General features: G+C 36.2%; 7 protein-coding genes and 2 long non-coding RNA genes across 11 annotated transcripts in view; 6 read left to right on the plus strand and 3 right to left on the minus strand.

Annotated features, from left to right (window-relative positions):
* Window positions 1-20,011: 20,011 nt before the first annotated feature.
* LOC128203542 (uncharacterized) lies at window positions 20,012-39,353 on the minus strand. The gene is made up of 5 exons (XM_052904995.1): window positions 39,259-39,353; window positions 33,595-34,180; window positions 31,077-31,235; window positions 25,541-25,598; window positions 20,012-22,686 (listed from the first exon to the last, which is right to left on the minus strand). The coding sequence occupies exons 2-5, from the start codon at window positions 34,150-34,152 to the stop codon at window positions 20,354-20,356; spliced, it is 3,108 nt and encodes a 1,035-aa protein (XP_052760955.1). The 5' UTR covers window positions 34,153-34,180; window positions 39,259-39,353; the 3' UTR covers window positions 20,012-20,353.
* Window positions 39,354-43,054: 3,701 nt separating this feature from the next.
* On the minus strand, window positions 43,055-55,624 carry LOC128203124 (lipoxygenase homology domain-containing protein 1-like). 3 transcript variants are annotated; one of them, XR_008255867.1, is made up of 9 exons: window positions 55,477-55,624; window positions 50,764-50,982; window positions 49,956-50,212; window positions 49,582-49,714; window positions 48,146-48,385; window positions 45,953-46,032; window positions 45,480-45,533; window positions 44,131-44,258; window positions 43,055-43,377 (listed from the first exon to the last, which is right to left on the minus strand). XR_008255867.1 is itself a non-coding variant. In XM_052904406.1 (3 exons), exons 2-3 carry the CDS (start codon window positions 50,786-50,788, stop codon window positions 49,950-49,952), a joined length of 288 nt encoding a protein of 95 aa, XP_052760366.1. In that variant the 5' UTR covers window positions 50,789-50,982; window positions 55,477-55,624; the 3' UTR covers window positions 49,818-49,949. The 3 variants fall into 3 exon arrangements, 1 of the variants encoding a protein (XP_052760366.1); XR_008255868.1 differs by having other exon boundaries at window positions 45,943-46,032; XM_052904406.1 differs by lacking the exons at window positions 43,055-43,377; window positions 44,131-44,258; window positions 45,480-45,533; ... (1 more) ...; window positions 48,146-48,385; window positions 49,582-49,714 and having other exon boundaries at window positions 49,818-50,212.
* Window positions 55,625-61,744: 6,120 nt separating this feature from the next.
* LOC128246139 (uncharacterized) lies at window positions 61,745-85,938 on the plus strand. Its single transcript, XM_052964333.1, has 4 exons — window positions 61,745-61,830; window positions 84,613-84,737; window positions 85,078-85,183; window positions 85,682-85,938. Exons 2-4 carry the CDS (start codon window positions 84,624-84,626, stop codon window positions 85,936-85,938), a joined length of 477 nt encoding a protein of 158 aa, XP_052820293.1. The 5' UTR covers window positions 61,745-61,830; window positions 84,613-84,623.
* On the minus strand, window positions 74,248-78,083 carry LOC128203005 (uncharacterized). Its single transcript, XR_008255837.1, has 4 exons — window positions 77,971-78,083; window positions 76,567-76,645; window positions 76,210-76,244; window positions 74,248-75,841 (listed from the first exon to the last, which is right to left on the minus strand). It is a non-coding gene; the product is annotated as an uncharacterized LOC128203005 (long non-coding RNA).
* LOC128203004 (uncharacterized) lies at window positions 78,114-79,884 on the plus strand. Its single transcript, XM_052904239.1, has 2 exons — window positions 78,114-78,385; window positions 78,583-79,884. The coding sequence occupies exons 1-2, from the start codon at window positions 78,169-78,171 to the stop codon at window positions 78,810-78,812; spliced, it is 447 nt and encodes a 148-aa protein (XP_052760199.1). The 5' UTR covers window positions 78,114-78,168; the 3' UTR covers window positions 78,813-79,884.
* Window positions 85,939-86,279: 341 nt separating the features above from the next.
* Window positions 86,280-87,473, plus strand: LOC128246690 (uncharacterized). The gene is made up of 3 exons (XR_008263327.1): window positions 86,280-86,314; window positions 86,647-86,749; window positions 87,260-87,473. It is a non-coding gene; the product is annotated as an uncharacterized LOC128246690 (long non-coding RNA).
* Window positions 87,474-106,404: 18,931 nt separating this feature from the next.
* Window positions 106,405-106,794, plus strand: LOC128246140 (ctenidin-1-like). Its single transcript, XM_052964334.1, has one exon. It carries the CDS (start codon window positions 106,405-106,407, stop codon window positions 106,792-106,794), a length of 390 nt encoding a protein of 129 aa, XP_052820294.1.
* Window positions 106,795-107,866: 1,072 nt separating this feature from the next.
* Window positions 107,867-109,085, plus strand: LOC128246141 (uncharacterized). Its single transcript, XM_052964335.1, has 2 exons — window positions 107,867-108,112; window positions 108,975-109,085. The coding sequence occupies exons 1-2, from the start codon at window positions 107,867-107,869 to the stop codon at window positions 109,083-109,085; spliced, it is 357 nt and encodes a 118-aa protein (XP_052820295.1).
* Window positions 109,086-143,257: 34,172 nt separating this feature from the next.
* The window catches only part of LOC128203247 (uncharacterized), a 2,627-nt gene continuing 1,705 nt past the window's right edge, over window positions 143,258-144,179 (plus strand). Inside the window, exons 1-2 of the mRNA XM_052904565.1 lie at window positions 143,258-143,381; window positions 143,517-144,179. The exon at window positions 143,517-144,179 is cut by the window's right edge and continues 1,705 nt beyond it. Of these exons, the coding sequence (XP_052760525.1) occupies window positions 143,542-144,179 (638 nt within the window). The 5' untranslated portion in view covers window positions 143,258-143,381; window positions 143,517-143,541. The remainder of the gene's footprint in view (window positions 143,382-143,516) is intronic.

Genomic DNA, 144,179 nt, shown 5'->3' on the forward strand with positions numbered 1-144,179 from the left:
ATTCAAACGTGTCTATCCACATATTAAATTAAGTTTCAGTTAATCTCGTTTAATTCACTGACTGAATTTAATTTAAGTAATGGTTTAAGGTTGCAAATATGTTCTTATAAAACTATATGAATTGATGCGTTGCAGTTATTATGTTTTGTGTACAAACTTGAAACCTTTAACGTTTTAGTGGTCTACATACTATTGTGTAAACTACCCACTAAGTGGACTAGCCACTGTTTATATATACCGTTTACCTGATTTAAATAACTTAAAACTAACTGCTGATTTACTGAAACAATATCGATTGGCAAATTTGAAGTATGCTGCCTTCCCATTGGACAAAAATATATGTTATCCAATCAAACATGTTTATACTATTTTTTTTCAAAGATTTAGTAATTATTAACATTTAACTTGTCTCGTAAAACTTTAAACCGTTTACTATGCAAAATGCATTGCAACATAGATATACACAAAAAGCCGGAGAGGTATATATTAAACGCACACATACACAACTGGCATATAATGTTTAAGATCATATTGGAACCAATTGGATGACACTACTATTCAAATTATTTAACGCAAATTGCCTGTCCATATTGACTGACGGTTTATTTGCAGTACTTACGGGTTGAAACACCAACAAATTGGGCGTTCATATTTGAGGTGAAATGTTACAGGTTTTTTTTTCCTAATATTATTATGTTTTGTTGAGTGTAATTCAACCATGATGCTTAAACGGAGATTTGCGCTGGAAACATGATGGTGCTGAAGAAGATACAAGGGTCATATTTAATGAGGATGAATTCAATCATGTAAAAGATTAAGAATGGCGTGTAATGATCATAATTCTGATACGATATACAGATACAGTCAAAAATCGTTATGTCGAACTTGATATTATCTAGATATTTTGTTATATCGAACAGTTTTCGAAAGATTTTTTCTTGTTAGATATTTTTGTATTTCGGTTATATCGAATGTTTGTGATCTCAAAGTATAACCCTTGGTCCAAACGACTTCGACATATCGGGTTTTGACTATACCTACACTATTCATATAGCGATGACTATACCTACACTATTCATATAACGATGACTATACCTACACTATTCATATAGCGATGACTATACCTACACTATTCATATAGCGATGACTATACCTACACTTTTCATATAGCGATGACTATACCTACACTTTTCATATAGGGAAGACTATACCTACACTATTCATATAACGATGACTATACCTACACTATTCATATAGCGATGACTATACCTACACTATTCATATAACGATGACTATACCTACACTTCTCATATAGGGAAGACTATACCTACACTATTCATATAACGATGACTATACCTACACTTCTCATATAGGGAAGACTATACCTACACTATTCATATAACGAAGACTATACCTACACTATTCATATAGCGATGACTATACCTACACTTTTCATATAGCGATGACTATACCTACACTTTCATATAGGGAAGACTATACCTACACTATTCATATAACGATGACTATACCTACACTATTCATATAGCGATGACTATACCTACACTATTCATATAGATGACTATACCTACACTTCTCATATAGAAGACTATACCTACACTATTCATATAACGATGACTATACCTACACTATTCATATAGCGATGACTATACCTACACTTTTCATATAACGATGACTATACCTACACTTTTCATATAGGGAAGACTCTACCTACACTATTCATATAGCGATGACTATACCTACACTTTTCATATAACGATGACTATACCTACACTTCTCATATAGGGAAGACTATACCTACACTATTCATATAACGATGACTATACCTACACTTCTCATATAGGGAAGACTATACACTATTCATATAACGAACTATACCTACACTATTCATATAGCGATGACTATACCTACACTTTCATATAACGAGACTATACCTACACTTTTCATATAGGAAGACTATACCTACACTTTCATATAAAAGACTATACCTACACTATTCATATAGGAAGACTATACCTACACTTTTCATATAACGATGACTATACCTACACTTTCATATAGAAGACTATACCTACACTATTCATATAACGATGACTATACTACACTATTCATATAGGGATGACTATACCTACACTATTCATATAACGAAGACTCTACTACACTATTCATATAGATGACTATACCTACACTATTCATATAACGATGACTATACCTACACTATTCATATAACGATGACTATACCTACACTATTCATATAGGGAAGACTATACTACACTATTCATATAACGATGACTATACCTACACTATTCATATAACGATGACTATACCTAACTATTCATATAGCGATGACTATACCTACACTTTTCATATAACGATGACTATACCTACACTTTCATATAGGGAAGACTCTACCTACACTATTCATATAGCGATGACTATACCTACACTTCTCATATAGGAAGACTCTACCTACACTATTCATATAACGATGACTATACCTACACTATTCATATAGGGAAGACTCTACCTACACTATTCATATAACGATGACTATACCTACACTTCTCATATAACGATGACTATACCTAACTATTCATATAGGAAGACTCTACCTACACTTTTCATATAACGATGACTATACCTACACTTCTCATATAGGGAAGACTATACCTACACTATTCATATAGGGAAGACTCTACTTACACTATTCATATAACGATGACTATACCTACACTATTCATATAACGATGACTACCTACACTATTCATATAGGGAAGACTCTACTACACTATTCATATAACGATGACTATACCTACACTATTCATATAGGGAAGACTCTACTTACACTATTCATATAACGATGACTATACCTACACTATTCATATAACGATGACTATACCTACACTATTCATATAACGATGACTATACCTACACTTTCATATAGGGAAGACTCTACTACACTATTCATATAACGATGACTATACCTACACTATTCATATAGCGATGACTATACCTAACTATTCATATAGGGAAGACTCTACCTACACTATTCATATAACGATGACTATACCTACACTTCTCATATAGGGAAGACTATACCTACACTATTCATATAACGATGACTATACCTACACTATTCATATAACGATGACTATACCTACACTTCATATAGCGATGACTATACCTACACTTTCATATAACGATGACTATACCTACACTTTTCATATAGGGAAGACTCTACCTACACTATTCATATAACGATGACTATACCTACACTATTCATATAACGATGACTCTACCTACACTTTCATATAGGGAAGACTCTACCTACACTATTCATATAACGATGACTATACCTACACTATTCATATAGGGAAGACTCTACCTACACTATTCATATAACGATGACTATACCTACACTATTCATATAGGGAAGACTACCTACACTATTCATATAACGATGACTATACCTACACTTTTCATATAGGGAAGACTCTACCTACACTATTCATATAGGGAAGACTCTACCTACACTATTCATATAACGATGACTATACCTACACTATTCATATAGGGAAGACTCTACCTACACTATTCATATAACGATGACTATACCTACACTTTCATATAGGGAAGACTATACCTACACTATTCATATAGCGATGACTATACCTACACTATTCATATAACGATGACTATACCTACACTTTTCATATAGCGATGACTCTACCTACACTATTCATATAACGATGACTATACCTACACTATTCATATAACGATGACTATACCTACACTTTTCATATAGGGAAGACTCTACCTACACTATTCATATAACGATGACTATACCTACACTCTCATATAGGTAAGACTCTACCTACACTATTCATATAACGATGACTATACCTACACTTTTCATATAGGGAAGACTCTACCTACACTATTCATATAACGATGACTATACCTACACTATTCATATAGGGAAGACTATACCTACACTATTCATATAACGATGACTATACCTACACTATTCATATAACGATGACTATACCTACACTATTCATATAACGATGACTATACCTACACTTTTCATATAACGATGACTATACCTACACTTTTCATATAGGAAGACTATACCTACACTATTCATATAACGATGACTATACCTACACTATTCATATAGGAAGACTATACCTACACTATTCATATAACGATGACTATACCTACACTATTCATATAGGGAAGACTCTACTACACTATTCATATAACGATGACTATACCTACACTATTCATATAACGATGACTATACCTACACTATTCATATAGCGATGACTATACCTACACTTTTCATATAGCGATGACTATACCTACACTTTTCATATAGGGAAGACTCTACCTACACTTTCATATAGCGATGACTATACCTACACTTCTCATATAGGGAAGACTCTACCTACACTATTCATATAACGATGACTATACCTACACTATTCATATAGGGAAGACTCTACCTACACTATTCATATAGCGATGACTATACCTACACTATTCATATAGCGATGACTATACCTACACTATTCATATAGCGATGACTATACCTACACTATTCATATAACGATGACTATACCTACACTTTTCATATAGCGATGACTATACCTACACTATTCATATAGCGATGACTATACCTACACTTTTCATATAGCGATGACTATACCTACACTATTCATATAGCGACTATACCTACACTTTTCATATAGCGATGACTATACCTACACTTTCATATAGCGAAGACTATCCTACACTATTCATATAGCGATGACTATACCTACACTTTTCATATAGCGATGACTCTACCTACACTATTCATATAGCGATGACTATACCTACACTATTCATATAGCGATGACTATACCTACACTATTCATATAGGGAAGACTATACCTACACTTTTCATATAGCGATGACTATACCTACACTATTCATATAGGGATGACTATACCTACACTATTCATATAGCGATGACTATACCTACACTATTCATATAGGGAAGACTCTACCTACACTATTCATATAACGATGACTATACCTACACTATTCATATAGGGAAGACTCTACCTACACTATTCATATAACGATGACTATACCTACACTATTCATATAACGATGACTATACCTACACTATTCATATAGCGATGACTATACCTACACTATTCATATAGGGAAGACTATACCTACACTATTCATATAACGATGACTATACCTACACTATTCATATAGGGAAGACTATACCTACACTATTCATATAACGATGACTATACCTACACTATTCATATAGGGAAGACTCTACCTACACTATTCATATAACGATGACTATACCTACACTATTCATATAGCGATGACTATACCTACACTATTCAATAGCGATGACTATACCTACACTTTTCATATAGCGATGACTCTACCTACACTATTCATATAGCGATGACTATACCTACACTATTCATATAACGATGACTATACCTACACTTTTTCATATAGCGATGACTATACCTACACTTTTCATATAGCGATGACTTTACCTACACTTCTCATATAGGGACTCTACCTACACTATTCATATAACGATGACTATACCTACACTATTCATATAGGGAAGACTATACCTACACTATTCATATAACGATGACTATACCTACACTATTCATATAGCGATGACTATACCTACACTATTCATATAACGATGACTATACCTACACTATTCATATAGGGAAGACTCTACCTACACTATTCATATAACGATGACTATACCTACACTATTCATATAGGGAAGACTCTACCTACACTATTCATATAACGATGACTATACCTACACTATTCATATAGGGAAGACTCTACCTACACTATTCATATAACGATGACTATACCTACACTATTCATATAGGGATGACTATACCTACACTATTCATATAGCGATGACTATACCTACACTTTTCATATAACGATGACTATACCTACACTTTTCATATAGCGATGACTATACCTACACTTTTCATATAGGGAAGACTCTACCTACACTATTCATATAACGATGACTATACCTACACTATTCATATAGGGAAGACTATACCTACACTATTCATATAACGATGACTATACCTACACTATTCATATAGGGAAGACTATACCTACACTTTTCATATAGCGATGACTATACCTACACTATTCATATAGCGATGACTATACCTACACTTTTCATATAGCGATGACTATACCTACACTATTCATATAGCGATGACTATACCTACACTATTCATATAGCGATGACTATACCTACACTATCCATATAGCGATGACTATACCTACACTTTTCATATAGGGAAGACTCTACCTACACTATTCATATAACGATGACTATACCTACACTATTCATATAACGATGACTATACCTAAACTATTCATATAGGGAAGACTCTACCTACACTATTCATATAGCGATGACTATACCTACACTATTCATATAGGGAAGACTCTACCTACACTATTCATATAACGATGACTATACCTACACTATTCATATAGGGAAGACTCTACCTACACTATTCATATAGCGATGACTATACCTACACTATTCATATAGGGAAGACTCTACCTACACTATTCATATAGGGAAGACTCTACCTACACTATTCATATAGCGATGACTATACCTACACTATTCATATAGGGAAGACTCTACCTACACTATTCATATAGCGATGACTATACCTACACTATTCATATAACGATGACTATACCTACACTATTCATATAGGGAAGACTCTACCTACACTATTCATATAGGGATGACTATACCTACACTATTCATATAGCGATGACTATACCTACACTATTCATATAACGATGACTATACCTACACTATTCATATAGGGAAGACTCTACCTACACTATTCATATAGCGATGACTATACCTACACTATTCATATAGCGATGACTATACCTACACTATTCATATAGCGATGACTATATCTACACTATTCATATAGCGATGACTATACCTACACTATTCATATAGCGATGACTATACCTACACTATTCATATAACGATGACTATACCTACACTATTCATATAGGGATACGCAAACACATATTCAGTGTTGATAAATGAAAGTTAAAAACGACTAGAGGCTTTGTCAGTAGCAAAAATATTTCAACAATTATCTACGTTATCAATTTTCTGAAGGTATTTATACAAAAAGGTCGCCTAGCGGTTTATATGATGTTAATATGTTTGTGTTTTTTTAATTTTCATCCCGTGTTTATAATTATCTCTTTAAAGTTGATGCTCGCTCCGATTAGACCAATACATCCTTATTATTATGGATAATTATGATTTTAGACACTTTTTTATTAATCTTAGGACAAGTTGTTTATTAAAATCCTATTGGCCCCGATTTAAAGGCTTACATAGCGTATTTTAATAAGCACAATATTTTGCTTAAACTTATTTTTATTGAGTAAAAATCATTGTATCGTCATTATTAGACATAAAACTTCAATGAAATGTGTAAACACTGTTTAAAGAAGTAATATTACACAAGTTATAGGAATACAATCAAAGTACTTGAAGTACTCGAGGAACGGATTGCCAGTTGACACTGTTCTTAACCATGTTGCTTGAGGAGGCAGATTGAAATGTCGAGAGTAAACGAGTATGAAAATACCTCAAATATTGGTACGATTGGTGTCCAACTTATTCGGGCACGAATATTATGTGACGAAACGACCAAGTTTCGCGATCGAATTCATTTCACTCTTAAAAAATCATTTACGCTTAAGATTGAACTCAAAAACATTGCCACTTATTCATTTTACTTTCTTTTCTTTGCGGAGTATTATGGCGGTTGGCAAAAATAGAAACATCTGACCTTTACATTAACTGCACGGCCGTGGTAAACACTCACTAAGCTAACACTGGTATTATTAAAAATTAAAATAACAAAGCAAAACATCTATTTTTCCCAATTATACAGACGCCTTCGCAAAGATCGCGCTCACGTGCAACAAGTGATGACGTCAGTCAAGATTCCCTCCACCCACCCGGCAGGGACGTTACCCGGCGTGATTCATGGGTACCCGGCTACCAGCCACATGGGGCTTATCGTTTTGCAGGTACTTCCGGAATATTGAGGCAATAATGATCATTGCTTTTTTTGTTTTCGCATCAATAGCAGCAGAAAATGATTCAACACAATAACTGCACGGTAAATTTCCTTCGGACTATCAATATTTATTTCCACTCCTTGTGCTAAAACAAAAATTCGAAAGCATCTAAAACGAAGTCAAAACTATGTTGTTGAGGGTATGAAATCGGCAATATATAACAATTCACATGATGGCAATAGTTAAACAATTTTAATTCCAAAATCACGGAGGTGAACCTCATATTTGAATGTTTTGTCGTTTATAAGCAGTTCAAACAGCGCGTACAAAACAGGTGTGAAAATTTATATGATGAAGATCAGAAACTCCTTTCCTAAAAGAAACGTTGTATGCCATTAGCTTTTCATACTCCTGTTTTATTTATGTTTGTTTTTATTTCAACCGTATTCGAAAAATCGCTTTCATGTAAAAAATAATCCCAGATTCCTGAGACACGTATCCAGACTGTGAGCTGTCTGGGTTCAAATAAGTGTTTAAACAATACTGTTATTTTATAAACAAAGTTTTTGGAATTGTTCTTAATTTAAAGTGAATCTCGTTTTTAAAATCAATACATTCACATGTTTACAGAACAAACATAAATTTTCACTGATGATACTTTTACTTCTTACTAAATTATGCATTTATGGAAAGTATCAAGTAGTTATATGACATGAAGTAAATTCTTAATGAATAAGAATGGGCGGATTGGGCGTAGCGAACGAGCCCTTCCTATTCATTAAGAATTTTTTTCAGGTTATTTAACTGACTTAGAGTAAAACCCCATTCGCTGATACATTGATAACGCAAAATCCGACGCATGGAGTGTCAGTGTGTGTATACCACGTGATAAAATACGTCATGTATGCCACGTCGGAAGGCAACATTTTTGCTTGAAATAATGACTTAATTCAAAGATAACTTTTCTTTTACTACACCATTTTAAAAAAAAGGCAGTCTATGGCGCTGAAAGAGCCCCGCCTTCGTTTTATTACCGAAGTTTCATAAGGTGATTAGTTTAATCAAACACTTCGACACACCTGTTTTCTAAATAGTGTTTTGACAGTGCTCCGTCAGACGGCCGTATTGTGAAAATGTTTGTCGGCGTGTTTTAAGAAACTTAACTCTCAATCAAACTCTGGTAAAAGACCGAAAGCGGGGCTCTGTAAGCGGCGTAGATTGCACTGTGTTTCACTTTAAAGGGTGAAGAAATAGTGAAGTTATCTTTGTTTAAAGTCTTCATTCGAAGCAGAATATTGCCTTCCGACGTAGCATGACGCAATATATCACTGGATTGGTGTGTGTATCGGATAAATGGCATAAGGCGGACCTTTAAACACCCGCAAAAGGTGAAATTCTGAATTCAGCTGTCTAGTATTTAATGATTGCCTTTTTGCAATTTCATTGGCTTAAAATTTAGGTTGTATTCTTATTACTGATAACAAGATTGTTACCGAGTATATAATAGTTGATAACGCACAACTATTAAATGACTGGTGAGTCCTAAAATATATACAGTGATCAACTATCGTGTTATTTGGTAGAAATACCGTGTTTTCTGCACCTTTCTTTCAAATTAAACACGGAATCCTTCATAAGCACCATTGTTTTCGATATTTACTCATTCGTTGTCGTAAATTTAAACAATTGTTATAACTGTGGTACATCATATTTGGTATTTAGATTGCATCTTTAATACATACATGTATAACAATTTGATAGTTCCGAATTCAATAATAGCATATACTGCTTTTTCAGGAATGGTGGGGTATGAACGACCAAATAGTTAGGACATGTCGTGAGTTGGCGGAAATGGGCGGATTCGCTACTCTGGTTCCCGATCTATATCGAGGGAAGATTGCAAAGGACCATGAAGAGGCCGGTCACCTGATTAGCGTGCTGGATTGGCCTGGAGCCGTTGAGGACATCCGAGCTGCCACCTGCTTTCTTATAGGCAAAGGATGCAGAAAGGCGCATTTCAAATTTAATGAAACACTCACATAATTATAAAGCCCTGTCGTTAGCAGATAATCAAGCAATAGGATTTTAAAGTCAACTTCTAGTAATGTTTCAATTTACCAAGTTAGTGATTCAAATATGAGGTGTTATGGATAGTGCACCAGTCAATTAATTGTAACCACGCCCCCACAGATCCGGGGAATAGCGGGGACTTTGACTTTCGGTCAAGCCAATCTCTGGTAAAATCCCCGTCCTGCGAGAACGAACTTCTGGTAAAATTCTCGCCAAATGTCTCCCGCACCCCGGAGACACCCTGTTTAGGCCCATTCCCCGCTATTTTCGGCGCGAAAACAAATGCATCGCATACATTCGGCACTGCGGGGGCACCTGGAAGGTAACAACTGACTGGTGCATGAAGGTGTCTTATCTTACCAACGCATGTATCATACAGATATGTACTGTATTATAAATATATCGTTGTGACCTTCCATTGCATAGAATTATTTTGAATATTTGAACTGAAACACATATGTGTTTTGAACTCATATATTTATTCCAGGTGGTCGTGACAGGCTTCTGCATGGGGGTGATGATGATGATGAATAATGAATGATGTTGATGTTGCTGATGACGACGACGATGATGATGATGATGATGATGATGATGATGATGATGATGATGATGATGATGATGATGATGATGATGATGATGATGATGATGATGACGACGACCATGATGATGATGACGATGATGATGATGATGATGATGATGATGATGATGATGATGATGATGATGATGATGATGATGATGATGATGATGATGATGATGATGATGATGATAATGATGATGATGATGATGATGATGATGATGATATGATGATGATGATGTTGATGACGACGATGACGACGATGATGATGATGATGATGATGATGATGATGTTTACTTAAGATCCTTCCTCTAGTTTTGAGGGAATTTTGTATCCCCTAACGAATAACTACATATACATGTTAATATGTGGGGTTTTCTATCCTACAGGCTGCCATGGACAAAAAGCTAGGCTTTGAGTTCTACATGTATGCTGCTGGCTATGGATTTACTCACCCGGAACACCCGACCAATTACAACAAAGAGTGTGCTGACCTCGTCCTATCACGGACTGTTAAGTTCATGCAACGCCATCTACAGACGGCAAATGTGTAGGCTAGCCATGGTATCATAAAGACTCAATATATACTTATTCGTCGTATGAATGATTGGATTGTTAATGTCTGTCTAAACTAAGGAATGACGTCAGAGTTATGTCATAGCTACTTCCATTGTGGAAAAATATACCTAAATTAAAAAACAACAACAACCTGTTGTTGTCAAAATTTTCAATGAAATACATATCACGCAGGCAATCAAGCTGGTTGTTGAATCAATTTTGCTACATTTATAATCATTATAATGCGCATATATTCTTATAATCAGAAAGTGAAAACTCGACTTTTTAATAATTCAAGACTTTGTATGTGCAATTAAGAAAATATATACGAACGATTTTTTTATAGATACCCCATTTATGCCTATGCTACGTATTTGTCTCTTGTTTTTTGTGTAAGTTTTTTTCTGCATTTATGAACAACGTGTTTATTCAAATTATTAGGTGTAATTTTTCCGACACTTCATACATCAATAAACAGAAAAATAATGTTCAATTCTTAATAAAAAGAAAAGATATGTGCATATTTCATATATTAACAAATGAAATGTTTTACTTTTACTTTTTAATTACTTTTGTGTTGTTTTTATCCTCTAAAAATACATATAACGTTTGCAGAATATGAAGCATGGAGGGGGGGGGGGGCGCACTTCCTTAATCTAATGACTTCAGTATACATCTTAAATGGATGCAGTTTATCACTGGTTATCTAGTGCTAATGATAATTAACACACTGAGTGGACTATAAAGTAAATGCTAGATACATGTGAACTTATTTTTTTACTTCTTGCGCACTTTCATGACATAAATGGTTCAACTATTTGTAGTATTGCAGTGTTGCTGCGCTAAATAAGCGCAGTGTCATGGCCCTTGAAGTATTAAGAAGGCCTATAGAGCATGCCATCTTTTGACGAGCGACTCCCTAAGTGCAGAGTTATGGCCATTTGTGAGCCTTAGGCATATATAGCTCAATCGGTAGAGCGTTGGACTGTGAATCGGACAACCAGAGTTCGATTCCCGGACGGAACAGGTCGCTTCTGTTGTGATTGATTATGAAATCCTTTCTACGACCTTCGCACTGTACCACTGCACCTGGCAAGTACAGAAGGTGTCCTTCCTTGCAGAGGTGAAGGCACTTAGTACTGGTGAACCTCCCAGGAAAGGTGTGCGGTGGTTGAACTGTCACTCTGGGACCCTTCAACGTGCTTACGCCGGGACCCGGAGTATAAACTACTAACACCACCGCCGCGCATATCTCCGATGGTATGATAGTCAACGTCATTAGAGAAATGTTTGCCAGCATATTTAACAGTATGCCAGGGGTATTGCTTGTGACAGTCTCCAGTTTGTGTAGAGTTATGACCCTTTGATTGAGTTAAATATTGCATTATAAAGCACGGCATCTTGTGTCACTCATATATCAATACGGTTATCAGCAAGTGTCACGCGGTGTGAGAAGCTGTGTGTGGCTACGCCTTGCATAGATAGCTAGCTATGTGTCTTGAAATATTAAGAATTAGGCGTATAGAACATGGATTTTAGTTTTATACTTAACATAAAAAGTATTTGAGTTAGATTCATTCACCTTCAAAAAGTCTGTATTAAATGTTATAATTTATTTATAAATCGCTTAATTATAAAGTTTTAAAATGTAAGATAATGCGCAATCCATATGCTGTGCTCAATCTTGTTAGCTTATCTTATTTAAATCATTGTTTGTAGAGTTCCATATCGATTGATCATATTTAATTATTGTTCTTATGTTTTAAAATCATTACTATACGTCAGCAAATATTTCACATACCGTAAGTACTCGATATTTATTCTTAACTGTATCTGAGTAACATAACTTAAACTGATGTTACATCAGGACTGTTGACAAGGTTGGGAATTCAGTTTTGCATCGTTGTGTTTAAAAATAATATCTTCGCAAAATACGTGTTTGATTGATTTTAAAATAAGTTTATGTACTTGTAAAACAACGTTACAGTATGCAATTTAGTAGTTTGAATTTAGTATAGGTACTTTTTATGTTATTTCCTCCTTCGAAAACCTACATCGTATATTGTGTGTGATCTAATTATAGCTACCGTCCACTACAGCCCCGATGCTTTGCAGAAGGGTTGTCGATAACATTTTACTAGTCTCGGGAACCTTTCGGGATCATATATCAATAAATGGACGGAGCTTTGCCATCGAGCCCGTCGGGATTAAATCAACTCCAAAGAAGTATGTCGCGATAAACCGCGACAAACCTGTAGTGATGTTGAAAGTTTTTAAGTCGACAGACAAAGACTCGGTATTTTGCGATGATCCAAACTGCTCCTATGTTGGAAAGTTGTCAATATTGGTCCCGGAAACAGTAAAGGAACCCAAAGTATCCATACAGGTTAGTCTAACCTGTCAAGGAACAAAACTTGAGGCCGAAGCGTGCCTCCCTCAACAAAGAGCTATAAACTTTTCTATTTGCCTGGACTTTCTAGACACATTTCAAGCGGGCTTTGACATGTCAGATACTATTGTAGTAGAATGAAAAGGCATTGTGATTGCTAGTGTAAGCTAGACAATTGTCGGAATGCACTGAACGGACGATCAAGTAAACCTGGTGTTAATCATAATTACACCTGTTCAATATGCAAATTCACAAGACCGCATTCAACACAGAGTCCAACATTACAGCATGTATTTACATGACTTAATTTCCAAGAATATCATTGCGGAGGGGGCAAAACGGAGAAGTACAAATGCATCGATGAATGGTTATTCTCATATACACTTACTATATCTCATTCAGTCAATCTATAATTATGACTCTTCGTAACTATTAGTAACCGGATATTCGATATGTATATAGCGGTGCTAGAACTGTCTCTCAATGTAGCGACGTTATACAGTGTTCACCTGCCGAGCGGATAGGATTTAAGCGCCAAATGTAAAGAACTGATGTTGCACGATTCGAGTTGCATTCATTGAAAATTGACCTAAGAGTCAGAAATTCTATGACAGATTTGAAAATGGAGTGTAAAAATGTCACTGTGTGTTTGGAATATATATGCACTGTATAGCTTTTTGCTTGTATAGGGAGGGTTCGTGGAATCGAGTAACAATTTGTGCAGTTCACTACATGTCGAAATACACCTTTACATTTTGACAGGTACGGCGAACCCATGATAAACTTAAACGACTTTTTATTGGCGGTTACATATGAAATGTGAGTTTAGTTATGTTCTACATGACAAATATAATATGAGTCACATGTCATATATAAATATATATAGCGATCTCACTGGGTTTTTCAAAATGTTGCATGTCGGAGTTCTTCTGTTTAATATTCCCTATATGCACCCCCTCTCTCTCTCTCAAACCTACACCTCGGTACGTGCATTTTATCTAACCAGATTAGTTGATAATGAATTAGTTTGTAGAACCGCCTGTGTGTTGTTAAAAACAGTGGTTATTTTTAAACACTTCTTCCCTAGTAGAACGGGCCTACAAATCGTATTTGGTCTAGCTACGCCCCTGGCCACATCTGATCTTAAACCTGCCTACGTATCAATGGTCCACATTGCATTATGCAGCTTTAAAAATTAGTTCAATAAAAGATGCCTCAATGTATTTAACAAAAATATAATTGTAGGGTGTTTCGAATACATTACATATAACTCTAACTCTTAATTCAAGTATCACAACAAAACTAAGACGTGTTAAAATGCCATTGTATTCAAACAATGCCTTTTAGTCCATTGACACGTCAACTTATAGGATTGAGCGATATTTTCTCATTCTTCTTCTTCTTCTTCTTCTTCTTCTTCTTCTTCTTCTTCTTCTTCTTCTTCTTCTTCTTCTTCTTCCAATAAAGTGCATCACCAAGTATTAGACCACAGCTACCTCCAGCCGGCCAGTTCCATAGTCCTGCAAAGTGTTTGATAAATCTCACACACAACTGATTTTCTGTCGGATGTTTCAACTGGTAAATCTCGTGCAAATCGTGCATCTACTTATATTATGTTACAAGGACGTTCTTAATACTACAGAAATGTTTGTTTCCTGTGCTTTCCTGACATGTTTCTCATGCAAATGTATGGTATCGGCCTGAAAAACAAGCAATACACTTTCTGTTGTCTAAGTCGGCATGAAAAACAAGCAATACACTTTCTGTTGTCTAAGTCGGATAGATCACGAGTAGCCGTTTGGTATGGACTTATCAACTCGCTACCCTCGCTGATAAATTCCATATCAAACGACTACTCGTGACCTATCCTATACATATTACGGCTGATATTAAAATGAAATGTTTTGTGGGATTATGCCGAAACGTTTCTATTGATTTTGCGTTTTAATTGCAATGGCGGTGAGTAAATAAACCGTTCACATCGTCAGATCATTCTAAAAGGACATGCGGAGTAGTTAAGTACCAACTTGAGTCATTTACAATTATATATATATATATAAGATATCCAACAGTTGATTTTTCTTATTATTTGCAAAGCTTATTTCTTAAGTGCACTAATGTTAGGGGGGGGGGGGGGGTTGCCCTTGTCACCTGAAGTGACGCTCCACCCGTGAGCTGCCATGGTACGAAATAAACAAAAACAAGAGGAAAATAAACGGAAGGAAAATATCATTTATTGAAATAGCACTCCTGTTTTAATATAATTGAAAAAAAACACGAGAAATTTGAAAATTTAATATGATTAAAACTTAATGATTAAAATTATAATAATGATGATTAGAAATAGATGCTGAATATGGTTTTGGTGGTGATGATGCAGTTGTTTTTATTTTAAAGGATATTCCCAGGATCACAGCTTTCGTATGAGGCCATGGTATAGTCGCTGATATAGCTTCCCCGACTACCTGACGTACTCCCACGCACCTGTATTTCTTCGCACCAACTGCCGTCGACCAAACAACAACCAAACATTAGTTCCATTTCGCTTACTTCTGTGCAAAAAAAAGTATTTTAAGCAAAAATATATATTTTGTATCTTTAGTTTTAACGGATGTTGATGGTTAATCATCTAAACAATCCGAATATAAGAAAAACACGAATATCGGCATTTTCTGTTGGTTTTAGAAATTTTACAGTGAGAGTGTAAAAGGTGCTAGCATTTTTCCCAAGATTTTTTTAACCAAACCCGGGTAGCAGAAAATGTTTATCTCATTTTCGTGTGTACTAATTTAAAATTATATAATATTGCACATTTGTGCAGACATTTTATGATAACGGTAGGTTGCTTCGTCTGTATTGGGATTTATGATAATATCTAGAATGGAAATAGTAAATGTCTTGACAAGTGGATAGTCTGATGAAATATGTAAATACACGCATAGTTTACATGTTTCAGCGTCTATGGTACCGGAAGTGTCCCTCCATGCAACCGGAAGTGACTGAAGTGATGCTGCGCCAGTGAGCAGCTATGGTATAAATTTAACAACACATAGTTGGATTCAATAGCTGGAATATCATTGATGCAACAAAGATGTAAGATACAATTATATTCGAAGTTGATTAATATTATAATTACGATTGAATACGTGATAAAGATGACGATAACGGTGGTACCTTTGCTGCTGCTGCTGCTGCTACTTATATTGTTGTTATTAAATAGGATAATGATGGTGGTATATTAGGTTATCCAAATGTTAGCAGGGACATAATATTAAACATTAATAAAAGCCTTTTTTATTTAGCAGAAAACATCCCAACAGACCCGTCTTCCCAACAGAGCGATTATGGAGTTTGCCAGCAAGGGAGTGATATCTCTTTTATGGCACGATGGACGTATCGTGGCGACGCCTCACCGATGACGACACCTCACCGATGACGACACCTCACCGATAACGCAATGGGAGATACCTCACCGATGACGCAATGGGCGACTTCTCACCGATGACGACACTTCACCGATGACGCTATGGGCGACACCTCACCGATGACGCTATGGGTGATACCTCACCGATGACGCAATGGGTGATACCTAACCGATGACGCAATGGACGACACCTCACCGATTACGCAATGGGCGACTTCTCACCGAGGAAGACACTTCACCGATGACGCTATGGGTGATACATCGCCGTTGACGCTCTGGGTGACACCTCACCGTTGACGCTATGGGCGACAACTCACCGTTGACGCTATGGGCGACACCTCACCGAAGCCGCAATGGGCGACTTCTCACCGAGAGAGACACCTCACCGATGACGCTATGGGTGACACCTCACCGTTGACGCTATGGGCGACACCTCACCGAAGACGCAGTGCGCGACACCTCATCGATGACGATCCCTCGCCGATGACGCTATGGGCGACTTCTCACCGAGGAAGACACCTCACCGATGACGCTATGGGTGATACATCACCGTTGAAGCTATGGGTGACACCTCACCGTTGACGCTATGGGCGACACCTCACCGAAGACGCAATGCGCGACACCTCATCGATGACGATCCCTCACCGATGAGGCTATGGGAGACACCTCGCCGATGACGCTATGGGCGACACATCAGCGATGACGCTATGGGTGACACCTCAGCGATGACGCTATGTGTAAAACCTCACCGATGACACTATGGGTGATACCTCACTGATGACGCAATGGGCGACACCTCATTGATGACGCTATTGGGGACACCTCAGCAAAACGCTATGGGGTATTCATCACCGTTGACGCTATGGGCGACACCTCACCGATGACGTAATCGGCGACACTCCATGACGCTATAGCGAGGCCTCACTGATGACGACACCTCACCGATGACGCTATGGCGAGGCCTCACTGATGACGACACCTCGACGATGACGACACCTCGACTATGACGTTATGGGCGACGCCTCACTGATGACGACACCTCGACGATGACGACACCTCGACGATGACGCTATGGGCGACACCTCACTGATGACGACACCTCGACGATGACGACACCTCGACGATGACGCTATGGGCGACGCCTCACTGATGACGCCACCTCGACGATGACGCTATGGGCGACATCTCACTAATGACGATACCTCGACGATGACGCTATGGGCGACGCCTCACTGATGACGACGCCTCACTGATGACGACACCTCGACGATGACGCTATTGGAGACATCTCACTGATGACGATACCTCGACGATGACGCTATGGGCGACGCCTCACTGATGACGACACCTCGACGATGACGCTATGGGCGACGCCTCACTGATGACGACACCTCGACGATGACGCTATTGGGAACACCTCACTGATGACGACACCTCGACGATGACGCTATGGGCGACACCTCACTGATGACGACACCTCGACCGTGACGCTATGGGCGACGCCTCACCGATGACGACACCTCGACGATGACGCTATGGGCGACGCCTCACCGATGACGAAACCTCACCGATGACGCAATCTTGTTACCAGTAATTAATATTATCCATATATGCATTATCTAAGAAGTCGTTAAAGGTGTATCACACAAGAATTATGCTTTTTATACACGTGTATGTATTGATATTAAATACGAGTGTCACTTTAAATTTGTTGTCAATAAAACAAATCGGTGAATTGCTATAAGTATACATTTATAGTGAACATGTTGATGTTTCTTATTTATAAACGGTCAAATTTAAAGAATAAAATGATATGGCTAAATTGTTATATATTAAATAATAATAATTGACATGGAACAGTGTATAAGGTTCTTGAAGACCGTCCGCTGTGTCTGCAATTTGTGTGGTTTGACGCAGGTCAATCGTAACAACTCGGCCATCTCCGGCAAGCTACGAGATAGACCTCGTAAATAGTAGTAAGGCGATAGATGTGTCCGCCTTCTGGTAGTAAAATGGTCTGGTAGAAGATGTGTCCGACAGTCACCAAAATATATATTCATATAAATGCTATCAGATGCATTTCGGAGCCTGCTAAAATCTACAACCGTAATGTGTGTATTTGTAGACAAAAACATTTTTACTGACTTTTGCTTAAATAAGAAATACTTTGCCTTGCATGATTATTTTGATATAACGTACTTCTTATGCCAACATCATGAGTGTGTTGTATAATTTTTACGTATCTTACTTCAATACCAAGTAAACATTTATTATCCAGCCTTAAATTTGATATCTTAGTCATATACTATTAGCTTATCATCATTTTCATCATCATCATCCTCATCATCCCACCACCACCATCACCATCACCACCACCACCACCACCACCACCAACAATACCATCATCTTCATCATCATCATCATCATCATCATCATCATCATCATCATCATCATCCCACCACCACCATCACCATCACCATCACCAACAACAATACCATCATCATCATCATCGTCGTCGTTGTTTTCGCCGTCGTCACCACCATCAGTATCATCATCATAATCATCATTATCATCATCAACACAACCACCACCAGCACCACCATCGCCGTCGTCATCATCATCATCACTATCACATCATCATCATCATCAGCGTCACAACCACCACCACCATAATCACCATCATCACTGACGTCTACATCGTTGTCGTCGTCATTATCATCATCATCATCATCATCATCATCGTCGCCGTGGCGAAGTAAGTACTTTACATTTATCAAATGATGTCACATTAAACTAGGAAATTTGTTAATTTATTAAGGGATTCTTTTTTTAAAAAGTCGATCAAGTTAAACCGACTATTGCACGTGTTGATTACGGACTGTTGTGTTATAATCAAAAAAGAAAGTTTTCATCCAAGTTCGATATATTTAATAACACCAGCCACAACGACATTGCTGTGTACAGTTAAATCTATTTTAGGATGCATGCAAATACACAACATAAATCAAATTAACTGAATACACATAGAAAGTGGTTGATAATAATTAGTTCCGGGAAAAGTAACATATATTTCTATAAATAGAATGACACTTCCCCATTGATTGTTTCACTGTTTTTCATCAAATATGAATTCCATAATCGATGCTAACATTCAACTTATTGTTCACATTTTGGTGAAGCTGAAATTAAGCCACCTATCGTCAAACTCGAGAACCTTGAATGACGGCAAACTGTTCATATGTTCTCGGATGTCTTTCCTCTCACTGGCAGGTTTCACCGTGCAGACCCACATGTCGCATGTAATGGTGTGTGGTAAGTTCTTCATCGTCTCTATCAGACTCCGCACCGCCTCCGCTGTCATTGTCACACGCCTAAGTGTAATATCGGTGATGGAGGCTGGAGGGAGGAGGTGGAGCTCACCTAGATCTGTACTCCCTATGACAAGGCGTTGTAACGGAGGGAGACTTGGTAGTGTATCCACAAGTAACTGGACATTCTTAACGCTAGATAACTCAACACGTTGTAGTTTACTCCACCTTTGATCGTGTTTAAATAATCTGAATATGTACATTTCAACATTCGATGATACTCTACCTAAGTCACATGTTGTAATATGTGTTGGATCAACCTGCACACGTGTTGTAATGTCTCCCTCTATATCCAGATATTCCAGCCTGTGACACTGGGACAGGTCATACTGCCCATCACGGTCACACAGTCTCACTGCTATGAGGGAGTCGGAGGAGGATGTGATCACCTCCTGCAGCTCTTCCCCATTAATTTGATCATTGCATCCATTGATGTATAGTGACTGAATACGTTCCTTGTTTATCATCATCAGCTTTTTTAACACTACGACATCCTCGTTACTATAAATCCAGAAGTGTGCGAGATAGAGCGGTATGTCACCATAGTTGTTCGCCTTGGCTTCACGGTTCCCGGAGAGAATCAGGCGCTGAAGTAGTTCAACCTCTCTAGGGTAGATTGATGGTTGGCATGGTGGTATAAAACTATTGATCCATGAAGACATTTGTACACCGAGCTCGGGCTTCATTCCACATATGAAAATAAATGTCTGAGAAACATCTCCCAAGATATTTTCCTTATTATCTTGTTCGTACTTGCTTGATAGCTGACTGTAGTCGTTTTCATTCAAACATAAATGAAGAGCCGCTAAAAACTCTTGAAGTGTTTTATGAAAGAATGAAAAGTGAGATGATTTCTTGATTAATGAGTTGGATTTCTTCTCCGTGAGTAAGCCTGACTTCAATGCAAATTCAACCTGTTCCTTTTTTAACAAAGCGTGGACTGTTTTGTTGCTGAAAACAACAGACGAATCTCTGCACTCTGAAAACAACGTTTTGTATGCTAACTCTGCCAGCGCGAGGTAAACCGTGGGATTTTGCACGAAGCATTCGTGTTCCTTTAATACAGATGGCAGTTCAATTTTCGGAATTTTATTCCCGCTTTGCATATCACTAAGTCTACATGATAGCATGTTTATCACGCCAGCATAAATGTCACATTTTGAATCGGTTAACGATTTGCCCTCGAACCACAGGCACACGAGCTGGGTGATACTGATAGGTGCTGACAATAATCCTTCAAGATTCTTCGCTGACACCATTTTCATGAAATCCTCTGGTGTCCGTTCATCCTTATTTGGTGTCCGTTCATCCTTATTTGGTGTCCGTTCATCCTTATTTGGTGTCCGTTCATCCTTATTTCCCTCATTAAGAATGTTGATGATATTTTCCACGAGTTGCCTTGTGTCTGCTGCTCCTTCTATTTCAAGATATTTGTCGATCTTTGAATCCTGCACTCTAAACTGTGACATTCGCCAGGGACGCGTTGTCGTGAGGACTGTGGCCTTGTTGGCCGAATTTCGGAAAGGGGTGACTTTTTCCTCAGTTTTGCAGGTACAGTTTACGTTTTCCGGATGGGTCCATTCGTCGAGGCCATCAGCTATGATTAAACATTTCTCACTTTCCAGCACCGTCTGCAATAGCCGGTAACCATCTTTGGCATCCTTCTCGTGGTAGATTTTAAGTATAAGTTGATCCTTGATCATTTGTGCTAGATCACACGTTTTACATGAATCTCGTAGGGTGACATGGAACAAAAATGCAAACTCTTTGAAGAATTCTGGGTCGGCAAAGCTTGTTTTAATACCGACGTTTTCCTCCGCTGGTAAATATTGGTGAGTCCAATCCAGGGCACACATTACGGAGAATGTAGATTTGCCATTGCCCGGTTCTCCAACAAGGAAAACATTTCTGAGCAACTGATCTTCTTTTTTGAAAACATCTGAAAATTTTGCAATTTTTTGACCGCTTTCTTGGTTGTCAATTTTGCCGATTTTTCGATGATCTTTCTCCACAATTTTCGGTGCCACGTAGAATTTCCTGAGTTTGGCGTTCTTTTCTCCGAGAATGGGAGATATCGGCATGTCGGCCAAAGTGGTTCGGTAATGGTTTGCCAAACGTAGTCGTAATCCTGAAGTAAATGTAAAGATGTATCATTAAAAACATAGAAATAAGAACATATACGTTTGCATTATCACAAAACACTTGGTGAGAAAACAGGAATCAGTTTTGTGACAAGACGCTCGGTACAAAAGATAAAAATAAGCAATATCACAAGACCTTTGATGCAGACGATAAGTAATATTAACAGACGCTTGTTAAGAAGATTAGAAGCAGAATTATCAAAAGACGTCTGTTGCAAAAAATAAGTAGCAGCCTTTAACAAGAGGCCCGGGACCAAAGATAAGAAGCAGCATTATCACAAGATGCTTGTTACAGAAGATAAGTAGCAGCCTTTACCAAGACATTTGGTCCAGAAGATAAGTAACAGCATTATTACAAGACGCTTGTTACATAAGATAAGAGGCAGAATTATTACAAGACGCTTGTTACAGAAGATAAGAAGCAGCATTATCACAAGACGCTTGTTCCAGATGATAAGAAGTAGCATTATCACAAGACGCTTTTTACAGACAATACAAAGCAGCATTGTCACAAGACGCTCAGTACAGAAGATAAGAAGTAGCATTATCACAAGACGCTTAGTACAGAAGATAAGTAGCAGCAATATCACAAGACGCTTGTTGCAGAATATACGTAGCAGCATTATCATAAGACGATTAGAAGCAACATTATAAGTACATATCACAAGTTTCCGGTACGGATAGAAAAGTCCGACCCGGGGGCACGCGCGTAAACTGGTAACGAGGCTTGCCGAGTCACCGGCCACGCAACGTGCCCGAGGGTCGGATTTTCCTATTCGGACCGGAAAAACATGATTGATATTTTTTCTTGCACATCTAAAATTATCAAATTGTGGTAAAACTGATATAGAAAACGCACTTATGTACATTTTACGAACCAGCGCGTGCGACATCATTTACTGACGTCATAAACCGCAATTATTTTAGTTTAGTTTAAACCTATTTATTTTACAACGATTGTGAAACAAGTTATTACAACATTATATTAATCACTCTCGTTGGCACGATATTACGCGAGAGTGTGTTCTTGTGTTTTGGAGGAAACCGGAGGAAACCCACTTGTCCGGCTTGGTGACCACAAACCAAACTCACATGCGCCTAAGCCGGGAATCGAACCCGGTCGCTTAGGTGAAAAGCGAGTGCGCTAACCACTGCGTTAACCGGACAACCAATTATTTTAAATAACTATTGATGTCAAATAGTTACTCTGAAATTCGCGTTTATGATTATTTATTTCCAATTTTAATAAAAAGTCTTGCATACTTATATATTTGATTGCGCTTTACTGAAATGGTTAAATATACTTTTCATAAACCAAACAATAAAAGAAATAAAAAGTGACACGTGGATGCGCGTGACTTATCTAACATAGGAGGTGTAAGACGGGGTTTTCCAGCACTGGTGACATAACCGGAAACACACGTCCGGTATGCAAAAATATCATAAGACGCTTGGTACAGGTGATAAGAAGCAGAAATATCACAAGACGCTTGGTAAGAAGAAAGGCAGCAATAGTGTAATGGTTGTATTAGTTAAAAGTTGTATGCGTTCTTATAAGTATCTATCATGTGTTTCCGGTACGGATAGAAAAATCCGACCCGAGAGCACGCGCGTAAGCCGGTAACGAGGCATTCCGAGTTACCGGTCACGCAGCGTGCACGAGGGTCGGATTTTTCGATCCGGACCGGAAAAACATGATTGATGTTTTTTCTTGCATACCTAAAATTATGAATTAGTGGGAAAATTGACGTAGAAAACGTACTTTAGTACATTTCAGCAAAAAGCGCGTGCGACGTTGTGTACTGACTTCATAAAGCGCAGTCATTTTAAATCACTATCGACGTCAAATAGTTCCTTTAAAAATCGCGCTTTTACGATTATTTCTTTTCAATTTTAATTAAAAGTATTGTATACTTATATTTATGATTCCGCTTTATTGAAATTGCATACTATACTTTTCATAAACCATACAATAAAAGAAATAAAAAATGGCGCGTTGTTGCGCGTGACTCATCTTACATGGGGGGGGGTGTAAGATGAGTTTTTCCAGCACCGGTCACATGACCGGAAACACACGTCCGGATAGAAAAAAAAACCGTTTATAGTTACATTAAGTGTATAATAAAAGAAATAGAAAGTATTACGTCACAGCACGTGACTCATCTGGCATGGCAGGGGTGCCAGATGGAATTTTCTTGCATACCGGACGTGTGTTTCCGGTCATATGACCAGTGGTGGAAAAAACCCGTCTTACACACCCCATGTAAGAGGAGTCACGCGCAACAACGCGCCACTTCTTATTTCTTTTCTTGTATGGAATATGAAAAGTAAATTATGCCATTTCAATAAAGCGCAATTAAATATATAAGTATTCGCGCGCTTTGGTGAAATGCACAAAAGTGCGTTTTCTACGTCAATTTTTCCACAAATTGATAATTTAAGATATGCCAAAAAAAAAAAAAATAATCATGTCTTTCCGGTCCGGATCGAAAATTCCGACCCTCGGGCACGCTGCGTGTCCGATAACTCGGAAAGCCTCGTTACCGGCTTACGCGCGTGCCCTCGGGTCGGATTTTCTATCCGTACCGGAAACACATGATACTTATATTCCAGCACGGCTGACGTCACCGGAATTGCCTATCCGGTGTGCTAGAAATGCAGAGTTTCAACACTATCTTATCTTTCTTAACGAAAGTGGGCGGAAACCATTTTTCTTTCTTAGAAACAGTGACCTACACCCTACTACTCATCACAGCCCCAAGCTAGCTCATTACATAAGCCACCATACACACAGTTTCATCCATATCCATTTACGTCAATTTGATCAAAAGCGTCTCTTACCTTCCTTCAATATCTCCCCTTCGTTCTCAGCACTGATCTTGAAATCGTCTGTTTGCAGCTGTCAACAAAACAGATCAAGACATTAAGCATCCAATAATTCAAAGGCTATTTTACAAAATAATATAAACTATAAACTTATATTATCATGGGTGAAAGTTTGAATTTTTCAAAATACTGAAAATAGGGTATTTACAGAGGAAAATGCCATTTTTACAATACATTATATAGGATAAACATTTTCCAAAATACTGAATTCAGTATCAATACTGAAAACTTTCACCCATGTATTATAAAGACAAATTTGAACAGAAAACAGTTTTACTACATCAGAAAGTGTATGTACGTTGTCATAAAGGTGACATGTGTAAATAAAACTATTTTTTACCTCGGGATCTCAACTAAATTACTCGTTCCCACGACTTGCATGTTGTTGCCACGACTTAATAATTTCGAGGCCACCACTTCGTACGTTTAAGACGTGGGAGGGTTCAGACCAGTTGACGATTTGTGTCATGGGTCTGTCAAGGGTCGTGACCCATCGGTACGCAACCTTGGTTTGGCCTCGCTTCTGATCAGGTCAAATAGGGACTCCCACCTCCACTTAAGTCCGTTGGTCTGGTTAGATGCAAGGTCAAATAGGGTCCCCGACCATCACTTAATTCCGGTGATCTACTAGTAATTAGGTACATGGTCAATTAGGGATTCCCACCTATACTAAAGTCATGTGATCTAATTAGATACATGGTCAAATAGGGACCCCACCTAAACTTAAGTCCGGTGATCTAATTACGTGAAAGTTCAAATACGGACCCCACCTACACTAAAGTCCGGTGATCTAATCAGGTGCAAGGTCAAATACGGACCCCCACCTACACTAAAGTCCGGTGATCTAATCAGGTGCAAAGTTAATTACGGACCCCCACCTACACTAAAGTCCCGTGATCTAATCAGGTGCAAAGTCAATTACGGACCCCCACCTACACTAAAGTCCGGTGATCTAATCAGGTGCAAAATTAATTACGGACCCCACCTACACTAAAGTCCCGTGATCTAATCAGGTGCAAAGTCAAATACGGACCCCCACCTACACTAAAGTCCCGTGATCTAATCAGGTGCAAAGTCAATTACGGACCCCCACCTACACTAAAGTCCCGTGATCTAATCAGGTGCAAAGTCAATTACGGACCCTCACCTACACTAAAGTCCCGTGATCTAATCAGGTGCAAAGTCAATTACGGACCCCCACCTACACTAAAGTCCCGTGATCTAATCAGGTGCAAAGTCAATTACGGACCCCCACCTACACTAAAGTCCCGTGATCTAATCAGGTGCAAGGTCAAATACGGACCCGCACCTACACTAAAGTCCCGTGATCTAATCAGGTGCAAGGTCAAATACGGACCCGCACCTACACTAAAGTCCCGTGATCTAATCAGGTGCAAAGTCAAATACGGACCCCCACCTACACTAAAGTCCCGTGATCTAATCAGGTGCAAGGTCAATTACGGACCCCCATCTACACTAAAGTCCGGTGATCTAATCAGGTGCAAGGTCAATTACGGACCCCCATCTACACTAAAGTCCGGTGATCTAATCAGGTGCAAAGTCAATTACGGACCCAAAACCTACACTAAAGTCCCGTGATCTAATCAGGTGCAAAGTCAATTACGGACCCCCATCTACACTAAAGTCCGTTGATCTAATTAAGTGCAAGGTAAAATAAGGACCCGCACCTACTCACTAAAGTCTGTTGATCTAATTAAGTGCAAGGTCAAATAGGGACCCTCACCTTCACTAAAGTCCGGTGATCTAATTAGGTGCAATGTCAAATAGGTACGCCCACTTACACTAAAGTCCGTTGATCTAATTAAGTGCAAGGTAAAATAAGGACCCGCACCTACTTCCAGTGTTTACCTGTTGCAATGTCCTGTGAAGGAAAAATGTTTTCGCTTTGTCTGTAGGTGGATCAAATAGGGCCCTAACCTTCACTAAAGTCTGTTGATCTAATTAAGTGGAAGGTCAAATAGGGCCCCAACCTACACTAAAGTCTGTTGATCTAATTAAGTGGAAGGTCAAATAGGGACCCCACCTTCACTAAAGTCTGTTGAACTAATTAAGTGGAAGGTCAAATAGGGCCCCAACCTACACTAAAGTCTGTTGATCTAATTAAGTGGAAGGTCAAATAGGGCCCCAACCTACACTAAAGTCTGTTGATCTAATTAAGTGGAAGGTCAAATAGGGACCCCACCTTCACTAAAGTCCAGTGATCTAATTAAGTGGAAGGTCAAATAGGGACCCCCACCTACAGTAAAGTCCGTTAATATTATTAAGTGCAAGGTCGAATAGGGGCCCCACCTACACTTCAGTCCGTTGATCTGATTAGGTGCACAGTCAAATAGGGAACCCCACCTACACTAAAGTCAGGTGACCTAATTAAGTGGAAGGTCAAATAGGGTCCCCACCCATACTAAAGTCCGGTGATCTGATTAAGTGAAAGGTCAAATAGGACCCCCCCCCCCCGCCTACAGTAAAGTCCGTTGATATAATTAAGTGCAAGGTCGAATAGAGGCCCCCACCTACACTAAAGTCCGTTGATCTGATTAGGTGCAAGGTCAAGTAGGGTCTAAAGTCCGGTGACGAGGTCAAACCATACTATTCTAAATTGTATTCAATAAACGCATACCTGATCCGCACAAAAGGTAGTCCACTCGATATAATTCCCAATCGCTCCTCTTACACAAGAGTACAGAAATATCTTTGCACGAGTTTATCGAATCTGATATAAAACAAGAGCTGTCACAGAGACAGCGCGCTCGACTATTCAGCCGCTTTTCAGTGTAAGGATTGAAAAGTTTTGGCGAAACATGCATGGATCACTGTTAGATTAGATTTCAATGCAATACATGATGTGCGGAGATATTAACATAAATGTGGTTACATGCAAAATTTTAACCAGAATTTTTAAGTGTAATAATAAAGGGCCATTATTTGCAAAACACAGTTATCTAACTTGATTATTCAATTAGGTTGGGTGGTTGAATACCATTGTATAAAGTCTCAATGCAATACATTAACTAGTTGCTGAGATATTATCCTATGTCACATAGGATAATATCTCAGCAACTACTATGTGTGCTAAGGCCTAAAAAAAATTGTTTGGTTAGGGTTACATCCTCTTCAAAAATAGGTAGGGTAGGTAGGCTTTTTACTTTTTTTATTTTATTTTTTTATTAGACTTTATATAAGAATGTCATTTTCATCATTGGAGAATGGTGTTTAAGTTATCGTCTATATAAGCATCTAAGGTTTTAAACTACATATTCAAAAGCACCAAAAAAAAAGATTTTTTTTTTTTTTTTTTAAGTTTTTCATTTTTTTTTTCCAACCGACTAGATAAAAACGGTAGAGTCGGCGCCTATTCCGTAGGTAGGGTCGAGTAACCCGAACCAAATGTATTTTTTTAGGCCTAACAAGACCTTAACCAGAATTTCTAAGAAGCATAATAAAGGGGCACAAATTATATAATTATATATGCATTAAATGCAAACTAGAGTTATCTAATTTCGTAAATTAAGTAGGTTGGATGGTTGAGTACCATTGTATCAAGTCTCAATGCAATACCTCAAGCAGTTGCTGAGATATTAACCTATTTGTGCTTGCACGCAAAACCTTAACCAGAATTTCTCAGTCAAATAATAAAGGCCTATTTTTTGCATTAAATGCAAACTAGAGTTATCTAACTTGGTTAATTGAGTAGGTTGGATGGTTGAGTACCATTGTATAAAATCTCAATGCAATACCTGAAGTAGTTGCTGAGATATTAACCTATGCTTGCACGCAAAACCTTAACCAAGGGGTGACGCCGACGCTTGGGTGAGTAGTATAGCTCTCCTTATTCTTCGAATAGTCAAGCTAAAAAGGACACTTGCAATCATACCTTTTTTCAGCTGTTTCACGGCCTCGCACCCTCAAGTCGGTATGATAGTTTCGTTATGTCCTCTAGGATATGAGTTCATACCTGTTGAAGCACTTCTACCGTTTTTTGAGCTTAAGGTATGCTAGTTTAATTGTGTCCAATAACATAATAATTCCGGGTGCACACATGTGCAGAAGTTGGCAGTCAAGTCGTCTGCGAAGTTCCACCATGCATTATAAAATTATTTTTAATACTCATGCCTTAATTACACAAAAAATAGTACACACGTTATAATTTAAAAGTACTCTTCCAGCAAGTTACTATGTATTTCTACACGCGTTGACCGAATTTAATACAAACAAGTTGATACCTCTTATATTCTTCAAGATATGCCCCGGACAAAACTTTAAGCATGAAAATTAACAAAGGGCAATAACTTTAAAACTAAGAAAGCAAGAGTTACTGTTATTGTGCACTGCACTTGCCCTCAATGAGATATATCTAGCTATGAAGTTTCAAGTTGATACCTCTTATATTCTTCAAGATATGCCCCGGACAAAACTTTAAGCATGAAAATTAACAAAGGGCAATAACTTTAAAACTAAGAAAGCAAGAGTTACTGTTATTGTGCACTGCACTTGCCCTCAATGAGATCTATCTAGCTTTGAAGTTTCAAGTTGATACCTCTTATATTCTTCAAGATATGCCCGGACAAAACTTTAAGCATGAAAATTAACAAAGGGCAATAATTTTAAAACTAAGAAAGCAAGAGTTACTGTTATTGTGCACTGCACTTGCCCTCCATGAGATCTATCTACATATGAAGTTTCAAGTTGATAACTCTTATATTCTACAAGATATGCCCCGGACAAAACTTTAAGCATGAAAAATAACAAAGGGCAATAATTCTAAAAATATGGAAGCAAGAGTAACAGTTCTTGTGCACTGCACTTGCCCTCAATTAGATCTATCTACATATGCAGTTTCAAGTTGATACCACTAATAGTTTAGGAGATATACCCCGGACAAGCAAAAATGGGACACGGACGCCGCCGCCACCGCCGACAAAAGTAACCCCTATATGTCGTCTTTTCAGGCGACACAAAAAGTAAATGTTAACTCATACCCTTTCTCATACCTGTTCTGTGGCGTGTTGTGCCTTACATCGGTATCCTGGTTCAGCTGTGTCATCTATCGCATACAGTCAAACCTGTTTTATCTGTTCCACGGCATGTCATGCCTAGGGTATGCTAGTTAAGTTGTGTCATCTATCTTGTAAAGTCACCTGTTTAAACTATTCCACGGAGTGTGGTGCTATGGGCCGGTATGCTAGTTCAGTTGTGGTTTTTATCATGTATACCTATTTAATCTGTTTCATGGGATGTTGTGCCTTGAGTAGGAATACTAGTTCAGTTGTGTCATCTATCATGGAAAGCCATACCTTTTTGTTCTGTTCCACAGCGTTTCGTACCTAGGGCCTCTATCATGGAAAGCCATACCTGCTTAATCTGTTTCATGGCTTGTTGTGCCTTTGGCCAGTATGCTAGTTCAGTTTTGCCATCTCTCTTGTAAAGTCATACCTGTATAATCTGTTTAGTCCGCTATCATGTAAATTTGTACCTTCTTAAGCTGTTCCACAGCATGCTGTGCCTCGGGTCGGTTTGCTAGTTCAGTCTTATCCTCCAGCAGGATGCGTAGCTTGAACAGGAAGTCCACTAGTTCTGTGTCCTTGACCCTCTGGTCATGGGAATGGCGTACGCGTCGACCAATGTCCCGAACCTTAAATGTAATGTTTGAAATAAGTTTTGACTAACAGCTTGTAGTTGTGGTGAAGATGGCACAAAATGAAATGCATACTATCATGCAATATGTAGTAACTAAACTATATATGCACTTAAAGACTTCTTGGTTGTTTGGATTAGAGTAACGAATGTACAAAATAATCAGAGCAACTTCAAGTGAATACTGAAACATTCTACACTTATTATGAACATTCTTAAAAGCTGAACTCTCACAGATTGACCGTTTAGGCCACGTTTTTATGTTTTGTCTGGGAATGAGCCAATGTTTGCGTTAATGTCTGGAAACCAGTGATATAATGACAAGAGATGTTTGTCAAACATTATGCCCCCCCTGAGCGCCATGTTGTCAGGATTATATGGACAATTGAATGAATTATGCATGGTCCGAAATGACAGCTGATTTGTTGCTGTTTTAAGATTATGACCATTAAAGTGTGAAGATAAAGTGTGTTATGACCGTCATGACCTTTGACTCTATGAATTCAAAATCCAGAGTCATCAGCTGGTCACCAGAAACCTAAATGTCAAGTTTGAGGGCCATGGGTGCAGGCATTGTCAAGTTATCACAAGACAAGTTTTTTTCGTTCAAGGTCACTGTGACCTTGACCTTTAACTGGATGACCCCTTAAATCATAAGGGGTCATCTTCAAGTCAGATGCAACTCCAAGTCAAGTTTGAAGGCCATGGGTTCAGGCATTGTTGAGTTATTACTCGGACAACCTTTTACCATTCAAGATCACTGTGACCTTGACCTTTGGCTCTATGAATCCTAATTTAATAAGGGTGATCTACTGGTCAGGCTTAACATCCATGTCAAGTTTAATGATCATAGGTTCAGGAATGGTTGAGATATCAGTGGGGGAAGATTTGTTAACTTTTTTGCGTTAAAGGTTACTGTGACATTGACCTTGGCCTGATGACCCCCAAAGTCGATAGGGGTCATCTACTGTTCAGGCCCAACTTTCATGTCAAGTTTGATGACCATAGGTCCAAGAATTGTCGAGTTTGATTTCAAGGTCACTGTGACCTTGACCTTTGACCCTAAAATCATAAGGGGTCATCTTCAAGTCAGATGCAACTCCAAGTCAAGTTTGAAGGCCATGGGTGCAGGCATTGTTGAGTTATCACCTGGACAACCTTTTATCATTCAAGGTCACTGTGGCCTTGACCTTTGACCCAATGACTCCTAAAATTAAAAGGGACAATCTTCTGGCCAGGCTCAACCTCACAATCAAGTTTGAGGGCCATGGGTGCAGCCATTGTCAAGTTATCACTCGGATAACCTTTTACCATTCCAGGTCACTGTGACCTTGACCTTTGGCCCAATGACCCCTTAAATCAATAGGGACCATCTTCTGACCAGGCCCAACCTCCAAGTCAAGTTTGAGGGCCATGTGTGCAGGCATTGTCGAGTCATCACTCGGACAACCTTTTACCATTCCAGGTCACTGTGACCTTGACCTTTGGCCAGACGACCCCCAAAAACCATAGGGGTCATCTCCTGGTCAGGCCAATTCTCCAAGTCAAGTTTGAGGGCCATGGGTGCAGGCATTGTTGAGTTATCAATCGGACAACCTTTTACCATTCAAGGTCACTGTGACCTTGACCTTTGGCCCAATGACCCCCGAAAACAATAGGGGTCCTCTACTGGTCAGGCCCAACCTCCAAGTCAAGATTGAGGGCCATGGGTGCATGCATTGTTGAGTTATCACTCGAACAACCTTTTACCATTCAAGGTCACTGTGACCTTGACCTTTGACCCATTGCGCCCAAAAAATAATAGGGGTCGGCTACTGGTCAGGCCCAACCTCCAAGTCAAGTTTGAGGGCCATGGGTGCAGGCATTGTTGAGTTATCACTCGGACAAGCTTTAAAATTATTTTAACATTAAAGGTCACTGTGACCTTGACCTTTGTCCTGATGACCCCATAAATCAATAGGGGTCATCTACTGGTCAGGCCCAACCTTCATGTGAAGTTTGATGACCATACGTCCAGGAATTGTTGAGTTATCACTCGGACAAGCTTTGGTCTACCGACGGACCGACCAACCGACATACCGACATGCCTGTGCAAAGCAATATACCCCTCTTCTTCGAAGGGGGGCATAATAATACAGTGAGATGTTGTATGGAAAAAAGCGTTAGTAAAAAATTAGTTTCCCGGCAGTTCTTAAGTAAGTTGTCTTATATGACTAAATTAAATGTATTGATGTGCGAAATCAGCTGAATTTGAGATAAAAATATAATAAACGTCAAAACTGTCAATCTGTGAGTATGCAGCTTTAAAAAGTCAACGGAATCGTTTAATATGACCATAGTGTGATTAATTTGTTTACCTCTGTTAATAAATTTTGCTGTGTCGCAACGTTAAACGACAGTTTGGTTTTGAAATCCTCGCAATTTATCATGACGCTGATCATTCCGTTAAAGTCACTGTCTTTGATGGAGGACACGGTCTTGTAGCCATCAGGAGGCAGGAAACACTTGCCTATCTCCCAGGGAATGGTGCTCCATTTGTCGGCATTCGTATTCTTCCATGATGGTCCCGAAAACCTGTGATGTTTGATTATTTCATCACGGACGCCTTCACAAATCCCATTTGGACAAGGAGCATACAGTTTTTGAGGACAGTTATGAAATCTACAGAGTCTAGTACTGGTGCATATCCCACGAGTTGGGCACATCAACACGTTTTCTGTGAAACAATGTGCACATGCTGCCCCGGATGGAAGACCCTTGGATGTTCTAACGGCGCTATAGATGTCCTGGTGAACGCATGTCAGTACATCCTCCAGAAAATCTTGTAATCCGTCCTTGGTGATGTTGAGGGCGAAGGCAGCCTTTACCCAGTTCTGGGCTTCCTTCTTATTTAATAATTCTCTATATGAGGCCATTGTTTTGCCATTAGATCTTATTCAATACCTGGTAAAAGAAACAAGTCACTGAGTAATACTTACATTACAAAAGTCCCCTTCGGATTCTTAAACAAATTGAAATTACCAGCATTAAAATAAGAGCTGCACTATCACAAATTTACTGTTTGCCAACTTATTTATTATCGTCTAGGAATGAGCCATGTTTTTGCATAAATATCTGCAAACTAGTGGTATTAGACTGCTGACAAAAGATCAGATCGCAGATTTTCATATTTCCATCGAAAATTTATCTTTTATGGCTAAAAGAGTTACTAACGGTTTAAGAAAAACACATTTTTTTAACTAAACTAAATCTGCAATCTGATTTTTGTCAGCAGTCGTATATCATTGGTTTCCATTCATTTTGATATAAATTGGGTCGTTCCAAGACAAAATATTTTTTTTTAAAGTTGTTAAAACGTTCAATCTGTGAGAGTGCATCTTTAAGAAAATGTTGAAATAGCCACCACATTTTTTCACGACGTAAATTATTTATTTTTTATTGGCCTGCATAATATCCCTATTGCCCTCTATCCACATATTACATTACATGAACCAAGTTTTAATACTTCATTATACAGGGCAAAGATCCAGTTAAGAGATAGAGGATATTTGTTTATTTCAGTGTAAGATCGTATTTTATTTCACGAGTGTCATAGAAAAACATATTTTCACGAGTGGCGAAGCCACGAGTGAAAATGTAGTTTTTTTATGATCACGAGTGAAATTAAATACGATCTTACACTGAAATAAACAAATTTTCTGTTTCTTTTATGCTTATTTTCGGAGTTTTATTTGTTTTTTATTTATTTCTGAATTACCCCCTTTTTTGAAAAGGGTGGGCTTTACGCCATTACCCGTGGGGCGCCCCTCATGCATAATTATAGCTGTCAACATTTCTACTTTCGGTTTGCTGAGAAATAGTTCTCTGCTATTCATTTTTAATATTCGCTCGTTTTTTTATTGCAAAGCTTTATGAACAGTAAACAATGAAGTATTATTAGTGCACATATGTTCCAAAAAATAATGAAAACACTTTTTATTTTAAGATGGGCATGAATACATAACCAAATTACTACACCGCTATTTAAGGAATGACGTCACCATTACGTCTTATGTACTTTTGTTGTGTGGAAAATTCTCAATAAAAAAAAAAGTTGTTATGATTGATAGACATGTTTTCACATGCTCAATACACTAAATCAAAACTGTCATTATCCCTTAAGTATGATATATATTCTTGCTTGATTTATCATTTAGAGTAGGGATTAAAGCATAAACCGCTGCCCTATAGTTGATAGGTCATTTTGGAAGATCTGTCATGGCGGACAGTGCAATTTTTAGAGTTTGTTTTTCAAGTGGAGTGATTTTTCTTAGGAATAACTTGACCCCCCTTTTTATTGGCTTAAAAGGTAAGTTTGTACTTTAAGAATATATGTGGTTATCATAGCCTGCATTCGCTCGAAATGCCTTTAAATGTTGTCTAAAAATTATAATTCTACATAGAATTATATAGGGAATAACAATGGTGGTGTGCAACCTTTAAAGAATGAAAATTTGGAAGGTCAAATGTGTTAGCAAAACAAATGTGGATACTCATTGGATTTTAACCATTCTTCTTAGTTTATGACTGCATGTACGCGTGTTTTTATAGTAAGTTAATATTCAGTCATCTTACTGTCAGAGACCAGTCTGTTTCGCTTTAAATAAAAGGTTTGTTTTCCAGATAAAGAGTAAATGCCAAGCTAGTTTGTTGACACATTTTGAGGTGTGGGTGGGGTAAAAAAATCTCGGATCTATCTGTAAATTGTTGTGTGAATTCTCCAGGAAGCTCATTTTACGTACTTAAGAACGGTTAACAGTTCCAAATACATTTGAGCGATGATATAAAATTTTATTTATGTTCGAACAGTTGTTTTTGTCTGTAATTTGTTTGGTATGAAAGCAAATGTTCGAACATTCAGCTTCAAAGATCAGTAAAATGTTTGATAAATGGGATAACCGGTTTTAAATGGTAAGTTGTTAATTTTCAATTATATAATTATTTAAATTTATAAAACATTTCTTTAAATTTTTTTTTAACATTTTTGACATAATTTACTGAAGTCCAGTGTTCTGTTTTGATCAAGGCAAGTAATTTAAAAGTAGTTAGCTGATATTTTCACTCCTTATTTTGCAGTGAAAATATCAAATTGATATTTTTACTGTTGTTATTTCACTGTTAAAACCCCATATTTCATCGTAAAGCATGAAAGAAATTGGTGTATTCACTGCTATACCAGCCAAATGTATCATAGGTGCTATACACAGCAGCTTTTATAATTTTTGGATAACATTTTTGCTGTTATTATAGGACCCTTATAAATTGTAGTAAATTTATTCTTTATGTTGCCATGGCAACCAATAAAATAAAATGATGTGCATGATATTCAGACGGACATCCCCTACGGTGAAATCGGTAGGGGGTTAAAATTATTACATATTATACAGCATAAAAGTATTCAAGTAATAACCATTGTAATGGTTCATGGTTATTACTTTTTTTACCAAAATAATCAATTAAATGCGATGCAGTCGCATAACTCTTTATTTTGGTAAATACATACTGACATAACCCTTAAAGCTGCACTCTCACAGATTTACCAATTTTACAACATTTACCAATTTTACAACATTTTCTTTTGTCCTGGAAACAGCATTTTTTGCTGCAAACCAATGATATAAGAATGCTGACAAAAATTGGATCGTAGATTTTTATATTTCCGCTCGAAAACTAATGTTTTATGGTTAAAACCATTACTTATGGTTTAAGAAAAATGCATTAAAAATCATTTTTTGAACTTAAATATAAAATTCTATGATCTAATTTTTTGTCAGCAGTCTTATATACCTGGTTTTTATGCATTTTCGCAAATATTGGCTCATTTCAAGACAACGAATAAAAAAGTTGACAAAACGTTCAATCTGTGAGAGTGCAGCTTTAAAATAGCTTAGTATTCGAGAGAATATTTTGTCTACTGGTTCAGCTACTATAACAGCTGACTGCTAATTTTTTTAAGTGAATGTACTGCAGATTTTAAAAATACTGTATAATTTTGACCTCCAATCGCAGGTTCGATGAGTCAGAGTATATACAAATTTATTTTAGCTCGATTGTGACGAAAGTTAAGCTTATAGAATCACTCCCGGGTCCGTTTCCTGGGCAGAAACCAGTACTGTGTCCATTTTGAGAGGCCATGAGAAAGTACCCCTGGTGGGGATTGAACCCCTTGGATGAGAGGCGGGCACCTAAACCACTAGACCACTCTCACCCTGATGGGGATCAAACCCAAAACCTCATGGATGAGAGGCGGACACCTATACCACTAGACAACTCTCACCCCTCTCGTGATAAATCCAGTCTATGGAACCCATAGCATCATCACTCTGGTGAACGAGAATGATTAAATTGATGCTGATCTGTGGTCTAGTGGTACCGCACTTGACTATCAATCTATGGGTAGGAGGTTCGACTCCCATGCAGGCCTACAGCCTATAATATATAGTAGTATCAGGTATCAGCAGATAAGGTAAATGAAATTATAAAACTATGCTTCATTCACTTTTTTTTCAGTATATGTGTAGATGCATTGTTATAATACAGTATTATTCATTCAGAATAATTAATGTGATTGTGTTAAAAATAAGGTACAGTACAGCCTTTTAGCTCACAGAGTCACTGTTAATATCTAAATAATCCAGGGCTTTCTCTGGCCATTTTGGGAAAAAGACCCTGGACATTTTGGGAAATTTTGCATCGTGAAAATGCCGAAATTGGGAAATTGTACAGTTAAAAGAAAAAGCTGTGTAGTCTCCTGAGAATTAGGAAATGATTTAATATAAGTTTATTTTCCCTTTAAAGGACCCAAAATGGCTGAAATATCAATCCTTGGGTTGTAAATATCTATTGCAATAAATCATGACAGATAATATTTCATACTGATCTCTGAAAGTGATGAAAATCAATGATTTCCGAGATCTATTATCAAAAAACGTTACATGACATGACTTATTAGGATGTTGCAAATGAACCAATACAGATAAAAAGACTTTCTAAAAAAAAAAAAAAATTCTTTTATTGGTATTTTTTTCTGAAGATTGGGAAAAATACCTTATATTTTGCTTTGGGAATGGGTCTGATAGTCGGACCCTTGGGTACTATAGAAAAAGCCATGTAATCATACACCAAATTGATGATTATGTGTTACTATGATTCACAGCCTATAAATAAGTATGCGCTGGGATATCAGGATGATTTTTCACAAAGCTTATGCACCAGTCAATTGTAACCACGCCCCCCCCAACCCCCAGGTCTGGGGAATAGCGAGAACTTTGACTTTCTGTCCAGCCAACCCCGGTTAAATCCCCGCTCTGCGAGGACGAACAGATGGTAAATTCTCCGCCAAATGCCCTGCACCCCAGGGACCCTAGTTAAGGCCCATTCCCCGCTATATTTAAAGCGAAGACAAAACCACCGCATTCACCCGGCACTGCAGGGCCACCTGAAAGGTAAAAACAGGGCCCATTTCCCCGGTATACCCCCGGACCTGGGGGGCTGTGGTTACAATTGACTGGTGCATTAATAATAGAAAGGCTGGTTTATTACTATAAAAACAATAAAACATAAATTGAACCAAAATGCAATACTTTTGTCATTGAGAATGACAATTCATATATATGTATAACTACATGTATGATCAGAAAGTATTTTGTTAACCCAAGCCTTTTTCCCTTTAATAACTTATCTATTATTTTCCCCCTCTTACCCAGTATGTTTATACATATATATGTAATTGTTTATTTGGAGGTCATAATGGGATAATGACTTTCAAGGTTTGAGCAGTATACATACACGTAAAACGAAAGCAGTTAGAGCGTTATAAACAGGTCTAACAGGATCATGAAATTATACGTCAAATGAAACATGATTTTCAAATATTAAACTCAATTAATATGGTTTTTCATTTCTTGATGTCTCTGATTACACACATAATGTGATGCTGATCTGAAAAGTTGTTGAATTGTGTTAAAAAAATCAAAACTCACATTCACGGCCGCCATTAAGAAGTCGCTATTTGCACACCGTTTAGGTCTACACACCAAACAAGCGGTTACTACGGCCAGTGCTATCCGACATCCAGTATATGTAGTTTGGGCGGAGCTATGAATATTAAAATTTTATTGTGAAAAAGCGATGCCGTACTGTATTGTGGTTAGGTTATTCTCAACTATAAAACTACGTAGCAAATGTCTACTAAACTTTTGCCATAGTTACTGTTCTTGGCCTGATGTTAAAAAGTGTTATTAATCATGTTCTTTATTGATTGAAATTGTAAATAAACTGATCTCGATCGGAAAAACACTTTTATAATGGGTGTTCCATATTTAGGTACTGTACCAATTTAGATACCCAGAAATCTTAAAGACTTTGTATCAAACAACCTAGTGCAAAAACACGCAATAAACCACTCAAAGTGTTACAAACATATAAACTGTAAAACTGAACAATTTAGGCAATCGTTCCTACCTAAGACTATCACCGAGTGGAATAACCTGGACCCTTCCATTGTGTTTGCTGATACAGTGAACTGCTTCAGAAGAGCAGTCCAACAGTCTTACTAAGTGTTCTCTCTCCCGCTGCGTACATGCTGAAAGGCTCTGCAGCGTATACATCCAGATCCAGATCCAGATACGGCCCCTTGTGCGTACATATAGGCCTTACTAGAATATAACCATAAAGACGTATAGCTAAACGTAGAAAGTCCATTTACGTTGTATTTCGCAACCCGTAACATCTTTATTTAAAAAAAAATGCATTCTAGGTAAAATAACAAAATGTCACCGTGATTTTTTGTCAATACTGTAGAAAAACAATATTCGTCATCGTATCCCCTATAGTGTCGTATAGAAGGACAACCAGTATACACGTTACAACAACCGGTAGAAGAAGGTCAATATAGGCTCAGCTCAAACCTATAGTGTCTCCTAAGGTAACAATCAGCAGGTCGAGGTTTTGTTATATTCAGCTCAGGCCTAATATGTCCAAGTGTTTTCTCTTAAGTCGATAACCATTAGACTGAGGTCACTTTAATTATGTTCAGCGCAGGCCTTAAATGTCCCTCAAAAAATCTCTTAAAGCGACAATCAGTAGGCGGAGGTCACTATATGTTCAGCTCAGGCTTTGTTCCCCATGTTTGTGTCTCCTTAGGTGACAACCAGTAGGCGGAGGTCATTTAATATACAATTCAAGACTATAATGTCCCTAAAATGTAGGTCCGTAAAATGAAGACAACCAGTAGACTGAGGACATTATGTGTGTGTTCAGTTCAAGACTATAACGTCCGTATGATGTATTTTATAAGGCAACAACCAGTAGGCGGAGGTCACTATTTATATATCTAAGGCGATAACCAGTAAACGGAGGTCATTATGAGTTCCGTTCAAGACTAGAACGTCCGTATTAGGGTCTTTCAAGGCGACAACCAGTAAACGGAGGTAACATTATGTTCAGCTGAAGTCTAGTATGTCCCTGTGTCTTTTATGGCGACAACCAGTAGACGGAGGTTATTATGTGTTCAGCTCAAGACAAGAACGTTCGTATAAGGATCTTCCAATTTGACGACCAGTAGACGGAGGACAATAAATATACAGTTCAAGACTAGAAGGCCCCTTTAATGTATTGTAGAAGGCGACAGCCAGTAGACAGTAACTATATGTTCAGCCGATGTCTAGTATGTCCCTATTATGTGCCTATTTTGGCGACAACCGTTTGACGGAGGTCATTAAATATACAGTTGAAGTCTAGAATGTCCATATTATGTATTGTTTAAGGCGATAACTAGTAAACGGAGGCCGTTAGATATACAGTTTTAGACTATAATATCCTTTTAATATATTGTATAAGGCGACAACCAGAAGGCGAAGATCACTTTTTGTTCGGCCGAGGTATAGTATGTCATTATTATGTGTCTATTGGGGTGGCAACCAGTAGATGGAGGTCAATGTTCAGCTGAGGTCTCGTATGTCCTTATTATGAGCCTATTAGGACGACAACCAGTAGGCGGAGGTCACTGTTCAGCTGAGGTCTCGTATGTCATTATTATGAGCATATCAAGACGACAACCAGTAGGCGGATGACATTGTTCAGCTGAGGTCTCGTATGTCCATATCATGAGCATATTAGGAAGACAACCAGTAAGCGGAGGTCGTTGTTCAGCTGAGGTCTCGTATGTCCATATTATGAGCCTATTAGGAAGACAACCAGCAGGCGGTCATTGTTCAGCTGAGGTCTCGTATGTCCATATTATGAGCCTATTAGGAAGACAACCAGAAGGCGGAGGTCATTGTTCAGCTGAGGTCTCGTATGCCCATATAATGAGCCCGTTAGGAAGACAACCAGAAGGCGGAGGTCATTGTTTAGCTGAAGTCTCGTATGTCCATATTATGAGCCTATTAGGACGAAAACCAGTAGGCGGAGGTCATTGTGAAATTAGTTAAAGACTATAGCTTCCGTATTAGAGTCTTCCCATGCGACATTATATTTACAGTTTAAGCCTGGAATGTCTCTTTAATGTATTGTGCAAGGCGACAACCAATTGGCGGATGTCACAATATGTTCAGCTGAGGTCTGGTATGTCATTATAAAAGTATGTCTCCTATGGCTTCAACCTGCAGGTGGATGTCACTTTATGATCAGCTCACGTCTAGTATTTCCCTTAAATGTACCTATGCCTATTAGGGGGACACAGTAGACGGATGTTATTATTTGTTCAGTTCGAGACTAGATCGTCCGCATTAATTTCTTCTCAGGAGAGAGCCAGAAGACTGAGGTCATTACATATACAAAGACTAGAATGTCTCTATTATGCTTTCAATAAGGCGACAAGCAGTAGGCAGGTCTAGATAGGCTCATCTTTGACTCGATATTTAAGAGGTTTACCGAGGACATTTGTTCTTACAATGTGGTAATTGAGTGTGATGTCAATAAATGTATGGCATTATTCTATTAACATTTTGTCCGTCTGTCCATCAGCAACTGTAGTATTACCATCACTTCATACCCCTTAAAAGGGCCTTATCATTTTTGTTTAAATGATGCTGTTCATGGGTCCGTACTTATACGTTTTTAATGTGGTGAAATGGTGTACACCTTAACTCCAAGTAGGGAGGCTAAATGTTCCCTTATATTGCTCTTTTTAGTGACAACCAAGAAGCAATCATGAACCTTAAATCTTATGCAAATGGCCAAGTGATGAAATACAATTGCAAATGGTACAACGTTATATAATTTTATTGGTTTTATACATAATATTTATACAATCAGGTATCAAGTTATAACATATATGATAGACTGTGAATGGCAACACGAGACAGAGGAAGATAGAGGGAGAAAAAAAGATGAACGAATAGAAATAGATAGAACAGACACACTAAGAAGGAAAACAGGGGAGTAGAACATACACCTCCAGTTAGAGAGGTAGAAGAAGCATGCATAAGCACAGGCAAAGAAACACGAAGAGAAATATAGCGGTAGAACAAGCATGTACACACACTGATTTAGAGGGAGATCACGCACGCACATGTGCTTATATACACACCCACTCACACACAGATAAAAGGAGGCAGATAACATACAAAGGAATAAAAGGTAGACGAAGCACACAGACACACACACACACACACATTGTTATGGTAAACAGTAAAAGTACCTGTTTCCTTGTTTGCCTTCTTGTTTGCCTTTAACTTCAATTAATTTAATTCATATGTTTATTGTCATATAAACCATGCAAACATGCAACAACAAATGGACGAATTAAGAAAAAGATTAAATTTCATGCCGAAAAATAGGTAATATATGTCAATGAGCAAAGACAAAATAAATACATTTTTGAAATGTAAGAAACTGATTTCCTTAGCATCGATAAATGTAAAATGATTTCACTGCAAATAATGCACAAAAGATCATTCCTTTAATATTTTTGGTGCCCGGCAAGCGTGAGGTTTGGCGCTATTAACTGGTTTAAATCCTCCTTGAGTTTCACTCTCCGTTAAAAAGGGAAATTACGACATTAATCATGAAATGGATTCACTTTGGTAGCTCCTTTCGATAGCTCTGAAACTCCTTATGAATGATGACCTCAATCTCCTCCTTAGTGCACCTCACACCTGTTGGACATAAAATATGTAGATTATATAAGGATTTAGACTTTCAGAACATAACAGTTATAATTAATAATATTCAATAACAATCATATCTTTACTTTATAACTTTTGCATTTTCATTTCCTACAAAATCTTATAGAAAAAAAATAACTAAATAAAACTTTCTTAGTATCACACTATTTTTAAAGACCAAGGAATACACAGACCAAAACAGTTATTTCCACATACTAATTTCAGTGTATGGATTAAAAGTTTTGGCGAAACATGCATGGATCACTGTTAGATTAGATTTCAATGCAATACATGATGTGCCGAGATATTTACATAAATTGAATTGGAAAATATTTGAGGTGGTACGCAAACTTTAACATAAATTCTAAGTAGAAAAAGGGGCATAATTTTGTCAAAATGCTTGATGGGGTTACCTCCTCATGTGTACAGGTTGGGGGCATGATGGTGAACAAGTGTGCAAAGTTTCAAAGCCATATGTCAATGGACTTTGAAAATATTTGAGGTGGTACGCAAACTTTAACATAAGTGGTTACGCCGACGCTTGGGTGACTAGGATAGCTCTCCTTATTCTTCGAATAGTCGAGCTAAAATAGGATACTAATAAGACACATATATTGCATTAGAAGGATCAGATAGCATTTATCCTAATAATTTTAGAACTAAAAACTCTTACACAAAGGATAACAAAAGCCAAATCTACACATAAATGTTATCAAATTCAGTAAGCCAAGTCAACAAATGTACCTGTTCATCATCATCAATAGGACCAAATCCACTATGTTGTATGGCTCTCTTGGCTCTCTGTGACAGCCCAGTGAAGATAGTGTAAAGATTGCTTGCCTGTTTGCCTTGCATATAATCAGTAGGTTGGCCTGAAATGAATAATATGAGATTACTCTATTTTAAATATCTCTTTCATTGGATAGTGTAAACTAGACCTATGAATGAATAGGAGTAGTATCCCTGCCACACTGAATTAAAAGTCATAAGTGTCATATACTATTTTTGGAAGCATTGTGTGCCCTGCACTGTTGTCTGGCCTTTTTCCTATAAAATAAGTGCAAAGTTTCATTGCTGTTTCTCTAAGGCTATTATGATATTAAATATTTCGCAACCGGGAAAGACAATGTGATATGTACTTGATTCAAATAATTCACTATGTTAAGCAGGAGTATAATATAGATTCTGTACACATGTATCAGGTGTTACATTGGACTTATTATTATTCAATAAACACCCAAATGGGCAGACTGAGAGTGTATAATAAACATGTATGTATAAATATGGTATGTACAGTAAAATCAAACGATCTTGGTTCAACATTCATCTGCTTGAGTTGAAATGTAAAACTATAAAAAAACTAGAACTGTAAGCCATAGGCTAACGAATACCCCCCACCCATCCATGTCTAGGTTGTTTGCCCTGGAGTTAGGCCGGACAAAGCTAATTTTGCCTACAAGGGGAGATAACTCCAGTCAGGGTCATGTGACCTGTACCAAATTCACAGAGGCGAAAGTTTACAACATGGCCATTAATTTCTGAAAGTTTGATAAAGATTTGTTGAATAATAACAAAGATGAATCCCGGACAGGGCTTATTTTGCCTATTTTAACACATCAAGGGGAGATAACTCCAGTCAGGGTCATGTGACCTGTACCAATTTCACAGAGGCGCAAGTTTACATCATGGCCATTAATTTCTGAAAGTTTGAAAAAGATTTGTTGAATAATAACAAAGATGAATCCCGGACAGGGCTTATTTTGCCTACTTTAACACATCAAGGGGAGATAACTCCAGTCAGGGTCATGTGACCTGTACCAATTTCACAGAGGCGCAAGTTTACATCATGGCCATTAATTTCTGAAAGTTTGAAAAAGATTTGTTGAATAATAACAAAGATGAATCCCGGACAGGGCTTATTTTGCCTACTTTAACACATCAAGGGGAGATAACTCTGGTCAGGGTCATGTGACCCGTACCAATTTCACAGAGGCGCAAGTTTACATCATGGCCATTAATATCTGAAAGTTTGAAAAAGATTTGTTCAATAACGACAAAGATGAACTTTGTTTTGGGGGGTATAATTACATTACCTTGACATCAATAACTGCACTAGGGTTTCATTCTTTTCTTTCATGTTTTGCAACCTGCAAGGTAGATATTAAATTGCATTAACCAACCAAAAACAAATACAGTTTGAGGCAAACCATGTTATTCACTGTTTATCATCCAAATATTTTTATCATTTTTTATAAAAAATATTTTTTATTGCCATGGCACCTTACATTTTGTGCCTGAATCAAGACCATTTCCACAAACTTAAGATTAAAGAACCTTCCAGAAGTAATAATACACTTGTTTTAGGGTATACAAAACACAAATTGAACATTTTACAATTTGTGTTCACACAGCATCCAAAGAATTGGCCTCATAAAAAAATAATTTCATTATCTCTATAGAGCCATCTTCGTTAACTTCCAGAATATGTTTGGAGTTCTTGCACAATCCGGATTTTTTTTATGTGAAACTTAATATAATTTATCAATAAAGGCTTACCTTTTTTTACCTTTCTTTGAAAGCACATCCTTTGGTGTTTTTTGTCTTGAATTCCCTTTCTCTGGTGTTTCTCCATGATGCTCTCTTGATCTTAAAAGGATCAAAGGTCAAAAGCATATGGGTCTGAACTCTGACACAAGAAATTGATGGTATATCATGATAAAAGTATTTTTGTACTTGGCACATTTAGATGTGTTCTCACCCATAGGATTAATGTACACCAAACAATTTGCATTTGACCATAACTCTTGGGGCCCAAAACATAATCTCTTAAAAGGTCTCTGGAAAAATCTTCATATATATATATATACTAAGTTTGGTCGCAAAATGTCGACCCTTACTTAAGTTATTTAATACTAACCATTTTTCTATAAATAGTAACTTTGACCTTGACCTTGATCCTAGGGGCCTCAAACGCAATCCCATGAAAGGTCTCCATAAACTCTTCCTATATACCAAGTTTGGTGACTAGATGCCAAACCTAGCTAAAATTATTCGATATATAAGGTGACTTTGACGCTGCCCTCCCACTAGCCTGCCCGAACAATGACACAAGTCATTTTAATAAATAGTTTTCCCTTTGTCAAAACCTGGTTAAGAATATGAAAATGTGCAACAGAAATAAAAAAAAAATCAACCAAGGGCAATAATTTGTAATCAAGGTTAAAATGTAGTTAGGTAACCTTGTTGTAATATGGTCATCAATAATTCTGTGACGTAATTAGTCAAGTGAATGAAGGGTATAGAAGTTTTTTTTATTAAAATCCCAACTTGCCCTACTTGAACCAGCCCTAAAACTTTAACCTAAGTTCCCTAAGGGGCCATAACTTGTATTAAAGATAATATGGAGTTATGTAACCTTATTGTGTAATAGTCCCGAACAACTGTGAAGTATTTACAAGCATTTTCAGTGAAAAGATATCCCCCGCCAATGATGGCTTGTTTGTGCTTGATGGCTTGTTTGTGCTTGAAGGTTAAAAAAAATCTCAAAAAGAATAAGATAAGCACATTGGTTTTACTGAGAAACGGCTGCAAACAATGATTTTTTAATAAATCAAGGGCAATAACTCTAAGGAAAATTGACCAATCCAAAAGAAAAATAGACAGGCATCATCACAGTATGTTGGTTCTTATTTCTTCCAAGTGTCATGAAATTCTACCAGCTAGTTGCATAGAAAAGGCTGCAAACATGGATCTTTTAATAAATCAAGGGCAAATAACTCATATAGAAATTACACAATCCAAAATATAAATAAACAGGCATCATCGCAGTATGTTGGTTCATATTTATTTCAAGATTCAAGAATTTCTACCAACTAGTTACTGCGAAATGGCTGTAAATGAGTTTTTCAAAAAATCAAGGGCAATAACTCCAAGTACAATTGACCAATCCAAAAAAAAATATGAACAGGCATCATCCCAGTATAGTAATTCATATTTATTAAGTTTCATGAAATTCTGCCAGCTAGTGACTGAGAAATGGCTGTGAATGTGCATTTTTCAAAAAATCAAGGGCAATAACTCCAAGGACAATTGACCAATCAAATTTTTTTTGGACAGGCATCATTCCAGTATAGTTGTTCATATTTATTTTAAGTTTCATGAAATTATACCGGCTAGTTACTGAGAAAACGCAGGTGACGGACGGACCGACGGAAGGAAGGACGGACGGAAGGAAAGACGGACGGACGGACGGACAACGCCATTTCAATATCCCCCTCCCTATTTCATAGGCGGGGGATAATTAAGTCAATTGAATGAAGGATAAAGAAGTTATTAATAAATATATATATCCCAACCTGCCCTAAAACTTTAACCTAAGTTCCATAGTCAATCAGGGGCCATAATATGTATAAATGATAATATGGAGTTATCTAACCTCATTATGTGATGGCCTTGAACAATTTTGTAAAGTATTAAATGAATTGAATGATGGGTATTGAAGTTTTAAGTGAAAATCCCAACTTGCCCTTATACTTTAACCAGACGCCGACCTGAGTAGTAAAGTCCTCCTTATTCTTCGAATAGTCGAGCTAAACTTGGACAGGATAAACACTTCATGTTTGTCATCTTGAATACTGCTTAAATCTTATCAGACCAACCTAGCTCAAGGAATCCACCAATAAAGTGATGTACATAGCACTTTCTCACATTAATTACTTTATTTTCAAAAAGGAATATTAAACTATACATTTGTAGTTACCTGATCAAGACTGCCGAAGGTCACTTCATTTTCATTTTTTTCCCAACAGAAACGGCTTCAACAATGAATATGTCAGTTTGTCCAGGCTGCCAAGGGAATCAACTTTTAGAAATGGCTCCAGTGAGGTACCCTCCCTCAAGCCAATATCTCCATCTACACCAATCAGATTGAGTATAAAAATTTGCACTGTCCACTCCAGCATCCAACTTCCTGTTGTCACAGCAACCACATAGCGTAACACTGAAAATCATGGTTTAAATTTCAGAATCAAAATTATGATCCCATCACAGGCTGATAACAACTATACGCCAAATGGCGACATGTGAAAGAGACTTTGACACAGATATTTCTCTTCAATGCAATTGCATTACAGAATAACATGGAGTTGAAAAATACATGTGACCTGTGGCACTACGCCTCAGCATGTTTTTTTGAAAATCCAATAATGCATGGTAAAGTTACAGTCCTGATATGGATTAGTCTAAACCAGTCCCATCAACAGTACTCATTTTGACATTTAAGTACAAGTAAGTGTGATCTTTAATGAACAGACCTTGGTCTTTTGTGTAACACACCACCTCATCATGGTGTACTTTCATGGCAAGTTGTTTGAAAATCCTATAACGCATGGTCAAGATACAGCCCAGACAAGGATCATTTCAACCTTTGACCTCTAATCATGACCTTGACCTTTGACATACAGACCTGCTTCTTTTGCGCGAAACACACCACCTCACCATGGTGGACCTTCATGGCAAGTTTTTAGAAAATCCTATAATGCACAGTCAAGAAACAGCTGGGACAAATTCAGTCTGCATTTACCTACGGACACACATGCATGCACGCAAAAACACGGAACCCCCATTGTGATAACTATGTCTCACTCACTGCAAGCATGCTTGTCAACAAATGCCTGTTTACTAACACTTAAGATTTGTTTGAGCATTTATACTGTATAAACGCAGTAGAGGACACAAGCTAACTCCAAAAAAGCAAATGAATTCTTTCTTGATACAAAGCAATTAACATTAATACCAGTACTTAATACCCAACATTATGTGGGAAGTTTAAAGCTGCACTCTCACAGATTGAACATTTTGACAACTTTTTTATTTTTTGTCTTGGAACGAGCCACTTTTTTGCGAAAATGCATGGAAACCAGTTATACAAGACTCCTGACAAAAAAAACAGATCGCAGATTTTCATATTAAGTTCAAAAATTGATGATTTGTGCATTTTTCTTAATCCGTTAGTAACGCTTTAAGCCATGAAACAGAAATATTAAAGTCTGATTTGATCTTCAACATTCTTTTATCATTGGTATGCAGATATTTATGCAAAGATTTGCTCTTTCCAAGACAATTAAATAAAAAAAGTTGTAAAAACGGTATATCTGTGAGAGTGCAGCTTTAAGTACAAGGAATATTTATATAGACCTGGCAGGCTAGGGGTGCCTTTACGTACTGCTGGTAGTCCTCTACAGATTGAACCATCAACTTTGTCAAGGGCAAGCCAGTGGTCGACGAAGTACATAAGCTTATCACTGCTATCCTCATCATGCATTCACACCTAAGTACAAAGAAGTTTTGATATGACACGTTTGCAAGACAGAGAATTAGTAGAGAGGCTAAATAACAATCTCAGATGTCATGTATTGTTTACAGAACAGATATAGAACTATGGCCCATTATAGGATTTTAGGGCGATGTATGTTAGTACAAATCACGATTCTCATAATGATCATTATACTTAGCTTCTAGTGGCTTAAGTTAATCAAAAGGAATGCACAATAAAATCAGCAATATCATACATAATCAAGCCTCCAGTCAGGTTTAGAGCCAGAGTTGTCACATTCTAGTCGGATCTTGGTTACTCGGCAAACCTGCCCGGTGCTGATATGGAACTCAGACTTGGCCCCGGAAGTGAATGCCAGAGTCCCAGGGTCTAAAGATGAGAGGAGGAGGGCTGCAGTGTGGCCACTGGTGCCATACATGGTGATTTGAACCTTCCCTGTGGTGGCCGTCCTTTTACCCTCGCTAGTCTTCACAGTCACCGTACATGAGCAACCTAATTTAGGATTAATAAAACAACTGTTGAATGAATTCTTCTTTCACAATCATGCTGGGGGTGCCTGATTTACTTTTAATCAAAAGGTGGTGATCTACCTCAAACTTTCAGTTTTGTTTTGTTTTTGGTAACTTTCAGTTGAAATGGTTTTTGAAATAAAAGTTTATAAAGTGTGAACTGGATTTTTTCTTTTCCTTTGTTGATGGTTGTTTTTTGTGTTAATGACATCTGAACGTTATTACTTTTATTCACTAAAACATTATTTTTTAATTCCATCAAAGCATCATAAAATTTTCGAAGAACAGTACACTACAAAATTAAACAACGTTTCTTACACAAGAACAGCGCATAATCTTTATAAATAACATTTTGAGTCTAGTAAGTACTGATCATTCTAAACAATGTATGTACCAAATAGTTTAAGCCAAGTACATACCAATGATTCTCAACAAAGTGTGTACCAATCATTCTGAGGAGAGGTCTATAAATAATTCACAGCCAAGTACATTCTGAGCCAAGTATGTACCAATCATTCTCAGCCAAGTACTTACCAATCATTCTCAGCATCGTCTCCATGTGGCAGTTACCGTTGTGCGAGTCCAGCCAGGGGCCGCACTGGAACACGTGCCTTATGTGTGACTTGTCCTCGCTCCTTTCTGTGACAACAACCGTCTCCACAAAGAAGCCAGCCCTGTGTCCCCTACCATCATGACACAAACGAGAGTTGCTCCAGAGTCTAAAGATCCACAACTTCAAACAAATGTGTCCAACTGCAAAATGAGTAATAGCAAAAGCTTGTAAACATTTAACTTTAACTAGAGTGTGGTCTTGTGTTGTGGAGAAAATCAAAGTACAATGAAACCTACTTGTCCGGCTTAGTGAGCACTAACCAAACATAAAGTGACTGGTTGTCACCCTAGTCAACACATTAGGGACATACTATGCCAGAGAGGAAGAGTGACCTCCGGATACTGGTTGTCACCCTAGCCAACACATTAGGGACATACTAGGCCAGAGAGGAAGAGTGACCTCCGGATACTGGTTGTCACCCTAGCCAACACATTAGGGACATACTAGGCCAGAGAAGAATACATAGTGACCTCCGGATACTGGTTGTCACCCTAGTCAACACATTAGGGACATACTAGGCGAGAGAGGAAGAGTGACCTCCGGATACTGGTTGTCGCCAAAATGAAACACATAATAATTGTCGCCCTAGTAGACACATTATAGGGACAAACTAGGACAGAGCTGAATACATAGTGACCTCCGGATACTGGTTGTCGCCCTAGTAGACACATACTAAGTCAGAGATGAATACATAGTGACCTCCGGATACTGGTTGTCGCCCTAGTAGACATATTAAAGGGACATACTAGGTAAGAGATGGATAGATAGTGACCTCCGGATACTGGTTGTCGCCTTAGTAGACACATTATAGGGACATACTAGGTAAGGGATGAATACATAGTGACCTCTGGATACTGGTTGTCGCCCTAGTAGACACATTATAGGGACAACCTAGGTAAGAGATGAATACATAGTGACCTCCGGATACTGGTTGTCGCCCTAGTAGACACATTATAGGGAAATAATAGGACAGAGCCAGATACATAGTGACCTCCGGATACTGATTGTCGCCCTAGTAGACTCATTATAGGGACATACTAGGTCAGAGATGAATACATAGTGACCTCCGGATACTGGTTGTCGCCCTAGTAGACACATTATAGGGACATACTAGGTAAGAGATGAATACATAGTGACCTCCGGATACTGGTTGTCGCCCTAGTAGACATATTATAGGGACATACTAGGTCAGAGATGAATACATAGTGACCTCCAGATACTGGTTGTCGCCCTAGCAGACACATTAAAGGGACAAACTAGGTCAATTATAGTGATATACTAGGTCAGAGCCGGATATATAGTAACCTCCGGATACTGGTTGTCGCCCTAGTAGACTCATTATAGGGACATACTAGGTAAGAGATGAATACATAGTGACCTCCAGTTACTGGTTGTCGCCCTAGCAGACACATTAAAGGGACAAACTAGGTCAATTATAGTGATATACTAGGTCAGAGCCAGATACATAGTGACCTCCGGATACTGGTTGTCGCCCTAGTAGACACATACTAGGTCAGAGCTGGATACATAGTGACCTCAGGATACTGGTTGTCGCCCTAATAGACATATTAAAGGGACATACTAGGTAAGGATGAATACATAGTGACCTCCGGATACTGGTTGTCGCCCTAGTAGACACATTTTAGGGACATACTAGGTCAGAGCTAGATAAATAGTGACCTCCGGATACTGGTTGTCGCCCTAGTAGACACATACTAGGTAAGAGATGAATACATAGTGACCTCAAGATACTGGTTGTCGCCCTAGAAGACTCATTATAGGGACATACTAGGTCAGAGCTTGATAAATAGTGACCTCCGGATACTGGTTGTCGCTCTAGTAGACACATACTAGGTAAGAGATGGATACATAATGACCTCCGGATACTGGTTGTCGCCCTAGTAGACACATTATAGGGACATACTAGGTCAGAGCTGGATAAATAGTGACCTCAGGATACTGGTTGTCACCCTAGTAGACTCATTATAGGGACATACTAGGTAAGAGATGAATACATAGTGACCTCCAGATACTGGTTGTCGCCCTAGTAGACACAAACTAGGTAAGAGATGAATACATAGTGACCACAGGATACTGGTTGTCGCCCTAGTAAACATTTTATAGGGACATACTAGGTAAGAGATGAATACATAGTGACCTCCGGATACTGGTTGTCGCCCTAGTAGACATATTATAGGGAAATACTAGGACAGAGCCGGATACACAGTGACCTCCGGATACTGGTTGTCGCCCTAGTAGACATATACTAGGTCAGAGCTGAATACTTAGTGACCTCTGGATACCGGTTGTTGCCCTAGTAGACACATTATAGGGACAAACTAGGTCAGAGCCGGATAGATAGTGACCTCCGGATACTGGTTGTCGCCTAGTAGACTCATTATAGGGACATACTAGGTCAGAGCTGGATACATAGTGACCTCCGGATACTGGTTGTCGCCCTAGTAGACATATTATAGGGACATACTAGGTAAGAGATGATTACATAGTGACCTCCGGATACTGGTTGTCGCCCTAGTAGACTCATTATAGGTCAGAGCTGGATACATAGTGACCTCCGGATACTGGTTGTCGCCCTAGTAGACACATACTAGGTCAGAGATGAATACATAGTGACCTCCGGATACTGGTTGTCGTCCTAGTAGACATATTTTAGTGACATAATAGGTCAGAGCTGGATAAATAGTGACCTCCGGATACTGGTTGTCGTCCTAGTAAACACATTATAGGGACATACTAGGTCAGAGATGAATACATAGTGATCTCCGGATACTGGTTGTCGCCCTAGTAGACATATTATAGGGACATACTAGGTAAGAGATGAATACATAGTGACCTCCGGATACTGGTTGTCGCCCTAGTAGACATATTATAGGGACATACTAGGTAAGAGATGAATACATAGTGACCTCCGGATACTGGTTGTCGCCCTAATAGACACATTATAGGGACATACTAGGTAAGAGATGAATACATAGTGACCTCCAGATACTGGTTGTCGCCCTAGTAGACATATTATAGGGAAATACTAGGACAGAGCCGGATACATAGTGACCTCCGGATACTGGTTGTCGCCCTAGTAGACATATACTAGGTGAGAGCTGAATACTTAGTGACCTCTGGATACCGGTTGTCGCCCTAGTAGACACATTATAGGGACAAACTAGGTCAGAGCCGGATAGATAGTGACCTCCGGATACTGGTTGTCGCCCTAGTAGACTCATTATAGGGACATACTAGGTCAGAGCTGGATACATAGTGACCTCCGGATACTGGTTGTCGCCCTAATAGACACATTATAGGGACAAACTAGGTCAGAGCCGGATTTATAGTGACCTCCGGATACTGGTTGTCGCCCTAGTAGACACATTATAGGGGCATACTGGTAAGAGATGAATATATAGAGACCTCCGGATACTGGTTGTCACCCTAGCAGACATATTAGGGACAAACTAGGTCATTTATAGTGATATACTAGGTCAGAGCCGGATAGATAGTGACCTCCGGATACTGGTTGTCGCCCTAGTAGACTCATTATAGGGACATACTAGGTCAAAGCTGGATACATAGTGACCTCCGGATACTGGTTGTCGTCCTAGTAGACACATTATAGGGACATACTAGGACAGGGATGAATACATAGTGACCACCGGATACTGGTTGTTGTCCTAGTAGACATATTATAGGGACATACTAGGTAAGAGATGAATATATAGTGACCTCTGGATACTGGTTGTCGCCCTAGTAGACACATTATAGGGACAAACTAGGACAGAGCTGGATACATAGTGACCTCCGGATACTGATTGTCGCCCTATTAGACACATTTTAGGGACATACTAGGTCAGAGAGGAATACATTGTGACCTCCGGATACTGGTTGTCGCCCTAGTAGACACATTATAGGGATATACTAGGTCAGAGCTGGATAAATAGTGACCTCCGGATATTGGTTGTCGCCCAAGTAGACACAAAATAGGGACATACTAGCTCAGAGATGAATACATAGTGAACTCCAGATAATGGTTGTCGCCCCAGTCAACACATTATAGAGACAAACTAGGACAGAGCTGGATACATAGTGACCTCCGGATACTGGTTGTCGCCCAAGGAGACACATAATTATTAATAGGGAGATACTTTGTCAAAGTTGAATACAAAGTGACTTCTGGATACTGGTTGTCACCCTAGTTGACACATTATAGGGACATACTAGGTCAGGGTGAATACATAGTGACCTCCGGCTACCAGACACATAATAGGGACATGTATACGAGGCAATAGAGAATCAAGAATATGCGCAAGCCTGGATGATATTTTACAAGTGCAGGGCTTGATGGCTTTTGTTTATTTCAAACACTTGTTGTCCTAGCAAACGCATAATAGGAACACACTAGAACTGTGCGATCTAGACCTGAGGGATATATAGTGACCTTCTACAATTATTTCTATACACTATTACAGAGATAATAAGTTAATATTAGTTTGCCATGAATTGTCAAAACGATGAATTTAGATGATAATTAATATTAATAATAAGTATTAAATAAAGCGCTCGACGACATGCTTTACTGTTTACATAATACCTCGAATTTATATTACAATGTAATTTAATACCTGGTTATTCAAATCTACTATCTTTGGCATTGACAAAGGAAGACGTTTTCGATTATTTCTAATCGAAATTTAGTTCGTTGGCATATTTAATCGGTAGACCATAGTCTATACGCCATAAAACATTATTCTCATTAGTCTCATCAGTCGATTTGGTAGCCATTTTGATTTTGTGACGTGTGAAGCACGTCACACAAACAACTGCCCTTGACTCCACCTCCTCCAGATACTGGATGTCGTTTAGCATTAACCGGTTACTACGGTATGACTAAAATACGAAAATAACCTATTTTCGCGAAAATAGCTTTTTTGACTAAAATACAAAAATAAGGTTATTTTCGCGAAAATAAGATTTTGAAAGAAATATGAAAATAGGTTAGTTTTGGCGAAAATAACATTTTTTCACCAAAATATAGTAAGTTTTGGGCAAAAATAAGGTTATTTTCGTGAAAATAAGATTTTGAAAGAAATATGAAAATAGAGTTAGTTCTGGCGAAAATAACATTTTTGACCAAAATATGGTAAGTTTTTGGCAAAAATAAAGTTATTTTCGTGAAAATAAGATTTTGAAAGAAATATGAAAAAAGGTTTTGGCGAAAATAACATTTTTGACCAAAATATGGTAAGTTTTGGGCAAAAATAAGGTTATTTTCGCGAAAATAAGATTTTGAAAGAAATATGAAAATTGAGTTAGTTTTGGCGAAAATAACATTTTTGACCAAAATATGGTAAGTTTTGGTCAAAAATAGTTATTTTCGCGAAAATAAGATTTTGAAAGAAATATGAAAATATAGTTAGTTTTGCGAAAATAACATTTTTTTTACAATAATGTATTTAGCTTTTACTTAAATCAAGTTATTTTTGCGAAAATCAGATTTTAATAAAAATCTAAAAGTACGGTTAGTTTTGGTGAAAATAACATTTTTGACAATTATGTGGTAAGTTTTTGGCAAAAATAAAGTTCTTTTCGCGAAAATAAGATTTTAAAAAAAATGGGAAAAATACCTTCTTCTGTTGCCTTAAATGACAATTTTTAATCCAAAATATTAAAACACTTTTATTCGGTCTACATAACACATATGACCGGTGCATTAGTGTTTCGAAACAATGTGTGTTTTAAGAAAATTGAACAATGATTATTGATAGTATTTTGACATGTTTCTGTTGATCACACCTCCTTTCGAAATGTGCAACATAAAAGCGGTTATACACACTTGTTTGTCATTAAGCGGATTAAGTTAATGACAATGACCCATACTTATAGACCGTTATTGCTACTGCAGCAGGTACACGATAAAACTAAAGGGAACCATCAAAGATATGTCCTTGCCTTCTTGTTTTTGAAGATGAATACCTGATACAAAATATTGGGTTGAATAAAGCATCCTTAAATAACTAAGCTTTCAGTGCTTTGATTTTTATGAATATTTTGCTAATTCATGTTATCTTTAAAACCGTATTTGGCGAACACGTTTTGGCTGACTCCGAGTGTTTTGGCATGTGACTTCGTTTTCTTCAAATTTTTGTACATTTTCAAATCATTTAGAAGGAGAGATTAGCAAATACAAGTCGCTTTTATATTTAATAATGTTTTTCTTTAATTGTTCCCAGTTTTAGTACAATGATGCTTTTTATTCTTGATAAACATACCGAGTTTGTAGAGTTTTGTGCTGTTCTATGTTTCTTGTTTGTGATTTTGTGTTCTATGTCTTTAGCGTTTGCCCAGTGCCACTTAACCGGGTTTATGTTTAAACTTTTGCTACTGAGCTTGTTTCTGTTGTTTTTTGCATAAATATTAAAGGGGATGCCGACATGTCCAAAATGTTATTCTCGCCCAAACTAACCCTATTTTCAGATTTTTACCCAAACAATCACCCCCAAAAAATTATTTTATCCAAAAACTAACTACATTTTTGTCAAAAATGGTATTTTCGCCAAAAATGGTATTTTCGCCAAAACTTACAATATTTTTATCAAAATCTTATTTTCGCGAAAATAACTTTATTTCAGCCCAAACTAAGTACATATATATTTTCAAAAAAATGTTATTATCACCAAAACTATCCAGATTTTTACCAAAATCTTATTTTCGCGAAAATACCTTGTTAGCCATAAACTAACTACATGTTTGTCAAAGATGTTATTTTCGCCAAAACTAACCCTATTTTTAGATTTTTACCAAAACTTATTTCCGCGAAAATAAATTTATTTTATCCAAAAACTAACTACGGTACATTTTTGTCAAAAATGGTATTTTCGCCAAAACTTACAATATTTTTATCAAAATCTTATTTTCGCGAAAATAACTTTATTTCAGCCCAAACTAAGTACATATATATTTTCAAAAAAATGTTATTATCGCCAAAACTTTCCAGATTTTTACCAAAATCTTATTTTCGCGAAAATACCTTATGTTAGCCATAAACTAACTACATGTTTGTCAAAGATGTTATTTTCGCCAAAACTAACCCTATTTTCAGATTTTTACCAAAACTTATTTCCGCGAAAATAACTTTATTTTATCCAAAAACTAACTACATTTTTTTCCGAAATGTTATTTTCGCCAAAACTTACCCTATTTTCAGAGTTTTACCAAAACTTATCCCCCCCCAAAAAAAAAAACAACAACAACAAAAAATAATATATATTTCTTTCATGCTTTTCGATGAAATATGGGGTTTTACCAGTGAAATAACAACAGTGAAAATATCAATTTGATATTTTCACTGCAAAATAAGGAGTGAAAATATCAACTTTCAGAACTACTTTAAATTCCTCTGTTGTAACATGTACTTGCCTTGATCAAAACAGAACACTGGACCTCAATAAATTATGTCAAAAAATGTTTAAAAAAATATAAAAGAAATGTTTTATAAATTTAAACAAATAAATATATAATTGGAAATTAACAACTTACCGTTTATTACCGGTTATCCCGTTTATCAAACATTTTACTGATCTTTGAAGCTGAATGTTCGAACATTTGCTTTCATACCAAACAAATTACAGACAAAAACAACTGTTCGAACATAAATAAAATTTTATATCATCGTTCAAATGTATTTTGAACTGTTAACCATTGTAGTACGTAAAATGAGCTTCCTGGAGAATTCACACAACAATTTACAGATAGATCCGATATTTTTTACCCCACCCACACCTCAAAATGTGTCAACAAACTAGCGTGGCAGTTACTCTTTTAATATCTGGAAAACAAACATTTTAAAGCGAAACAGACTGGTCTCTGACAGTAAGATGACTTAATATTAACTTACTATAAAAACACGCGTACATGCAGCCTTAAACTAAGAAAAATGGTTAAAATCCAATGAGTATCCACATTTGTTTTGCTAACACATTTGACCTTCCAAATTTTCATTCTTTAAAAAGCGGCGTAGTAATTTGGTTATGATTCATGTCCATCTTAAAATAAAAAGTGTTTTCATTATTTTTGGAACATATGTGCACTAATAATACTTCATTGTTTACTGTTCATAAAGCTTTGCAATAAAAAACGAGCGAATATTAAGCTATAAGAATGAATAGCAGAGAACTATTTCTCAGCAAACCGAAAGTAGAAAAGTTGACAGCTATAATTATGCATGAGGGGCGCCCCACGGGTAGCGGCGTAAAGCCCACCCTTTTCAAAAAGGGGGTAATTCAGAAATAAATAAAAAAACAAATAAAACTCCGAAAATAAGCATAAAAGAAACAGAAAATTTGTTTATTTCAGTGTAAGATCGTATTTGATTTCACTCGTGATCATAAAAAAACTACATTTTCACTCGTGGCTTCGCCACTCGTGAAAATATGTTTTTCTATGACACTCGTGAAATAAAATATGATCTTACACTGAAATAAACAAATATCCTCTATATATTTTATCCCAAAACTAACTAAATTTTTGTCAAATGTTATTTTCGTGAAAATAACTTATTTTCATAAAAAAAAACTTATTTTCGTATTTTAGTCAAAAAAGCTATTTTCGCGAAAATAGCCTATTTTCGCGAAAATAGCCTATTTTCGTATTTTAGTCATACCCCCAAACAAATAGGCTCCTCCTATGCATTCGGAACTCCTCGGCCATTTTTTCAAAAACAACCTCGGATGTATGCCGGTACATCTGTTGAAGTAGTCCGTATTTTTTTTAATAAAAGCATTAATTAAATGCAGTGTTTAAGAGTTGTATTCATTGCTCTCAGTTTAAATTAATTGCCAGTGAAGTGTATTATTGCAAACATAATTACGATTCCCAAGAGTTTAGTCATAAATTTTAACTACTAAATAAGATTACTACGCGATCTATTTGCAGCGGACTTAAACGTACCACTTTTTAAGTATGTAAACCGTCCATATACATCCGAGGTTGTTTTTGAAAAAATGGCCGAGGAGTTCCGAATGCCTCCTATGACCTCTGAAACTTTCAAGATGGCGGCGCCCATGTTGTTCCACTCCGATGAAGTATCTGTATCTGTATCTGTATGGGTACGTCGTAGTAACCAATTCTGGCTTTAACACGACGGGGGGAGTGCGCGAATTAGTCACAAAATGAAATTCTATCCTTAAAAGAGTCTATTGATGTTGCATTCACTTGTTCTTCACTGAGATTATTCCAGTCTATCACTGTTCTAACAAAGAATGAGTTTTTAAAGTTTAAGGTATTTGCAAACACTGGTTTATAACACTTGCTATTGTTACACACTGATCTTTCTACAATATTATCACTGATATAGTCTTTATAATTTCGTGTTCTGATAGAACGTCTATTGCCCTGAGGAGAGAGATATTCCCGTATGTTAATGGCCGGTACTAGCCCTTCCACCACCTTATACATGAAGGTCAATCGTAGCTGTTTACGCCGATCTTGGAGGCTTGGTAGTTCTAGTTGTTCTAGCATAGATGTTACGCAGCCTGCGGATCTGGATCTGTAGTCGTTGGTGATGAATCTTGCAGCCTTTCTTTGTATCTTTTCAATTTTCTCGGTTTCAGATTTAGTATAAGGGTCCCAAATAGTACATCCATATTCTAGCTTTGATCGAACTAGTGCTAAGTATGCATTCTTTCGACATGATGTTGGACAATGGTGTAAATTTCTTCTTAGGAAGCCGATGGAAGAGTTAGCCTTTTTGCAGATGTTGTTGATGTGAGTGGACCATTTCATATCTTCTGAGAGTGTAATTCCTAGGTATGGGTTGACTTGAACTTGTTGTAGAATGGAGCCGTTGATGTTATAAAATGACTTGACTTGGATTTGGAGCTTAGAACGAAGCATTTCTTTGAGTTGAATCTCATTCCCCATGTAGAAGCCCATTGGTGTAAACTGTCTAGGTCTTTTTGGAGTAATATATGGTCTTTCTGCGACTTGATTTGACGGTAGAGTAAACAATCGTCGGCGAATAGCCTCACTTGCGACTTGACATGGTCTGGAAGATCGTTTATATGGCATAAAAACAGGAGCGGTCCCAACACGGTACCCTGGGGAACGCCGGATCCAACATGGACTGAGCTTGACTGTTCGCTCTCCACAACTACGCTCATCTGTCTATGCATGAGAAAGTTAGAAATCCATGTATGTAGGTTTCCTCTAATGCCGTAAGCTTGTAGTTTATGAAGGAGTTTCTTGTGGGGCACCGTATCGAAGGCCTTGCTGAAGTCTAATATAATGGTGTCTACTTGTTTGTTGGTGTCAAAACTGGAGAGGAAGTCGTGAGATGTTACTACTAGTTGCGACTCACAGGAATATCCACTTCTAAATCCATGGTTGAGGGAAGTAAGAGCTTTATGGTGTTCGAGATGTGTCATGATGTGCCGACAAATGATGTGTTCTAGTAGTTTACTAAGAATGCAGGTTAATGAAACTGGACGGTAGTTTTCTGGGAGGTGGCGATCCCCTTTCTTGAAAACGGGAGTAACAAATGCATTTCTCCAATCTAGAGGTAGTTCACCAGAGTCAATAGACGACTGGAAGATGGAAGTCACAGCTGGAGCTAGTTCAACTGCACACTGTTGAAGGACTTTCGTAGGGAGCTGGTCTGGACCACCTGCTTTTGTTGTATCCAAGTTCAGTAGAAGTTTTCTGACTCCTTCTTGAGATATTACAAGATGTTCAATATTTTCAGATATTCTATTTGGGAATTCTGGTAACTGTTCAACATGTTCACTGGTAAATACTGATTCAAATTGTTTTACTAAAAGTTCTGCCTTTGTTTTACTATCACTGGTTAGATGTCCTTTGTCTTTGAGAGGGGCGACTCCCACGTTGCCACGATGAAGAGGCGAATGCGGCAACAAACGCGTTAGAAGTTGAAGATGGAGTGTCGTTTGTCGTTCGTAAAAGCAAGTTAACAGGAATTTCACGTAAGTGTCCTGGTAATTTATAAAATTTATTGTTGTAGAGTTAGATATGCAACATATTAAAATTAGTAACATGTTTTCGCGATCAAAATCAACGTGATTTGTTAGTTTGTTAGCAACCCTGAATAATACTGGACTGGGTCATATATTGACATTCTTATCATACTGTAGAATTAAATGTGTCAGACTTATTGCATTCTAAGCACAATTAAAGTTAGCTAAAGAACTTCAGCGAATACGTTATATATTACCTTTTTGGATGTGTTCGCTGAAGAGAACGCCGTATCCAAACCCTACCAGAATTCGTGACATTTTTATGTCACGCTGTTATTTCACTTGTATGCATTGTACAGACAAAATAGCTCTATCCTTAGGTTAATGAAGTAAAATGTAGTTCACAAACTCATTTTCAAAACCAAAAAACGCTTTTAAGATAGATGATTTAGCATTTTAATCAGGGCTTCTAAAAACCGGCAATTTGCCGGTCTGGACCGATTTTGACGAAGCCAGACCGATTTCTGTTTCAAAAAGTGTAAAAAAAATCGGTCCGAAATTTTCATTTTCTTTTTTGTAGTTTCGATCCAAAACGACTAAGTCAGTAAAAGATGTAGAAATTGTAATACACAAACATTCATGGGTCATTCACACATTCAAAACTACATCCAGTAGGTCATAAAAGTGTCTTTGTTACCATGAGACCGATGCGACCAGCTGCTTTTTCCGCTACGCTGATCACTCTATAGCCTATCTGTTAAGTAGCAGACGCTTGCAATCGGTCCAATCACATGTTGTGGTATAAGCAGAAGACACAATTAAACAAACTAGCTCTATGTGCTAATTATCTGCTTGCAGCTTTTCTGATTAAGTGTTAAAATCGGTCCATATTTTCACATGGCAATATGCATATGTCGTTGTCGATCATTACATGATATCCGTTTGTTGATTACAAAACGGTTAAATTTAAATTGTTATATAGAACCATTGCTGGTTAAAAACGGCTTTAAAGATAAATGCATGTCATTGTTAATCTGTGAAATCATCAAAATACCGAATTAATTAACGTAATAATATATAGGATATCATCAGCGATACACTTGATTAACTACATAGTCTGACAGCTGAGTCCGCCGCTTACGTCATATTTATTCGCAGTAATGAAAAAATCATTGTCGATATCACACTTGAAGCTTGTTGCCCCGATTATAAATCTAGATATACTATTATTCAAGATTATCAGTTGAATGTTGACCCACTAAAGAAGCATTAAGCAAATAAATCATAATACTGTTTCACTTTTTGTCATCTGACCGCCTCCCGACAGCCACAATTAAATGCGATCACAGTCTTTCTGGTTAGAAACGCTGCAGAACTCGATGAGAATCTCATTTAAATTAAACTTGTATCAATGACTATCCGAATTGGCTATGCTATTACGAATTTCCAGATCGCAAAAAATATTGACAGAAAGGACGTCGCGAAAATGTATGACATTTCTATGAAATCGGACTATTGAACACGTCTTTCTTTTTTTGAGGGGGGGGGGGGGGTCGTCGCCGGGTTCGGACCGATTGAGGTTCCAAAGGTTCAGAAGCCCTGATTTTAATAAATCCTATTACAAGCATTCCTTATCTAGGTCATAGTTGTGTTCAAATTTAATCACGTGACACCAAGATTTTCAGAAAATACCCATGTGACCTAGTGTTTATTTTGCTGTTTTTTTTTCTATTTCGAATAATTAATAAATAACTTATAACAAATTTGGAATAAATAAATTGTTTTTACTTATCAAAGAGTATTTACAGCCTTACTGCAATTGGATTCAACAAAATGAACAATGTGAATCCGATTCTATAAATAGAATCCATCGACGTCATCATGGTCATGTGATTGCATTGCATCATCACACTCAATTGATTCTGGTTGACTTTAACTATGGGGGTTACGCCATAACTTTAATGTGTTGTAAACATCAAAAAAATAAATATCAACATTAAAGTTATGGAAGCCAGAACTAAATTACAGTGGTAATGAAATTACACTGTCAGTGGTGGTTTACTGTCGAAGAGACAGATGGCTGAACTCTCGTGTTTGACCATAGTCATACCTCTGTTTACAGTGTCATACCTCTGTTTGTTGTCTTAAAGCCTTTGTTGGAGCAATGTGAACAGACAAAGTTAACCCCTAAGCTACCCTGGTAAAAATGCGAACCAGTGTATAGCCATGTCACATGGGTTCGCATTTAGGTCCCTCCCAGGAGACAATTAGTATGTTTTAACTGGGTGGTGTGGAATCCAACCTGCCACCCCTTGATTGACAGTCAAATGAGTTACCACTAGACTATAGATCAGCCACTGTTTTTGAACATCATTTACTTTAGTAGGAGTTGAATATGCAATAATGCTGGGGAATGCAGGGAGGAAAATTATGAAAAGCCACTGATATGCCCACATTTGCATTGATAAAATTGCTGTTCACAACATATATAGAGAATACTAGGTTAGTGCCGTGGATGGAGAAAGTTAATCTCCATCCACGGCACTAACCTACTATTCTATTTATCCTGTTACTTTGTTTATTAAACACGATAAATCACCTTTAACCGGTACCTGTTTTTCCCCATTGACATAGCCAGACATAGCCAGAATATACATGCAGTGTTTAAATATGCCCAAACAAAATAGTTCTTAACACTGTTTATAAACTTAGAACAACATGGATGGATTGGATATAGTGAAATCATAGGCATTTTTTTTTTATCAATTTAAAAGAGAACACGTAAACATAAAACATGCAACAAACAATAAACAATTTTATTTTATCTCTTTACAATTATTCCGCAAGTCACTGGTCACGGCTGTAAAGAGTGTGTAAACAATCGCCTCGTGGAATAAAATGGAACTATAAATGTTGATATTAAAGTACTGGATGTTTAAAACTGCTCCGGCGAACAGAGAATTCATTTGTGTGTTAAGCGAGATGTTGTCATAAACGACAGAAATGGAATTAACGGTCGTTGAAGAAGGCGGCTGCACATTTTCCAGCATTTGTGGGAGGTGTGGGTGGTGTAAGTAAAGAATTCCTTGACGATTTTCTTTGTCAATGTCATTGCCAAGCTGACTGACAGAACTTTCTGGACCAGCGATTGTGGATGTGGGTTGTTGGCCGACTTTGGATAATCTTCTTGAGCATTGTTTGTGTTTTTCCTCAGACTTTTCAGATAAATTCATTACAGATTGAATGATTTTATGGCCACTGATTTATTGAAATAACGCCAAAAAACATATCTGTAGCTTAGTTTTTTAATTTCAGATGTTGATTCCATCTGGGAGAACAGTTCTTGTCAGCAGTACAACATTGGCAAAGTTGGCCCATATGTTCTGACTGTAGAATCTGTCAAATTCCTCCAGACAACCCTCTCCGATGAAGTAGGTTTACTGATTACTGTTTACTGATACTTTAATATGTTTCATAAAGCTTATATGGCATAGCATTCATTTGACCATGCAGTGAGTTTGCTTTCACACTTCAAAACAATCTTTCAAGCTTGTAAATCATGAAAAAAATGGAAACTGCATAAGATATTTTTATGCCCCCGAAGGTGGGTGTATTAAAATCACACTGTGCGTTTGTCTTTCCGTGTGTCCAGCTTAATAACTCCTGTCAGGACTGTAACTTCCCTTGTATGGACAGGGTGGCATGCAAGACCCGTGTCCCTACCTCTAAGGTCAAGGTCACACTAAGATCATGGAATGCTGCATAAATAAGGACATAGAGTATAGGTTGTCGTGTCTGGGCTGTTACCTTCTCTTGTATGGACAGATTTTAAAACAACCTGCCACATGTGTTCGACATACCACAAAACATGTCACGTGCAAGACCTACCTCTAAGGTGAAAGATACACTAAGTGTTTATTCACAACGGAATGCTGAATATAAGGACATAAGAATGTATGTTGTCAGGTAGTGGTGGTATGTTCAGAAGCAATTTAAAATAACTTGCCATATGTATTTGTTTGACCTTTAACTGTTCATGTACTGACCTTGTTCATATGTCCATGTCACATTTGGGGGCATTCTTCACATACTGTGACAGCTCTTGTTTATTAACCAGGTTTTCACATAGTGAAACCTGGTTATTAGAATTACAAACGTTGTTGTTTGGGCGGCCGGGTGGCGTCAAATTTACCTATGAAACTGAATAACTTTAGTAAAGGTTGACATATCTTGACCAAACTTGGTCTATAAAACGAGTTTATGGGTACCTTTCATGGGATTGCGTTTGGGGTCCCTAGGGTCAAGGTCAAGGTCACTGTTACTAAAAATAGAAAAACAGTTGAAACTGAATAACTTTAGTTAGGGTTGACATATCTTGACTAAACTTGGTCTATATGAAGAGTTTATGGAGACCTTTTTGTGGGATTGCGTTTGGGGTCCCTAGTTATTTATGCAAAGAGTATTTTATCTGTTAACTGTATTTTGTAAGTCAATTAGTATTAATGTTTAAGGGATAGTAGCTCAGACAATTATAACCAAGTTGAAACTAATTATGCAACTTCCTATCTTTGTGATTTTACTAATTATTTTCAGACTAATGTAAATCTACATGGCATTTATAAGTATCACATGATGTATAATTTTGTAAAGTAATTATTAATATGAAGTAGTATATACTTTCTGTACAATAAGATACCAACATGATGGTCCATAGTTCATTGTTGAACTTTTTGAATTAATAATTCACAACACCTTATCAAGAAATTCAATTATAATTTCTTTCAATTGGTATTTTTGGAAATAAGTCGAAAGGCCAGAAAATAATGACATTTCTCGTTTGACGTTATTTTTAAAGTACAACACTTGTCTCTGATGTGCTTCTTTAAAAGATTTCTAAAGAGAATTATAATAAGCATGAGCTTTTTTAGGTACATTTGGTCATCGTTTTTCTATCTATATGTTTTTTTTTATGAATTAGCCCTTTTGCAGTCAATATGGCATAACAGATATTTCAAGCAATTTGATAATGAACTTAGAAAAATAATTTATTGAATATTTTACAAAATTAATGCATAAACTGGCAGTGTGCAAAAAACAGTGTAACCATAAAATAGGTTCATCATATAAGGTCATGTCAATGATTTTTTTTAAAGCAAAATCAGCTGTTTTGTTTTGCATCATTGCCTTGTGTGTATTCCAGGTTCTTGACGCCTATCTGTACCTGCTGACTCAGTCTAGAAATGTGTTCCACATATCCAGTGTTGTCATGACAGCCATTTTTATGGACAATCGGGAAATACATTCTCTGCTACGAAAGGTTAGTTTTCAAAGTTGCATAGAAAGATTTAATTATTTAAAAGTGAATTAATAGATTATGGAAAGAAACAACTTGCTAAATACGAAAACTAATATTTAATTTACGATAAATTCGACAAAATGCATGAAATATTGACCTTTAATGAGGTGGGCCCAAACTGCTATCAAGTCAATAGGGTCATAGACTTGTCTTAAAATAAGAGTTATTTCCAAAGATGAATTGTATAAAAGTTGATTTTTCATTGCTTTGGAAAGCCAATGCCATCATATTTAATGGTTATAACTGGTCCCAATCCAAGAAGATATAATACATATCCATGGGTGAAAGTTTTCAGTATTGATACTGAATTCAGTATTTTGGAAAATATTTATCCTTTATAATGTATTGTAAAAATGGCATTTCCCTATGTAAACACCCTATTTTCAGTATTTTGAAAAATTCAAACTTTCACCCATGCATATCTTATTTGTATTGCCAAGGATATAATATTAATCTTATTTGTATTGGAAGCACTATTTTGAATACTTGTAATCCGGAATTCAAGGACCTGGGTTTAAAGATATAGATTTAATAGTATGATACAGTAAATTCTAAGAATTTTTAAGTTAAAAATATTTTCTAGAGATACTTTTGGCTTTATCAGTGACAATGTGATGCAATATGTACCTTTGAAGTCATATAATATTATAATTATTTGATGTGAAACTGTTGAATATATTTAGAAAATGTATCAAAATACATTCTTTGTATTAGGTCTGATTGATTGAAACCCAGTGAATTGAATTCCGGGTAGATTTATTAAGCTATTGTTACATGTGTTCTGTTTTTTGAAGGAGACTTTGTGTGGATACGAGTACTGTATTGGTCACGGTGGAGAACCCACGTGACTTATTTGGTAAAGTGCACGGCAACAAATGTCAACAAGTCTCGATTCAGGTAAGGTTTTTAAAGATAACTTTCTTAATATTTGGAAAAAAAATTGTGAAATAAAGACCATAAACCCCGCATTTAAGAGCTCTATCCACGGTAATAAAGAACATTCTCTAATATTCTAAAGTTTTCCTGAAAATCTTGACCAACTGATTTCTCAGAGTTGAAATCTAAGGCAAAGTACACGGCTTTTGACAAATCTATCGCTTTACTTCATGCTAGCCGTAAATAATTCATACACAAATCTTATTTTAAGCAAAATTTATGTATTTTAAAGTTTTCAGCGTGTATTGTTGAACTTTTTATAGTTATTTCAAAGGCGAAAATGACCTAAAACCAAATTGATAAAGTACACGGACATTTTAGGTTTGATAAAGTACACGGTCGTTTACAACCTTCAGTGTATATACTCATTATTTCGCTGACTGGTGCTAAAACGAGTTATTATCAATTTATTTATTATTTCTATTCTCCAAATTCATTATTGAACATTGCTCCATGTTTGAAAAGACGCATTATAATGGAGTGGCAATGGAAGAATGACTGTTTTAACAGTTAGACCGACGGAGGTGCCTAAATGATGGGCTCATTTTCATGAATCATGGAAACAAGTGTTATCACACTAAAATTCAGTCCCGTATTTTAACAATATATTCGCAATACACAAACAAAGGGCTTGAAGTTTTTGTAAAGGGTGTTCCACTTCTTTTTCGTATCGTATATGTAAAACGTGTTTGTATTCATTATACATGGTAAACAGTAACTCATAACTGGTTAATAACTCTTCATTTTGTCAATTTTGAGAAAGAAAAGTGTTCTAGTACTTTTAATGTCTTCGATTGCTAGCTGATTTGATAGACTTATGATTTTGTGACATTTGTTTCATTTCAGAATATGAAGACTCCGACTTATTCAAAGAATGCGGAATGGCATTTCAAAATAAAAAAAAAAAAACATCTAGTAGACCACGATAGAAGGCATTCTGGTCAATTGCCATCGTTTTTGCGGGAAAGTGTTAACACAGACACAGGCTAGTTTTTAGCTTTGTTTTTTTGCAGAGAAATAAGAATATACTTACAGTTATACTTTTATTATGACTCCCCTCATGTAGAGGTCAAGATTTGCCGTCGTCTGACTGTGTTTTCAACGTTTTTTAGGGTTTGCGTTTTTCACATAATAATGTGGTCCGTGTTTCAGTGGACAGGCTCGTTTAGTTTTATGATGCTGATTACACGATTAAACACTCATTACGTGGCAGTAATATAGTGTGTTTTTTTATAAATTATATTCAAGTACTGACATTGCCAGCATTTCTCGCTAACTTGTGACAGTACATGTCTTTTTTATAGGTGCAGCAATCACGACGAGACAAAGTTGCACGTTTGCAAATATTGTGGCAAAACTGCTCTTGCAAGACTTGAAGATACACGAAAGTCGCCAAAGCGGGCAATTGAAGCTAAGCTGTGATGTGTGTGGGTTCAAATTGGGAGACACGACCAATCTCAGTGACCAGATTTCTACTAGACACAGGGGAATGACACGTCACAAATGTCTACAGTTTCGCTCAGCATTCAAGTTCAAATCTGGACTCAGCAGGCGCGTTAAGGCAAAACACACCTTATCAGGACACATTGAAAGATCACAATGGTCTAGTTAGAAGTGCATTCCAGTATGTTGCAATTGCCGAGTTAAAATAACGTTTTGATGAGTTAAACATTTTATTAAGATAAATAGCAAAACGTACTGTTACCAAATGGTGCTCTTTCAAAATGTTCGTTTGTCTTACAGTGCTGAAAAAATTGCTGTGTAAAATTAGTATGAAAACGGATTGAGCAGAAAACATTTTCACAAGGTTTAGAGATGAATTGTTGTCATTTCCCATTGATGTCCTATAAACTCTTAACTGCATGTATCTTATATAATTCAGCAAGCTTTGAAACACAATTATTTTGTAATCACATTTCAGCCTTTAGTCTAGAACATTCTAATGTCCCATGCTCAGCTCTTATCTAGATGTTCAAGTCTTAGTCCTAGCCTGTAAGTTGGTAATATAGTGTGCTCTCATTCCTCCTTGCTGTTTCCCATCTAACTCCGAGCCTCCATTTTTACAATGAGTTCATGTCTGTATTGTTCGAACGACCGCAGTTTTACTGATTTAGATCAGATAATATTTGTTCAGACTGAACCAAATAAAAGATTCAGCGTCACCTGAAAGGTATGAACAATATGCTTTAAATCTGGAAATATATATAAACTAATTGTGATGTGCCTATTGTATTATTTTATATCACATCAAAATAGGAACACTCATGAAATTTATAATCACCACAAACGGGCCGCTAACTACAGAGATGTCTTATTCGCCGTCAGTCCAGATTATAATTTATAAGTAAAACTATCTGATTTTTTAACAAATGTATGTATGATTCTGTATTGATCTGCATATTTAAAAGTAATCGAACTTATAATGGCAGACTTTCTCTTAAATTATCCCATATACTATCTTTCAACTCCTCATACAATATGATTGCTAAATATTTTGTTCTTTAGGTGTGCGTTATAATGCAAAATTTATTGATACAACTTAAATAAAAACTAAACACTATACATTCTGACTTCACGAATAGAAAATGCTTATATACCTATTAGTTTGTAAACCGCACTCTACTTTCAAGCATAAACTAAAATGACCGTGTACTTTATCATCCTAAAATGTCCGTGTACTTTATCAATTTGGTTTTAGTTTATTTTTACCTTTGAAATAACTAGAAGTTAAACAATACACGCTGAAAACTATCAAATACATAAAATTTGCTTAAAATAAGATTTGTGTATGAATTATTTACGGCTAACACGAAGTAAAGCGATAGATTTGTCAAAAGCCGTGTACTTGGCCTAAGATTTCAACTCTGAGAAATCAGTTGGTCAAGATTTTCAGGAAAATTTTAGAATATGAGAGAAAGTTCTTTATAACCGTGGATAGAGCTCTTAAATGCGGGGTTTATGGTCTTTATTTCACAAAAATTCTCCAAATATTAAGAAAATTATCTTTAAAAACCTTACCTGAATCGAGACTTGTTGACATTTGTTGCCGTGCACTTTACCATATAAGTCACGTGGGTTCTCCACCGTGTTGGTGCAGTCAATCAAGGAGGAAACCACTGGACATTAATGGTAATATTATGGTGTTTGATTATCCATGTTTAAAATGTCTGTATTAACTTCTTTTTCCTGAATTCATGCGCATAGCTTTAATTTATTTCTACTCTACTATTTGAAGAAGAAAGGAGGGCTATACTACTTGCCACAGCGATGCCGTCGCCATCAATTAACTTAATACTTCACACAGTTGTTCAGGGCCATCACATGATGAAGTTATATAACTTCATATTATCCTCTATACAAATGGAGGATTTTCATGGGATTGTGCTTGAGGCCATAAGGATCAAGGTCAGTGTTACAAACAAATATAAAGAAAGCAATTGAAACTGAATCTCTTCTGCCAATCATTAAAATCCTGGTTTAGTCAAATTGCGATTCTTGTTCACTTCTTAATTTGATTGTTTTATTGCTTTTGACTGGCACATATTACATGGTTATCAGGTGTTTTTTTCGGCAATATTTATAGCTGGTATTTGGTCATGTTCCCAATGGCAAAAAGTATCTTAGTAGCGTATAATCATAGAGGCAAACAATGATGTAATATCCGGGTTATTGTATTCACTTCTAAGTCCAATTAAGTGCCAAAAAAATACCTATTAAATAATTTACAATATTTGTATAATATATTTGCTACAAATTAATATTGTAATTATTTAATGTGGTAAGCACCCATCTAATTGTGCTAGAATGTCAATGACCCTTATGACTTTGATTTTTGTAATTGTTGATGTGACAAAGGATTGAAGTGAGGGCTCTGTTTCTTATGTATGCATCTCTAGTTTCTTTAAAGAATAAAAGTCAAATTAATCTCATGAAAATTTAAAATTTGCAAGAAAATTCATAAAAGCTGTTGAAATTAATTCAGAATGTGCACTTCAGTTGTTATATGACAGTTTGCATTATTATGAGCCTTTGGCAAAATTTAAGCTGAATTTGTTTCATATTTATTATGTAAATATCAACAGATAATATGCCTAAGTGAAAGGAAGATAATCTACCTAAATCCACTTGGAGAAACTGAAATAACACAGCAACAAATATTGCTACGTTGGTAGTAAGTGACCATGTTGATCAGTTTGAAAGAGTTCAGTTTCTTTTGTTGTTTTCAAGTTTGTTACTTTCGATATTGATTGTTCTAAAATGATTGTTATAAGTATAGTTGTTTGAGCTTAAAAAGGGAGATGAGCAATGTGGCATAGATGGTGGTTTGTTATTAAATACACGTCGTTTAAGGTCCTCAGCTTAATCTTACATAAATAAATAAATTTGCCTTATGAAATAGTTCATGTATGTTAAAAGATAATGTAGATTCTAGTTAGAGGTAGATTAATAAGTAGATTTAACTATTGTTTAGATCTATAAATTGATTAATTACAAGTGAAGTTGCGAGTTGGAATCGTTATGTTCGAGTCTCAGCATCCATAGTATCAAACCAAAACTGTGCAGCATTGTTAAGGACTAATTAAATGACACCAGCCCACGTTCACGCACAGTAACTTGCACAGTAGTATTCAAATATGCTAGAAGATGATTTGTATTAATGACACTGAAAGATCATTAACTCCAATTTCAAACACATCCAGTTATAAATGATAACCTAAATGTAGCAATAACAACGTAAAAAATTAATTTCATGCGGTATAGTAAAGTGATATATCATTTTAAAGGTTACGTCGTTACAAACTCAAATATGCACATTTTAGCTCACCTGTCACTTTGTGACAAGGTGAGCTTTTGTGATCGCCTTTTGTCCGGCGTGCGTCGTCCGTCAACAATTTACTTAAAAGACATCTCCTCCTTAACCACTGGGCCAGTATTAATCAAACTTCATAGGGATGTTCCTTGGTTGGTCTTCTATCAAAGTTGTTCAAAGAATTCAATTCCATGCAGAACTCTGGTTGCCATGGCAACCAAAAGGAAAAACTTTAAAAATCTTCTTCTCCCAAACCACAAGGTTTAGGCCGTTGATATATGGTAGGTAGGATCACCAAATGGTCCTCTGCCAAGATTGTTCAAATTATGGCCCTTGGGTCAAAATTGGCCCCGCCCCGGGGGGTCATGGGTTTTCTCTATATGTTTATAGTGAAAACTGAAAAAATCTTCTCCTCTGAACTTACTTGGCCTAGAGCTTAGATATATGGCATGATTCATCGTCTTGTTAACCTCTACAAAGATTGTTCAAATTATGGCCCTGGGGTCAAAATTGGCCCCGCCCCTGTGAGGTCATGGGTTTTCTCTATATGTTTATAGTAAAAAAAAATCAAAAATCTCCTCTGAACTTACGTTGCTTAGAGCTTAGATATTTGGCATGATTCATCGTCTAGTGGACCTCTACAAAGATAGTTCAAATTATGGCCTTGGGGTCAAAATTGGCCCCGCCCCGGGGGGTTAGGGTATTCTCTATATGTTTATAGTTAAAACTTCAAAAATCTTCTCCTCTGAACTTACTTGGACTAGAGCTTAGATATTTGGCATGATTCATCGTCTAGTGGACCTCTACAAAGATTGTTCAAATTATGGCCTTGGGGTCAAAATTGGCCCCGCCCCCCTGGGGGGTCATGGGTTTTCTCTTAATGTTTATAGTTAAAACTTCAAAAATCTTCTCCTCTGAACTTACTTGGACTAGAGCTTAGATATTTGACATGATTCATTGTCTAGTGGACCTCTACAAAGTTTGTTCAAATTATGGCCCTGGGGTCAAAATTGGCCACACCCCGGGGCTGATGGGTTTTCTCTATATGTGTTTTAGTGAAAACTTAAAAAATCTTCTCCGAACTCACAAAGACAAGTAACGTCTTAATTTAAACTGGATAACATATTTAGTACACATACCAATTTTCAATATGGGCCACATACAACAATTAATAACAAATATACATATATAGATACACACGTAAAATCAAGTAGTGACAAGAGCTTTGATATTTGGCATGATATATCATCTAGTTGACTTGTACCAATATTGTTCAATCTTTGGCCATGGGGTCAAAAAATGGCCCCATAAAATCCATCAATTTTTGACAGAATTATGGCCCTTTTAATTTTACATTTTCACCAATTTTTCTGCCAAAATAGGTCAAATTCAAAACTTCTGAGTTTAAATGAAATAAATAATGTAAAACCACACATTTTTTTAATTTTCTATAAATTTAATACACATTCCTAAATATCAGAGCTTAAACAACGTTTTAAGCAAATTATTTCACGTTAAAAAAAATGATGAAAAAACGTCTATTTTTAAGAAATTTTAAAAATGCCGTATATTTTGAAGAATGAGCTAGCAATAAGGAAAAAGTCAAAGAACATTTACATTCTTCCATTCACTGCCTGACTGTTGCATTTTTACAATTAATAGTATTATAAATAGGAAGATTAAAGGCAAACAAAAAATTAGTTGCCATGGTAACCATTTAATAAAAATACAAAAAAAAATGCTAAGAAACATCGCTTTTTGTTAAAAAGAAGACTTATGTATATCTTGCATTGATTTGCCTGACAATTGTAAAAAAGGTGAACTTAAAACCATCTAACAGTTCTGAATATTTTAATATAAGTATGGGATTGTCAGCAATTTTTAAGGTTAAATTATAAATATAATTGTATACAAAGTATGACCAAATGAATAAATAAAAAACAGAAATTTTTCATTGACTGAAGCGGACATGCTAAAAAAGTATCACATTGAAAATACTAAGGTTTTTAGACAACAATTACAGTTTCCTTAGAAAACTAGACTCTAGTTACCATGGCAACTGTTTTAAGTAACACACTTATTCAATATCAATGCATACACATGTATAACAAACATATACTTTGACTGTTAACTACTTACTTAACAATTCATTTAAGGAAAATATTTAGTACTGATAACAATATTGTAACGGTGTATTTAATAGCTGACAATGCAAATATATTAAATGATTGGTGAATGCTTAAAGTTTTACTGTGATCTACTATGATCTCAAATGGTAGAAATACTGTGATTTATGCACATTTCCTTCAAGTTAAAATAGGTATCCTTCATTAGAACCATTGTTTTCGACATTTATTCATCCCTTTTGGAATAATAAAACAATAGTATTAATTGTGGTAAATCTTATGTGAGAGTAAGAGTACATCTTTAAAAGAACTGACTTTTTTTTTAACTATAAACATGAATAATACCACTTTAATACTGTTTAGAAACAAACAAAAGGACAATATTTCTTTTTCAAACCAAATTTAAAATACTTTTGTGGTAATTATTGGTATCAAAATGTGCATAGATTTGGAATCAAAATGGCCATACATGTATTTGTAACCATTCATAACATGTGAAGTTTTACACATAAAAAGACAACATTTTATATGGAAACATTTTCACTCTATAATCACTCAAAAATTCAGGAACTGTTCTCGCTGTACCAGGGTATATGGAAGTGCAGATACTTCTTATTGCAAGAAAATTAATCCTCTTTGCACTACACTTTAATCTTGGATATTGCAGGAATTGAGAGAGAATCTGTGAGACACTTCATGGTATGACTGTTGCATGATAGAACCACTGTCAAATACTGGAAAAATACTGTCAAATTACACCAAGCTGATTTTTTCTCAGAAACCATCATGAGCCTGAAAATATAACAAAGGAATGTGTTGATTTCAATACACATGTACACAAAAGAAACTACATGCATTCAGTTTATATGGCAACATACATATACAGATATATATATGCAGTGTAAAAAGGTTGTATCACAAATCAATTAATTAAGGGAATACATTATATTACCAGCTATTATCTTAATTAAATTGACATACATACATAGAGAAGTAAGGATTTTCTAATTTAAAACTTCATACTGTTCAACATTTTTGTCCACTTTTTGTACATAGAAAATTACTTTTTCTTTATAATAATTTATTTTTCCTTTCCAAATTATTCCTCAAAAAGGTCAACATTATATTTTTAATAGAGCAATTTGACAAAAAGTACATACAATTAGATTACTGAATCTGCATCAGTCAGGTGAAACTGAAAGTAAAAAGAAACATATTAAAGATAATTATGTATTATTCAGAGAGGGACAACTATGTATATATATGTAATGAGGTTTGATGTCTATACACAGTTTGGTATTTATTAGAATCAATTTAAGAATCAATTCAACTTTACAGCCCAGAAAAATGTCAAAAGCATTTATTTTACAAATAATAAAATGTGTCATCATACAAAATGTCACAGTTTATAAAGAGTTCTCAATAACTTACAATAAGGTATAATTTCAAAGAAAATTAAGCAAATGACATGTTTATGAGATATTCTCTGGTAAATATGCATCATAGTTCTAAGTTACCTCAGTTCTGCAATCCTTCCCATCATTCTGAGTGGCTGAATTTGAGTGGCATGAATGTATTCTATGGCTTTATATATCACTGAAAGAAAAAAAGATTAAATAAAAAAAGGGGGAAAAAATAATCTATGACAATACTGACCATCCATGAGTTGGCAGACTTACTTATGTGTAAAAATACTCATAATATTTAGTCAAAAAGTAAGAACAGCCATTTATGGAATGTGAAGTTTAAAATAATTTCAAATGAATAATCACATTGATGAACATTGAGTTGAAAATTGATGACAGCATGAATTGATGAAATCCTATCATAACAGGAATTCCAATAAATCTGAAGACAATAATGTTTGAAAAGTTGAATAATTTTTACAGAGAGTGATTTTATAATCCAAGTAACTATACAGAACATAAACATGTTTCCTGGAATTTACACCTTAAAACATTGATATGTTGAAATTTGAAACTTTCCCATCATTATTTGAGTATAAGTTACTTAGTGATAATGTATGATCTATAAACAATTAAAATTGGTAAGCATCCAATTAATTGTGAATTCCTATATATAAGCCAGCCTGCATTTTTCTTATTAACCAATAAGACACTTAATGGAAACTTGGCATTGTAATTTGATTAATTGATTTTTGGTTGTCGAGCTCCTGGCTTTAAGTTATCAAATATGAATTTGTCGGGCAATGCCATTGGCAGAAACATGCGCATAAACAATAACAAACTTCAGCTTGACAGATTTTTAATTAATAATTTAGAATGGCTTTAATAAAAAATAACCGCCAATTATCCATTAGTTTATTTACTTGTTTTAAAACCGAAAGTGACCAGATCCCTAAAGAACCCGGTCTGTTGATTTCATTAAAACCGATCACAATATCCAAAATTAAAACAATTGTAAAAGTCTTATAATTTATTTATTTAAATTATAAATCATTTGACCAATTGTCATGCAAAAGAATTGGCAACCCCTAATAAATAGCATTTTAAATATAATAAAACAATGATAAGCATAAACCTACCTCAATGTTTACTCAAAATAAATTACTATTTACAGAGATTGGCATTTCAAGTAAACAAAAATTACTTCCTGGTTAATTCGGATACTCTCGGCTTTTAAGGTTGCATGCCTTATGAGTCATCAAATTGTTCTTGTTTTTGGCCACTCTCAGAAACGATGTGTTTATAAATAGCCCTTGCGGAAAAATGCGACAGATTACTGAATGAAATGGATAGTATCACTGTGTAGATAAATGAATGAATTTTCAGAAAACTGATGATGCATTGTTGTTCTCTTTCGATTTGGACCTGTAAATCAACATGTTTTATCCCCTGTTTTAGTTTTTGTCAAAATAAAAGCAGAAAAACTACATAATAATTCATAAAAGTTATACTCACCGATGCAGGAGACGTCAATGTATCCTTGTAAAGTCATTGACAATCAAAACAATCCTTCAAATAGAGGAATTTCCGATTACGCAATAATCGGAAGTCGGCCATCTTGGAGGCACTTGCGCAATAACGCTTCCGCATAGATACAGTACAGTGCACAAATACAATACCACAGCTGTCAATTGGTAAACATCCTACGGCAAAATGGTGATTAAATGTGCTGTTTTGGGCTGTTCAAATAGGAAAGATCGTGAAAAGGACTTTCAATACTATAGATTGCCTGCAATTGCCAGCAATCAGGGTGAAGAGTGTGAGAAACTGTCTAGCAAGCGGAGACGTGAATGGTTAGCTAACATGAACCAGTGTTTTAAAAACAAAAACTTGGATAACGTGAGGATTTGTTCAGAGCATTTTGTCAGTGGTATGTACAGAAAATAATTATTGTAAGAATCTTATCAGATAAACGTTTTTAATGACTGTATTACTAGATTGTTTTCAAACTAAAATGAAGCTTCACTAGCCAACCAAAATTATTGTTTTACACAGAAGCATACCAGAAATCCATTAGATTTATCCGAAAGAAATTCTATTTATGTTATTTATTTTTTCTAATTGAAGGAAAGAAGGCAGATCTGTATGACAGAACCAACCCAGACTGGTGTCCCACTCTGCGGCTTGGAGGATCCAACCCTGAACCAGTTGTCTCAACACCACTGCACAGTGCCACACCACATGTAGATAGGTATAAGCGAGTCCAGGAGAGGTCTAAGCGTAAACGCCTTGAGCTAATACAGAACGATGAAGAAAGCACGTTTGAATCAAGTGATTCAGGATGGTATCTTCATTAATTCAATGGACAGTGAAATTCGAAGATTGCGCGAAGAGAACTTAAAGTTGAAAAAGGACAATGTTGTTCGTTTGTCAAAGGAAGACTTTGAAGGCAATTGCGAGAAAGTGAAGCATCTTACAGGACTATCCACATTTGCCTTACTGATGACACTGTTTAGTTACCTAGAACCACATTTACAGCCTTCAGGTGTGCTTGACCAGTTTAGAATGATGATTTTAACACTAATGAGACTAAGACTTAATTTGTCTGTGTTATTTTTATCATATGAGTTTGGCATTTCTCAGTCATCTGTTTCCAGGATATTCAGCAGTGTTATTGACACAATGTTTGCTAGAATGAAACCATTCATACACTGGCCTGAAAGAGAAACACTGCAAAAAACAATGCCAATGCAGTTTAGAAAACATTTTGGCAAGCGGTGTTGTGTCATAATAGACTGTTTCGAGGTTTTCATCGAAAGGCCGTCCAACCTAAAAGCCCGCGCCGAGACCTGGTCATCGTACAAACACCACAACACTATCAAATTTCTAATTGGGATTACTCCCCAAGGAACAGTGTCCTTTATATCTAGAGGTTGGGGTGGTAGAGTGAGTGACAAATATATCACAGAACATTCCGGCTTTTTAAATAATATAGTTACAGGTGATTTGATATTGGCAGACAGGGGATTTGACATTCGTGACAGTGTGGGCACTTTATGTGCACAGGTTAATATTCCTGCATTCACCAAAGGACGCAATCAGCTTTCACCAACAGATGTAGAGACCACAAGGAACATAGCAAACGTTCGCATTCATGTTGAACGTGTTATTGGAACTGTGCGGCAGAAATACTTATTTCTTAACGGAACTATTCCAATCCGCTTCCTAATGACTAAAGACAGCGATTTTACAGTGATTGACAAAATTGCTCATGTTTGCTGTTCACTTGTGAATTTGAATGATTCCGTTGTAGATTTTAATTAAGTGTTTCATCTTTGTTTAGTTTCTGTACATACATAATGTTATTAACGTTATTATATTGCCCACTGTTTGGGTAGTTATTCTACACATGCTTTCTGATATAAAAATTACTGATATGCGTATGTTCAGCTTTTGTTTTTTTCCCAATTCTGTACTCACCATGAGGTGACCATTAACCATGAGGTTACCATTGACCATGAGGTGATCATTGACATTTAGGTGACCTTTAACCATCGGGTAATCATTGACCATTTGGTAACCATAGACTTAACTATGAGGTGACTATTGACTGTGAGGTAACCATTGACCATGAGGAGACCATTAACCATGAGGTAACCATTGACCATGAGGTGATCAATGACCTTTAGGTGACCTTTAACCATGAGGTAATTATTGACCATTAAGTAACCATTGACTATGAGATGACCATTGACCGTGAGGAGACCATTATGAAGTTACCATTAACTATGAGGTGACCATTGACCATAAGGTTACCATCAACCATAATAGTGACCATTAACAAGTAATGAGTACGGTATGCGTGTTTGGTTAGACCCGCTATTAAAAGCATCTCATTTAAATCCATTGGATTTAGCAAGAACAACATAAACAACTGGCTTAGTTATCATTTATAGGCAGTCTAGAAACATAGAAATAAAGTAAACATATATTTACATGAATACAACAAGTTCTTATTATGTAAGTTAAAGTCACAATTAGAATTATAATAATATGTACATTTAGTGTTCAATACAAGTCAAAAGTACATAGTCCCTTCTAATTCTATGGTCTGTTTTAATTTAACCGCTTTCGTTTGAAACATGGTAACGTTCTGCAATCGGGACAATACCATTTACCCTTTGGGGCATTTTCAATGTTAACACATCTATAGTGAAACCACTCTATCTCACAGGCTTCATTGTCACACCCAATCATTTTTCCATGTTCCACTTGGCCACAATAGCAATAGACTTCTTCCGTGTTGTCTTGTTTGTCTGTGCATTTTTTCAAAGGCAGACTGTTCTGACTGGCAGTGATATTTTCTACAGACTGAAGTATTCCGACTGAATTTGTTGTTGGCAACCTAGTGTAAAATTTTCCAACAAGTTCTGGAAGAACTGCAGCATACATGATGTCTTTTGCACTGGCACAAATCTTGTCCCACAATTCGATGTTGAACATGATAGCTTCTACATGCAGGTCGTTTGCTGTCCACACAACAAAGTATCCTACTTCATGTTTTGTAACACCAAGTTGTGTTTGGACTTGATATTGATACTTGTGTTCCGGTTTGAGTTCAAGCTCGCCATCTCTTCTCTGTAAGCAGTCAACAGTGTCCTCATTAATATCTTCGTAGCGAGCATTGAATGGGCATTTAACCTCAACACATGCCGGTCCACAGCAGTCACAAATAAATATTCCATCAGGTGAAGCACCAATGAATGGAACATCCTGGCTGATTACAAATCCACTGTTCTGTAGCCGGCTGTTTTCATGCAATGGCCCTATCTCCTCCATGAACTTTTGTAGAGCATCCTTCTCATGGTCACATCCCCATTTCATTGCATTTGTCTGAATACATTTCTCGCCTGGGTAGCATATTTCCTTAATCAAACTCTGGGATGGTGAAGCTTTATTTGTTGAGCTGACTGCTTTCGCCTTTGACGCTGTAACCCTTCCTGCTCTATACCTTTGCCACAATTTTGACTGTGCCTGACCTCTCGTCTCTTCTTCGACATTATCGGCTTGCTGTTTGGAACAGTCCACACTGATACCGGCACATTTGTCCGTAAGTTCTTTATAGTTCATGTCATCACATTTGACATCTCTCAACTTGGTTAATACCATTGGGTATTCCTTTAGGTCTGGTTTGGGCACATACTTATCAGCATACGGCTCTACAATCGAGAGTAGTGCTGGTTTTGAAGTCAGTTTGTTCAGTTTTCCACAAAACATCCGGAAATCCTCACTTGTAGCTTCAGGGACTACTCGCTTCCTTGCAGACACGGCACCTGGTGTGACACAGACAGGAGTCGCAGAACAAGCAGCTTCTATCCTGCTGTCCAACTGCTTCTTTGCCGTTTTTGCAGACATGAAGCTGATCTCCCTGACTTCCTTGTATTCAATTGACTTACAAGCTGAAGGCAACAGCCAGTAGGCTTTCTCCTCTGTCACTGTTTTAGAGTCTCTGATTTTAACAGCAGCTTCTATGTAGAAAAGAAGAGCTGCTATATGGCTGCATGCTTCACCAAGGCCTGCCATACAGTTGCAATGGGCTGCAACTATCTTTCCATCCCTCTTGCCGATAATCCATGGCCGTAAAGGTTTCTCTCGCATCCTCTGTGAATGCAGAACCTGAAGCAATAAAAATATTTTACGTAAACACCAGTGTTGCATTGGCATTGAAAAGCATTGGTTGTATCTATTGTTCCATGTGTAAGTAGTCGAATGCGTCTGTCGTTGAGCATGTAAAACTCATTTTTAAACAATAAATTTGTATCTGTAATCAGTGTGCAGAAAAAATATTAAATGAATAAACAAAAATAGCTATCTAAACAGCTAATCAGAGATGGTTATGGACATAAGCAGAATGATTGAATTAAAACTAAAACAACGAAGTATGATATCATGGTTATCAATATTTTAAAACACAATCCTACCTAGCTGTCACTACCAGATGATCCCCCTGTACTGTTCCTGCTGTGTCTCTGACCCATCCGCAAACAAACTGGTTGTACGCCTCCAGAGACTTGTATGATTTTAAATCATCTGCACTGTACGCACTTGGAGTGAACAAAAGGTAATTAACGATATCTGGATAAGTCACCGACGGAAAAATATCAACATTCTTAGCCCATGCAAAGTTTGCCTCATACGGGTCACAGCCTCCAATGATCACCAGTTTTGCTTCGTAACGCTTTCTTTCTTCAATTGTAAGTCCATCTTTATAAGATGATGATTCACTTTGTTTAGCAAGACGTTTTGCCATAACTATTAGCGCAATAAACGTAGTTGAAATCTATTAATCTGAATTTTAAAAATCAATCTCTTATCTATTTCCGTTGTACTGAGCGAGTGCCTCCAAGATGGCCGACAAGACGGTGTTAGGGTAAAAATCACCCTCCGGTGAAATTACTCTATATCCGAAATCGGAAGTATAATATATCAGTCAAAACGTCCCAAGACCGGCAGAAAAACGACATATTACAAAAAAAGCTTGTGAAACTTTTTGCTTGTTTTATTTTGTTTCACATAATTAGATAAAACCCGTACTACAGTTGATAGATACTTTATTCATGATTATTTTGGTACCATTTTTGGCAGTAAGTATAAATGTTTGCAGGAGTAATATCCATTGGAGTGAGGAGTGGTATTAGCATTGTGCAGAATAGGGAAGTGTAAAATACAACGTCACGTTGTTATTGCTACTAAATGTAAATAAAAGTATTCTAAGTAAGAGGAAGGACTGTTAAATGAGCTAAAGAACAGTCAAATTGACTGCGTCTCTGTGAGTATTTATGTTACCCAAAAGTCGCTTTGCTGCACATGACAAATACAGAAAGAAATGCATTACAATCAAATGAACAACATGAAACATGATCTACACATATTCAAGAAGTTTAGTAGTAAGTTAAGTGTTTGCAGCTTTGTATACTTGCTCCCTATACATCCAAAGTAAGAAGTTCCTGAAGCAGGTGGCATAGATATTTGACACTGCCAAGTAAGTTGGAATCTCTAAAAACGTCTTCTTTCTGGCTAAAATGTTACAGTTACAATGTTAAATATGAAAACTCATTGATTATCTATATGGTCAATAGCTTGTGAATAATAAATGTAAACCGGTTTCTAAAAGAGAAGGAATTTGGATAGTCCAAAAGTTTGGACAATCACAAGTCTTACGGTCCTTACAGATGTACTGACATTTAAGCTCCTTTTATACATCAAATTGTTGTTATCTGTTACATTGTTACTTGTTGTTTTATTATGTTATTTTTTGGCCATAGAATTGTCAAAAGTGTTTCTTTATACAGAAGTCTTCTTAAAATGTGTGAATCGCTTTCTAGGGTTTTGATGATCAAAATGGTACAAATCAGCAATTCGTATTCGATAACCTTATACCTTGTCTGTTTTTGTTAATTCGTATAAGTCAATATAATTATAGACATCCAATGTTCTCCTGGTAAATTTACTTTGAACAACATAGTTTAATATTTTTAGGAAAAAAAAATGTTTTAACAATTTATCACAGAACCTGATTCACAACCTTTAAAGTAAAGAAATACATTGATACATATATTTTTATACCATGCTCATCAAATTCCAAATGGTTACTCAAATATTAAATTGATAAAAAAATGTTAAAAACCATTACAGGTTTATAAATCAAGATTGCTACATGGCAATTATTGTCAATAAAAGGCTTGGACACTTGCACATTTAAAAAATATGAAAATGCACTTCATTTATGACTTGTTTCAATGTAATTGAAGTAAATTTTCGAGACTCAAACTTAAAAGAGTAGCCAGTGCTGTCTTACTTATTAGCAACCACTTGTAGCCATCTTTTCAGTTACTTGTATGTCCCAGGTGAGATCAAACTCACAACCGCCTCCACTTGATTCAAAGTTTCTACCCACTGATGTATTGAAGGAGCTATTTCACATATTTCAAGTTACTGGGTATTGAACATTGTAACACGATATCTGTGTCAGAACTATGTTGATTATGTCTAAGGCATAATTAGGTTATAGCAATTATCGTCAAGGAACAGCAACCATTCGTTAAATAAGCAGTTAGGTATTCAGTATTTAAGTGATCTGTACGTTTCTACTTTCAGTGCATTTCTACATGCACGGAATGCAGTTGTGGTTGAAGAGGCATTGGCTGGCAATATGGATTATTGAGTCACCCCCTCATGCAAAACAAGCTGATGGGCTGTCATGTGGAGTGTATGTGTTGATGGTAAGTTCATCTCCAATATTTTTTCCAAGGTTTTTCTTACCAGTGTGTTTGCATTTATTTCTTAATTACTTTCTTCTTAATCCCTTTTATTGCAGAACTGTATGAATAATAAATCCCTTTTAAACTGTCCATTCGAACCAACACAGAAAATGAAATTGAAGTTGCAGTGATGGTATTGATTGTATCAGATAGATATGTGCACAGCATGTGTTTAAATGCAGTCATGGTTTTGCCAATTGGCAGAAGGAATATAGCGGCACAATACAAATCAACACAAACAACAAAACAAAAAGCTCATGACAATTTCCATTAGATAAGCAGTTGTTGATATATATTTTAGCTGGCAGAATGCTTCCTTAATGGACAGAGTTTGCAGTTCAGTATGAAGAAAGACGAACTGGTAGGTGTGCGAAAAACCATTGCTGCCCATCTGCTCCATAATGCAGGTAATGCAGGTATAAGTTGGTTATACTGGTGTAATTTGTATACTTCAATAGAATTATACTAGTCTTTATTTGATATGTTTGTTTCTGCAGTATTTATCCTTTGGTCAAAAATGTTCCTGTTACAATTAAAAATTGAGTAGTAAAAAAATCAATAGAATTGAAATCATGTAGACCAGGCAACTGCCGGATGAAGGGCTGGTGTTGTGCATGTTGTGTTTTGAGGTGGTTTGGCATAATGATGTATCTTGACTGATTGTTTCACATGCCCTGATCCTTTAGTGTTTCTTTGTTGATGATGGTTGACTTTTCTTCATATTTAGACATGAAATTTGTTGCAAGCAAATTTAAAATGTGTGAGGAAATTTTCTTCAACAAATGTCTGTATAATGAAAAGTCAAATAACTAAAAAGCTTAATCTAAGTTATTGTATGAATATGCAGTTTTATACTTTCGGTATTGATTAGTATTTACTCATGCGTCACATTTTCTCAAACATAGTGATGATAGGACCAACTGTTGAAGATGGCATACCAGCTGTTGAGGAAGCTGCTCAGTCCCAAAGCCAACCTATAGAAGAAGCTGCCATATCAGCTGTTGAAGAAGCTGTTGATTCAAAAAGCCAACCTCCTGTTGACAAAGCCACCATTCCTGCTGATCAGCTCGCAAGCCAACCTCCTGTAGAGAAAGCTCGCAAGACAAAAAGGAAGGACAAGGTAGGTTTGAATAAGGATAACATAAATAAGACGTTTGTTTAATGTATCTTTAAACACCAGGTCTGATTTTTCTTACTCAAGATGTCAAATCTGCTGAAAAAAGCTACTTATTTAAATGGATGACTTCAATACTTTATTGACACAATCAAATGAATTATTAGTGCTCTACTGGAGACTGGAGTTTCACCATAGCTCTAGTTTGACCATATCTGTCATAGTTCCTTAAACAAGAAATGCAGAGTGGCTCTTGACTTGTTAAAGATAAAGCCTTAAAAGTCTCAGTTTAGGGGACATATGTTTTGTTTGCAATACTCAAGTTACTTGTCACTGGTTTTCAGGGGAAATCTTTATTTTTCTACTCGAAGCAGAAGAAGCCAAGCAGAATTTATTGTGTCTGTAGAAAAAGGAACGATGGCAGGTAAGAGGTTTATCAGTTTTACATTTTTATGGTATTGTGAGTAAGAAGTGACTGCAAATGTATCAATTTTTTTTAAAACAATATATCTTAGTGCCTGATAAAGTCTAATCTGTAAAATAATCTGTGTAATTTGCATGAAATAGACGATTCACTTGTGTGTAATGTAAAAAAAACAAGTTGATGGGGCGGATATCTTATGCATGAACTGAAGTTTCATCTTGGAAATGCGACAAGGTATACACATACACAAATCCTTTTATTTCAATAGTATAGGCTTAGTATGTGTATATTAAGTACAAAAAGCAGGTTATGGAAATATATTTTGTTTTTAGGCTATATTGGCACTGTGATTCATGCAATGAGTGGTACCATCCTGTTTGCATGGGTTTTGATGAAAAGGAAGAACCACATGTATACATTTGCCCTTCATGTCAGGTAAAAGATATAAAGCCAGTTCACAGATGTTACACTGTAGGTTAAAGGTTTGCATACAGCAAATTGAAATCAAGTATCCTGAGTTTTACTTTTTCTTGACCTGTTAAGAAAGTGAATGTCAGTGATAGAACCAGTACAAATGTTGTAAATGTGGATAACACAAGTGATATAGTGCTTCATTTTGCTGTTTTCACATACAAATTGATTTGATAGTACTGAGGGCTTTGATATCTGTAAAACTTACCAATACAAAGAAGTAATGCACTTTCAGTGAAAAAATGTTGTAAAGATCTAAGAGGTTTTGTTTATTTATTTTTAAAAGGTAAAAGCAAAACTTAACTTGATTAAATGAAATCTTTATTGACATGGTTAAAGTATTCAGTAGTATTGATGACAGTTCTCACTTCAAGTATTATGTTTTAGAAGGTGCCTTCATTTCATTTATGTGAATCAGAAACCAAATCAACCTGACCACTGTTCATACTTGGTCTGTGTTTAAACATATTTCAGGTGAAAATTAAAAGAAAGGCATGCCCTACACTTGAGGAAGTTGAAGAAAAGCTGCGAAAAGACATTGAAGTAGAAAGCTCAGATCCTATGGACGAAACTTTGGCAGGAGGTTTGCAGGACCATTCTGAAACAACCCCAGTCTTTTTGAACCATCCACATGTGAGGTTTTTCATTGAGATTAAAAAAAGAAAAGGACAAGAAATTTTAATTCAGGCATCTGGTTGGGGTGAATTTGTATTGATATCAGAGAATGATTTTAAGAACTATGAGTCGTTCAAAAATAAAATTACAGAGGACCTACTAATATTAGATTGTTCCCTGGAGTACTTTTTAAGTGTTTGTGTCAAGGAAAAGGTAGAAGTATTGTATTATACAGACTGTATTGTTAGGCTTTTTCCTTCGAATGTCATTGACCAATACAAGAAATGGCTAGAAGAAGCAAAATGTAGTCCTCATCTTGACTAGTTTTTTTGTGAAGGTTAACCAAGTAAAATGTTTGTTATTAAGACTGCATTGTCAGGATGCTTGATAATTTTGGAATGTTTAATGTATTATTTTGTCTTTGTGTTATACATTTCTTCTAAGTAGACAATGGTCAAGCTTTAATTTATTATGGAAATGAATTAAGGCAGAAGTATTTACAGTTTACCGGTACTTTCATCAGTGTTTATTAAGTAATTTCTTTGCTATTGATCAAAAAATATATTTGTGGCAAAACAAATTTCAGCTGCTGACAGTCAACTTGGTACTATGTTAAAATTCTGGGATTGACTTGAATCAGTCGTTAACATTGTGAGGCTCTGCTTTACAGTTGAGATACCTGATATTGGAGTAACTAGTTTGCAGAAAATTTATTCAGCACTGTAGATTGTGCATTTCAGTTTGGGAATTAGGAATTAGGGGGTTATAGGGCGTTTCAAGTTGGTTGTTGCTTTATCCTTGGTAGGGCCCTTGTGCACTGTCTACCTTGGATTTATGTTAAATACAATAATATTGTTTAAACTATGATATCATAATGTAGGTGAGAAATATTATCGTATCTAGTCAACACACTTTAAGGGGACACCAGATGGTCCAAAAAAGACAAATGCACAATATCCACAAGACAAGCCTAGAATTGTCAATACCAGGTAGTATAAGACTGATTATACATCATTTTACATAATTAAAATAATATTTTGTCTCAGTCTTAGCTGACTAAACCCTTTAAAATTAGCGCATAATGGTTTCTCACTTTATAGTGTGTATATTTAGCATGTGAAAGTCATGTTATTAGTACAGATACATATACCAATGCTACTTCTGAATTTACTGGGATTCACATGGTAGACAGCCTCAGTAAATTATGAATTGAAAAAATGTGCAAAAAAAATGCTAAAGATAACTGTGTTGTAAGCGATTTGATACAGTAGGTAAGATTCAATACATGTACACAACGATATTAACTTTATGTAAGTTTTTGACATTTTTTTCCTTGCATTTGTATCATCTGGTGTCTATTCCCTTTAAGGCCCTTGATCTCTCATTACACTTGATATGTCTTGAAATCAAAATCAAAAGGGAATGTACATAGTTTTTGTAACCTGAAGAGTGACTTATTGTTGGAGTTGAATATGACATGGAATAAAACATGATCTTTAGAAATATTATTTCAAAGGAATTGAAAAATAAACATTAGATATAAGGAAATTGGGTATCCACATTATGGTTAGGTAATTGCAAGTTGCGCTATCATTTGAGGTGTTTGAGTTGTTATAAGTTTATTTATTGCATGCAGAAAATTATTACATTTTTATGATCAGTAGATTCATTTCATACGGGTCATTAAATAGCGAACGCAAAGCATGATTTAAAGACCCGTAAATGGCAAACCATCCCATGTTCTATCACTTCTTATTCAATTGAAATAGATAACATTAAAATCAATTAATTGTTATTTTTACCTCTTTTTTCAGTGATTTCAGACCAATCGATATGTAAAAAAAAAAGATTATTTAAGCCTATTTTGCCAATTAACATGAAAAATATGTTTGTGTATCTACACTCAACGAAACTTCTATCCTTTGTATTTTTGGATAACTTTAGTAAAATTCAAGGGAAATAAGAATTACTCTGCATGCTTTAAGATTATTGCATTTGACAATTTTTGATAGAAATTCGTTAGTAGTGATTTTTTTTGGTTTGCCTAAGGAAAGTGTTTCGTCCCCTTAAACAAATTTAGAAAATTGGAAGTATTGTGCATTTTTTATGATTACATTTTTATAACAACATAATATATACTTATTAGAAATTCTTCATACTTTATAAGTTTAAAGGATAAATTACATGTTCGCCATTGCATTTCATGCTGATTTAAAAAAAATCATTTAAAAAATGATAAACTTATGTTTGTATTAAGTAATATGAATAATATTACCATCACCTTTGTTTAATTATGTGCAAATATAGAAAAATAATGTAAACATGTCTCAATTTGTTATTGTTTAACATCTTTAATTGTTGGATTGATTTCTATGAACTTAAATTTTTTTACCATTCAATGATTTGATATTCAGTAATACATGTGAGAAAACTTGATTCTTTTTTCTATTTCATTTTTTTTATTCTTTTCTTGGAATAAAATAAAATAATAGAAATAAGAATTCAGTGTAATGTACATCGCATTAATGATAATAGCCACAAACTCAGAAAATATAAGCTCAGTTCTAAAGTATATGCTTTATCTTACAAAATTATTACATTAACATCGTCATCCTTGTGTAACAACTTTGTGCCTAATAACATGTAATATATATTGCTGTACATACTGTATATATGGGCGTTTGTTTGTTAAATATGTTTAAATCACTTTTGGGTGGAAATAAAGAGAATAATAAATGACTGTTATTTCCTGAAGATTTCTTATTAAATCGAGACTTTTTCTGCAATTTTTTGAAGCACCTTTTTTCATGCTTATAACTTGAAACTATTGCCCAAATAATTAAAAGCCAAATGTTTGAAAAGTGTTTGAAAGTTAATATAATGTAAGTCCTGACCCCAATATCTCGAAACTTGTTAAGCTTGTTGGGCTTGGTCAGAATTTTTTCATTATTTTTAGCTCACCTGAGCACGAATTGCTCAAGGTGAGCTATTGTGATCGCCCTGTGTCTGTTGTCCATCGTCGTCTGTCGTCAACAATTTGACTGTTAACACTAGAGGTCACAATTTGGGCACAATCTGAATGAAACTCGGTCAATATGTTACCATCAATGAAACACGAAACATTTTACGCACGCACAAACACACACAAAACACGATTTAACAAGTAAATAGACTATCTGAGCTCACGTCAACTAATTTTGAAATGTTTCAACGAACACAGGTCCGAGTCTCTTATAAGAAAATTATTACGTCCACAGGACAAGTCCGGTCGCTAGAACGTCGTTATATCATGGCATAGTATAATTGCTATACACACCAGACAAGTCATGTCGTTGGAAGGTCGCTCTACTGTCTTATAGTAATATTATTACGTGCACACCAGACAAGTCAGGTAGCTGGAAGGTCGCTCTACCCTCTTCAAGTAATCTTATTAAGTGCACACCAGACAAGTCAGGTCGCTGGAAGGTCGCTCTATCCTCTTATAGTAATATAATTACGTGCACACCAGACATGTCAGGTCGCTGGAAGGTCGCTCTACCCTCTTATAGTAATATAATTACGTGCACACCAGACAAGTCAGGTAGCTGGATGTTCGCTCTACCCTCATATAGTAATATAATTACGTGCACACCAGACAAGTCAGGTAGCTGGAAGGTCGCTCTACCCTCTTATAGCAATATAGTTGCGTGCACACCAGACAAGTAAGGTAGCTGGATGTTCGCTCTAGCCTCTTTTAGCAATAGTATTACGTGCACACCAGACAAGTCAGGTCGTTGGAAGGTCGCTCTACACCTTTATAGTGATATAATTACGTGCACACCAGACAAGTCAGGTAGCTGGAATGTCGCTCTACCCTCTTATAGTAATATAATTACGTGCACACCAGACAAGTCAGGTAGCTGGAAGGTCGCTCTACCCTCTTAAAGTTATGTAATTACGTGCACACCAGACAAGTCAGGTCGCTGGAATGTCACTCTACCCTCTTATAGTAATATAATTACGTGCACACCAGACAAGTCAGGTCGCTGGAAGGTCGCTCTACCCTCTTATAGTAATATAATTACGTGCACACCAGACAAGTCAGGTAGCTGGATGTTCGCTCTAGCCTCTTATAGCAATATTATTACGTGCACACCAGACAAGTCAGGTAGCTGGAAGGTCGCTCTACCCTCTTCAAGTAATCTTATTACTTGCACACCAGACAAGTCAGGTAGCTGGATGTTCGCTCTACCCTCATATAGTAATATAATTACGTGCACACCAGACAAGTCAGGTAGCTGGATGTTCGCTCTACCCTCTTATAGTAATATAATTACGTGCACACCAGACAAGTCAGGTAGCTGGAAGGTCGCTCTACCCTCTTAAAGTTATGTAATTACGTGCACACCAGACAAGTCAGGTAGCTGGATGGTCACTCTACCCTCTTATAGTAATATAATTACGTGCACACCAGACAAGTCAGGTCGCTGGAAGGTCGCTCTACCCTCTTATAGTAATATAATTACGTGCACACCAGACAAGTCAGGTAGCTGGATGTTCGCTCTAGCCTCTTATAGCAATATTATTACGTGCACACCAGACAAGTCAGGTAGCTGGAAGGTCGCTCTACCCTCTTCAAGTAATCTTATTACTTGCACACCAGACAAGTCAGGTAGCTGGATGTTCGCTCTACCCTCATATAGTAATATAATTACGTGCACACCAGACAAGTCAGGTAGCTGGATGTTCGCTCTACCCTCTTATAGTAATATAATTACGCGCACACCAGACAAGTCAGGTAGCTGGATGTTCGCTCTACCCTCTTATAGTAATATAATTACGTGCACACCAGACAAGTCAGGTAGCTGGATGTTCGCTCTACCCTCTTATAGTAATATAATTACGCGCACACCAGACAAGTCAGGTAGCTGGAAGGTCGCTCTACCCTCTTATTGCAATATAGTTACGCGCACACCAGACAAGTCAGGTAGCTGGATGTTCGCTATAGCCTCTTACAGCAATATTATTACGTGCACATTAGACAAGTCAGGTAGCTGGAAGGTCGCTCTACACTTTCATAGTGATAAAATTACGTGCGAACCAGACAAGTCAGGTAGCTGGAAGGTCGCTCTACCCTCTTATAGTGATATAATTACGTGCACACCAGACAAGTCAGGTAGCTTGAAGGTCGCTCTACACTTTTATAGTGATATAATTACGTGCACACCAGACAAGTCAGGTCGCTGGAATGTCACTCTACTCTCTTATAGTAATATAATTACGTGCACACCAGACAAGTCATGTCGCCGGAAGGTCGCTCTACCCTCTTATAGTAATATAATTACGTGCACACCAGATAAGTCAGGTAGCTGGAAGGTTGCTCTACCCTCTTATAGTAAAGTTGTTGGAAGGTCGCTCTTGCGTCTTATACAAATGAAGTATAATTGCTGCGTGCACACCGGACAAGCCATTTGTCCGTGCTTGGGTCGACCCGGGCTTGCTTGTGAAGCGAATGGTGAATCTGTGGTTCTTATCGACGCGGGTTGGGATGGGCTTTCATTACCAACCAAGGGTTTTAAAACGAACGTACATTGTACGATGTACGAGGCACGGCCTGTATAAGTCATAAGGAACCGGTACCAAGAGACCTACCAAAGCTGGTCCGTTATGTCTGTTTCGTAATGTCTATGGTCCGTAATGTCCGTGACCCACGATGGACCGTCGAGCTGCTAGCCTAAGAGATGGACTTTAATACTGGACGGCGGGTAAGACCTCCAAAACGGAATTGAGCGAGTCGGCTTATAGATAAGCAAAAAAAAACAACAACAACATTCTTTGAATAATGCTTAGTGGCGCAGGGAACTTTGAGTATTTACAATGCAATACGGACAGAGCCAGCGAGAGGTCATGCCTCGCCTGGAAAGCCTCCGAGGTCGAATCTGATCGCTGTGGCTCATTCGTCGACAAACAGAAAGGTCACAACTGAACACTTACTTATAAACAAGTAAAAGGGGGGTGGTTGATAATTAATTAATCCCTATTTCAAGCCCTGTCTATCGGTACTCTTATTTTTGTCTTCGGTTGAGCACGGGCAAACAGGTGAGGTCGGCCCCTGCTGCATCTCTGGAACGGTATTGCTTTTTGAGCTAGAGGCAGGTAGATGATGCAGAAGCAAGCGAAGTCACTCATCTGCATAAGACTCTGGTATTATTGTTGAATATCAATCTCAATTATTAACAAGCACCATTTTTGTTGAAACCCATGAGTAAATATTTGATTTAATCGCCATAGTGACCGTAACCGGCCAGCCCCGGGATTTGAATCCAGGACCTTAGGATTGACACACCACTGTGCAAACCAGGTATATAGGTATATATAGCGAGTATACCTGATGGTCTTGATGATGGTGGTGGTGGCGGTGGAGGATGGTCTGATGGTGGTGCTGATGATGAAGATGGTGGTGACGAGGCTTCAATGGCAGTATTTTTCGCACCGGATGCTGTGGACAACATTATCAACAAAGATAAGAATTATTTAGGTCATTGAAGTTTTTAAAAAAATGTTGAATGTGAAAAAAAATAATGATGCATTTTAAATTATGGAGAAAGTTAAATGGTTTGCGATATTTGAATCATCGTCGTATTTTATTTAAAAAAAATGTTTAGCTTTAAAAGAAATGTATGTCACTTTATATTTCATGAGCCTTTCATTTATTAAGTACATTTTATGGACAAAATGTTAATTGTTCATAATTAAATTTTGGACAACAAAATAAATTATTCTTTGTATTGTTAATTCAAATCTGTTTTAAAAGAAATACACGATAACTGAAAAGGCATTTTCTGTTGGTTTTTGAAATCTTACAGTGAAAATGCTAAAAGGCACCAGCATTCTTTCCCAAGATTTCCTTAACCAATCACGGGTAGCAGAAAAGGTTTATTTCATATTCGTGTATATTAATATATAATACTTTCTTTTATAAAAATATTGCACATTGGAGTGGCTTCATAATTATGTACAATTTTGCACGTGGCTTGTAATGGACTGGTAAGAAAGGCTCATGAATTGACAAGTGAAAAACAATTTACAAATAATTTAGGCAATGTAAATATATAACTGTCATATTTTAAGTTATTTTGAATGATATTAGTTAAATATAAGCACATTTATTAATATATTTGATATGGCCTCTTTAATTATGTTATTTGTTTCAATTATGTATAAGAGTTTGATTGCAATAAGTGACTGCATTGGTTCCATGTTTCAGTGTCTATTTGATAGGAAGTGGTCAACCCTTCAACAGGAAGAGATCATGGTGGTGGTGTTGCTGGTGGTAATGATGGTGGTGCTGGTGATGTTGATGAAAATGCTGATAGAGATGGTGGCGGTGGTGATGATGTTGGTGGCGGTTGATTTCGGATGAGGCCATGATGAAGATAGTGGTAGTGGTGATGATGGTGGTGCTGGTGCTGGTTGTGGTGTTGACGATGGTGGTGGTAAATGTGATAATGGTGGTAATGATGATGATTGTCATGACGGTAGTGGTGGTGGTGCTGGTTATAATGGTAGTGGTGCTGGAGGAGGTTCTGGTGCTGGTGAAGGTGGTGCTGGTGGATGTGCAGGTGGTTGTGATGGTGGTCATGGTGCTGGTGATGGTCATGATGATAGTGGTGGTGGCGCTGGAGGATGGTCTGATGATGGTGGTGCTGTAGATGATGATGGTGGTGACGGGGCTACAATGGCAGTATTTTTCGCACCAGATGGTGTGGACAACATTATCAGCAAAGATATGTATTATCTAGGTCATTTAAGTTTTTTAAAAAAAATGTTGAATGTGAAAAAAATCAATGATGCATTTTAAATTATGGAGAAAGTTAAATGGTTTGCGATATTTGGATCATCGTTGGGTTTTATTTAAAAAAAATGTTTAGCTTTAAAAGAAATGTTTTCTCGAAGTATGTCACTTTATATTTCATGAGCCTTTCATTTATTAAGTGAATTTTATGGACAAAATCTTAATTGTTCATAATTAAATTTCGGACAACAAAATAAATTATTCTTTGTATTGTTAATTCAAATCTGTTTTAAAAGAAATACACGATAACTGAAAAGGCATTTTCTGTTGGTTTTTGAAATCTTACAGTGAAAATGCTAAAAGGCACCAGCATTCTTTCCCAAGATTTCCTTAACCAATCACGGGTAGCAGAAAAGGTTTATTTCATATTCGTGTATATTAATGTATAATACTTTTATATAAAATATTGCACATTGGAGTGGCTTCATATGTCTAATTTTGCACATGACTTGTAGTAGACTGGTAGGAAAAGCTCATGAATTGAGAAGCGAAAAACAATTTACAAATAATTTAAAAAATGTAAATTTATAACTGTTATGAACATATTTAAAGTTAATTTTTAAACGATATCAGGTAATTATAAGCACATTTATTAATATTTTTGATATTTTTGTCTTTCATTATGTTTTTTCTTTCAATTATGTATAAGATTTTTATTGCAATAAGTGACTGCATTGGTTCCATGTTCCAGTGTCTATTTGATAGGAAGTGGTCAACCATTCAATAGGAAGAGATCAGGATGTTGGTGTTGCTGGTGGTAATGATGGTTGTGCTGTTGATGATGGTGATTATGATGGTAGAGATGGTGGCGGTGGTGATGATGATGATGGTGGTTGTTGATAGACTTGGCCATGATGATAGTGGTTGTGGTGCTGATGATGGTGGTGCTGATGCTGGTTGTGATGTTGTTGATGGTGGTGGTAATGGTGATATGATGCTAATGACGGTGGGTGTCATGATGGTCATGATGGTGGTTGTCATTGCGGTAGTGGTGCTGGTTATAATGGTAGGGGTGCTGGTGGTGGTCCTGGTGCTGGTGAAGGTGGTGCTGGTGGATGTGCGGATGGTTATGTTGGTGGTCGTGGTGCTGGTGATGGTCATGATGATAGTGATGGTGGCACTGGTGGGTGGACTGATGTAGCTGGTGCTGGTGATGATGATGGTAGTGATGGGGCTACAATGGCAGGATTTTTGCACCGGATGCTGTGGACAACATCATCAACAAAGATATGTATTATTTAGATCATTTTTGTTTTCAAAAAAATGTTGAATGTGAAAATAATCAATGATGCATTTTAAATTATAAAGAAAGTTAAATGGTTTGCATTTTCTGGATCATCGTTGTTTTTTTCTTTTTAATAATATATTTAGCTATAAAAGAAATGTTTTCACAAAGTATGTCACTTTATAGTTCATGAGCCTTTCATTTATTAAGTAATTTTTATGGACAAAATCTTCATTTTTCATTATTAAATTTTGGACAACAAAATAAATTATTCTTTGTATTGTTAATTCAATTTGTTTTTAAAGAAATACCCGATGCCTGAAAAGGCATTTTCTGTTGGTTTTTGAAATCTTACAGTGAAAATGCTAAAAGGCACCAGCATTCTTTCCCAAGATTTCCTTAACCAAACTTGGATAGCAGGAAAGGTTTATTTCATATTCGTGTATATTAATAAATGTTACTTTAAATAAAATATTGCACATTGGAGTGGCTTCATATAATGTATAATTTTGCACGTTGCTTGTAAAAGACTAGTTGGAAAAGCTCATGAATTGAGAAGTGAAAAACAGTTTACAAATAATTTAAGCAATATAAATTATAACTGTTATGAACATATTTAAAGGTAATATTGAACGATATTAGTTAAATATAAGACCATTTATTAATATCTTTGATATTTGCGTCTTTAATTGTGTTATTTGTTTAATAAAATTAATTAGAACCATCACGCCAGAAACCAAAATCAGAAATGGTCCTGAGAAACATTATTTGGCTGAGCCTCACAAAAAGCTTGAAACAAGACATTTATTGGTTAAAAACTCAGGAAAACATATACTCATTGGTTGCTAAAAATGGAATGAATATTAATGAGAAAAACATGAAAACCAGTTTGGGAACCAACAATTCTATCTTAATCACATGACTGGTCAGGTGACCGACATCATGAAATAACAGTTAACAGTAAACAATTATCAATGACCACATAAATACCGTAAAGTCCCTAATGATAACACATGCAGGATTATTCATCAGGTGAAATGATGAATTATGAAATATCATAATTTCTCTAAAAGTAAACCCTAACTTAATAATATTGAAGATTAATAAAATACATTCACATATGTAATATAGTATAATATGTGAATGTATTTTATTAATCTTCAATATTTTTTTAATAACCTACATGAATTAATGGAACTCGCTGTATTTGTGTATTTTGTCTTGTGTTCTATTGCTTGTATTTGTGTACATTGTTTTATTCACAATTTAATTATAGTTGTGTCCTATGTTTGTTTCAGGGCTTATTAAAAATAGCTCAGTTCAGTATTTGGAAACATATTATAAAATAAACATATTGGAGACAACTGAAGACAACTGAAAATAAAGAACTCAAAATATTAATCACGCTTTGTCTTTTTGAATCTAAATATTGGATTCAATATAAAGATACAACAATGGAGCCCCCAGTGATATTTTCAAGTTGTACTGTTTGGGCTGAGCTATATTTATAATAGAGACCAGTTAGACCAGCTGCCATTAGAATCCAGGGGTTCGAGTGACGTAGTACCACTGGGCAGGACCAGCCGTGTGACGCTTGACCAGTAGGGCCGTACCATATGTGATATTGAGACCCACCATCAGTTGATGTCCATATGGATAGGACCATTCCTCCTTTGTGACCTTGGACCTGCCAGAGGTTTTGACCATTCATTCAATCGTTGCTACGGTAACCAGAACTTTCCTTGTAACCTTTTTCGTGAGACCAGCGGACGTGTTTAGAACTCTTACATTCGACCTTGGGAAACATTGAAGTGTTAGACTTTCATAAACTGTAACAGTTAGTTCCACATTTGTAGATGTTTGATATAGTCATGAAATTTATTTGCACTAAGTTTACTTCATTTTAAATATTTCAGTGTATTTTTGTCATTATTTTAATAGTGCAGGTATAGTTCATGATAATTACTACAATACATTGTCATATTGTCATTGTGATGGAAGATAGGCTATTTTTGTAGAGTGAATGAATTTCAAAATCACATTTAATAACCTCACAGTGAGTGCATGCATTGAGCACATTAATAGATAAAACTGCATGTGGAAGAGTAAAACTTGATTTTAATTCTAGATCAGATTAATCATTGTGTTTTAAAGGCGAGAATAAGCTTGACTCTCTTATAGTTGATATTTTAAGGTAAATCATTTAGTTTTGTTGCCAGGAAATTTGAATATTGATTTAATTAGACTATTTCAATGACTGCTTAGACTAGCAGTGGGTGTCTATAATAATAACTACGGTAATTGATCAGCTGTTTTGGCATGAGGAATTTGTCCAGGTGTTACTTTTGTCATGATTTTATCAGCTGTTGACCTACATTGAGGAATTTTATAGTAAAATTGTTTACTAAAAGGGATTATAACATTCCTTTGGGTGTAGAAATAGTAGGTTATTATTCAGTGAATTGTGAAAAGGTAAACAAGTATTTGTGGTTTGAATTGATGAATTGATTAGTTCATCTGGTCATTTTTTTTCTGAACAAAATAAAACTTATTGGTTTATAAAAAATAAAAAATAAAAAAAACTTAAAGGGGGGTAGAAGAGACATTAGTAAATTCTTGATTGTGACAATTTAATAATTATATTTCAAGGAATATTTCATATTTTAAGGAATATTTTATAGCTATTGATTTCTTAGCAAAGCATTTTGTAACCATACAGTCATTGAACATGGCTGATCAGCCGGGTAGTGACATGAACTATGATGAGGAGCGTAAGTTGTTGGATGCATTTAAAAGTTTAAAATTAAAGCCTAAGTTTGAAAATCCTGGTGAACTTGTTATTTGGATGAAAAATTTTGTAAGTGTAGGTGAGACTGATAAAAACATTCACCAGGCTGGGGTGAAAGACGAATCTGATTCAGAAAATGAAAGTAATAAAGAGTCGAATGTTCACAAGATGCAAATTCCTAGATTGTCTATATTTTATGGAGATAATACACAGAAAGGGGAAGCAACTTTTTTACAATGGAGATATGAGGTTAAATGTCTACAATCTGAACATAAATATCCAGAATCAATTCTTTTGGAAGCTGTTCGTAGATCTTTAAAGGGAGAAGCAAAGAATGTTGTAATGAGACTTGGTATTCACACCACATTAGCGGAAGTTCTTTGTAAATTTGAATCTGTCTATGGCTCGGTTGATGGTCAAAATACAATTTTGTCAAAATTTTACTCAGCTCAGCAGGAAGAGCATGAAGATGTTTCAGCTTGGTCCCTAAGACTAGAAGGAATAATAGCAGAAGCAGTTGAAATGGAGTTAGTACATCATTCAGATGTTAATGAAATGCTCCGGAATCGTTTTTACACTGGTCTAAAACAGAAACTGAGAGATGTGAGTGGTTATAAATTTGATGCCATTGAGAACTTTGATGTACTTTGAGATAAGAAAAATAGAAAAAATGTAGAAAAAGAATTCTGTTTCTGTTACAAGCAAGGGTGTAAAAGTAGCTTCAGAGGATGTTAAACTTTCAAAAATTGAAGAAATGTTGACAAAACTTCAAACTGATGTTAATTCTTTAAAAACAGAACAATGTGAGGCTCATTCTTTTAAGCAACAATTAAGTTCAGGTCAAAATGTTGATGATAGGAATTCATTTGGTAGTCAAAGATCCTTTTCTAACTCGAAGAGCTATGGGCAAGGGTATGGTAATCCAAGGCCTAAATCAAATCAGAATTTTGATAATTTTAGTCAGGGTTATCAAGGTCAGGGTCAAAGGCCAAAACAAAATTATGAAAATATTGGTGCTATGGGACAAGGAAATGGTGGTTTTAGTCAAAGTGATTTTGGGGAAGGTTTTGTTGAGGAGCCTACATGTTGGCGTTGTGGGCAGGTAGGTCATGTTCAGTTGGGTTGTAGGGTTAGGCTTGATCATTCCAGGGGTTCTTACCGGGGAAGAGGGCGTGCTGCGGGTCATTTAAACGGGCAACCACCTATGGGGAGGGGTCGACCATAGGTGCTAGAGAGATTAATTCAAAAGTTGACCCTAACCTGGTTGGAAGTTCAAACATAGTTGATATTGTGATACATGGCGCTCTTACAAGGGCATTGTTGGATACTGGTAGTACTGTCTCTACAATCACAGAATCCTTTTACAATAAACACTTGGCGTCATTTCCATTACAGCCCCTCTCAGATATTTTAAACATTGAGTGTGCTAATGGTCAGTCTTTACCTTATTGAGGCTTCATTCAAGTTGATATTTCCACTCCAGGGGTGCCAATTGATAAGTCTGTGGATGGTTTGTTTTTAATTGTGCCTGACAGTGATTTTAGTGAAAATACACCTGTTTTACTTGGTACAAATTTGCTTGACCATTTTATGAAATTGTGTGAAGAAAAATTTGGGGAAAGATATTTGCAGAAAGCTCCACTTCATACTCCATGGTTCTTTTCATTTAGGTGTTTGTGTGTCCAAGAAAGGTTATTAAAAAGAAATAAAAACAAACTTGGTAGTTTACGAAGTACATGTAATGTGGTTATTCCTCCAAACCAAACAGTTGATGTCCCTTGTGTGTGTGAGAATTCCTTAGCTTATAGGGATACCTGTGCAATAGTCCAACCTTACACTCTGAATAAATTTGAAAACTTGGAAGTTTGTCCATTAGCTGTGGCCTATGGTCAGAGACATATGCCAATGGCATTGCCAGTTAAAAAAATTGTCCCAAAATACATTATTGTTACCTGCAAGGTGTATTGTTGCACAGTTAAGTCCTGTGACAATTGAACATTCTCAGATGGGAGGGAATCAGGTTAAGTCTGAAAAATCTCGTTCTTTTCTTGATGAAATTGATATTGACAAGGAAAATTTGACACCTGAGCAATTTCAAAATGTTGTTGAAATGATTACCTCTTTTGAAGACATTATGTCTAAAGATGATACTGATATTGGGTTTACAAATGTGGTAAAACACAGAATTGAGCTTTTAAACCCAACTCCATTTAAACAAAGGTATAGATCTATTCCACCTTCCATGTTTGACGAGGTCAGGGCCCATTAACAAAAACTGTTAGCTTGTGGTATTATCAAGAAATCTTATAGTCCCTGGGCCTCAAATGTATTCCTGGTACGTAAACGTACAGGGGAGCTTCGCCTTTGTGTGGATTTTAGGCAGTTGAATAAAGTTACAAAACAAGATAGTTATGCTTTGCCTAGGATTGAAGATGTATTGCATACACTTGCTGGGAGTAATTACTTTAGTGTTTTGGATATGCGTAGTGGGTATCACCAAGTGGGTTTGGAAGAAAGTCATAAAGAGCGTACTGCTTTTACGGTGGGGCCTCTTGGGTTATTTCAATATGAACGCCTTCCGTTTGGGCTTTCGGCGGCCCCATGTACGTATCAAAGGCTTATGCAAGAAATTCTTGCCGATTTGCATCTAAAAATATGTGTCATTTACTTAGATGATGTCATAGTTTTTGCCAAAACCTATGAAGAGCACTTAGAGCGCCTCAAACTTGTTTTGCAACGTCTTCGCGACTGCAATTTAAAATTGGCTCCGAAAAAATGTAAATTTTTCAAAAGCAAGGTAACCTATGTAGGTCATGTAGTCTCTTCTGAGGGTATTGAAACTGACCCATCAAAACTTGAAAAGATCAATTTATGGCCAACACCAAAAACGCCCGAACAAGTTAGATCTTTTTTAGGATTTGCCGGTTACTACAGGAAATACATACAGAACTATGCCAAAATAGTAGAGCCATTAAACAAACTATTGCCATATTGTGCCAATTCCAAGAAATCCAGAAAAAAGAAATCAATTTCTCCAATAAAACCTTTTCACTGGGGTACTGAAGAAGAAACTGCTTTTCTAAAAATTAAAGATTTATTGTCAAAACCACCCATACTAGGTTATGCCGACTTTGAACTTCCATTTGAGTTGCATATTGATGCTTCTTCTATAGCATTGGGTGCTGTTTTATATCAAACCCAAAATGGAGTAAAAAGGGTGATAAGTTATGCTAGTAGGGGATTAAGTAAGTCTGAAAGGAATTATTCTGCACACCGTCTAGAATTTTTGGCTTTAAAATGGAGTGTAACTGAGAAATTTTATGATTATTTATATGGTCAACATTTTACTGTTTACACGGATAATAATCCTTTAACATATGTTATGACCACTGCCAAGTTGGATGCCACTGGGCACAGATGGCTAGCTGCACTTTCTGCCTTTGATTTTGACTTGATATATAGGCCAGGAACTAGTAATGCTGATGCAGATGGTTTGTCTAGGTTACATTCAGAAGAAATACAGTCTTTTTGTAATCCCATTCAAGTCACCCCAGTAGAGACAGTGTCTTTTGATCCAGAAGTTTGTGAGAAATTTAGTACTTTTGAAGATATTGACCTTTCTGAGATGTCATTTACAGATTGGAGAAAGTGTCAGAGAGAGGATGAAATATTGTTACCCTGGATACAAGCAAGATTAAGGCAAGACACTCTAACTCATAAAAAGATATGTCAGAATAAACAAAACCTTGCTTTGCTTAAAGTGCAAGATCATATGAAAATGATTAGGGGAGTATTGCACAGATCTGTGATCATCAAGGGAGATAATATTGACCAGATAGTTGTACCACAATCTCTGGTAAAGTCTATTTTAAAGTCTTTTCATGATGATATTGGCCATCAAGGAATAGAAAGAACTTTATCATTATTGCAAGAAAGATTTTTTTTGGCCTGGTATGAGAAAGGATTTAGAGAATCATATAAAAAATTGTCAAAGGTGTATTCTTTTCAAAAACAATAGATTTGATAAAGCACCTCTTGAAAATATTACAAGTAGTGAACCTTTTGAACTGCTTTGTATAGATTTTTTGACTTTGGATAAATCTAAAGGAGGTTTTGAAAATGTTTAAGTGATGACTGACCACTTCACAAGATTTGCTCATGCCGTGCCGACGAAAAATCAGACAGCTCACACTACAGCTGAAGTTTTAATTTCATTTTTCAATGATTTTGGGTATCCAAAACGTTTACACTCTGACCAAGGTGCAAATTTTGAAAGTAAGTTGATCAAAGAGATTTGTAAGATCAGTGGCATTTCTAAATCTAGAACCAGTCCATATCATCCTGCCGGAAATGGTCAATGTGAGAGGTTCAATAGGACTTTGATCAATATGATAGGTACTCTTCAACCTGATGAAGAACAGGATTGGAAGAAGCATATAGGTCATCTTGTCTATTCATACAATTGCACAAAACATAAGTCAACTGGATATTCTCCCTTTGAAATTATGTTCGGTGGTAGAATAGGTGTACTGCCTGGAGATTTAAAATTTGGCATTGTAAAGTCAAAGCAAGAAAGAAAATTCATTGAAACATTACAAGACAGAATGAAATTTGCAAATGAGACTGCCCAGAAAATAATTTCTATTGCTCAAGATAAACAAAAGTTGAATTATGATTTGAAAGTGAGGGGTTCAGCATTAGAAGAAGGGGATAGAGTTCTTGTTCGTGTTTTAGCCTTTGATGGGAGACACAAAATTGCTGACAAATGGGAAAGTGAGGTGTATGTCGTATTAAAAAAGCCTTATTCAAACACTCCATGTTATGAAATAATAAGGGAGGATGGAAGTGGGAAAATTAGGAAATTGCACCGAAATTTGTTATTGCCAATAGGAAGCAAATTAACAGTAGAAAAAAAGAATATAATTAGACCAAACTCTGATAAGGAAGTTGTCAAGCAGAAGCGAAAAATGAAGTCTTTTGACCCAAAGAGTCATAGACCACTTCATAATGTTTTTTCTCATGATGAGAAAAATGAACACTTTGATGTAGCTAGTCTTAGCGATACAGGTAGTTCAGATGCTACTGAATATTTTTATTCAATGGTAGATCCCACGCAGGGTGACGACCTTGTTGTGCAGAGTAGAGTAGATGTAGATAGAGTAGAAGTAGAGAGTTGTATAGAACAAGATGATGTTGAGGATGATACAACAAAATCCTCTGAGACACAGAATTGTACAGATGCAGAGGGTATACAATGTACCACTGATATTAAGGTTACTTGTGATAAAGTGCCTCCAGAGAAAATTGCTTGTGATCAGCAGGAACTGGCCAGCCCGTCTGATAATAGTAATACTGGTGTAAATTCTGATTTTGAAAGTAATCATGATGAAACTGAATTAAGGAGGTCCAAACGAACACGAAAACCTCCAAAATGGATAGAATTTGGTCAATTTGTAATGAAGAGGGTTCAGGTAAAAAAAATAGCTTCCTGATTGAGCATTTTCATATCATGAGATTTGAGTTATCATTATTAGGGTGTAAAAAGTTTTAATACAATAATTTGTAATCATGTTTTCATTAAGTGTTATTCAGCTTTGGAATAATTTGTCACAAGCCATTTTTTTAAAAACAAATGTTATGTTAAAATGTTAGCAACAAACAAATTTGTTGTTAGATAGTGGAATAACTTTCATTTCAAGATGAAAAGTCTTGAATAGAGTCGTGTTTCTTATGAAGTATTTATCCTGATACTTTGGGGTTTATTTACTTATTTTTTTACTAAATGATTTTGAGACGAGGACGTCTTTAAGGTTGAGGGAGAAGTATGTAATATAGTATAATATGTGAATGTATTTTATTAATCTTCAATATTATTAAGTAAGGGTTTACTTTTAGAGGAATTATGATATTTCATAATTCATCATTTCACCTGATGAATAATCCTGCATGTGTTATCATTAGGGACTTTACGGTATTTATGTGGTCATTGATAATTGTTTACTGTTAACTGTTATTTCATGATGTCGGTCACCTGACCAGTCATGTGATTAAGATAGAATTGTTGGTTCCCAAACTGGTTTTCATGTTTTTCTCATTAATATTCATTCCATTTTTAGCAACCAATGAGTATATGTTTTCCTGAGTTTTTAACCAATAAATGTCTTGTTTCAAGCTTTTGGTGAGGCTCAGCCAAATAATGTTTCTCAGGAACATTTCTGATTTTGGTTTCTGGCGTGATGGTTCTAATTAATTTTAATAAAATTTCACTGGAAGGGAAAACATCAAATTAAAGGTATTTGCTTCTTTTATGTTTTTATTCTACTTGTATTGCAATTGAGATTCAAATAGTTATTTGAGATTTATTATTGCTGGAATTTAATTTAATTGGTGTTTTAACAAATAACTTAATATTTATTAACATGCATGTTTCAGCTTTACCATATAAAACCTGTAAGAGGATGAGCGTGAAATCGGTCTACCTCCATATCAGTAACTGAAGTATATACGATTATAGTCTACTAGAGATTATACTCTAGGTGTGTGTGTGTGTGTGTTTTATGTATATCAAGAATTGTAAATTTCTTTGTATTGTGTTCCATATAATTAATTATATTAACGGTTTTAATAACCTACATGAATTAATGGAACTCGCTGTATTTGTGTATTTTGTCTTGTGTTCTATTGCTTGTATTTGTGTACATTGTTTTATTCACAATTTAATTATAGTTATGTCCTATGTTTGTTTCAGGGCTTATTAAAAATAGCTCAGTTCAGTATTTGGAAACATATTATAAAATAAACATATTGGAGACAACTGAAAATAAAGAACTCAAAATATTAATCACGCTTTGTCTTTTTGAATCTAAATATTGGATTCAATATAAAGATACAACATTATGTAAAAGAGTTTTATTACAACCGGTGACTGCATTAGCTCAATATTTTAGTGTCTATTTGATAGGGAGTGGTCAACCATTCAACAGGAAGAGATGATTATGGTGGTGGTACTGGTGGTATTGATGGTGGTGCTGGTAATGATGATGATTATGTTGGTGGAGGTGATGGTGGTAATGTTGATAATGATGTTGGTGGTAAAGGAGATTATGATGGTTATGATGATGATTATGATGGTTGAGGTGGTGGCGGTGGTTTTGATGATGGTAGTGGTGGTTGATGGTGGATGTGGCCATGATGATGGTGGTTGTGGTGCTGATGGTGGTGTTGCTGATGCCGATTATGTTGGTGGAGGTGATGGTGGTAATGTTGATGATGATGGTGGTGGTAAAGGTGATTATGATGGTAATGATGATTATGATGGTAGTGGTGCTGGTGGTGGTCCTTGTGCTGGTGAAGGTGGTGCTGGTGGATGTGCAGATGGTTGTGTTGGTGGTCATGGTGCTGGTGATGGTCACGATAATGGTGGTAGTGGCGATGGTGGACGGTCTGATGGTGGTGGTGCTGGTGATGAAGATGGCGGTGACGGGGCTACATTGGCAGTATTTTTCGCACCGGATGCTGTGGACAACATTATCAACAAAGATATGTAGTATTTAGGTCATTTAAGTTTTTAAAAAAGTGTTGAATGTTAAACAAAATAATGATGTATTTTAAATTATGGAGAAAGTTAAATTGTTTGCACTATTTGGATCATCGTTGTTTTTTTATTTAAAAAACAAAGATTAGCTTTTTAAGAAATGATTTCATTAAGTAGGCCACTTTATATTTCATGAGCCTATCATTTATTAAGTAAAATTCATAGACAAAATCTTATTTTTCTTTATTAAATTTTGGACAACAAAATAAACTATTTTTTGTATTGTAAATACAAATTTGTTGTTAAAGAAATACACAAAAACTGAAAAGGCATTTTCTGTTGGTTTTTGAAAGAAATTATTTCACTAAGTAGGTCACTTTATATTTCTAGAGCCTATCATTTTTTAAGTATAATTCATGATCAAAATCTTCAATTGTTCATTATTGATTTTTTTTACAAAGAATAAAATTTTCTTTGTATCATTATTTCAAATTTGTTTTTAAAGAAATACACAAAAACTGAAAAGGCATTTTCTGTTGGTTTTTGAAATCTTACAGTGAAAATGCTAAAAGGCACCAGCATTGTTTCCCAAGATTTCCTTAACCAAACACGGGTAGCAGAAAAGGTTTATTTCATGTTCGTGTATATTAATACAAAAATACTTTTATATAAAAATTGCACATTGGAGTGGCTTCCTATGTATAATTTTGCATGTGGCTTTTAATAGACTGTTAGGAAAGGCTCACGAATTGAGAAGTGAAGAACAAATTTATAAAATTAAGTAATGTAAATATATAAGTGTAATGAACTTAAAATTAATTTTGAATGATATTAGTTAAATAAAAGCATATTTATTAATGTCTGATATTTGCTCCTTTAATTATGATATTTGTTTCAATTATGTATGAGTTTTATTACAATAAGTAACATCATTGGTTCCATGTTTCAGGGTCCATTTGATAGGAAGAGTCCAACCAGTCAACAGGAAGAGATGATAATGCTGGTGGTGCTGATGGTAATGATGGTGGTGCTGGTGATGATGATTTTGGTGGTGGCGGTGGTGTTGATGATTGTGTTTGTTGATGATGGGTGTGGTCCTGATGATGGTGTCAGATGTCCTGGTAGTGGTGCTGCTAGTACTGGTTGTGGTGGTGATGATGGTGGTTGTGTTGATTATGATTGTAATGATGGTGATTGTCATGATGGTGCTGGTGATGGTCCTCTTGGTACAAGTGGTGGTCGTGGTAGTGGTGCTGGTTGATTTCATGATGGTGCTGATGAATGTGGTGCTGATGCTGTTGGAGGTGGTGCTTGTGGTGGTGATTATGATGGTGCTGGTGGTGGTCATGATGGTGGTGGTGGTGGTGGTGATGATGATGGCTGTGCTGGGACTACAATAGCAGTATTGTTCGTACCGGATGCTGTGGACAACATTATTAACAAAGATATGTATTATTTTGGTCATTTTGTGTTTAAATCTGTTGAATGTAAAAAATCGATTGTGCATTTTAATTATTGAGAAAGTTAAATGGTTTGCATTATTTGGATTTTCGTTGTTTTTTCATTCTGAAAACTATGATTAGTTTTAAAAGAAATGATTTCACTAAGTAGGTCACTTCATATTTCAAGAGCCTATCATTTATTAAGTAAAATTTATGGACAAAATCTTCAATTGTTCATTATAAAATTTGGACAACAAAATAATGATTCTTTGTATTATTAATTTAAATTTGTTTTTAATGAAATACACGAAAAGTGAAAAGGCATTTTCTGTTGGTTTTTGAAATCTTACAGTGAAAATGCTAAAAGGCACTAGCATTCTTTCCCAAGATTTTCTTAACCAAACTTGGGTAGCAGAAAATGTTTATTTCATATTCGTGTCGATTAATATAGTATACTTTTATATCAAAAATTGCACATTGGAGTGGCTTCCTATGTATAATTTTGTATGTGGCTTGTAATAGACTGTAAGGAAAGGCTCATGAATTGAGGAGTGACGAACAAATTGAAAACAAATTAAGTTATGTAAACATATAAATGTAATAAACATATTTTAAATTACTTTTGTGTGATATTAGTTAAATAAAAGCATATTTATAATATCTATGATATATACTTCTTTAATTATGATATTTGTTTCAATTATGTATGAGTTTTATTACAATATGTAACATCATTGGTTCCATGTTTCAGTGTCTATTTGATAAGAAGTGTTCAACCATTCAAGGGGAAGAGATGATGATGCTGGTGATAAGGATGGTAATGCTGGTGATACTGATTATGGTGGCGAAGGTGTTGGCGTAGGTTTTTGATGATGGTTGTTGTTGATAGTGGGTGTGGTCATGATGATGGTGTCGATTGTCGTGGTTGTGGTGCTTCTGGTACTGATTGTGGTGGAGAAGATGGTGGTGGTGGTGATTATGATGGTTATGGTGGTGGTTGTCATGATGGTGCTGGTGGTTGTCCTCGTGGTGCAAGTGGTGGTGATCGTAGTAGTGTGCTGGTGGTGGTCATGATGGTGCTGGTGGATGTGGTACTGATGATGGTTGAGGTGGTGCTGATGCTGGTGGAGGTTGTGGTGGTGCTGATGATGATGATGGTTGTGCTGGGGCTACAATGGCAGTCTGGTTCGCACCGGATGCTTTGGACAACATTGCTAACAAAGATGTGTAATATTTTGGTCATTTTTTTGTTTAAAAAAACTGTTGAATGTAAAAAAATCAATTATGCATTTTGAATTATGGAGAAAGTTAAATGGTTTGCATTATTTGGATCATCGTTGTTTGTTTTCTTTTGATAAAAATGTTAAGCTTTAAAAGAAATGATTTCTCAAAGTAGGTCACTTTATATTTCAAGAGCCTATCATTTTTTAAGTAGAATTCATGGACAAAATCAATCTGCAATTATTCATTATTGAATTTTGGACAAAAAAATAAAGTATTCTTTGTATTATCAATTTAAATTTGTTTTTAAATAAATACACAAAAACCGAAAAGGCATTTTCTGTTGGTTTTTGAAATCTTACAGTGAAAATGCTAATAGGCACCAGCATTCTTTCCCAATATTTCCTTAACCAAACACAGATAGCAGAAAAGGTTTATTTCATATTTGTGTATATTAATATATGATACATTTATATCAAACATTGCACATTGGAGTGGGTTCATATGTATAATTTTGCATGTGGCTTGTAAAAGACTGTTAGGAAAGGCTCATGAATTGAGAAGTGAAGATCAAATTAAAAATAAATTAAGTAATTTAAATATATAAGTTTAATGAACATATTTACGCCCTCCTTCGAAGGAGAGGGGTATATTGCTTTCCACATGTCGGTATGAACATATTTTAAATTAATTTTGAATGATATTAGTTATATAAAAGCATATTCATTAATATCTTTGACATTTGCTTCTTTTATTATGATATTTGTTTCAATTATGTATGAGTTTTATTACAATATGTAACATCATTGGTTCCATGTTTCAGTGTCTATTTGATAGGGAGTGTTCAACCATTCAACAGGAAGAGATGATGATGCTGGTGGTAATGACTGTGGTGCTGGTGATGATGATTATGGTGGCGGAGGTGGTGACGTTGGTGTTGATGATGGTAGTGGTTGATGGTGGTTGTGGTCATGATGATGGTGTCGTGGTAGTGGAGTTGCTGGTGCTGTTTTTGGTTGTGATGATGATGGTGGTGGTGGCAGATGTAGTGGTGCTGTTGGTGGTCATGATGGTGCTGATGGATATGCTGATGGTGGATGCAGTGTTGGTGAAAGTTGTGCTGAAGCTGGTGGATGTGCTGATGGTAGTCATGGTGTTGGTGGTGCTGGTGGATGTTCTGATGGTGGTGGTGCTGGTGATGATGATGGTTGTGCTGGGGCTACAATGGCAGTCTTGTTCGCAGCAGTTGCTATGGACAACATTATCAACAAAGATATGTATTATTTTGGTTCATTTTATGTTTAAAAAAATGTTGAATGTAAAATTATTTTTTTATCCCTTTTGTATCCCTTGCTCATGAAATGAAAAGTGGAAAAGAAGTTAAAAATGATGATGATGATGATGATGATGATGATGATGATGATGATGATGATGATGATGATGATGATGATGATGATGATGACGATGATGGTGTTAATGATGGTGGTGCTGGTGGTGCTGATGATGATGTTGATGGTGATGTTGGTAGTGGGTTTTGTTATGCTGGTGGTTTTCATGGTGATGGTGAGGATGGTGGTGGTGGTGGTGAAGCTGGTGGTTGTGGGGCTACAATGACAGTATTGACAATCACCAGATGCTTTGGACAACATAATCAACAAAGATATGTTTGATTTTGCTCATTTATGTGTATTGAAATATGTTGAAAGTACTTTTTAAATATGGTGAAAGTTTAATGATTTGCACTATTTGGATCAACCTTGTTTTTTTTAAAACCAGTCTAGCTTAAAAGAAGTGTTTTCACTAAATAGGTCATTTTGTATTTCATGAGCCTATCATTTATAAATTAAAAAATATCGATCAAATTTTCATTCTTAAATTTTGGATATATTTTTATTTATTCAAATTTTGTTTTTAAAGAAATACATGAAAACTGAAAAAGCATTTTCTGTTGGTTTTTGAAATCTTACAGTGAAAATGCTAAAAGGCACCAGCATTCTTTCCCAAGATTTCTTTAACCAAACGCATGTAGCAGAAAATGTTTTTTTTTTCATTTTCGTATGTAAAATATATTTTATTGGAGGGCTAAGATTGCATTAGTTTTAATGTGATTAATTATAAACTTAGCAGTAGGAAAGGCTCATGAATATGTTGTGAAAAGCAATATAGTACATAATTAAAGCAATTTGAATATATTTGTAATATCAAACATATTTTTAATTATTTTTGCTAAATATGTATTTGCATATTGGACGTTGATCGTGTAAGTTTGAAATAATAATTACAGATTTTTTTTTAAATAATATGAATATATTTGTTGAATGAATATATTTTGAGTTCATTCTGAACGATATACTTAGTATGCTTATTATCATTTTTATTCATAAATTTAACATTGGTTTGTAATATTTATACCGTACTTGTTTTTATGATAAATTGACCCTTTATTGTAATAGGTGACTTTGTCCGATCTGTATTTCAGCGTGTGTCCCACCATCTATCAGAATTGATGTTCCGTACAATTGGGTTATTATGATGCACTTGCTTCATGGCTGAACTGGATCATGTAAGCATTGTCTATTAAACTAATGGTTGACCATCATAGGTAAATACACGGTCAATTATAATAGTAATGTAAAATGCTTACAGTCAAGGGTATTCATGGAATGAGTATTTTTTCTTGCATGATTATGGATTGTCTTTAGCTCGACTTTTCAAACAATTAGGATGTCTATACTTCTCATCACGTTGTTCACAACCATCAAACAATTAGAATTTAACTCCATATCGGCTTATATGCAAATTATGGCCCTTGTTTACTTTTGTTTTTGACAAAATATATACTATAAAATAATGCAATCATTTCTAAGACTAAGTAGCATCAAGTTCAGTGCGCTGCCCTGAGGAAGGTCTTGATGATGATGTTGATGATGATGAACTTATCCTTCATTTGGCCCATATGTTAACATTTGTTGTAATTACTACTTTGTTTAGTGATATATAACTTTTATATTGAAATAAAGATACATGCTTTGGTTCAATGTTTCAGTGTCCACGGAACCGGAAGTACCCCACCATGCAACCCAAAGTGCCCCACCATGCAACAGGAAGCGATACCCCGTGCAAGAATGCTCCATCTGTGGCCGTGGGCATGGTAAGTTTATAAAAAAGGGCTTGGTTGGATTTTAGAATTAAAATACGGTAACGATATTATTTAAGGAAATCTAATTAACTGAACTATCACTCTAGCTAGCTTGAATATCATTTCGTACAACAAAAATGATGATTATAAAAGATGATGGTGGTGCTGTTGTTGACAAAGCTGTTGTTGCTGTTGTTGCTGTTAATCTGAAGGATAATGAAAGTAGTCTTTTTTGCCATCCAGGTATCAGTAACATACTAATAAACCTGATTGATAGTCTTATTGAATAGTTAATGTGTATAATTTTAGCCCTAAGAAGAAAACACAGACCTGGCTTTGGCAAAGATCGCTTTTGGAGTTGGCTATGGGTGACGTCTCACTGATGACACAATGGGTGACGCCTCACTGATGACACAATGGGTGATACCTCACTGATGACACAATGGGTGACGTCTCCCTGATGACACAATGGTAGACGCCTCACTGATGACACAATGTGTGACGCCTGACTGATGACATAATGGGTGATACCACACTGATGACACAATGGGTGATACCTAACTGATGACACAATGGCCTGATATCTCAACAGGAACAGGTAGGTGTGAATTGTTCATGAAACTTGGTCATGGTAATACAAAGATATTGGTAAATAGTGTCGAGAAAAGATGTGTTAAGTGTAATAGAGGTAATCATGTTTTGGAAAGTGATGAATAGTCTTGCATTAAGCTGATAATGACAAATAATTTTTTTAGTACTTTCCAATACCTTTGAAATAATATATTTTTTTTCTTTTTTCTTTCAGAGAAAACAATGGATGCTCTTTCACGGGAAACACTATGGAAACGAAAATTCGGGATTAGTGTTTATTGACAAGACAATTCTACTTTGACTTTATTTGACATTCGTGTATTTATGCGACATTCTTAAGTTGATGTGACATTCTTATATTAATGTGACATTCGTATATTGATGCGGCATTCTTAGGTTCTTTAGGCTGTGTTCATCTTTAGTTTAGTTTAGTTGATGTGATTTATTAGGTTGACGTGGAATTCTTATGTCGATTTGACATTCTTATGTGTCAAATTTATATCGTTTATCGATTTGATATTCTTATATTAAATGTGACATCTTTATATTGTTGTGGCATTATTTTCTTGATGTGACATTCTTATAATGATGTGACATTCTTATACTGAAATAGTAGGCATACATGCCATATCCCCCGGCGGGGGTGGGGGGGGAAGTTTGATCCATCCCCATTTTTTTAGATTTTGTACATCAGGCAATAATGACAAAGTGAACCACAGTATGTGAGTGAAACTGAATGTAAAGAAACAAAACAACTCAGCAATGGTTAAATGGCTGTTTAAAAAAGGTTAGATAAATGCTTAAAGGAAACCTTAACAACAAGTTTTCAATTGATTTGAAGTAATGATCAAAGGCAAAGAAATATTACTTTTTAAAAGGAAGAAATTAATAATTTTCATTCCATTCTCTTAGTGTCTGAACGTCATCATAGCTGATAGTATTAAAGCAGAAGACTTTGGAGGAAGTTAAATTTAATTTACCGTATAACAGTATGACATGACAGTGTATCATAAGAATATGATAAATCATGACATAAAATAATTCTGTATAATGAAAAAGTTAGGTTTTCATAGCAAAATATATGTGAATACATTTTATCGTACTCTAAAAATACTTTGAAATTTCGCCAACTTAAACCTGCTAAAAAATCCCCCTGAATGGTTTCCAGAAAATATGGCATGTATGTATATGGATGAAAAAATCATATTTGTATTTGTTAAATGGAGCATGTTGAGATATGTTCGTTATCTCATATTTGGAGGGTTAGTCTAAGAAACATTAATTGTTTCGCGCATTGTTACGAACACAGGTTTCCTCGTCCATTTAAAAAACAAAAACGGGGTTTTGCCTGGGCGGCTAGTATCCCAGAGAAAAATATTCGATCTTATCACTTAACAATGCATGACGTAAGTTTATTTAGCCATGTGTTTTTAATCTGATAAAATCGTGACATGCTCAGTTTGGGGGTGATTATTATTCATAATTGTTGACTGGAACATTTGACACTCGGATATGTGTACGTTATTATTTTACCTGGGTTCCCACGGTCAGGGAAAAGTCAGGGGAAAAGTTTTTTTTTCAAGGTCAGGGAAAAGTCATGGAATTTTGAAATTGGTCAGGGAAAAATGATCTTTTGGCAAAAGTCACGGAATTTTATGATGAATGGGCATTGGTCGTACAACTACTCTCATTTAGTGACAAAAGGCTAAGGCAGTGTCTTCCATTTTGTATTATTGTTGTCATTATTAATATATACACTCATTTTGTACCTTATTAACCAATAGCTTTATATTGTTTTATATACTTGAAGTATAAGCGCATACACTTTATTTTTATATCACAGGTTGTTTTTAAATTTATGAGCAGTTTCTATGCATATAACACTTAACTGCAAATATTAGAGCATTGTTATGTCATGTATGAGCTTGATTTGTATGTTTATGATTCTCCTAATTCATTCCTTAGTATTAGTATCAGGATTTTATAGCTATTACTGAAATTACCTTAAGGAGAATTTTTTATGTTTATTATTTGTACAAGTTTTGTGTTGAATCCACATAAAAATCAAACAGAGAAAACCTACAATTAAGGGCAAGGGATTTCTTTTCTTATTTTGATTATTTGTCTTGTTTATACTACCAGTAGATACAAACATTTCATTGGCTGGATTTTTTTTTACAATACTTATAGAATCTGTAATAATTTAGATAATACTTAGGACGAAGAGGGGGATTACAAAATAAAAAAAAATAAAAAGGAGGTAAGGGTTGGCTATGGGGAAGGAAGGAGGCAAACATCTTAAGTACATTTCATGCTCATATATGACCTGTATGTGTGGTTTTGAACACGTGAATTGGTCAGGGAGAATTTAATTTAGTCAGGGAAAAGTAAGTGAAAGATCAGAGAATCTTTTTTTGCCAATTTCTTTGTGGGAACCCTGTTAAAGCAATTGTTTTTAAGCTAGTTTTTTTATTGTCACCCCATGTACATGTTGTTGCCTAAAATAAACAAGTCTCATCAACAGTGTATGTTTGCTTATGTTTATGTTTTTGTTAAGGATGTGTTGAGACATGTTTCTTTGTAGGCTGCACTTCATCTCTTAATAAACTATTTGTCTGGTATTGTATTTGTGTTGTTGATTTTTGGTTTAAACAAAATAAACCTAAGACTGTTAATTTGACTTCTAATTTATTATTTTGAAAATTATTGATTATAATACTAATAATCAAATAGGATTATTACTACTGCGTTTCAATCTAGTGTATTTTTCAGATTCAGATTTTACGATTTTTGAATAATTTTGACTTTAAACTTTTGCAAGCAACTAGTAGTATTTAAGTATTAGAATTAGTAATTTATTTTTTATTTGTATATAATTTTGGTTTCTTTGGCTCCGATAATTATAAATTCTTGAATACAAGATTTTCTGGCATGAAGCCTAGTTTGGTGACTCTGTAAAAGTAGAGGTATTTTATGAAATCGCCTGTATCTATATTTGAAGTAATATTAGTGCAGAATTTAATGGTGTTTAATCTTTGATAAAATTTACACATGACATGATTGTTTTTGTTTGAACTAAATAAATGTTAAAATTGTTATGTTCGTTTTGTTTATTTCTTCGTTTATTATATCAATTTTGGGGAGAACTGTTAATTCTAAAGTATTGAGTAATGTCCAAATGTCACTTTGTTACCCAACATGGGAAAGATGTTTGCTTGAACGCATTGATTGAAACTTGGAACATGATCTCCTTTTTTATAATGCAACCTACTTAAAAACTACTTGATGCAATTTGAATACTTGCTGACCAACAGTCCTATGAAATTTCTTTGGTGAAGGAGAAATACTTATGTAGCTACAACGACCAAAACGACTCATCGGGATCTGACATGACATGCAACTCATATTCATGTTGATCTGGTGGTAAACAAAATCAGCTTGCCATTTGTGACGTTTTTCGTGTGAATTTGACTTCAGCCAGTTTAAATTGCACTCTCACAGATTGACCTTTTCGAGTTTTTGTCTCAGAACCAGATGAATTTGGTATCGATGACTTCAATTTAGACATTAAAGATAACACAGTAATTTAAATTAAAATAACACAAAATGGGTGTTGACATTTAATTGTGACGTCTCTACAGATTTAAGATGATACTGCAGAGGGCTGTAGTGGTTATTAATTAAACGAAATCTTTATTATAACCGGTTAAATAATTTAGCTGAGAACCCTCTACGTACACCGCATTTCACAGAATATTATCTATTTTTTTTATTATATCTCCTTTATTATAAAGTTCTGAAAAGAGCTACTATCACATTTGGTCAAGCTCATTTTTGAACAGGGTTGTTTTCAACCCTGTTCAGTGTAGCCACCAACTCGACACTCACAACATAACGGGAAATCTCAAGCTTGATTGATTGTCGTGCCCAGTTGAAGTCTACAGAGATGTGTGTTTTAGAAAATTGATTGTTTTACTTGGAATCTGATGTTCTGATGGTTAGTATTGATTTGCATTTGTAGTCTTTTGTGTTTGTCTTGGTTTAGCAATGGATTGGAATGATCATTATTTCATTTAGCTGCATTTATTTAGTTGTGTCATGTATTTTCACGACATCAGCAGATTTTGTATTTAAAACGAGAATGACAGTACCGTGATATTCTCCTAGCCCTTTTCCATATACTAATATATGTGGGTTTCGTTACAGATGATAACATGCATGGATAACAGAAGTACCATGGGAGTACGAGGGAGTAGGAGTGTTTGATCTATAAATCAGTAAGTTCCATGCCAACGTTTTGTTGTATGATGTACTGTCTTGTTGTTGCTGTTATCGCTTGTATTACATGTGTGTTTTATATGCTTGAGCCATTTAATTTAATCTGCCACTGCACACAAATTGAATAATATAAGATATTAGACTGTTTACGATGTTAACTTATAAATATTTTCAGGACGCTCCGATATTATATCTACATTCGATAATGTTGAATATAGAGATATTGAAGAACACTGTGTTTGTTGTTTGAACTATCAAACTGCTACATTTGGTAACCTGGACATATAGACCCACCCTCGCTTAGGAATTGCAAATGTATTCTCATCTTAAAACCTGGAATGACCTAGAAAGCAACAATGGTCTCATTGATCTCAATGATCACACAGTTTCCCTGCTAAAAACATCACGCGATAGCCCACGTGGGAATAACAAACGCAGGCATGACAGGCACGTACTAAAGTGCTGACGAATTACCCGACGATATAGAAATAGAAGAGAGTTGCTGACCATATAGACAATGAAGGAAAACAGTTTTGAAATTAAAGTTTTTCTGCTAACTTTGTTCATCTTCAAATGTTTGAAATCAATTATTTAATTTTTCATCATTTTAATTAAGGAACTATTTTCTCTTTTATATGTTGTATTTTCGAAGTTGTTTTGTGAATAACAAGGCAAACATGTGCAAACTCTTTCTAATGAGTAAAGTTTGATTAGTATATATATACTCATAAGTAACACCATATGATGGAGTTCTACTTGGATTAGTTACATTCTCCATCCTTGTTTGCCTTCTTACACAGCGACATAATTTTTATTGTCATTAATTTTTTTTTTTCATTACCATCATGCTTCAATAAACCTGGGGCGGCCCATGTGGTTGTTTTACACGGGGACTCTTAGATTCACTGTGCAGCATATCAGCACCTTATTAATACACACATGATCGTGAATCATAATGGTGAAAACCCGTATTAAACCCTGTTCATGCAGCGCTATCAGCGCTTTGATTGACAATGTAATGGAGAAGGAATTATTGAATACAAGTGTGTTTGTCACACTAACTAGATACTAGATAATGATTATAGACAAAACACATTTATTTATGATTTTGATGAGTTTTTCCCCCTGCTGGCTAGCGGAATGATTTACCAAATCAGCATATCACTAAATACTGGGTTTTCCATAGGAAAACGTTAAAAAATAAATAACCAATAGTACCATATCTAATATAAATGCACTGTCATGTTTAACCTTAATGATTCTGATAATGAATATACTTATATCTTTATATTGCATCACTCATAATGAAAAACTGTTCACGGTTATTTGACCATATGCTTAGCACTCAAACGATTATTCATAGTAATTTGGCCATTTGTGTACATGAAGCTCTCTTCTTTATTTATCAGATCAAATATGAGCAAGGAGAAATCGATTGGCAATTTGTACGGGCATCTTGTCAGCAAAATGCCTTTCTATAAAGAGATGATGAAATTCACTTTGGATGTTAATCTTTATTTACTTGATTTCCCAAATTGACACTGGTAACAGCAGAAATTAGTCCTAGTGTAAATGTCTTAATATAATTATACCTGTGAAAATAAATCAACATTGATTCATACACAAGTTCCCAATGACCGAAATCTTCATGCTCTGATTATGATATGGGGCTTGGGAATTTTCCCAAAGAACTTATAATGTAAGTGATGTTATACACCTGTGGTCATTATACCATGGACATATTCCTTACTCTCCTCTATCCCAGACAGCCGTGCAGATCTGAATAAACTCACCATGCTGAAACGGATTGGTGAGTGATGTTATACACCTGTGGCCATTATGCCATGGACATATTCCATGCTCTCCTTACCTTATAGCCTAACAGATCTGAAGAAACTCACCATTCTGAAACTGATTGATAAGTGATGTAATACACATGTGGTCATTATACCATGGACATATTCCATGCTCTCTTTTGCACCTTATAGCCTAACATATTTGAAGAAAGTCACTATGTTTAAACTGATTGTTACACTAGAAGCCTTGTTTCCATGTACACACTTGTTTTAAGTGGACGTTCCACACTAACTGTGGATTTTTGTCATGCTCCAACAGATTGATAAGTGAAGTTATACACATATGGCCATTTTACCATTGATTTATTTATTGTTTAGGAAAGTTCTATTCTTTTTACCATTTTTATGCTCCTGAACAGTGAGTATATCAAAATTGAGCTATCTGTCTTTGATCCTGTCCATTAATAGTAATATGCAAACTTGTGTCGCTCAAATCAATTTCTCTTAGACTCAAGAAACCTTGGTGTAATTTGTATTTTGGTGATTTAGTTTTGCATATGGGGTTTAGTTTCAAGCTGCACATAGTAAAACCATAGTTATGGGCTTTGAATAAGGACAAATAGGCTTTACTGCTACAGTGATCAAGCGATGTTATTTCATCAAATTACTTGATGTCTAGTGACACTATATCGTACTTTGAAAGGGGTTTATGAGTATAGAAAAAATATGTAAAATGATATCCAAACAAATATTACACAAATTAGCCATTTTTACTGTCTATTTCATTTGAAATAAATAACGAAAACTCCCACTGTTATAGATGAACAGGCCACAAATGGGGTACGTGTTCTGAATTTGTAGGTATGATAATATAGGCGTACATGTCCTGACTTTGTATGCATGAAAATAGCGGCGTACATGTTCTGACTTTGTATGTATGATAATAGCGGCGTACGTGTTCTGATTTCGTATATGTGATAATAGCGGCTTACAAGTTCTGATTTTGTAAGTATGATAATAGCGGTTTACAAGTTCTGACTTTGTAGGTATGATATAGCGGCGTACGTGTTCTGACTTTGTAAATGTGATTATAGAGTCGTGCACGTGTTCACTTTGTGTGATAATAGCGACGTACATGTTCTGATTTTGTATGTATGATAATAATGGCGTACGCTTTCTGAATTTGTAAATGTGATAATAGCGGCTTACCAGTTCTGAATGTGCCATCGTTTACTGAAGGTGATATGATCTTCGTGCAAATAAACATTGCGTTTGTAAGACTGTTAGAAATCTCAATGCAACTAGAAATCCTTCCCGATTTCGAGAAGTTAACTACGTGCAGATTGTGGTTCCATTACTCTCAAGAGATTGCATTATTTTTAACGATAGAGAAATATTTTATGGAGTGACGTTCCATTTGCCGGCAAAACACTCATTTAAAAAAAACTAATTATAGGGCAATGTCATTTTGACATTTACTGTAATGTGTTTTCTATTCATAAATCATATTTATGCGTTTTTACCATAGTAAAAGCTATGTTGAGAAGCACATAGTAAAAGGCAGACAATCGGTAAAATGGATTCGTGGACAGCAGATCAACAACAATGCACGTTATATTATACGAACATTACGATGAATATTTATAATGCCCCTAACAAGTCGAAGATCATTTCTCCACATCCAAAATGTCACGGTATTGGAGAGAGCAGCATTGTGATTCATAGTAAGCCTAAAAAAAGAACATTCAAAAGGGTGAACCTTTTAACGAAAATAGGTTTTCAGTAACATTCCTTATATATCTTCTTATTTATCTTGATGTGCGATGCTCTTTATTACAATTGACCATTCCAAAAGGGTTGTATTTATTACGAGTCTTGAAGACATAATGGATTAAATACATAAAAGTAGACTTTATGAATGTGTTTAAGTCCATCTTACCCTTTTTTAATGAGACGATTCTGAAATATAATAAAACAATGATCTAGAAGCCTTTGAGTTGTTCATTAACGTAGTAATAATTATTATCATTGCTCCAACATCATTTGTTAGTTTTTTTAAGAAACAAAAAAAAAACACTCATGCAGATCCTTTCCCCGTCCAACCTTTACCTCTACGACACGGAGGCATGCTTTATTACATTGCCATAAAGTTACAGTAATGTCGCGCCCGACCTCATAATTCTGGAAAATTTGTCATAAACCAGTAAAGCCGCCGTCTTTCTATGCGTTATTATAAAGACGGATGCAATTTTATGCAACAATAAATAGCAAGAATGGAAAGGAAACAACACGGACAGATCATAAACTATGCGTGTCAATGCTGGAGATGTTAATTAAAAGACCAGTTCATCTTATATCGCATGACCTTTTTCAATTAAAATAATTAAAGGAAGGAAAACAGATAGGATCGGATATAATAAGAAAATGAAAACAGCAGTTCGTTTTTATTTTCAAATCCGAGGTTCTATAGAGGTTTTGGAGATATTTGAAAGAGATTGGAACATATTCCAATCACGCACACTCCTGCCGTACGTGTACTATCCAGTCATTAGTGCCCTATATCGCCCTATATACATACATTCTGTCATTCATGAACTTTCGACTCAGCAGTCGATTTTTATGTCAGTCTTACGGCAAGACGTAACTCAGGCGCTATACTGTTATTCGCGCACGATCCAATCACTCGCTAATTACCCCATCATTCATGCACCGTTGAACCAGAATCAATACGTATCAGAATATGTCACTATTGTGACTAGTATGAAAAATTCGTACTCAGGGGTCATATATTTTGCAACGTCCGATATAACCCTCATATTTTACAGAATGTAACATAAATTGAGTAAACGACCCAGGTACACTTTTGAGTCATTCGACCAAAAGTTAAGGTTACATGGGAAATTGTCAAATTATTTTATATCTCATTGTGATAAACTTTCGACACTGACACTTCATATATATAATAGAAGTTCAATGTTGCTTTAAAGGGTCAAAATGTCAAGCATGTAATCCTTTAACATACGCACTATCCCGTTATTTACGCACTACTAGGTCATTTCAGAACTATCCCGTCAGTACCCTATTCCGTCAGTCTTTCTCTATCATATCACTCCAGCAAAACACCGTCAGTCAAACATTATCCCGTCAATTCCAGCGCTGTCCCGTCGTTTCAGCATTGTCCCGTCATTAAAGCAATGTCCCGTCATTCCAGCATTGTCACGTCATTCCAGCACCTTCCCGTCATTCCATCCCTTCCCCTTCATTCCAACTCTTTCCCGTCATTCCAGCACTTTCCCGTCATTCCATCACTTTCCCCGTCAATTCCAGTACTGTCCCGTCATTCCAGCATTGTCCCGTCATTTCAGCATTGTCCCGTTATTACAGCATTGTCCCGTCAATTTCAGCACTGTCCCGTTATTACAGCATTGTCCCGTCATTCCGGCACTGTCCCGTCAATTCCAGCATTGTCCCGTCATATTAGCATTGTCCCGTCATTCCAGCATTGCTCCGTCATTCCAGCACTGTCTCGTCAATTCCAGCATTGTCCCGTCATTCCAGCATTGTCCCGTCATTACAGCATTTTCCCGTCATTCCAGCACTGTCCCGCCATTCCAGCATTGTCCCGTCATTCCAGCACTTTCCCGTCATTCCATCCCTTCCCCTCATCCCAACTCTTTCCTGTCATTCCAGCACTTTCCCGTCCTTCCAGCATTGTCCCGTTATTACAGAATTGTCCCGTCAATTTCAGCACTGTCCCGTCATTACAGCATTGTCCCGTCATTCCGGCACTGTCCCGTCAATTCCAGCATTGTCCCGTCATATTAGCATTGTCCCGTCATTCCAGCATTGCCCCGTCATTCCAGCACTGTCCCGTCAATTCCAGCATTGTCCCGTCATTCCAGCATTGTCCCGTCATTCCAGCATTGTCCCGTCATTCCAGCACTGTCCCGTCATTCCAGCACTTTCCCGTCATTCCATCCCTTCCCCTCATCCCAACTCTTTCCTGTCATTCCAGCACTTTCCCGTCCTTACAGCATTTTCCCGTCATTCAAGCCATTCTCCGTCATTCCAGCACTATCTCGTCATCCGAGTACTTTCCCGTCATTCCATCCCTTCCCCTCATTCCATCCATTCACCGTCATTCCAGCACTATCCCGTCATTCCAGCTCTTCCCCGTCAGCAGTACCCTATCATGTCATTCTTGCTCTATCATGATATACCAGCACTATACCATCGGTGCTGTATCCGATTATTCAGTCGACAATGCGTTAAAAGTTGTTTTTGCTTGATACGACAGTATTTCTATATAGAATGAATTTATACTTCTTTAGCACGTAATTCCCGTTCGTTCTTAATCTCTTTATCATACTGTCTTTTGCAGGAATATAACCTTTCATAATACAAACATGTTAATAATCCATCGATCTCGGGACTATCAAGCACAATTAATGTGACATTTTTATTATAATGTTGTTATATTTATTGACACTTTCCTTCCTACTGTAAACAATTTATAATAAGTCGAAGCTAAAATATTCTGTAATTAATTGTTGCTTAGGTTTCTGCGAATTACCTAGCGTAGCTTCAATATTTTCTACAAATATTCTTAAAATATTTTACATAGGTAATCTTTTGGAAGAAAAGATTAGCTAATATACTGTACATGTTTATATTATATGTAACTGATGGGCTGTAAGCTTATAGTTAATAAAATCTTCTTCTTCTTCTATGTCGCTTTTATCGTTAAATATGTTTTCTTCATTTGTTTTAGTACAATGATGCTTTTTATTATAAAACTCTATGATCACACAGTTTAAACCTTTTATTTTATAAGGCAGACTGTAGGTGATGCTCATAGTTCAAACAATGACTGCATCGTATCTTTGAAACGTTTTTGCATGAGGTGCTCTGAATTGTATTTTTCCGTCTGCAGATAGAGTTGGGATCTCTTATCATTGAAGCAGTTGGGGTTTACATATAAGTTTATTATTGTTTGTTTAATAAGTGTCATATTTTATATTTGTCCTCGAAATCGTATTAGCAAAAGAAGTTACAAAGAGTAATTGAAACAAAATTGTGCTTAACATGGTTTTCATTTTGTTATTGCTCGATATGAAATATGGCGCCTTCAGATAAACAAATCACACAATAAGTTGACATAATAGTCTCTGCTTGCGACTGGGAGTTACAAGGATTCATTGTGCGGTAATCTGCCGCCAAAATGATGGATGAAAAAATAACAATTTTCCTGATAAATGACCACTTTTTGCGTTTGGGATTTACAGCACGAATATTTGTGCCATATTTTTAGAAGATGAACTACGTTGCGATATGATTGATTGTCTTTTGTTTTTTGTGATACCCTTTGGTCATTACTGACTGGAAACATTTGACAGCTAATTACATGAATGCGTGCAGTTCTGGGAAATTTCTATGATTGTTTTTTATTATTGTCATTGTGATGACGGCTTCACACATTTTGCAAATCGTATATTGATCACACGTACTGGAAAGCTGACAACCGCAATGTGTATGCGTTTTTGTAAATAAATACTGAAAACAAGATATATAAGGTATTCAATAAATACATAGATATTATGTTTAAGAAAGCTGCTAACAACAATTATTTGCAAATTGTGCCGTTTCTGTGCTTGATATATCGGGGTTTCGTATCTACATGGTATAGGAGCGAATAAAGCACCCGTTGGGGGAAAATTTGCAATATTTGCCAAATTTGTCATGTTTGGGACAAGTGCAGGATTTAGCGCTAACCAACTGGTTTAATCTCCCTTTTTAAAATCTTTGTTGAATTCTTACAGTCAGTGCCTAGGCAGTTTTATTTACTTTTTTTTTCAAATACAAATAGATTTCTATCTGTGTAATGTCTTTTGGTTTGAAGTGTTATGCCTCTTGTGTTTGGGGTTTGTATGGCCTTTATCATTTTTCTTTCAAACGTGATTTTATTTCAATGTTCGGCTACTGGGATTGTCTACGTAGTTTCCATTATGTTGTATATTCTCATTTTTTGTTTGTTTACGAAAATAACGAAAATTACACTCGTTATAAAAGTGATCGTAAGCATCTTTAAGACTGTTTACTTATAACATCTTAACGCTTTTACTACAGGACATCTGTAAGCAGAAGTAGTATATGGTGCCTGATATTTTTATAAGGTTAAGCAATTTGGTCCTTGAACAATAGTAGGGTTATCTAAGACATGGAACCTTCTCTGTAACAGATGCACTTAAATTCTTCGAAATCCGTACAAAGCCTTAGTTCTCAAGCTAAGATCAATTTACTTCACACGCAAACGCTTCTTCCAATTGGCCGAAATCCAATTTGTTTATGGCACTTGATAATAAAATGATTCAAATTACTGTTGCTTTGTATCACAAAGATAAAAAGATACTTTGATTCGGGGGCTAATGGAATGACTTAGATTAAGATATTTGCGCGAGACCCCCCCCCCCCCCCACACACCACAAACACAACCCCAAGTAACGTTTAAATGTGTTTATATTTGGCTACTCATTGACTGCGATGACTTTGTTTATGGTATCTTATACATTCTGTGTTGCCAATATTTGTATGGGAAACGTTTGTGTCTGGTTGTAATACCGTCATTATGTTGACAACAACCACATCAACAGATCATAAGTGTCATACAATAGTTTGAATGGTTTGAACGCTCAAAGTGTTTTAAATGTTTCACTTCTTTGTTGACATGCGTATACCTTGAAATTCTATTCGAGTTGCACTTTTCAATTTCCCTTAATATAGATAGTCATATGTAGAAATCTGGTACATCGCCTGAAACTCAACACTTAATTTCATTTTCTTTTAAAATTCATAAGAGAATGGAAGATAATCTAATTGGTCATCCTCTGCATGTATTTTTGTGGTAACACTTAAAACGAAAGGGACGGTCCGTAATACAATACAAGTGTGTAAGTGTTTTGCGTATTAACATCTGAGTACCAAAATACAATTTTAAAATGCCATCACACCAACCTTGTTTGCCAATACAAATTAAATTTGCAATATGCAAACCGGATGACACCTCGTTTTATTGTTGAAATATGAGATTTATATGACTTCAAATAATCAAGGTGTCTTGGTCAATTATTTTCACTATAACCTTTCTCTCCGCTATCATTTATTTTGTTAGTAGAATTAGCTTGCTAGCGAAACTTTATAAATATGTCCTTATACGCAACTATCTACATTGATAGAGAATAAACAGGTTGAAATAAGCCGATTGTATGCATCCTTCTAAACCCGTTCCTGCTGTTACAATGTTTGTTTACATTCACACGTAAACAATAAGTATAAGCACGTGCTATATAGAATAGTTTTATAAGTTCTTGTCTATCTGTTGAATTTAACAGTTCAATAGATTTTAGTACAGACGGACGTATATAATAATTACGTTTGATGTATTTCTTTCCAATAAGATTAAAACATGAACGAATAAAAATAAAATGGAACTCGTCTCCTATACCTCTTCTATTACAACATAAACAATATCTTTCATCACGTTGAATTAGATTACGGTTATATCTACCCGTTTGAATTCTTAAAGGGTGAACAGAAAGTCTAAGTTTACAAAAGAATAGGCGTAAGCTATCAGGTAAAACGTCTAAATAATGTTCATAACCAAAAGTGGTTTTAAAGTCTTTATACAAAAACAAACTGGACTATCAAGAGAGCGATACCACTCTTGCCTAAAACAATCAATTATTCTAGTTTTTAACTCACACAAAAAATACTTTTCATTTGGTACACTGGCATTATCAAATACATATCCAAAGCCAAACTCGCTGAAAAGCTTTCTAACATTTGATACCCAATTATTCTTTCCAATTACACAGTCTGATAATGCATACCTATATACAGTGCGCATTATGATATTATCACTTCTTACAACCTTAAGCAAATATTGTATAATTCTAACAAATCTATGTACATAAAGAGGATATCTGCCAAGCTCACCGTAAACGCTTGCTGTACATGTATTTTTTTAACATTAAATAGACGTTTACAAAATTTTAAATGAATTCTTTCAATTTCTTTAGACTTGGTATAACCCCATATTTCCGAAGCATATATAACATCCGTCACATTAAGATGCCTCAGTGAATTAGTGCTAACCACCTAGACTAGAGATCTAGAGAACCAAAAATCGAATTTCCTACGCATCTATTTTTTGTTTGTCCTAGTCATATCATTCCACTTTATATTACATTGTATAAAAATATTTTCATTTCTAACCGAATATCAGTGACCCCGTGACATAGTATTTCGAGCCCACCTCCAATTAATCTAATGTCGGATTGCCAGTATCTATGAAATGCATCAAATTGCATCTTGAGACTAAATCATAGACAATTTGATGGCAGACAGTGGAATTAATTGTTCCTACTTGCCCTCTGTGCAGACAACAAGATTCAAGACTCTTCATGCTCTGATTATGATATGGGGCTTGGGAATTTTCCCAAAGAACTTATAATGTAAGTGATGTTATACACCTGTGGTCATTATACCATGGACATATTCCTTACTCTCCTCTATCCCAGACAGCCGTGCAGATCTGAATAAACTCACCATGCTGAAACGGATTGGTAAGTGATGTTATACACCTGTGGCCATTATGCCATGGACATATTCCATGCTCTCCTTACCTTATAGCCTAACAGATCTGAAGAAACTCACCATTCTGAAACTGATTGATAAGTGATGTAATAAACATGTGGTCATTATACCATGGACATATTCCATGCTCTCTTTTGCACCTTATAGCCTAACATATTTGAAGAAAGTCACTATGTTTAAACTGATTGTTACACTAGAAGCCTTGTTTCCATGTACACACTTGTTTTTAGTGGACGTTCCACACTAACTGTGGATTTTTGTCATGCTCCAACAGATTGATAAGTGAAGTTATACACATATCGCCATTTTACCATTGATTTATGTATTGTTTAGGAAAGTTCTATTCTTTTTACCATTTTGATGCTCCTGAACAGTGAGTATATTAAAACTGAGCTATCTGTCTTTGATCCTGTCCATTAATATTAATATGCGAACTTGCGTCGCTCAAATCAATTTCTCTTAGACTCAAGAAACCTTGGTGTAATTTGTATTTAGGTGATTTAGTTTTGCATATGGGGTTTAGTTTCCAGCTGCACATAGTAAAACCATAGTTATGGGCTTTGAATAAGGACAAATAGGCTTTACTGCTACAGTGATCAAGCGATGTTATTTCATCAAATTACTTGATGTCTAGTGACACTATATCGTACTTTGAAAGGGGTTTATGAGTATAGAAAAAATATGTAAAATGATATCCAAACAAATATTACACAAATTAGCCATTTTTACTGTCTATTTCATTTAAATAACGAAAACTCCCACTGTTATAGATGAACAGGCCACAAATGGGGTACGTGTTCTGAATTTGTAGGTATGATAATATAGGCGTACATGTCCTGAATTTGTATGCATGAAAATAGCGGCGTACATGTTCTGACTTTGTATGTATGATAATAGCGACGTACGTGTTCTGACTTTGTATGTATGATAATAGCGACGTACGTGTTCTGACTTTGTATGTATGATAATAGCGACGTACGTGTTCTGACTTTGTATGTATGATAATAGCGACGTACGTGTTCTGACTTTGTATGTATGATAATAGCGACGTACGTGTTCTGACTTTGTACGTATGATAATAGCGACGTACGTGTTCTGACTTTGTATGTATGATAATAGCGACATACGTGTACTGACTTTGTACGTATGATAATAGCGACGTACGTGTTCTGACTTTGTACGTATGATAATAGCGACGTACATGTTCTGATTTTGTATGTATGATAATAGTGGCGTACTTGTCCGGACTTTGTAGGTATGATTATAATGGCGTACGCTTTCTGAATTTGTAAATGTGATAATAGCGGCTTACCAGTTCTGAATGTTTTGTGCCATCGTTTACTGAAGGTGATATGATCTTCGTGCAAATAAACATTGCGTTTGTAAGACTGTTAGAAATCTCAATGCAACTAGAAATCCTTCCCGATTTCGAGAAGTTAACTACGTGCAGATTGTGGTTCCATTACTCTCAAGAGATTGCATTATTTATAACGATAGAGAAATATTTTATGGAGTGACGTTCCATTTGCCGGCAAAACACTCATTTAAAAAAACTAATTATTTTAAGGGCAATGTCATTTTGACATTTACTGTAATGTGTTTTCTATTCATAAATCATATTTATGCGTTTTTTTACCATAGTAAAAGCTATGTTGAGAAGCACATAGTAAAAGGCAGACAATCGGTAAAATGGATTCGTGGACAGCAGATCAACAACAATGCACGTTATATTATACGAACATTACGATGAATATTTATAATGCCCCTAACAAGTCGAAGATCATTTCTCCACATCCAAAATGTCACGGTATTGGAGAGAGCAGCATTGTGATTCATAGTAAGCCTAAAAAAAAAGAACATTGAAAAGGGTGAACCTTTTAACGAAAATAGGTTTTCAGTAACATTCCTTATATATCTTCTTATTTATCTTGATGTGCGATGCTCTTTATTACAATTGACCATTCCAAAAGGGTTGTATTTATTACGAGTCTTGAAGACATAATGGTTTAAATACATAAAAGTAGACTTTATGAATGTGTTTAAGTCCATCTTACCCTTTTTTATTGAGACGATTCTGAAATATAATAAAACAATGATCTAGAAGCCTTTGAGTTCTTCATTAACGTAGTAATAATTATTATCATTGCTCCAACATCATTTGTTAGTTTTTTTAAGAAACAAAAAAACACTCATGCAGATCCTTTCCCCGTCCAACCTTTACCTCTACGACACGGAGGCATGCTTTATTACATTGCCATAAAGTTACAGTAATGTCGCGCCCGACCTCATAATTCTGGAAAATTTGTCATAAACCAGTAAAGCCGCCGTCTTTCTATGCGTTATTATAAAGACGGATGCAATTTTATGCAACAATAAATAGCAAGAATGGAAAGGAAACAACACGGACAGATCATAAACTATGCGTGTCAATGCTGGAGATGTTAATTAAAAGACCAATTCATCTTATATCGCATGACCTTTTTCAATTAAAATAATTAAAGGAAGGAAAACAGATAGGATCGGATATAATAAGAAAATGAAAACAGCAGTTCGTTTTTATTTTCAAATCCGAGGTTCTATAGAGGTTTTGGAGATATTTGAAAGAGATTGGAACATATTCCAATCACGCACACTCCTGCCGTACGTGTACTATCCAGTCATTAGTGCCCTATATCGCCCTATATACATACATTCTGTCATTCATGAACTTTCGACTCAGCAGTCGATTTTTATGTCAGTCTTACGGCAAGACGTAACTCAGGCGCTATACTGTTATTCGCGCACGATCCAATCACTCGCTAATTACCCCATCATTCATGCACCGTTGAACCAGAATCAATACGTATCAGAATATGTCACTATTGTGACTAGTATGAAAAATTCGTACTCAGGGGTCATATATTTTGCGACGTCCGATATAACCCTCATATTTTACAGAATGTAACATAAATTGAGTAAACGACCCAGGTACACTTTTGAGTCATTCGACCAAAAGTTAAGGTTACATGGGAAAATGTCAAATTATTTTATATCTCATTGTGATAAACTTTCGACACTGACACTTCATATATATAATAGAAGTTCAATGTTGCTTTAAAGGGTCAAAATGTCAAGCATGTAATCCTTTAACATACGCACTATCCAGTTATTTACGCACTACTAGGTCATTTCAGAACTATCCCGTCAGTACCCTATTCCGTCAGTCTTTCTCTATCATATCACTCCAGCAAAACACCGTCAGTCAAACATTATCCCGTCAATTCCAGCGCTGTCCCGTCGTTTCAGCATTGTCCCGTCATTAAAGCAATGTCCCGTCATTCCAGCATTGTCCCGTCATTCCAGCACCTTCCCGTCATTCCATCTCTTCCCCTTCATTCCAACTCTTTCCCGTCATTCCAGCATTTTCCCGTCATTCCAGCACTTTCCCCGTCAATTCCAGTACTGTCCCGTCATTCCAGCATTGTCCCGTCATTTCAGCATTGTCCCGTTATTACAGCATTGTCCCGTCAATTTCAGCACTGTCCTGTTATTACAGCATTGTCCTGTCATTCCGGCACTGTCCCGTCAATTCCAGCATTGTCCCGTCATATTAGCATTGTCCCGTCATTCCAGCATTGCTCCGTCATTCCAGCAATGTCTCGTCAATTCCAGCATTGTCCCGTCATTCCAGCATTGTCCCGTCATTACAGCATTTTCCCGTCATTCCAGCACTGTCCCGTCATTCCAGCATTGTCCCGTCATTCCAGCACTTTCCCGTCATTCCATCCCTTCCCATCATCCCAACTCTTTCCTGTCATTCCAGCACTTTCCCGTCCTTCCAGCATTGTCCCGTCATTTCAGCATTGTCCCGTTATTACAGAATTGTCCCGTCAATTTCAGCACTGTCCCGTCATTACAGCATTGTCCCGTCATTCCGGCACTGTCCCGTCAATTCCAGCATTGTCCCGTCATATTAGCATTGTCCCGTCATTCCAGCATTGCCCCGTCATTCCAGCACTGTCCCGTCAATTCCAGCATTGTCCCGTCATTCCAGCATTGTCCCGTCATTCCAGCATTGTCCCGTCATTCCAGCACTGTCCCGTCATTCCAGCACTTTCCCGTCATTCCATCCCTTCCCCTCATCCCAACTCTTTCCTGTCATTCCAGCACTTTCCCGTCCTTCCAGCATTTTCCCGTCATTCCAGCCATTCTCCGTCATTCCAGCACTATCTCGTCATCCGAGTACTTACCCGTCATTACATCCCTTCCCCTCATTCCATCCATTCACCGTCATTCCAGCACTATCCCGTCATTCCAGCTCTTCCCCGTCAGCAGTACCCTATCATGTCATTCTTGCTCTATCATGATATACCTGCACTATACCATCGGTGCTGTATCCGATTATTCAGTCGACAATGCGTTAAAAGTTGTTTTTGCTTGATACGACAGTATTTCTATATAGAATGAATTTATACTTCTTTAGCACGTAATTCCCGTTCGTTCTTAATCTCTTTATCATACTGTCTTTTGCAGGAATATAACCTTTCATAATACAAACATGTTAATAATCCATCGATCTCGGGACTATCAAGCACAATTAATGTGACATTTTTATTATAATGTTGTTATATTTATTGACACTTTCCTTCCTACTGTAAACAATTTATAATAAGTCGAAGCTAAAATATTCTGTAATTAATTGTTGCTTAGGTTTCTGCGAATTACCTAGCGTAGCTTCAATATTTTCTACAAATATTCTTAAAATATTTTACATAGGTAATCTTTTGGAAGAAAAGATTAGCTAATATACTGTAAATGTTTATATTATATGTAACTGATGGGCTGTAAGCTTATAGTTAATAAAATCTTCTTCTTCTTCTATGTCGCTTTTATCGTTAAAAATGTTTTCTTCATTTGTTTTAGTACAATGATGCTTTTTATTATAAAACTCTATGATCACACAGTTTAAACCTTTTATTTTATAAGGCAGACTGTAGGTGATGCTCATAGTTCAAACAATGACTGCATCGTATCTTTGAAACGTTTTTGCATGAGGTGCTCTGAATTGTATTTTTCCGTCTGCAGATAGAGTTGGGATCTCTTATCATTGAAGCAGTTGGGGTTTACATATAAGTTTATTATTGTTTGTTTAATAAGTGTCATATTTTATATTTGTCCTCGAAATCGTATTAGCAAAAGAAGTTACAAAGAGTAATTGAAACAAAATTGTGCTTAACATGGTTTTCATTTTGTTATTGCTCGATATGAAATATGGCGCCTTCAGATAAACAAATCACACAATAAGTTGACATAATAGTCTCTGCTTGCGACTGGGAGTTACAAGGATTCATTGTGCGGTAATCTGTCGCCAAAATGATGGATGAAAAAATAACAATTTTCCTGATAAATGACCACTTTTTGCGTTTGGGATTTACAGCACGAATATTTGTGCCATATTTTTAGAAGATGAACTACGTTGCGATATGATTGATTGTCTTTTGTTTTTTGTGATACCCTTTCGTCATTACTGACTGGAAACATTTGACAGCTAATTACATGAATGCGTGCAGTTCTGGGAAATTTCTATGATTGTTTTTTATTATTGTCATTGTGATGACGGCTTCACACATTTTGCAAATCGTATATTGATCACACGTACTGGAAAGCTGACAACCGCAATGTGTATGCGTTTTTGTAAATAAATACTAAAAACAAGATATATAAGGTATTAAATAAATACATAGATATTATGTTTAAGAAAGCTGCTAACAACAATTATTTGCAAATTGTGCCGTTTCTGTGCTTGATATATCGGGGTTTCGTATCTACATGGTATAGGAGCGAATAAAGCACCCGTTGGGGGAAAATTTGCAATATTTGCCAAATTTGTCATGTTTGGGACAAGTGCAGGATTTAGCGCTAACCAACTGGTTTAATCTCCCTTTTTAAAATCTTTGTTGAATTCTCACAGTCAGTGCCTAGGCAGTTTTATTTACTTTTTTTTTCAAATACAAATAGATTTCTATCTGTGTAATGTCTTTTGGTTTGAAGTGTTATGCCTCTTGTGTTTGGGGTTTGTATGGCCTTTATCATTTTTCTTTCAAACGTGATTTTATTTCAATGTTCGGCTACTGGGATTGTCTACGTAGTTTCCATTATGTTGTATATTCTCATTTTTTGTTTGTTTACGAAAATAACGAAAATTACACTCGTTATGAAAGTGATCGTAAGCATCTTTAAGACTGTTTACTTATAACATCTTAACGCTTTTACTACAGGACATCTGTAAGCAGAAGTAGTATATGGTGCCTGATATTTTTATAAGGTTAAGCAATTTGGTCCTTGAACAATAGTAGGGTTATCTAAGACATGGAACCTTCTCTGTAACAGATGCACTTAAATTCTTCGAAATCCGTACAAAGCCTTAGTTCTCAAGCTAAGATCAATTTACTTCACACGCAAACGCTTCTTCCAATTGGCCGAAATCCAATTTGTTTATGGCACTTGATAATAAAATGATTCAAATTACTGTTGCTTTGTATCACAAAGATAACAAGATACTTTGATTCGGGGGCTAATGGAATGACTTAGATTAAGATATTTGCGCGAGACCCCCCCACACACACACACCACAAACACAACCCCAAGTAACGTTTAAATGTGTTTATATTTGGCTACTCATTGACTGCGATGACTTTGTTTATGGTATCTTATACATTCTGTGTTGCCAATATTTGTATGGGAAACGTTTGTGTCTGGTTGTAATACCGTCATTATGTTGACAACAACCACATCAACAGATCATAAGTGTCATACAATAGTTTGAATAGTTTGAACGCTCAAAGTGTTTTAAATGTTTCACTTCTTTGTTGACATGCGTATACCTTGAAATTCTATTCGAGTTGCACTTTTCAATTTCCCTTAATATAGATAGTCATATGTAGAAATCTGGTACATCGCTTGAAACTCAACACTTAATTTCATTTTCTTTTAAAATTCATAAGAGAATGGAAGATAATCTAATTGGTCATCCTCTGCATGTATTTTTGTGGTAACACTTAAAACGAAAGGGACGGTCCGTAATACAATACAAGTGTGTAAGTGTTTTGCGTATTAACATCTGAGTACCAAAATACAATTTTAAAATGCCATCACACCAACCTCGTTTGCCAATACAAATTAAATTTGCAATATGCAAACCGGATGACACCTCGTTTTATTGTTGAAATATGAGATTTATATGACTTCAAATAATCAAGGTGTCTTGGTCAATTATTTTCACTATAACCTTTCTCTCCGCTATCATTTATTTTGTTAGTAGAATTAGCTTGCTAGCGAAACTTTATAAATATGTCCTTATACGCAACTATCTACATTGATAGAGAATAAACAGGTTGAAATAAGCCGATTGTATGCATCCTTCTAAACCCGTTCCTGCTGTTACAATGTTTGTTTACATTCACACGTAAACAATAAGTATAAGCACGTGCTATATAGAATAGTTTTATAAGTTCTTGTCTATCTGTTGAATTTAACAGTTCAATAGATTTTAGTACAGATGGACGTATATAATAATTACGTTTGATGTATTTCTTTCCAATAAGATTAAAACATGAACGAATAAAAATAAAATGGAACTCGTCTCCTATACCTCTTCTATTACAACATAAACAATATCTTTCATCACGTTGAATTCGATTACGGTTATATCTACCCGTTTGAATTCTTAAAGGGTGAACAGAAAGTCTAAGTTTACAAAAGAATAGGCGTAAGCTTTCAGGTAAAACGTCTAAATAATGTTCATAACCAAAAGTGGTTTTAAAGTCTTTATACAAAAACAAACTGGACTATCAAGAGAGCGATACCACTCTTGCCTAAAACAATCAATTATTCTAGTTTTTAACTCACACAAAAAATACTTTTCATTTGGTACACTGGCATTATCAAATACATATCCAAAGCCAAACTCGCTGAAAAGCTTTCTAACATTTGATACCCAATTATTCTTTCCAATTACACAGTCTGATAATGCATACCTATATACAGTGCGCATTATGATATTATCACTTCTTACAACCTTAAGCCAATATTGTATAATTCTAACAAATCTATGTACATAAAGAGGATATCTGCCAAGCTCACCGTAAACGCTTGCTGTACATGTATTTTTCTAACATTAAATAGACGTTTACACAATTTTAAATGAATTCTTTCAATTTCTTTAGACTTGGTATAACCCCATATTTCCGAAGCATATATAACATCCGTCACATTAAGATGCCTCAGTGAATTAGTGCTAACCACCTAGACTAGAGATCTAGAGAACCAAAAATCGAATTTCCTACGCATCTATTTTTTGTTTGTCCTAGTCATATCATTCCACTTTATATTACATTGTATAAAAATATTTTCATTTCTAACCGAATATCAGTGACCCCGTGACATAGTATTTCGAGCCCACCTCCAATTAATCTAATGTCGGATTGCCAGTATCTATGAAATGCATCAAATTGCATCTTGAGACTAAATCATAGACAATTTGATGGCAGACAGTGGAATTAATTGTTCCTACTTGCCCTCTGTGCAGACAACAAGATTACTTCCAACAGACTGGCGTTTTATTCCGTTATTCCGTTTTATTTGTCTTCTGTAAGGTCATATGATTGTTGTTCACGTCATAAAGACATCATTTTTCGGTATAGTTTACAAAATGCTAATGAAGCTAATACGTTTGAATTAATAAAAGGTTATCGAATTCATGAGAATTGCTAAGTAATGAGCTTTATCGGCTATAGACTACAATGCTGTTTATAGAAGTAATAAATTAGTATGATTTCTTTAACAGAGACGTAACTCGTATTAGCATTTTTAGTAATATTGTTGGAGTTATGCCATGATGACGTTTGTTTTGTGACATCATACGACATGTTTTCAGCTCTGAACAAATGGCAGCATTCTTTGGACTGAACATTTAACTAAGAAAATCGTTTGTCATCGGATGATTATGCCCAATTCCCGACTCAAAAATAGGATCACGGCAAGGGGCAGAGGGGTAAGGCCCTGCACCCGGCAACAGGATGCGGTTACATTGTCAGCTTCAGTGGAACGTGTACGTAATTTGCGGACACATAACATTCATCAAAGGCGTGCGAGTCCGGGTCCCGGTTCTCACCTTCGTCATCAACCTCCGGCTAGTACAGCGACCTTAACAACAAGCTTGGAACAGCCTGCAGACTGACCACTATGCCAATGGACTTTGGCGTATGCAGGTGCAGGTACACAACAATTGGTCTCCAAGGCTCCGAATCAGCAATCGTCATACATCAGTGTTTCGACACCAGTGCAGTGGACTAGGGTTTCCACGAGTTCTGCCAGAAGTAGGCAACCTAAGTTCTCCACGATGCAAGAAATGTCGGTCACCCATCCCATCCCGGTCAACCAGACAATAGTTTCGCCATTCGTTGGGACCTCCGCGTCGCTAGCAGGGTGGACTTTACCAGGACCGATTTTCCCAACGACACATGCAGTTCCGGTCGCCCAGCCAAAGGTCCCTTCTGTGAGTGGTGTTCTCCCTTGCACACAGCGTGTTCGAGCATCGCCAACCCTGTTTTTATGACGACCCAAGGCATGGCAACATTTCCAACGAACACATTAGGTGTGAAAGATCCTTTGTTATTGTTAAATTCCTCAGAAATTGATACATTTGATTAAACAAATGTCCCTATAACACTCAGTTATTAATAAATTAAATGCATTAAACTAGTTAATTATATCAAAGCGACCATCAAGTCTTCAACATTAGAAGTGTAATCAATCAGTATCCGTATTTGACAAGTGAATACTTCGAACAATCTTGAAGTGACATACATAGATAACATCAATTTGCATAATCGTTCGAGGTTATTGAACCCAGCTAATAGTAATAGTACACCTTTTTTGCCTACTATAAATACAACGTACACGATTACAGCATTCTGCATCATTTATCATCATCATCATCATCATCATCATCATCATCATCATCATCATCATCATCATCATCAGCAGCAGCAGCAGCAGCAGCAGCAACAACAACAACGTCATCATCATCATCATCATCATTATGATCACCACCACCACCATCATCATCATCATCAGCAGCAGCAGCAGCAGCAGCAGCAGCATTGTCAGGAAAATCTCGACATGTTCATATACACTTATATTTTTCACTCGCTAGTGTTTAAATAACATCTAGATCGATGTAACATGTAGCTATCTTTAAAAGCTCTTTTTCATGACTGATACTTTTCGTGTTATATTGAGTTTCTTTTTGCGACCTGTATAGAAATGTTGCTATAAAAATATTTACCTGTTTTTTATATTATTTATGATCGATAGTATTTGTTTTAAATTGTATTCATTAACGATATCAGTGTAGTATAAAATGCAAGCTGCATTATGTGCGGGGTGTTACTATCTTTAGAGTAAGCAACTCCGGCGCATATACTTGCCTGCTTGTTGGTTATCTACTGACAGCGGGAACATTACAATCTTCGGCAGATAATGAATATCGGGAAGTTGTAGCTCTATGTGCAGTTTGCTGTTTGCAAGTGCGGACCTATAATGCATAAATAGAGTCGAATTCATTGGCTCGAACTCGCTGACAGCCTGAATATGCCTTATTCCATGTTTCAATAGTAAAGGGCGATAATTTCAGTAATGAAAAGTACACATTAAAACAAATTTTAGGTGCGCAAGTTCCCGTGCCGAACAGCATTCCTATGAAGTGTTATGAGTGTGTGTACGGTACTTTTGTAGCATAATGCAATAAAAAAATACAAAGTAGATACCAACAACTTTTGTTTGAAAGAGTGATAGTCATAACCATTGCTAGATCAAATGAAAATTCAGGCGTAAAATTGTACCTGCTTGACAATATTTCACTTCATATAAGCGCATAAAGCATGGTATGATTCGAAATCTAGTATGTTTTTGCTCTTCCTTATAAACTTAATTTCTCAAAAAGTTTGCTTGTGTGATTGTCAAAAACAATCAGATGTAATCAATTTCATTTTGTACTGTAGATGTTATTTTCTTTGGGATGTTTACCTAATATTTTAATCAACATAGTCTATGAGAGAACGCACGCGTTTTGAATAAGTGTTAACAGATATGTGGATTCTATGAGAGAATGCGTTTTGAATAAGTGTTAACATATATGTGAATTTTAATACTTTTTGTATAAAGTGGAATATTTGTTGGAGAATGATATACGGAATACCATTAATGCAACTTCTATTTTCTGAAATAATAAAAACGTCAATAAATGTCGCCGAAATGCTCGTCGTTCGGAAATCAAAAGTAATTGACCTTACGACAGCGGCTTCTAAGCCACGCCCCCTGATATCAAGGGAGCGAACTCTGTCTATGTCCGTCAAACAAACAATGAAGCAATGGCGTCTCGCTACGTTTCGCTTTCCGATATTCATGACAAATTATCATAAATGTGACATTTAACTGCGAAAAAAATAGTAGTCAAAGGAATTTGTACCTGGCTGCTACATCGGAAGGCTCAATATAGCTTTAGAGGATGATGATATCTAACATTTACGGGGTAAAAACTATCCAAGTCAGAGAAAATCGGATACGGGATAGCCGCAATGTTGTCACCATTGACATCGATACAAAGGAAAAGCGTGTGTGTGACGCATACTGTAAATGCAAACAAGGGTAAGTTTAACTTTTAATAACACCGGTCATTCTTACAGTATTGTTGAAACAAAGATTAAATCATCGCACAATATGAGTAAATCATAAATTGCCCGAATGGGGAACCCGGAAGTGACATTAAATGACAGTTACATGCCAGCTATATAACCTTGTATTCTATAGTATGAGCAGATATGGTTTATTAGGGTTATGCATAACAAGTTTCAGTTCTCAGCGACTGAGCACTCCCCCTTATAAATAATAATGTAATCGTTGACAAGTGACAATCGTGGGTGATACCAATCTGTAACTTTTGCATTGCTCAAACATTCACATGCTTTGATATTTGTTCTTACAGAAATTGTTGAACATGTTCACACACTCTGGCTGTAAAAGTAGACCTGGGAGGAAAAGAGCCCCCGGTGTGGGGCTCGAACTCACAACCACCGGAACACTAGCACGTCGCTCTGACCAACTAAGCTGACCGGGCAGCTGGTTCTAACCCACACACACTACCCTCCCCCATTATCCTGTTAAGGCTGATGGAGGGTCTCCTGCTGTTTACCGTTGCCACCATTAAAGTATTCTGATTGATGGATATAAGGAAGTCCCTTTGTTATTGTCTTCAACAAGCCGACCGCCACAGGGGACCTAGCATAAGACCAGAAACCGCCCCCCCCCCCACACACATGATATATGCCAGTCCAGGCAATGTCAACCGCAAGAGAAAACCAGTGATGATGTGATGACAAGTTTTACAATAATCGGTAGGACCTATTTTAAATCTTTTTACAACATTTAGTTTTACTTTGCTGTACAAAAGTAATGGACTATTTGTCCAGAAAAAAAAAAAACAACCATAAAATATACAGTTAGCTATTATTTTGCCAATATTTCATTATGATATACATGTAAAAAGCAAACATCAAACGCAGTAGCATTTACAGCTAGTATTAAAATATTTAACAATACATGTAACTGATTTATTTTGATATTGGCATCTTTTATTTATTTCAGGAAAGTGTGGTCTTTTGAAGAGAGTTCTTGAAGTTGTTCAGCATGTTGTTTTGATGGATTCTTGGAAGGATGTACCTCTATGATGTTAGCTTCAGTTCTGGAGTATAACACCAGTTGTTGCGTATTTAATATCAGATATATTAAATACATTGTTGTTTTGCAAACATTGCTTAAACTTTGATATTTCTTTGGTGCTTATGAATGAAATTGTAGGTGAACATCTCTTTATTGCAATGGCAAATATATTTTAAATTATATAGCATTAGCAGAAGTTATTTTTCACTGTTAAAGCTGCACTTTCACAGATTGATCGCTTTGACAACTTACACAAGATTCGATTGCATTTATCATATTTTTGCTCGTTTGAAGAAGTTTGCTTTGTAATTTATATATTAGATCTTAATTTAAAGAATGCGAAAATAAGCCGATTCTGAGACATAAAAGTGTAAAAACAGAAATCTGTGAGAGTGTAACTTTAAGAATACTGGTAATCGAGTGTGCATGTGATCCGGAAGCTGAACATGGGATGAACTATCATTAAATATTGTAGATTTACGTAAATGGCACCAAATATAAGAATAACATTGAAATCGTGTACGTGTTTGACTTGTTTTTTTATTCATAATAAGTCTAAGTCTTTACAGCACATGTTTGGCAGAATCAAGTTCTAATGAACTTAATAATTGATTCAAATGTACAGTGAAATAAATTGATTTATACAGAAAATAATACCTAAGCGATTCAGACCGTTCTGTTCTGTTTGTTTTTTTGGTGGCTCAGATATTAGGTCTAGCTGGTGTGAGCTTGTCAAATACAGTAGCTGCTTGAGGGTCAGGGTTTTCTTGATTGGGTTTCCCGTCGACAAAGTGCTAATATGAAAATAAGGAATCTATCAAATGTGTCGAATTGACAGCTACAATAACCATTGTTTACATAGTAACCATACAAGTAGATGAGATTCCCCCACCCCCTTATAAGCAAATAAGTAGTTTTGATCAGAAAAATACTTTTGTACAGACAGTATAGATGTTTCGCCTTTCATCGATCTTTCAAATTACCAAGTTCAGCTGTTGGTGAGGTCTTCCACAGAGTCTGATCCAGCGCTTGCATTTTTCTAAATTACTCGCTGGTTTCGAATACAGAACGAATTGCACACCCTCTTTTGTCGGCCTGGCTACCTTGTATCCGAATTACAAGTGCCATGACAACACATTTTTACCATAATACTTAAAAAAGCGAGGAAATGCCAGCGCATGTATAAGACGGACTCTGGTCAGTTTGACGGACAAAATGGCGGATAGCAACACGGCTAATCAGCGCTACATTCTGATTGGCTGATAGGACCTGTCAATCAAATCCTGTCGTAAGGTCAATTTGACACAGAAAACGTGTTTATGCTTTTTAAAAAACAAATGTGTTTCACCTGCCGCTAAATCAAAGTTTTCCTTCATTATCACCGATATTCGGAGATGACATGATTTTGAGAACATTCACTGACATGGTATAAAGTTAAAATATAGCATTCCATACTGTCAGTCAATTTTAAAAAGGATTAGGTGATATACAAAAACTGTTTTACTAAACAACTTCGGTTCTTCGGTATGTGAACCACGCAAACAAATAATATATTTTTTGCACACTTATTTAACACTTGTACCATCGTGGGAATGCACCACACAACGATCTCGTGTTACGAAGTGTTTCAGTGTTTTGAATAAAATGAAGGTCAACGATCAATGCGTCGCACAGTTTTATCAGTAGTGTTTAAACCATTGCGGTCGGTTGTCTCATAATTAAAAGGATTGTCATGCGCATTTTGTTTTAGCATATTAATTTGGACTCTAGGAAAGCATATGTTCATGCATTAATTTTTTCAATTATAATCTGCACATATAAACTGAAGTTGAGGTTTTTGTTTGTGTTGTTTCGCTTACTACTTACTATGACTTCACTTTTGGAGAAAATTCAAATTTAAAAATAGGAACAACTCCAATATTGTGAATCATACTGTCCATACATGTCCATGCAGTTTTCATGTATGTTAATGCACCAGTCAATTGTAACCACGCCCCCCCCCCCAGGTCCGGGGAATAGCCGGGACTTTGCCTTACGGTCCAGCCAACCCCGGGTAAAATCTACGCTCTGCGGAGACGAACTGATGGTTAAACGCCGGCCAAATGCCCCCGCACCCCAGAGACTCTATATAAGGCCCAATCTCCGCTAAATTTGGCGCTATGACAAAACCACCGCGGTCACCCGGCCCTGCGGGGCCACCTGGAAAGTACAAACACGGCCCTTTTTCCCGGTTATCCCCGGTATACCCGCGGACCTGGGGGGGGGGGGCGTGGTTACAATTGACTGGTGCATAATTGTTTAGAAATTGTAGAGGTTAGTTGAGAGAAACGCTCGAAATACGGTCCTTTAAAGGCTCATTGTAAATGGTAATATAAACATTGAATGCAAAACCATAAAGATAAATTTAAATGATAAACAAACTCTGAGCATAGCAATAAGCTAATTATTTGTTATGCAGTTGATCCTAGTCTGTACTTGCTAGTTGTAATATGGCACACGTTTTGGACACATGCCAAAATGCGTTTAATTATGAAAATGATATCACGAGCTAAGCATGGATTGATAAAGCAAGCCTTCGCATAACAATATTGATTAAGACAGAAATTAAAACTCAATTTGGCATAAGTTACTTTGCAAAATGCATGACTAGAGGAAAGGTTTTAATCGGTGATATTTACGTTATTGGATAAAATGGATAATTGCAGCGATTTTCAATATTAAGGTAATTAAGAACTCAAACATTCATCTTATATTGTGTATAATATATATAATTTATAGCAGTTAATAACATTTTACGTTTATGTAACGACTTTCTTTTAAAAAAGTCATAACATTTATATTTTTTATTTAATTTTAGATTGAACGCTACGGAACTCGCAGCAATGGACTTCAGCCAGCGATATCAACTCATACTTTCAAGAATTCTAGACGACATTGGGTTGACCACCATTTCCATTCAAAGAAGGAGAAGGACGTGGCTAATGAAAGAAGCAATAAGTTCAGTTAAAGCTTCCTTACAAGATGTAAAAGATGTTGACAGAATGCTGGAATCGATGAGGTACAAGAAGTACTACTTCGGTAGCCAAAGCGAAGCCACAACAACTCTTTCTATGGGTTCAGATATTGACATGCTCTATTGTTATGAAAATTTCCAGGTTATACTTGAATTGTGTGGCTGGAAAGATGGTGTCGTGAATTTCCTTGCCTTTCGAAACTCGAAAACACCTCCACAACATTGCAACCTGCTTTGCGTGAAACATGAAGGACCTGTCCCTGAAACCAGGACTAATAAAAATTGTTATTTTAAAGACAATCGGGGCTTGGTTTTTTTCATGAACACGGTTAGCATTATTTTTCTGAAGACACTTTGCCTACCCAGTGAGGAGTTGAAAAAACACGGGCCCTCTATGTCATGGAACGATAACATGGACTATGTTAAAGCTTTCAACTGCCCAGTGTTTCCGGATGAGTGCAAATTTGTTTTTCGAAGACCACGACCAGGCCACTGGCCAAGCCCATT

Source organism: Mya arenaria, chromosome 9 (genome assembly GCF_026914265.1).
Source record: "Mya arenaria isolate MELC-2E11 chromosome 9, ASM2691426v1".
Taxonomy (NCBI): Eukaryota; Metazoa; Mollusca; class Bivalvia; order Myida; family Myidae; genus Mya; species Mya arenaria.

Bases quoted from the DNA above. Each gene is read 5' to 3' on its own strand.
- LOC128203542 (XM_052904995.1), bottom strand. From the start codon at position 34,152: ATGGCCTCATATAGAGAATTATTAAATAAGAAGGAAGCCCAGAACTGG. The intron at 31,236-33,594 runs GTAAACAAATTA...ATTACATTTAAG, and splicing joins AGCAAAATTTATTAACAGAG to GTTCGGGACATTGGTCGACG. The intron at 25,599-31,076 runs GTACAAATTTAC...TTTTGTTGACAG, and splicing joins CTGTGGAACAGCTTAAGAAG to CTGCAAACAGACGATTTCAA.
- LOC128203124 (XM_052904406.1), bottom strand. From the start codon at position 50,788: ATGGAGACGATGCTGAGAATGATTG. The intron at 50,213-50,763 runs GTAAGTACTTGG...ATCCTAAATTAG, and splicing joins GACGATGCTGAGAATGATTG to GTTGCTCATGTACGGTGACT.
- LOC128203004 (XM_052904239.1), top strand. From the start codon at position 78,169: ATGGTGATTAAATGTGCTGTTTTGGGCTGTTCAAATAGGAAAGATCGT. The intron at 78,386-78,582 runs GTATGTACAGAA...TTCTAATTGAAG, and splicing joins TTCAGAGCATTTTGTCAGTG to GAAAGAAGGCAGATCTGTAT.
- LOC128246139 (XM_052964333.1), top strand. From the start codon at position 84,624: ATGCACGGAATGCAGTTGTGGTTGAAGAGGCATTGGCTGGCAATATGG. The intron at 84,738-85,077 runs GTAAGTTCATCT...TATATATTTTAG, and splicing joins GTGGAGTGTATGTGTTGATG to CTGGCAGAATGCTTCCTTAA. The intron at 85,184-85,681 runs GTAATGCAGGTA...TCTCAAACATAG, and splicing joins CCATCTGCTCCATAATGCAG to TGATGATAGGACCAACTGTT.
- LOC128246140 (XM_052964334.1), top strand. From the start codon at position 106,405: ATGGTAGTGGTGGTTGATGGTGGATGTGGCCATGATGATGGTGGTTGT.
- LOC128246141 (XM_052964335.1), top strand. From the start codon at position 107,867: ATGGGTGTGGTCCTGATGATGGTGTCAGATGTCCTGGTAGTGGTGCTG. The intron at 108,113-108,974 runs GTGCTGGTGGTG...TCCATGTTTCAG, and splicing joins TTGTGGTGGTGATTATGATG to TGTCTATTTGATAAGAAGTG.